Source organism: Furipterus horrens, unplaced genomic scaffold (assembly GCF_987537825.1).
Source record: "Furipterus horrens unplaced genomic scaffold, mFurHor1.1.pri manual_scaffold_3, whole genome shotgun sequence".
Taxonomy (NCBI): domain Eukaryota; kingdom Metazoa; phylum Chordata; class Mammalia; order Chiroptera; family Furipteridae; genus Furipterus; species Furipterus horrens.
Window position 1 is genome coordinate 175,436,196 of NW_028327173.1, and position 144,179 is coordinate 175,580,374.

The window sequence follows — 144,179 nt, forward strand, 5'->3', positions numbered from 1 at the left end:
ATGGATGGAACTAGAGAGAATTATGCTTAGCGAAATAAGCCAGACAATGAAAGAAAAATGCCTTATGCTATCACCTATTACGGGAAACTAATGAACACAAACAAATGAGCAGAATTGAACCAGAGGTATGTAAACAAGGAATAAACTAACAGTAACAAAGGGGGAGATGGGAGGGAGAGAAGGGGGTAAGAAGGGGAAGGGTCTAGTCAAAGAACATGTATAAATAACCCATGGACATGGACAACTGGATGGGGACTGAATGTGGGAGAAGAGGGGGCAGGGAGCAGGGAAGCAAGAGGGGGAAAAAAGTGGGACAACTGTAATGGAAAAACAAAAAAATTTTTAGTGGGGGAAAAAATGAAAATATAAAGAATGGAAATGCAAGTTCAGTGAATATTAGAAGGACAAGGATTTTCCTTCACACTGTATATTTTTCTCCCTATCTGAACCGTCCAGAGTTTGGCATTCTAGAGAAGTAATGACATAGGTTTCTTTGCATGAAACTAGTAAGACCAGTTGTTAATAGAGGTTTGTTTTTTTTTAACTAAGACTTTGACTGGAATGTCATGCCTGAAGGAGACATGCTTGGGCTTTGGTTGTTACCAAAAAGCCCTGAAGAACTGGGATTGACTTTCAAAGGGAATAAAAGTCCATGAGATAAAAGGCCTGGTACCTTGGATGGATGCACGGTCCATGGCAATCTTTCCAGGGAAGGAATGAAGGTTGTTTTCCTGAAAGATGGCTAGATGAGACCTTAAGGCACAATGGAAAACCAGAAGGACTTGGAAAAGACAGGTGTTTACAGGCAAGGCTGAATGCCAGTTATGTGGTTCTGCTTCTGGGCCTTGAAGGGCAGACTGAAGGTCACCCTAAATGTTCCTTGTGTAAGTTCCAGCAAAGCGGAACTAAATATCATAAGTGATCATTTTCTGCTCTTGTGTTTATGCAAATGAACAGGATAAATTAAAAACAGACTTAATGCAGTCCCTTTAATGACAAGGAGGGTAATCCTAGGGAGAAAAATCACGATTCAAGGAAAATCACAATGCTCAGTGGTGGACTGAAAAGTAGTGCAGCTAACCATCTTTAAGGTTTCTTTTCACTTAAAATTTGTCTTCATTTGAAAGTTAAACTATGTCTGTGGCATTATCAAAGATGTTTAATTTACAGGCAAGAAGAACGTCAAATGCCTTGCAACTGGATGCCTTTCCGACAAGACAGTCCTACAGATTTAGAGACTTGTTTGTGGGTTATGTTATATAAATTAACATGTGTTTTGTTTTCAAAGGGCATAAGCCTATGATATCATTGCCTGAGTTATTGTCTGTACGTATAGGCCTCACTTAATCCTGTCTGCAGCGCTGTCTCCTGAGACTCAATGGTTTGGCTGAACTAAGTGGCTGGGTTGGTGAAGAACGGGGTGGTCTGTGGGCTTCACTTTAAAACTGGTTTCTCTTTTCTGTCCTAAAGGCTTGGACAGAAAGAGCCCAGAGGCCTGAGAGGGGGGAAACCTAAAATATTTCCCTCAGTCAAAACTAAGTATAATGGGCAAAAGGGTTTTGGACAGGTGAGATGTACCTGGCACACCTTCCTCCAAAGAAGCCCTTCTTTTCCCTAATGTGGGACATTGAAAAATTAATCCCTGCCTTTTGTCATCTAGTGGTTATGGATTGAATGTCGTCTTTTAACCCTGTTGCCAAATCTGTTGCCTCCAGAATACAAGGATGCCAGCCTGTTAAACCAAGTATGCGGTTGTCTGGGGACAGCCAACTGACCTGGAGTCTGTATGATCCTTCCCCATGTGGGAAGGCCACCCTCCTCTCCACACCCCAACTCTTATTAGGGATTTCTGGACCCAAGGGTAGGTAGGACAACGACCATGTCCAGCTTTAAGCAGCTAGAGAAACACGAGACCTTCGCCCATTGTCCTTTATAAGATTATAAAGGGTCTTAAGTCTGAGAGGGAGGGATTGTTATTTTTTATTGTTAAAATAATTATTTTTTTAAAAAAAGAAGAATATATGAAAGGGTGAGGCGGGAGAGCTTGTATGTACGACCCATGGGCATGGATTGGGTGGGGGGATTGTTGGGGGAGGGGGGTGCTGGGTGGAGGGGAGCAAAGGGGAAAAAACTGGAACTATTGTAACAATATAATCAATAAAATATACTTAAAAAAAAACTATCAGAGGCCTCTCATCTTTAAAAAAAACTACCATTTGTAGTTAATAAATTCCTTTGCATCCCTAATATCACTTATTTGGGGTTTTTAAAATCATGGTTAATGTTGCCAGATATTTTTCTAATTTATTAGTGTGTCAAAAAACTTTTGGCTTTGTGATTCCATTATGTTTTGTTTTTGTTTTTCCATTATGTTTCTTTTCCATCAGTTTTTGCCCCTTTTACCATACAGTCCCACAGCAGGTAAGAACATGGTATCAACCACAGGATCACTGTCAGAAAAAAGGCCACACTTTAAACTTTAGGCTTGAGTTGTTCTTTTCTTTTTTTAACATCTCTATGGAGTATGAGGAGTATGAACTTGGACTGTGCACCTATGTGGGAAAAAAAATTGCACAAAAAATAGCCAAACGACATACACTCAGATGTTAACAGTGGTTATCTCTGGGTATTAGGATTAGGGATGATGTTCCTCCTCATTCTTTCCTGTATTAAAAAGTATGTACTTCTAATAATTAAATGCAATTCAGAATTCTTGACTGATCCTATATTGGGGTAGGGGAAAAGACTAAAGGGCACTTTAGGAAAAAATTTAATATGAAACATGTTAGGCAGCAATATTTTTGTGTTAAATTTCTTTGGTGTAATGATATTGTAGTTACGTAGAACAATGTCTTTGTTCTTAGGGAATACATGTAGTATTGAGGGATAAAGTGACATCACGCATATTTCAAATGCTTCAGGAAAAACTCTATTTATAAAACATATATGGGAAAATGTCAACAGTAAGTCAATCTGGATAAAAGGTATACCTGTGTTTACTGTACTATCTGAAATCTTCTGCAGGTTTAAAAATATTCAAAATAAAAACCTGGGGGGAAATTATATCTTACTATAATAAAGCAGCTGGAAAACAGAAGAGCCCATAAGACAACCAGTCAAGATGCTTTCTACATGGATGGGTCTTGTCCTTTTGTCTAAAGGAACCTGTCCCGTGTTAGTGGCAGTGGCTCACCACAGGCTATTGCACTGATATGAGAGGCTGCAGATTACCACAGTCCCCAGAGTTGGCAGGCACAATCCAGCACTCACTCACTTGCTCTCTGGAATAATTAGATAATGCCCTTTTGATGAGTGTAAAACTGTAAAATAACCTCCTCTTTGAGAACTTTTTGCTATTAGAGAATAAAATTAGGCATGGCAACTTTCTACAATACATAGTAAATTCAGAATAGGCAATATTATTGATATCATGATGGTGGTTAATAAATCATTTCCATTTTCATTTTCCTACCATTAAGCCCCAATTCTCTAAAACATTTTTTAAAAGAGGTCTAATCTTATACAGCAAGGGAATAAGGATAATGTTTCTTGGTTTCAGTGTTCTGATTTGTAAGTTAAACCAAGTCAATACAAAAACCTCCCTTCAGCCAGATAAAAGGGGATTAAGAAAAAACTTTTGCAAATCTTTGGTATTATCAGGTTCCTATGGATCTGAAATAGAATATGCAAGGATTATATCCTTAAGTATTATACACTATGTACAGTAAGCACGTTGAGGAAATAAAAACAAAATACATGTCCACAAACATGCTTTTCAAAGTATTATAAATAAACCTTTACTTCAGGATCTTGAAATCAAATTCGGACTCACAATCGAACCAAATGACAAAGCAAGGTGAAAGAGCTAATAGTATTATACTAATAGCTGACATTTATATTAAACATCACTATGTGCTAGGAGCCGAGTGCATATTTCTCATGTAATTCTCAAAGTAACCCTATGAAGTAGACACTATCTTATACCCATCTTACAGATGAGTTGGCAAAGGTAGAATTTACCTAAGGTTATTCAGTTGGTAGGTATTGCAGTGGGTTTTCAAACCTGGGCGGTCTGATACTGAAATCTGTGCTCTTAACCACTGTGCTATAATGTCTCTCAAAACTAGATACTAATTAAAAAATCATAAATGTATTCCTTTGTAACCTTAATCATTGTGAGATAAGGAATATCCTTTGGCTCCTATACATCTAAATTTTCAACATATATTTTTCCTTCCAACCTATAAAATTAACCTCAATTTTGAACCACCTGATTTTATTTTACTACTATCTACCCATCCCCACACCTGTACCTTGCCCTCATTAAGTGGCTGCATTTGTATTAAGCTCTGGTTAAAATAATAATCAATAAAGTATGAAATAATTAAACCTTGTTTCTCAAAATTAAAAATAAAAGAAAATTAAACATTTCCTCTAATTCTTTACTCTCTTATCAAGTCTTCAAAGACTTGTTCAGCCCTGGCTGGCGTGGCTCAGTGGATTGAGCGTCGGCCTGCAAGCCAAGTGTCGCTGGTTTGATTCCCAGTCAGGGCACCTGACTAGGTTGCACACCAGGTCCCCAGTTGGGGGCGTGAGTGAGAGGCAACCACACAGTGATGTTTCTCTCCCTCTCTTTCTCCTTTCCCCTATCTCTAAAAATATAAATAAATAAATAAACAAACAGACAAATAAATAAATAATTTTAAAAAAAAAGACTTGTTCAGAAAGTACTGTTGACAATGATAACCAGAGTACCTTACCAGGAGCACACTAAGCCTGGGGCTGCATACTATCAAAATACTATTTTCAATTCTTCTCTTCAGTGTGTACAATGTATAGCAGGGTGGGGGGTGGTAGAGAAAATCACGGTAATACATATAAAACATATTTTTAGGAACATTTCCATCCCATGGAAATACAATGTTAAGGCCATAACAAGCTATATATGGAAATGTGAAAACTTTATTTACTTTTTTAAAAAACTAGGCTACGCAGACATTTAAAAGCCATATACAAAGAAATTTTAAAAACAAAAGTCTCATGTACAAAATGATTTACATGTTTAGGGCCCATATTAAAAAACACAGCCCCTAGGTCCAGTATGGGCAGAGAGCAGTCAGTCTGTGGTAACACACTTGGGAAGACAGCTACAGTAGTTGTTCCCAGCACATGACATAAGCCAACAGAGGAAATCCCTGCAAGGTATTTCAATGCTCAGAGGTTTTAAGACCTTGGCTTCTCATGGTTTTAAAGGTAAAGAACAAAATCAAACTGGCTTTTGTTGGGACATGCTAGAGGCCTCAAATCAGTGACCACAATCACAAAGCTTCTGAATGGCCCTCCTTTTGGGGGACAGAGCAATCTGCAGAAATGATAGTTTGTACACATTCCCTGTTACCTACACCAGTATAATTACTACATTATCTTACAAACACAAACAACTGTCTTTAAACTCTTTAAAAAATATATAGCATTTCCTAAAGATTTTTTTAAAGTCCAGATTCATCAAAGACAAGTAAAAAAAAGCCATTACTTTCCTAAGGCTACTTCCTTACTCTAGTCCTGCTTAAATGCAAAGGCTGACAGTTTCTGATTCGCAGAAAGATCTAAAGGTTTTTGCTTTTTAGACAAATTCAGATTCTCCTTTGCTTTTTCTTTCTGGCATTCAGTTTCTTGACTTTCATCGGCCACATGTTTTCGCTTCTTTGCTTCAGCTCCATCACTTGCAGTTCCGCCTTTGGCCTTAGCAGTCCACGCCTTTGTCAAAATATTGGAGGAGAAAGTTTTTTTACTCAATAACAAAGAAATAGGAAGAAAATTATTTAAAAAAATTTTTTTCAGGTAACATTCCTGTATATAAAGTAGCATAATTAGCACTTGAATTGTTAAGCTAATCATTAAGGATTCTCATTAAGAAATTTATTACTTAATTGCAGAGCACATTTAAAAAATTTTACATTCTGGCTCTATAATATTTCAATCTAAACTCTGCTTGTATCTAACCATATTAAGTGCGAAGTACTTTTTAAAGTGAAACTTTTCATTTTGAGATTGTAGATTCACATGCAGTTATAGAAAATAATACAGAAAGATCCCATGTACCCTTTACCCAGTTCCCCCTCATGGTAGAATCTTGCAAAACTGTAGTGCTGTATCATAGCAAGGATACTAACATCAAAAATCCCTTTTCACTTCTACTCGTGTGAGTGTGTGTGTTTAATTCTACTGTAGGTTTATGTATTTATCATCACATTCAAAACACAAAACAGTTCCATCACAAGTATCCATCATGTTGCCCTTACTCCTCACCAAGGCCCCACCTCCTGGCAGTAAGCACTCTGTTCTTCATTCCAATAGTATATATTCTTTGGGGATTGGCCTCTGTTCACTAACCAAAAACCTAACAAGCTTCACTCATTTCATCTGTCTCTTAAATCTCTTTTAATTTATAGTAGTTCCTACTCCTCCTACTTTATATTCTTCCCCTTTTATTTATTGTAGAAAAGGGAGCCTTTAAGCTGTAGAATTTCTCACATGAACAAACTGGATGTAAGTAAATGTTTAAGGTTTATCTTAAAGATATTGATTACAATTCTAAGTATTCAAAAACAATCACAACTTTTGCCAAGTTGCTTCCTTTTGCTACATAAGGTCTGATTCATTCAGGTGCCATTTTACCTAATTCTTTAGAATCTTTATCTTTTTTACACCAATTAAAAATGAGAAACACAAAGTTGCTGATGATATTCTAAATGGCTAGACCAGTTTCTTGCTTCCTCATTTTACAATACCTTTACTCATAAAACCCAGTTTATCGCAGCAAGAATCTGTCACTAAGTGCCCATGCTACACACTGCCATCCTGGGAAAGTGAAGTCCCAGGATTTAACTGAGATACTACACACATTCCTTCCCCCTGCAATAGAAAGCTGCTCCTAGCCTTCCTTCACAGGGCAGAAATTTACATGAGGAGCAATTGGTACAAGCTTGTTCTCATTTCCATGTGACAGGTTGGAACTGAATACCAGCTTTTCCCCCAGAATCAGTATTCAGTGTAAGTAAGTAGCATTTTTAAAAATTCTGCTTATAAGACCCTAAAGTACCAGTCTAAAAATATGAATTAACTTCATTTTTATTTATTAATTTTATCTGCATTTAATTCATAACAAATGGACTTTTTCTTAGGGTATTCCCCTAACTTATAATATACAGAAACTTACACAGATATAAACAATATACCTGCCCCCAAATTAACCATTAGCACTAAGTGATAACTACTATATATCCATGTGTTCCATGCAGACATTTTAGTTATCTGATTTTCTCTGCACCCAAAGTTTACTGAAATGTATTCAATTTTCAAAAACAGAAAAAGCTATTTTCTGTAAGAATTTTAAAAATTTGTGAATTCACTGAGATCTCAGCCTCAGCACAATTATCCTTACCTTCCTTTCTTCAGTGGACAATACTCTAAATCGAAGCATTCCTTCTTTTATTATGTCTGCTTCATCTGAAAAGTCAGGATTGTCAGACAAAATATTACTTCTGTTTTCCTCCAGCCACATCTGGAACCCAGTCTTTGGCCTAAAATAGCAAAATCATGTGGAAAAAATGTCATACTTGAAATACAGTTTAAAGTGCTTTATGATTTTTTAGTTTAGTAATTAACCATTACTATTTGCATAGCTGTGTAAAGTAAGAGAGAGGCAATTAATTATACTTGTTAATACTCATTACATATACTAAAACTGCCAGCAGGAATAATGAACTGAAAAATTCTTTGTAAGGTCAGCTAAAAGGGATTACACACACTTGTATTTTCCAAGTACAGCAAACATGAATTCTACACTCTCAACTCTTTTTTTTTTTGTTTGTTTTTAAATTTATTTTTAGAGAGAGGGGAAGGGAGGGAAGAAAGAGAGGGAGGGAAACATCAATGTGTGGTTGCCTCTCAAGCACCTCCAACTGGGGACCTGGCTGGAAACCCAGGCACATGCCCTGACTAGGAATCCAACCCATGACCCTCTGGTTCACAGGCTGGCGCTTAATCCACTAAGCCACACCAGCCAGGGTTCAACTCTTTTTAAATGCTGACAGGCTCAAGGTCTCCAATCTCACTTAGTCCATCTGGCCCAGTAAAATTTTTCCATGTAACCTTGGTAGGCTCTTTCTCCACTTCCCAAACCAGCTATTGGAAATCTTCAGGATTTCTCTCAAGCTTTTTAGCCATCTTCTGACCCTGGCGCTCACAGCTTACCTGGGAGTGTGGGTCCTTTCTTGTACCATCATTATATAAAACATGGACGTAGCACACTGATCACTTTTATTAGATTTTACTTCTGACACAGTTGTCTTTAGGTCACAAGTAAGGATTTAATGCAAATATTTAATATTTACAAGTATGTTTTCTCTGTATATCCAGTTGATTATAGTATAAAAAACTGAATCTTCTTAAAATTTTTAGTTTAATATATAAATTAAATTCAGAACAAAACAGAAAAAAAAAAAATCAACATAGCTACCCCCTCAAATCAAACTGGTTAACATAATAGTAAAAATAAAATGGTGACTTTTTCAATTTAATTGATGCATTTTAAACAAATGTAGCATACCAGAGATCAAGAAATTTGGCAATATACTGCGATGGTGGACAAACAGGAACTCCCATATTGCTAGGGTATATAAAATGATAACATCAATGCAGAACAATCTGGCAATATCTATCAGAATTACAAGTTCACATTAACTTGAACCATATAGGAATCCATAGCTATATGTCTACGTGAGAGGTGACATTCATATAAAGTTATTCATTGCAGTACTATTTGTACTATCAAAAATCTTTTTTCTACCGGTAGAGAACTAAGTAAATTATGCTATATCCATTCAATGAGTATAAGAAGATGAAACTCTTTGTCTAGTACTTTGAAATGACCTGCAAAAGCTGCTAAGTGAAAAAAAAAGCAAGGTACAGAACAATGTCTATGCCACCATTTCTATAAAACTAAAAAGACCCATAGTAAGTGTTTGTACATGCATAGATGAATTCTGGAAGGCTATCTAAGAAACTTATTGCAGTGACTATTTGTGGAGAGAGGCACTAGGTAAATAGGAAAAGAGATTTACTCTTCATCACACCACTTTTGACTATGTTTCTGCCAAAAAGAACTTAATTATAAAATATAGCTTCCTAATAAAATGTATCTATAATTTAAAACACATCAATTCATCAAAGCATACTTTAATAAGTAATGTAAATAGACATATATCAGTATTTGTGACTTCCTTAAAATTATAAGTATTCACGAACCAAGTGTCGCTGGTTTGATTCCCAGTCAGAGAACATAACTAGGTTGCACGCCAGGTCCCCAGTTGGGAGGGAGCGCATGAGAGGCAACCACACATTTATGTTTCTCTCTCTCTCTTTCTCCTTTCCCCTCTCTAAAAACAGATAAATAAAATAAAATAACATAAAATTTTTTTTAAATAAAATATTAAAAAAATATATATAAGTATTCAGAATACCCACAACCAGTGTCAGTGTGTGATTTATAGTAACAAATAACAGAGCTGCATAAGTTTTCTGCTGCTTCTATATGCCTTTTATTGAGAGACTGTGTCTTGCGAATACTAAATTTCTCTATGTACTGACCTTTGGTTTTCAGTGTTTTGAGGAGATATAGCTGGGGTTTCAGATAATGAATTTTTAGGATTTTCTTCTTTTACTTCCTCAGTCTTATCAGATTGGGAAGTTCTTTTCTGGAAATAGGATGCTGCAGATGCCTGTAACAACAAACATGAGTGCCACAACAAAGTCAAGTATGATTCTATCTGTTACAAACAAGTTTTGAAGAATGTGAAAAAGTATTTAAAACTATTTAGAATTCTTATACTAACATGTTAAGCCCTTAAGTTTTCAGAAAATAAGCATGCACACTCACAAAAACTATACTTCAAATCCCATGTTTTTTAAATAAATCAAGGTATATGAAATAGGAAAGATAAGCAACAGATCTAATTTCCTGCTGACAAATATGGGATGAAATCTGGGAGGCACAATCAGAACACAGAACAAGGAAAGATGAGAGCCAGGTGCTACACCAGTTGTCATTAAATAGAGATATGCATCAGAATCACCTGGAAAATTAAAATACACATAGGTGCCCAAGTCCCCAGGGTCTGGAGATATATATATTTTTTAAAAGTAATTCTGGAGCAGATCCAGAATTGAAAACCTCTCCCCTCACTAGACAATCAATTAAACAGCCGGAGCCCTCCTGTCCCCCACCTGAAATGGTGAACTAAAGGAAGACAAACAGATCACGTGATGCTTATTGCAGATGTGGGTGATTGAAACAGTACCTGCTTAGACTTTGGCTTTGGAACTAGAGGCTTTATTACTAAAGACCCTTCTTGATTTGTAGCTCGATTAAGTGCAGATTTCTTGCATGATTTGTTCATACTGTCTAAAATATTAGCAGAACGTCCTGAATTCACTGAAATGGCTGGCTCTTTGGAACTGGTCGATACCTAAAGAATAAACTTGTGTTAACAGTTTATGTTTAAAGAAAAAGAATTCCAATAAATTTATTTTTCCTTAAAATTTTGGTTAAGTTTGTATTGTAGTCTCATTTTTTAAAATGAATAAATTTGGTACAATCCAAATTAAGGCTAATCCACATATTCCCAAATACCACATCCCCAAGAAAAACAGGTACTTAGAAGATAAGTAGGAAATATAATGTGAACCTGTGCTGCTTTTGTCTTTGTTTTCACAAAGATCTGCTGCAGCCTTTAATGCTTCCAACCTGGGGAGGGCCATAGGGTGGTTTGAAAATATTTCTCTGTATGGAAATATATTTTAAATAGAAAATATCACTGGAAAGTGTTTACCTTGAAGGGGTTTACTCGTCCTTGGTTGCCAGAGGTAACTGCACCTTTAATAAGAAAGAAACCCTCACTTAATAATGGTAAAACATAGAGGACTTCTGACTTCTGTAATAATAGAGGATTTTAATCTGTATTATATAAAAAGAAATGTACTTTGTATCTTTAAAACTATTAACTACATATGACCTCCTTCCTATTTACAAAACAAAATAAAAGCTATTAGATGGGAACTACTGCAACTTGCCAATATGAAATATACACTCTGATAGAGAAATATTCTTTTCTCCTTTTACCATGGTTAGGAATTCCTCTCCTTGTGCTCTCCATCTCACCCCTCCTTTGTCAAGACACTTGTCCTATCAATGGCTACACCATCTTTGACTTTTCCCTCCTTATTGGCTATTCAAGTTTCCCAACTTAAACAAAGAAACAAATCCTCTCTACCCTACATCCCCTCCAGCCACCCTTTTCTCTCACCTCCCCACATACAGCCCAATTTCTCAAGAGCTGTCTGCATGCTACTCCATTTCCTCACTGCTCACATGCTCCAACATCCAATGTAACATGGCTTCCAGCCCTACTACCCTACAGAACCCGCTCTTGCTAAGAACTCAGTAAAACTCTGTGCAGCCAAATCTGGTGCATACTTTTCAGTCATCATCTTATTTTCCCTCTTAACAGCATTGTACACAGCTGAGTCAGCCCTGGCTGGTTTGGCTCAGTGGATTGAGCGTCGGCCTGTGAGCTAAGTGTCGCTGGTTCGATCTTCCAGTCAGGGCACATCAGAGAAGGAAAACTCTGACTCCAAAAAACCTCCGCTGCCTTGCGGCATACCTCTTCAGGGGAAAGGCTAAGGGAGTAAACCCCGACAGAAAATCCGGAGCCGGGGTCCCTAAGGCGGTTTGACGTTGTAGTCAACACCGGCAACTCCTGCGGCGCACCTGAAGCCAAGCTGTATTGACTCCGTCTTTCCCTTGGACCCTTCAGCTGCGAAGAGAGGGGGGGTCTGCTGCATGGGCAACAGCAGACCCTCCATATCACCCTGCCCAGGCTCTGTAGCTTCAGCTTCACTGGAGAGGACACTCCAGCGTCATCGCAAGATGTCGATTCAACACGGGAGGAGACAGATACCGTGTCACTCCCGAGTCGGACTGCACAGCCATTCTCGGCGGTGCAGATAGACTCTTAAGAAGCTACACCATCGTCTCTCGAGAGGGACGGCTGCCGACGACACAGCTGAGTAATCCTTTTGCCTTGATACTGTCTCCTTCCTTGATTTCTCAGATACTGCATTACCCTTGCTTACCTCTTCTCTGGCCTTACTCTCTGTTAATGGCTACCCCCCCTCCTCCTCTACCTCATGTTTAGATGTTGGGGATTCCCTAGGCCTAAGCTCATTTTTCTCCTCACTTTACATCCTTCCCCAATGCTCCCTTACCCATGCCCATGGTTTAAACTGCTAAACTTATGCCAGTGACTTTCGTGCTATATCTCCTTCCCAGAGATACCACTTTCCTGAGCTCCTGACCCAAACATCCAATAGTAATTCATCATCTTCCTATTTAAGCCTGCATTCCCCTGGTGTTTCCTGACTCAGTAAATGGCGGCATCATTCATTCAAGTACAGGAGCCAAGAAACAGTCATTCTTTACCCTTCAACTTCTACACTTTATATCATCTTCTGAACTATCTCTTCAATTCTTCCCATTCTTCCTACCATCACCATTACCGTAGTCCAAGCCACTATGCAATCTCACCCGGACTGCCTCGGTAGTCTCTTCCTACGCTTTCCTCCTCTGCAGTGCGGATGCTATGCCCCTGCTTAAAACCTACAGCCTCCCAGCAACCTTAGAATAAAGATCAAAATCCTTACTATGGACTACATAAATCTGTATGATTTGGCTCCTGGCCGTTGCTCCAAAACCATTCAGCATCATTTTTTCTTGGCATTCTGTGCTCTTCACACCCCTCTTTACAAGTCTTCGCACATGTTTTGTCTCTGCTTCTGCTTCCACCCACCTTTGCCCACCTTACTTATTGCTCACGCATCTGCTTTCAATACTCCATGAGGCCTTCCTGGAGCCCAATCCACTTCCCACCACTGAATAAATTACAGCCACCTGTTATATGCTCTTTTAATACTCTGTACACATTTTTAAAGATTTTTTAAAATCACAGTAATATATGTATATAGCTTAAAAAGCCAACCAGGACTATAAACTTTATACAGGGATCAAACATGCATGTCTGCTTGACTTCATGTATCCCTCATCTAGTCAAATACCTGACACACAATAGGCATTTAATAAACATTTGTTAAATGACTGCAGTTTCATGATCACTGATAAAAACAATAAACCCCAAACAAACAAACAAAATACCAGGCCCCAAAGGATAAAGTGTATTTGGGTAGATGTAGCACTTTAAAGACTACTTACAAAATTTTCTTGATATCACAAAATTACAAATATTTCTTACCTAACTTAATAGATGGCACATCAGATGAACCTGCACTTTTAGAAAATGGGTTCTGTCCTATAAAATAATTAAGATAATAAATGTAAATGGGAAAATAAAGTCATTCTCTATAATCAAAAGATAGATGTCTTGAAAAAATATGGGTACAGCAGCCACCCCCATCCATGAGGGATGTTTCAAGACCCCTAGTAGATGCCTGAAACTGAGAATAGTACTGAACCTTATATGTACTATGTTTTTTCCTATACATACAGGGTGCAGCAAAAGTAGGTTTACAGTTGTTCATATGAAAAATGATACAATAATTAATAAATGAGAATACAAGAATAAAACTTTCACATACTCACAACTGTAAACCTACTTTTGCCCCTTCCTCTACATACCTGTGATAAAGTTTAATTTATAAATTAGGCACAGTAAGAGTTAGCAATGATAACTAACAATAAAATACAACAATTACAACAATATACTGTAATAAAAGTTATGTGAACGTGGTCACTCCTTTCAGGGGATCCTTGCTGAAGTCTTCGAAAGGCTCAGGTGCACAGGCTGCCATCAACCAGAGCACATTTTCTGTTCATATCTTCCACGCACATCTTAACAAAGCATTTACCACACACTGTGGCTGTAACTTTTGCACTTTGTGGTGTGACAGCAAAACTTGGATGAATTTTTCCCTTTGTCACAATTTCACAGAAAGAAAATTCATTCTTTTTCTTTTCCATGTCTCCAAGGCATGAACCAGGCATGGGCACAAACCAAAAGCCAACTTGGGATGAACAAGGAGTTACTTTGTCCCTGGCTGATATGAGATTAGCACCACCAAACCAGATGCAACTCTACTCAGGCCAGGAACAAGAAAATTCATTCTTAATATAGATCTTAGCAACTTCAGCATACAATTTTTTCTTTCCTTATGAAGTCAATAACTTCCACCTTTTCACTTAAAGGAAGAACTTTATAGCTTCTCTTTTGCATATCTGAATTGCCAGCATCATGACTCTCATGTTTTGGGGCCACTATTAAGTAAAATGATGGTTACTTGAACACAGGCACTGCGATACCACATTTGATCTGATATGTGAATGACCAAGTGACTAATGGGTGGATAGCGCATATATACAGTGTAAATATACTGGATGAAGGGATAATTCACATCCCTGGTAGGATGGATCAGACGGAGCCATATTTCATCATGCTACTCAGAATGACATAATTTAAAACTTATGATTTATATATTTCAGGAATTTTCCATTTAATATTTGAGACCACAGTTGACTATGGGTAACTGAAACCATGAAAATCAAAACCATGGATAAGCAGGATTACCATATTCAACTTTCCTGGCTCAGTAAATTAGGGAAAGCCCCACACATGACATTCATCATCTTCAAAATGCCTTAGAAACATATCTCACCCTGCTTAGGTGTTTCTGATTTTTCTTCTATATCATCAGCTTCTCCAGTATCATCAGCTTCTTCAGCGTCTTCTCCAGCATCTTCTGCAGCTTCTTCAACTTGATTTCTGAGCCTTGGACGACTCCACTCTGTAGGAGTATTACTGTAACTAAAAAGATAATACTATTCAATAAAGAGCTATATGCAAAGACAAAATTAATATTCAAAATGGTAAAGAAAAAATTTAAAAACTGAATATTCCTACCCAGCATTCAGCTTTTTTCTGAAATCTTCTTCCTCTTCCTCCTCTTCCACCTGGGTTGCTGCCAATTCTGCTGCCTTCTCTACAGCCAGTTCACTAAGTCTTTGGGCCAATATTAATCTCCGAGAACGAGAAGCATATTTAATGGCTAAATTCACAGCATTTGGAGTCATCAGATCTGCAAGTTCCACACAACGAAATTCCCGCTCCAGTTTACAGGAAAGCTAGCCCAAAAAGGAAAATAAAACAAAACGAAACAACAACAAAATCAAATCACGTGAAACTACTAGTAAAACTGAGAAAAGAGCTTTCTAAATACCACATTGCATTGATTTTAACATCTCTGAAATTGGGAAGTGTGTTACAATCCATGGTAGGTCAGAGTTTAATTGGCAGCATTTTTTATTTTTTGTCTCAGTGGCTTAAATGAATAAAATAATGGTGCACTTTACGATCAACAGTAGCTTAGATCCAATGAACTATGGTATATCATTTTAAGCTATTCATGCAAGGAAAGTAAGAGATTCATTTAAAATTCAAATGTGGTTCTCCTAAATTTGTTTTCCCACCCTCACCAAATAGGGTAGCAAATTCAAAGAAGGAATAAAATTATAAATGATTTATTTGTTATTACTTTGCCCAGAATTGGCACACAAAAGCAACTATGTGAATTTAGGTGGGGACAGCAGGTTTATCCAATAATTTTAAAATGTTATTGTGTCCCTGACTGGTGTGGCTCAGTTGGGTGGAATGTTGGCCCATAAACCGAAAGGCCGCAGGTTTGACTCCCAGTCAGGCTGCTGGTTTGGTCAGGAGGTGACTGATCAATGTTTCTTTCACATCAATATCTCTCTCTCTCTCTCTCTCTCTCTCTCTCTCTCTCTCTCTCTCTCTCTCTCTCTCTCTCTCTCTCCTCTCTCTCCTTCCTCCACTCTCCCCCTTCCTCTCCCCCTGGACATATCCTCAGGTGAGGATTGGAAAAAAAAAAGTGTGATTGTCTATGACCAGAAACAGTTATACAACTTCAAAATTAGCAAACAATTTCCTTTTTCTTGCTTTGTATTTTTATACTTAGTAATATAAAACAAAGGGCATTCACTTAACATCTCTAAGAAAACACTGCCTAGTTTTCTTTTGGTATGAATTTTGACAACTCAAAGTGAGGCAACTCAAGTACGATGTGAGAAAAATTAACACTTTGAAGACTATTAAGGGTCTCATAATTCATAGGGAAAAGGACTACATATTTTGTTACTTGGACATCCCATGTCTGATTCATCAGACAGAAACTTTAGATATTCACTTGCATGTCCTTCTCAAGTTTTCTATTATCACTTATCTATAAGAAGTACTTCTCAGTCAGGGTTGGTACTCTGCCTCAGAGGGCATTTAGAAATAAAAGGGAGTACAGTAAGTCTTCGTTTAACATGGTTGATGGATTCCTGAAAACTGCGACTTTAAGCTAAAGGACATATAAGAAACCAATTTTATTACAGGCTAACTGATATAAACAAGAGTTAAGTACCTACATCATATTTCTGGTCATAAAAACATCACCAAACTTCTAAATAAAGACCCAAAATAGTTCAAATATTAAACACTGAAATAAATGTGTGCTATACACATATTTAAGAAAGATTGATAAAAATGAGTGAGATGATTATTTTCTAACCTGCTATTCCAGTTCAGGGTCATGAGTGGCCAGTCTATCCCAGTAGCTCAGGGCACAAAAAGGGATCCTACCCTTGAAAGAATACCCTTCCTCTGCAGGACGCAATCACTCACACAGGCACACGGACTCACTCTGGGACAATGCAGACACACAGTTCACCTACTGTGTATGTCTTCAGGATGTGGGAGAAAACTGAGGTACCTGGGGGATACCTACCCAGATGTGAGAACATGCAAACTCCACACAGACAGTGGCCCCTGCCAGGAGTTGATTTTCCCCTCATCATTATTGACATTGAGTGAAATGATGTCATTAAGGACCTGCTGGTTCCCACAGTAACTAGGTTGAACAGGCATTTGCCAGGGGGCCAGGAACACTAAAGACGAGTCCCCAAAGTTACTAGCACCCCCCGAGGAACACTGCTCCAGAGGAAAAGCTCCATTTAAGACTAAATAGTAAACAAAGCAAACATGGTTCCTTGTATGTGTTGTAGGAAGTAAAAAGGTTAGTTCCTAGACCACAAATGACACTTTATAAAAGGAACAAAATTTACTCTAGAATAAACTAAATTCCTTTAGTACCAAACTCAAGGCAGTGTTGCAGAGGTGACAGTAGTAAAAACCATCTTTTGGAGACTATAGTTGTCATTAGCTCTGTGGTCTTAGGTACCACTTTTCCCTCAGAACTCTTTCCCTCAGCTTTAAAAGGAAAAGTCACGACCATTTACTCTCTCAAATACTGAGGTCTACTGTGTATTAGATAGCACTAAGTACCTGGCGTGGGTGCTGCCCTCAAGGGACTTACAGCCTAGTGCAAGATGAGCAGAGAAGAAATTATATTATACTTCTCTCCATAAACCAACCTAGAGTGAGGACACAAGTGTGAACCTTATGTTTCAAAGAGTTCATTTACCTCCAAAGGTAAAAGTACTTAAATATCCCAGGCACCAAACATGGTCACTGGCTATAAACAAACTTCTACCATCACAGTTACCTAAGAGGGTAACAAAAAATAGGCATTTCTAAAAGCCTTATGGAAGTTCTTAAGACTGCACACCCTTGCAGACTTAGGAACTCTGTTGCACAGGGTAAGGTAAGAGCACGAGCTGGAGCTCCTGTTCTCAAACTTTATTAAGCATCAAAATTGCTTGGAGGACCTGTTAAACCAGAGCGGTGGGCAAAAGCAAAAAGGGAGGTGGCACCAGAACAGTTTATTACTGCCTATGATCTTAGATACAAGATAATGTTTTAAATATTTTAAATGCAAAATCAACCGGGAAACAGAACTTCCTTTTTAAGAGAGAAAAACACCACTGGATACAACTTGAGAATTCTAGGCTGTGGAATTCAGTGCTAATTCACATACCTTTAAGAGATTCAAACTTAGAAAAGCATTTAACTTGAATTTTTTCAGTATATTCATTTTACTTACTGCAAGCATTTTCAATAAAAGTTCCTGTTGTTCTCTCGTTGCTTGATTTTTAGTGCTCTCTTCGTATTCATAACCATTTTTAGCTAAATAATCAAGGTGGTTGTGAAACACAACCGAACGCCAAAACTGTTCCTGCAAAAGTAGGAAAAATTGGTTGGTTAACTATCACTTAATACCAAGCAAATGTTAAATATTTACCTTAACATGCCAGTTTCTGAATAAAACATTTTCTCAAATACTCATCTCTACTGCATCAAATTCTACTTAATGGGATACTACGGCTTGACTTTATCTCCTATCCTTAAAAGGGGAGAGGGGAAAGGCAGGGAAATACAGCATTTAAAACAGTTACCTAGCTATTATAGTTAATGGTCAGAGAACTTGGTAAACTAGTTTTTTAGAAGCCAACTTGCTTCTTGTTTAGAATAACTAATTGCAAGATTTCAAATGACTTTAATGATGCAGGCCTAGAACTAGGGTGCATCAAAACTCTAGGGACTCGCCCCGCCCTGACAGTGAGCGCTGCGGGCAGGACCCACATCCTCACAGACGAAGTCCTTGGCGGCAGTGACGGCCATCAGGTGCCCCTCCCTCTCTGCTACCTCTATCTATTTAATTATAAAATAATGAATACTCAGACTTCCGGCCAAGATGGAGGCTTAGACGGACACGCTCGGTCTCCTTCTACAACTAGAGAGGAATACAACTACTTCAAAACAAAAGATAACTAGAAATTCCAGAAAATAAAGCCACACAGAAGCCCATCGTATGAAGTTGTAAACCAGCAGCGCCCTTTGGGCAGGTAGGGGGAGCGAAAGGGGGTGGTGCTGTTTGCGGTAGCACCAGGGACAGCGGCAGGGAGAGCAATCTCAGCTGCAGTCTAACCCCGGCAGCTCGCGACCCCAACGCTCGGAAAAGCAGCCACCGCATCACCTCAAACAGCAAGACCCAGAGGGCGGGAGGACGGATCCCAGTCTCCTAGCAGAATAACAGCAGGAATCCATCTTGGACCCCCGCCCCCACACAAAGTGCCACAGCGCTGCGAAATAGGTTGCGGATCGCCACTGGTCGCTGGGCAGTGACGACAAAGTGCCACAGCGCAGCGAGAAAGGTTGCGGATCGCCGCCGGTCGCTGGGTTGTGACGAGTACACAGGCACTGCCCCCTATAGCCGGCCCAAGAAATCAAAATGCATCTGTCAAAATGAGGCAGACAACTACAGAAATCCCGGTGGCGCAGCTCACCAGGCAAGAGATGAAGAACCTGACAGGTGAACAAATAAGAAACCTGTCCGAGGCTCAGTTCAGGGCCATTGTTATCAGGTGGCTTACAGAATTAACAAAAGATCTGGAAAAAGATGAGAAAGAATTGGAAAACACTCATACTGAAAGGAACAAAACCACATACGAGACAGACGGTGAGGAAATAAAATCCAGAGTTCAAATCAACAAACCAGAACACAGAGAAGGAGCAAACAGTCAACCAGTGCAGAGAGAGGAAACAGAAAGCAAAGAAAATGAAGAGAGGATCAGAAACCTCTGGGACAGCTATAAGAGATCCAACATACGGATGATCGGATTGCCAGAGGGCGAAGAAGAAGAACTAAAAATTGAAAAATTATGTGAAAATATAATAAAGCAGAACTTCCCAAACTTGGGGAAGGAAACAGACTTACAGGTCCAGGAAGCACAGAGAGTTCCAAAAAAACTGGACCCAGGGAGAACCACTCCAAGACACATTATAATCAAATTCTCAAAAGTTAAAGATAAAGAAAGAATCTTAAAAGCAGCAAGAGAGAAGAAAAGAATCATGTACAAAGGGGTCCCAATTAGACTATCAGCTGACTTCTCAAGGGAGACCCCGCAGGCAAGAAGGAACTGGCAAGAAATATTCAAAGTAATGAAAATCCAAAACCTACAACCACGAATACTCTATCCAGCGAAGCTGTCATTCAGAATAGAAGGGCAGAGAAAGTGTTTCCAGGACAAAATAAAACTGAAAGAGTTCATTAGATCCAAACCACTGTTATATGAGATGTTAAAGGAACTGGTTTAGAAAAAGGAGGATCAAAACTATGAACACTAAAATGAAAACTGCATCACAAGAAACAACAGAAGCTAGGGAATTGAAACAAAGGCAAACTAAATAGGCAACGAGAGTGGAAAAAGAACTATAGGTATGGGGAGCATATTGGGGGGAGGTCAGCAGGGAGGGGGAAGGGGGAGAGGGAGGGAGATGGTATAGGAATTAAGAAACATCGTAGGAGGGAATGGAATAGACAGAGAGAGGTTGAGAAGAACTACATGCACAACCAATGGGCATGGACTAAAAGGGGGGACAAGGGGAGGGAGGGGGGCCACCGGGTGGAGGGGAGCAGAGGGAAGGGAAATTGGAACAAATGTAACACTGTAATCAATAACACACATTTAAAAAATAAAAATTAAAATTAAAAAAATAAATAAAAAAAAATAAAGTAATGAATACTCAATACTGGTCATCAGGACAATTTTTCAATGGCTGTGTCACAGGGAGCACCCTATCAAATTTAGTGTCAAGGCAAGACTTCCACATACCTCCATCTGCCCTTTCTCTGTTGCAGTCTGACAGTAAGGAAGCTTAAACGGTAATATAGCTACAGCAGGGCGTGGGAGGGTGGGAGGAAACCGAGAGCCTTTACAAGGAATGCACCTGTGATTAAAGAAAAAGTCTCACCATAAAAACGCATACTGATAATATTAAATATTTATACCTTTTCAAGATAATGACATTTACTGACAAAACAAATCATCTTACTTGAATAAACATTAGATGGAACAGTAAAAATCCTTACACGTTCAAAAGGTAACATCTAATGATAAAAATGTGACTTATTTCATTCAAATTACTAAATAACTTGATTCCTGAGAATAACGTGCAAAAAAATTCCTGAGAACAACATACACCCTAAGAACTATTAAAAACAGTTAAATAATATAGTCCATTTGATACTAAATATGTCCATAATGGAGTATTTGGAGATTCTGCAAAGTTAAGACATGGGAATATCAGCCATCAATTCCTCTCTGGTTCTCTATTAGGTTTGATTTTGCATTTTCTAAGATCATGTTTTCTCCAACATCCCACACTGTCAATCACTGCCTTCAAAAATACCCTCAACATTGCTCCACAATCTGCCAACACAACAGAAGCCATCAGACAGGAATTTCTGTCACCCTTCAATGACCAAATGTATCTGTAATTGTCTATCTTCTTCCTTCTCACAAATGATAAAATGTCTTACCTTCCTGTTTTAGACAGATGGTCTAAAATCTATCACCTTTCTTTTTTTTTTGAGGATTTCATTCCTTCGATTGCCTCCTTTTCTTACATTGTCAATCTCACTTTCTTTACTAAATTTATTGCGAAAAGATCACAAAAATGCTCTAGAATCACCCAAACTAATTCCTCCTTTAATAGCCTTCTTTAGATACTACCCCCATCTCTTCCTCTTCACAGCTGAACTTCTTGAGAAGAGTTATCTACATATTATGCATTTTTTAAATACTCACCCAAGGGTATGTTTACTGATTTTAGAGAGAGGAAGGGAATGAGAGACAGAGACACCAATGTGAGAGAGAAACATCGATCAGTTGTCTCCCATACAAGCCCTGACGGGATCGAACCCACAACCTAGGAATGTGCCCTGACTAGGAATCAAACCCATTTTGTATATGGGATGACATTCCAAGCAACTAAGCCACCCAGCCAGGGCTATGTATTATGCTTTTATTTCTTCACATGCTCTCAGCCTACCCCAATCTGGAATTTAACATTTTATCATGTCACTAAAAGAACTTTTATAAGGGTTACCAATAACTTACATGTATCCAAATTAAGAAGTCTTCTTGAACTTCTATTCTTATCTGATTCTGGTTATTGAATTACTACTTTCATTTAAAAAATTTCAGCTTACTTAATTTTTGAACAAGTAATACAAATGAACAAAGTATAAAAAAGAATACAGAAAAGTCTCCTATACTATCCACTGAGTTTCCCTCTACCAGGTAAGTATTGTTAGTTTCCTTTTTTACTTTTCCAGGAAATCTTTGGCATATATAAGCAAACACAATTATGTATTTCCCACATCATTACATAGAACATTTTTACCCTTTTTATAATAGTATTATTAAGATATAATTCATACACCAAAGTTCACACAGAATGTACCATAGCCATATGATATCAGAGTGTACAATTCAGTTTTAGTATTTTCAGAGTTGTGCATCTATCACCACTATCTAATTCCAAAACATTTTCATCACCCCAAGGAAAAATCTTACACCCATCAGCAGTCACTCCCTACTCTCCACTGCCCCTTCCCTACAAAACACTGGCAACCACTAATTACTTTCTGATCTATAGATTTGCCTATGCTGAAGAGTTGATATAAATGGAATGACAGTATGTGGCCTTCTGTGCCTGGTTTCATTTACTTAGCATAACATTTTCAAGGTTCGTCCATGTAGCATGGATCAGTATTTCATCCCTTTCCATAGCCCAATAATATTCCATTGTATGGATACACATTTAACTTACCCATCAGCTGATGAACATTTGAACTGTTTCTACTTTTTAGCTATTATGACAAAATCTATGAACATTCAATTACAAATTTTTGTATGAATGTGGTTTCAACTCTCCTGGGTATATACCTAGGAGAGGAACGACTGGGTCATATGGTAACTCTATGTTTATAACATTTTGAGAAACTCAAAATCTATCATTTTTATATCTCGACCCAACAATGGCTGGGGGTTCCAATTTCTCTGCACCCTCACTAACACCTGTTATTATCTGTTTTTTGGACTGTAGCCATCCTAGTGTATGTGAAGTGGTATCTCTTTGGTTTTCATTTGCATTTCCCTAATGGCTGATGCTACTGAATCTTTTCATATGCTTACTGGCCATGTATATATTTTTGGAGAAGTGTCTATTCAAAATCCTTTGCCTGTTATTATTTTTAATTTTTTAATTAATTATCCTCACCCAAGGATATACTTATTGATTTTAGGGGGCAGGAGAAGGGCGGGTGAGAGGCAGAGAGAGGGAGAGAAGGAGGGAGAGAGAGAGAGAGAGAGAAACATCGACTGCTTACCTCCCATACACATCCCAACCAAAAATCGAACCCTCAGCCTAAGTATGTGCCCTGACTGGGAAACAGACCTGCAACCTTTTTGTACACGGGGTAATATTCCAACCAACTGAGCCACCTGACAAGGGCTGCCTATTTTTTAATTGAGTCTTTTTTAAGCTGTAAGAGTTCTGTTTATATTCTGGATACACATCACTTATCACACATATGATTTGCTTCACCCCTTAAAAAAAACTACATAGTACTCTAGTGTATAAATAATTGTACAGAATTTATTTATCTATCCTTCTAATGGAAATTTAGGTTTCCAATCTTTTGCTAATATTAACAACCCTTCTATGTAAGATACCTTTCACATGTTTCATTCCCCACATTTGTTAGCAGCAGTATTTCTTAAATTTTAATGTGCACACAAATCAACTAAAGATCTTGTTAAAATGCAGATTCTCATTCAGTAGGTCTGATGTGATGCCTGAGATTCAGCATTTCTTGCCATCTCCCTGATGATGCTGATGCTGTCCATGTATCATACATTAAATAGCAAGCACCAGTATATCTGTAGGACAAATCCTAAATGCAGAATTATTGGGTCAAAGGACAAAGGCACTTCTAATTCTGGTAGTTCTCGACAAATTGCCGTCCACAGGGATTTTAACCAACGTGTACTCCCATCAGCAATATGTAAATGTAATTATTTCACCAACACCAACAGTGTTATCAGATTTTTATATTTTTCCAATTTGATAGGTAAAAAGAGAATTTTTAGTTTTGATTTATATTTATCTTATTTTTAGTGACATCAATCATCTTTTCATATATCTGAAAGCCATTTCTATTTCCCTTTCTCACTATTGCCTCTTTATTGAAATAAGTCTCCACTTAGAGCGCCTATTATATGATACTCTTCAGATGATTTTTCTCTTACTTGTCTAGCTAATCCTCTTTTTCTCTCATGCAGAAGTTCCTTCTCTAATACCTGAGCTCTAAATGTTGAAATTTCTTTGGGTTGGGTTCTGAGACCATTTTCCCTCTTTCTTTCTTCTTGCTTAGTCACCTAATTTATTACTAGGACTTCAAATACCTTCTATATTCTGGTGGCTCCCAAATTTATATCTCTAGCCAAAATTTCTCCTCAGAATTCAGATTACATATCAAATACCTTCTTGAAAGCTCCATTTGGATAGTTTGCATTTCAAACTTAACACACATATGAGAGAATTCATTTTAATTGTCCTTATTTCTTTAAATAGTTCATCTATCCATCTAGCTGCTTTTAACTAGACATACAGATGCCATTGATTCTTCTCTCTCACTCCCAATCCCCAATCTAATAGCAAATCCTACTGTTTCTATTTTGCATCTGCTTTTCTTCATTTCCACTGCCCCGACACTAGTTCCAGCCATTGTTTTAGCTCAGCCAGATAACTACAGTCTTCCTCAGTGTTCCTCAATGACAGCACAGAAAGCATTTGGGAAAATCTCTAGCTGAGAAGGACCATTCTACATACTATGAGATGTTTAACAACCCTGGCCCCAGCTCTCTATAAATGCTACAGTAACCCCCTATCATTGTCACAACTAAAAACAACACCCCACATTTCCCAACACCCCCCAAAGGAATGAACCCACTCACTGAAAATTGGCCTTCCTCCTTCCAGTCATACCCCTGCCAATCCATTTAACATCATATTTTTTGTTTTATAGCATACATCAAATTACAATATTCCCCTGGATAAAAATCTTGAATGGCTTCCTGATACCGTTCAAAAAAAATCCAAACTTCTCTACCATGGACTATAATTTAAAATGTCTACCTTTCTGATATCATCCTGAATTTATGCCCCCTCTCATCACTCCTGATTCTTATAAGCTAGCCACATTTAGATCCTTTCAATTTCTCAAACGCATCAAGTTCTTTCTGACATCAGGGTCTCTGTGCACACTGTTTACTGTCCAGGGACTGCTTTTCACCCCATTCTTCCATAAAGACTCCTTGACATCCAGGTCTCATATTAAATGCTACCTCTATTAAGAGTCTTTTGTGATCACTCCTCCTAAAACATGCCCTTCTGTTATCCTCTATCATAGGTCTGGCTCAGATTAATTAATGGCATTTATCCCAAGTAGTAAATAATATTTAGTTGTTTCTGTTTTCTGTCTTCCTAGACTATAAGCTCCATGAAAAAAAACCTCTTTGTCACTGACAATCTCTTAGACCAAGAAGACACCAGTGTGGGGAACCGCTCCTTGTAATTCAGGGAATTATAGCCCAGGCCTGAGCCTGACTAGCCACCACCCCCCCCCCGGCTTGTCTTTAAGTCTCAACAAAGGCTGCGTTGGAATTGGATTTAAAGAATGCTTATTATGCTTTGGAACTTGCTCTGCTCTTCTTTATCTCTTAATTAAGTATAAACAATCTCTAGCAAGGAATGTATGAAACCTTGAACCTAGTGCCAGTGTGGGGTCAAGATGTTTAATAGATCCTGGCACAGACTGGTCATTGTACCTGCTGTACTGAAACTTGTAATCTGTTATTGTCAATTGTAATCCAGGCACCTGAAAGCTATTGATGATTTATGAATTTTGACCTTGTATCTCCCATGCGTATCTTTCTCAATAAAAAGCATGAGGGACGGAGGTCTGGCTGCTGTTTCTCCACTAGAGAGGGTAGCCACCTCCCTACCCCCGAGACATAGTGTCCTGGATAGATTTGTTCCGCCGTGGTCATGAAACCTCTGCTGGACAGAGTAGTTTCCAGCCGAGTCTAGGGCGTTGGATGCAACTCTGCCTCACACCGGGTGTCAAAAAAGAAGGAAATCTTCAACACAATATTTAATAGAGACTATAAGGACTGAGAATTCTACACTTGCAATAAACTTAAAATTTCTCTCCTCTAGTCCAATAATTATCAAAAATCTCAAAAAGCAGCTGAATTATATATATTTGATTATAAATCATACTTAAAAATAAGAAGCTGCTCTGGCTGGTGTGGCTCAGTTGGAGTGTAATCCTGTAACTGAAAAGTTGTAGGTTCAATTCCCAATTAGGGCACATGCCTAGGTTCAGTCCTCAATCCCTGGTCTGGCATGTGTCGGAGGCAACTGAGCTCTCACACTGATGTTTCTCTTTCTCCCTGCCTAACAGCAATGGGAAAGAAAAAAAAGCCCTTGGGTGAGGAAAAATAAATAAGAGGCTGTGATAAAAGATGAAATGCCACGTCTATCCAGAACTTCCCCATCATCAGACAGAAATGATGTTACAGACACACTAATAAACTTAATTCCTATTTTGTTCAATCAGTTCCAAGTCAGGCAACTGGTTGAAAACTTCACAATGAATATAAACAAATTCCTAATTTAGTAAATATAGAAAGCAAGTAAATTAACTAAGATGAAAAACAAATAAAAGTACACTTTAGAAAGCATTTTCTAACATCCCACCTCAGTTGCTGGGGATTTTCGTGGATACCAACCACCCAATAGTGATCAGATTTTCCTTTGCAGTGCTCTCTTGTATTACACACAGGAGTCCACGTATCACCAAGCCCTCTGTTCAGCATTCGAACAATGCCTTCGGAATCCGCAAAACAAGGGGTACCTATAACATCAATAGAAAAACGAATCACTTGGAGACATAGCTATATATTTGTTAAATACTATTTTAAACATACATACCAATGATTCAACTTTTAATTCAAAAGTAAACAGCAAAAAACAAAACAAAAAGGCAAATAATCCAAGTTTATTTTCTCACAAAATTTCATTAAACACATAATGTAAGACCTAACAGAAGGGGAAAAAAATGCCTGTGATATACTGAAATTTACCCAAATAAAGAGAAAAAAGTAATAGTTTCAGTGAAAACTATGCCATCTGCTGGAACACAGCAATATTTTCAAAAGCCAATTTCGGAAAAAAAGTTAAACTTACACCTGAAGCCTCCCTGGTTAAAAGAGACTTGGAAAAATACCAAAGCCTGATACAAGGAGAGGATGTACAGAATCTGTCTTTAGTATTCCTTCCTCTTCTTTCTCTTGGGCTTATTATACTATTCTGTCCCCCGACTCCAAGGTAAGCAATTCCTACTAGGAAAGGAGTAAGCTTCCTGGTTTCCCACCTACTCTGCTCCCATGTTAGGAAGTGCACAGCAAATTCCCTAATTACCCCCTTTCTTATCTCTGACTTCACGGCCCACTCCCTCTGCAAATAGCAGTTTCCTGAGTCTAGATCTGATTTGTAATTGGAAAAAAAGTTACATGAATGGAAATTATTCGTCGTCACATAATTAAGAGTACAAATGACTAATATCCCAACAGAAAACATATCCAGAAATGGTTGATGTTTTAAAGATAAAACTGGAGTTTCTAATGATGTAACTGAAGGGTACAAATACCTAATAGAAATATTTAGGCCAGGAGACAGGGTTAGCAGGCTCTTTAAAATAAAGTAATCTTCAGTGTCCTTCAAATCATCTATGAGTTTATAACAGCACTGTCCAACAGAAATATGTGAGCCACAAATGTAATTTTTAATTTCCTAGTGCCACATGAGAAAATGTGGGCAAGTGAAGTTAATTTTAATTTATATTTTATTAAATCCAATATACCCAAAATATAATCATTTTACCATGTAAAATGTTAAAATAATTTTTAATGAGATTATTTTACATTATCTTTTCATACTAAGTCTTCAAAATCTGGAGAGCACAGCCTAATTCAGATTAGCCACATGTCAAGTGTTCAGCAGCCACATGTGGCGAGTGGTTACTGTAGCAGTACAGCAGCAGAAAATTCCTGATTTTTGTGTAGAATCTCCTGGAATAGCCACATCTTTACTATTGATTTATATCTTCTCCTTGTTATCTTAATAAAATTACAGAAAAATATGAGGTCTATCCAGAAGATATCCAGCCATGTAACATGAAAAAGAGACATTTACTGAAGAAGAGACAAGAAACATTGTACATAGGACAATCATGCCTCTGTCCCCTTCAAAGTAGGTGCCTTGGGATCTCACAGTTTCTCCCATTCACCATCAGTAGCCCCGTTGTATTTTCTGGAATGTTACTGACGGTCTGAAATCTCTTCCCTTTCAAAGGTGATTTTAGTTTTGGGCAAAGCCAGAAGTTGCGGGGCACCACATCTGGCCTGTAGCGGGGCTGAGTCACCTGGGTGATTTGATGTTTCACCAAAACACTCCGCATGAGACATGATGCATGAGTGGGTGTGTTGTTGTGCTGAAGCTGCCAATCACCAGTTGCCCATACCTGTGACCTTCTGAATCATCTGAACAGTTTCTGCTGAGGAATGTTCAAGCTTAATGCAAAATTGGATGCAGATTCGTTGCTCTACTCAGTCATTTTGAATGTGACAACCACACAGTATTTATGCTCACTCAATGGCGTCTACTGCCTCCACTGACTAGTACAGTGAAATCATCATTGTTCACACATGCGCATTTCAGTCCACCCTCCTTGTCCGCCAGGTTACATAGGTGTCATGCAAACCACTTTCATTATATTAACAATGGTTGGACTTTTTCTGGACAGACCTCATATACTTCTTTGTAAGTTTTCTAAATCGGAATTCTCACGAAAAAGAGACCCTGTATATAAAACAATGGCTACCTTGCCTAACAATTCCAGTTTCCAGTTTTGCCAACATATTAAAATAAATTTAAACAATTTGTCTATAAAGAAATTAATCAGGAAAAAACAATAAAACAATTTTCTTCTTGAAAAATGACTTTAATATAAATAAATGAATTTATCTTGCCTTCAGCTGAAAATCCAACCCATACAAGGTAGGATTTTCTTGTAAGAGGAAGAGGATCACCATGCAAAATTTGTTTTTTCTTCTTCCCCATCTCTAGCAGATAAACTCCAAGGCACTGATCCCCATCAAATCCTGTTCCTAGTGAAAAAATATATATAAGGTATCAAAGGTTATTTAGCTATAAAGCAGTCTAAATTATATTCTGTGAATTGAACTGATTTTGTTTCTAATAGATTAACTAGCACTACTTTTTATAGATAACCTACCTAACTTGGGCACCATTCAGGCACAAGAGGCTGAATACTAAATGTTACATGGACTATATAAAGTGGTTATAAAGGTAAATCATTCACTCAAGAAATATTTACAGACAGCTTACTATGTGCCAGGCACTGGGCCTACAATTGTAAACAAGACAAAAATCACTGTTCTCATGAAATTCATATTCAGGTAAGAGACTACAAACAAATGAATTAAAAAACAAAAGAACAAAAAAATGCTAAGTGCTATCAAAGAGTTAAAATAATAATGTGATATAGAGTCCAGACTGAGTGGTTACTTTAGATTAGCTAGTCAGAGGTGCCTTCTTTGAGAAAGTGAAATTTAAGCTGAGCTATGAATGGAAGTTGGAGCCAGCCATCCAAATGTTAGGAAAAGGAGCACTATATAAAGAGAGGACACACCTAATGAAAAGGTCCAAAGGTGGGATCAAGCTTGGTGAGTTTAAAGAACACAAAGAAGCCAGTATGGCCAGAATGAGTATCAAGAGAAAAAGTGACAAGAGATGAGTTTGAAGAGGCAGGCAAAGATCAGATCATGTAAGACTCTGTAAGCTATGATAAGAAACTTGATTTTTATTCTAAAAGCACTGGGAGGAGGAGCCACCAAAAGAGCTGAAGTAAAAAAGAAAATCAGGAGAGTGATGTCACAGAAGTCAGGACAAGAAAGTATTTCTGATAGAATTATTCTCAAAAAATATGCATAAAGAAATAATCAGTAACCTTAATAAAGCTAGTCTGCATATAGTGGTGGGGACTGAAGAGAGAATATGAGATGAGGAAAAAGTAGCAACTTTTTAAAAAGTCACTTCAAAGCTGTTTTGGTTCTTCAGACTGGCTAGTTTAGTTTTTGAGACATTTAAACTCTAAGGATTCTTTTAAGATACAGACATGCAAGTAACGAACCGAACTCTACCTTGAAATTCTTTCTCTAATATAGTTCTTCTATAAATAAAATGTTTTCACTCTTATTGCTATTAGTGAATACAATAATATTCTATACATTTAAAAATTACACTAAAAAATTACAGCCCTGGCTGGTGTGGCTCAGTGGATTGAGCACTGGCCTGTGAACCAAAGGGTCACAGGATTAATTCCCAGTCAGGGCACATGCCTGGGTTGCAGGCCAGGTCCCCAGTTGGGGTCATGTGAGAGGCAACCATACACTGCATTGATGTTTCTCTCCCTCTCTCTAAAAGTAAATAAATAAAATCTTTTTAAAAAATTACAGATTCAAAACAAATGCAAAAGGAGGTATATAATCCAAAACAAAGAGAGAAAGGGGGAAAAAAATCTAAGTAATTTCCATGTTTATTTTAGGTTATGGTTAAATTATAATACCTCTATGATAAACAATGAAAAGCTGTTCTCCACGTCCTGCCATTGACACCACAGGCCCAGGAAGACTGAAGATCTCTTTCTGAACACCTCCAATAGAAAACAATCGAAGGAACAAGGTACTAGTGGCAGCGGCAGCCCATCCCTGACCAAGACATATGGCTTCAATATCCTCATTCTCAGGCATGTCTACCATCCACTCTTTGCTTGAATCCCAAGAACTAAAGTGTAGGCAGTGAAGTTTGCTAAAAATTAAAACAAGATAGAAATAATCAAACTTTCATATTTGAAATTTTACATATATAACTAATCATGACACCCAGTAACAAAACCAAATAGTTTTTCTGTTATACACAAGTAGTACAAGAAATGTCTTTAAGAAAGTCATTATGAAACACATTTTAAATGAACTGTACTAAACCATTAACAGCCATGTAATTGAAGAATATTTAAACATATAGGAAAATGGTCACAACATAATGTTAAATGAAAAACAAAAAAGGCTACAATCTGCCAAGTATGATCCTAGGTTTTAAATGCATACAAAAATCACAGCCAAATTTTTAAAAATGAAGAAGGCTTCAAAATGTTAAGCAATAGTTTTCATTGCCAAAAAGAAAATAATTAACAAAAAGAGAAAAAAAAAAGTCACATATAATCCCACTAGTGAAATTACCAACCACTGTCTATAATTTGTTTCCAGTCTTTCTTTATCTTTGCATATGTATGTATAAAATTTACTTATATGTATGTGTATATATGTATGTCTATGTATACATATACATGTAAATAATTAAACTTTGGCTTTGAAATGCATATACCATAATATTGTTAATCTCAGGCAATAATGACTTTCTGAACAGTAATTTAAAAATTCAATTTTAAAATAAAAAGGTAATATACATGGCTATGAAATAATTATCTAGGAAAAGAGAGAAGAGTATCTGAAATCAAAATTATGCATGCAAATAAGTTCTAATTATGTAAGATATTCTGAGCTAGAAACAGAGTCAACAATGATTTATTTTTAAACTAATTTAATTCAATAAGGTACTTAATTGATTTTACAATATATCAATTAAAAAAACAATTAAAATGTTAAAATGACCTAATACACACCTGAAATTAATATAATATTGTATGTCAACTGTAATTGAAAACATTTTTTAAAATTGTTTTTAGGAATGACCTAATACAGTGTTTCTCAGACTTTAATATATGCTCAGTCACCTAAGGATCTTGTTAAAATATATTTTCTGATTTAGGTCTGGGCTGGGGTCTGAGATTCTGTGTTTTCAACAAGCCTTAGGTGAACCATGCTCCTTAGTCTGCAGACCACACATTGAGCATCAAGAAGCTAATATATCTAATCAGAAGAATCTGAATTTCAAATCACCTGAGAGTAAAATCTATGATTAAGTGTATAAATATAATAATCAGGAAAGCGCAAACTGGCTGAAATAACAAAAGGTTAATAAAATTTCTTCTTAAAAAACAACAACAAAAAAATACCTCTGCATGTGCTGCTTTTCCATCGTAACTTTTCATCTATCTATCTACCTACCTACTGAAATATATAAGAAGTCCAAAATATACTAAGATAAAAAAAATCAAACAGATAGCCCTGGCTTGTGTATGTCATTTGGTTGGAGCATCGTCCTATAGGCTGAAAGGTCACAGATGTGATTCCCAGTCAGGGGCACATACTTAGGTGTGGGTTTGGCCCCCAGATAGCATGCATACAAGAAGCACCCCCCACCTCCCCGCAACTTCCTCTATCTAAAAGAAATAAAAATATATGCTTGGTTGAGGATAAAAAAAATTGTTTTTAATCAAAATAAGTAGTAATAGTAACATTGTGTGTGTGTGTTTAAATTTTATTTATTTTAGAGGAGAAGGGAGGAAGAAACAGAGTAAGAGACACATCGGTGGGTTGCCTCTCGTGAATACCACCACAAGGGACCAAACCGACAACCCAGGCATGTGCCCTGATTGGGAATCAGACTGATTGGCTTCAAGGAACAATGCCCAACCAACTGAGTCACACAGGTCAGGACATGTTTTTCTTTTTTAAAGAAAAGTTTCAAATCTAATCTATGTTGACAAAAAGCAAAAACAACAAGAACAAAACAAACAAATAAAAAAAGCCCTGATCAATAATTTTCCAAGGCTGGGAATGGATATACTGCGAAGAAATATGAGGGAACATTTTTGAGTGATAAAAACTATTTTGATTGTGATAATGTTATCTCAGTACATACACATTTATCAAACTTATCAAACTGTAAATCTAATATTGGTGCACTTAATTGTATATAAATTATGCCTCAATAAGTAAATTTAAATGGGGGGGTTCATACAAAAAGAAATCTGAAAGGATACATATATTAACAGTAGTCATATCTAAGTAGAATTATGGAGGAAACTTTCATTTTCTAAAAATTCTGTACTTAAGTTTGTTTATTTACAATTAATATATATTATTCTTATACTAATAAAAACCAATAACAATGTACAAAACAGTCCGATCTGTCTTGCATTTCAAATCATGTCATGTCATTTTGACACGTAGTTAGAAAATATAACAAGGAGACAATCAGGCAAAAACAGACATGTTTTGGGGTATTATGGATGGGCTAACATTTATGCTAAATTCTTCATTCTGAAATTCTACACTATAAAAGATGTAATTTGGTTTTGTTAACTTTTTGTACTGAACCTCAACTGTATCTAACAGTTTAACAGTGACTAACTCTTCCTAATAATCTCAAATTTACCTTGCTAGTTCATCAGTGCTTTCACATGCAAACAAAATAGCTTCATGGGAAAGATCTGCTATTGTATAATTCAAAGTGTTTGATAAGTGCGTTGCATGGTGAATGGAGGTATCATGGAATTCCACATCTATGGCATTGTCTTGCTCATCATTATAGCAGCGAATGATTCCAATAGAGTTCCACACCTACAAACATGTAAGGTTAAATACAAGTCTGAGAAAAACTAAAGCTCTAAGAATCAGTAGCCCGAAGTTGTACAAATTAACAAATATTATAATTCAGTCTGTATCAAGGTTTAAGTCATAGGAACAACCACAGGTCATCTACCTCTAAATAGATTCAGGTAACAGTAGTAATATCAGCGCTACAATAACTAATTATTCTTCTCCTCATGAGAAGAAGGTACATATAACACAAATTTATTAGGAAATGGAATATTTCATTTAACATTCATAATTATATTACTGTCATTAAAAAAAGACCACTTTACAACTGACCTTTGAACAACCAAACCCTTATATACCTCAAAAGAAACATTTTAAAAATTTATTTACTTAAAAAGTATGGCTGTAAATGACAGCATATTTTTCTATTCCAAATAACTGGTTTATATTATAGGAATAAATATACACATTTTAAGGCAACATAAATCAGTATTACTTTGGAAATCTTTTCTTCCACCATGAACACTATAGGCTCACAAGAGGCCCTAGTATTGCCTTTACTCCATCATAAATATAAGTTTATGTAAATAAAGTAGTTGACAATAATAAAAAATTAAGACTTATTACTAGATGATGGTTACTGACACAAAGTTTTATTAAAATAAAATATAACCTTTAATATTTACATATAAATTTCTGCTAGGCCTGTACCTTTCAAAAGAACAACAAAGTCCTCAGTGGAAAACCTCAAATAATGAACAAATTAAAATATTAAACTTTTTTAGCTCTCAGACTTAAGACAAAAGCTAATATTCACTCATCCTTTCAGGAAATATGTATTTAAGGCCTACTGTGCCGTACTTTGTTCTAAGTACTAAACAAAACAGAAAAGTCTTTAACCTTGGGGAACTGACCTCTAAGTAGTATTCTGGAGTCAGTATAAACTCCTATATGAAAACTAATATAATATGAGAAATAAGGTTTAGAAGTATAGCCAAGAGGTATTACAAGATATAGTCACATTTACTTACGTTCATTATATATCATTTTGCAGAGCAAATTTTATTTAACACAATTTTCAATAATAAAGCTAAAATAAGACTAAGGCTTTGATTTGAGTTCACCATAAATCAACCACAAAATTAAAATCAACTAAAGTGCTCCAGGCCAGTTTTTAAAAAATACTGTTTACCAAACTAATCAGCTACAGTGAGAGGAAAAGCTTAAAAGTGAGATAAAACTTTTTAGAAGTATGGGCGCAAGGTTTACCATGAACCTGTGAGTGAGATGCAAGGGTGTAGAACTTGACTGAAATGGCTTTTGCCGGGGCGTTGGCACAGGCCCATCATAAAGTGGCCTTTGGGGTGTCGCAAGTGGTAAGTTGTAAATGCTGTCTGCTTGATCATCCTCCTTCTCTTTGAGAAGACTAGAACCAGTTTTGAGCACTGTAATATCTAAAATACAAAGGATTATAATTAGAGACTCAAAAACCAATGATCTGGAAAAAGAAAAGCATTACAAAATCTAATAACCTTTTCACTCATACTTAGTAATACTAACGTGTTACTTGCCTCTTCACTGTGTTCACATTTGCAGTGATGGTGCAAAAGCCATGGAGGGTTAAAGTGTGCCTCTTCGCATTAATCCAGTCAGGAGCATCGGTCTGCTAGTGGTCAAGGCACTGTTAGCCACCACTCAATTTCAGTAAAATAGAATTTTATTAAATATAGATCCCGCACAGATTTTTTAAAATGTTCTCTGTGCTAAAATGGGAAGTGTACATAAAACATGACAGTTGTCTCAGAAAAAAAAAACCTTTGAGCAATTGAGTTGTAAACTGAACTGTTTTTTTTTCATGAGACACCATTTGAAATAATGCCAAATAAACTATCATTACACAGACTTGCGTATTTGGCAAACATTTTCTTGAAAATGAATAACTGAAAATTTGTTGCCAATGATAGAATTTGAGCTTACAAATGGAAATCAGCATATTGGGAAACTTGTGTCCACCACCATGAGCTCCACTGCTTTCCTATATTTAAAATCTTCTGAATAGATTGGTGATACTACCAAATATATTTTGGATAATCCATCCATTTTTAGGAAGGTCCACAAACTTCAGTAAACCAGTATTTACCAGATTACCAATACATATGTTATAAAATCAAACATGAAAAAAAGAGTCTTTCAAAGTCAAAGTTAGACCAATGGATTTTAATGTAATAGAGTTGAAAAGTTCATTAAAAAGTTTTCAGATTCCATATTGCAAATAATATTTAATTTTAGTATATGTGCTGCCAAAGCAAGAATGCAAGTAATATTTAAGCTTTCATGTGTTTTTTTTGTGCAGTATCAAAAAGAATATCCACAATTATTTGAATAGACTGTTAAAATACTTCTTCCTTTTCAAACTACATGTTTCTGTGGGACTGATTTTTCTTCATATACTTCCAGCAAAAACAATATATGGCAGTATAATGAGCTCTTGAGACTAAATCATTAAATATTACTGTTCTATAAACCCAATATGACTTAAATGCAGTTACTGCCATACGTTGGCATTTTACTTGTTAAGATTCAAATGTATTACATTAGTTGTTGCAACAGGCACTTTATTTAAAGGTTTTTAAATTACAATCTTAATTTCTTTAACAGATGCAGTACTATTCAGGTTATCTATTTGTTCTTGAGTTAGCTAGGGAGTTTGTATTTTCAGAGAATTTGTCCATATCATCTAAGTGGTTGAATTTGTGGGTACAAAGTTGTTCATAATATTCTATTATCCTTTTGATATTAATAGAAGTGCTGTCTTACAGAAACATAATGTGGGCTCCATATGTAATTTAAAATTTTCTAGTATCCATATTTAAAGTAAAAACAGAGACAATTAATTTTAATAATATATTGCATTTAAAATACAATTTTAGTATGTACTCAATGTAAAAAAGGACTAAGATATTTTACATTTTTTTTGTACTATCTTGAAAATTCCGTTGCATTATATACTTAACATCATTTTTTTTCCCACTTAATATCATTTCTTAAGTCAAACTAGCCACATATTGAAATTGTGTTCAATAGACACATCGAATAGCGAGATTTATAGGATCTATGGTGATGACCCCTTTTTCATTACTTCTATCAGTCACTTATGTTTTCTCTTTCTTTCCTGGTCAGTCAGGATAGAGATTCATCAATTTTATTGATCTTTTCAAAGAAATAGCTTTTGTTGCATTGACTTCCGAAATACTTATTATTGTGAACCTCACTAAATTCTGCTTTTGATTATTTCCTTTTCTCTTCTTGCTTGGGGTTAATTTTCTCCTCTTTTTCTAGTCTGCTAAATCAAAAACTTAGCTCATCATTCTGAAACCTTTTCTAATATAAGTATTCAATGCTACAAAGTTCCCTCCTACGTACTGCTTTAGCTACATTCAACAAAATCAATAATGACTTTAAATAATAGTAATAAAAAATTGAAAATATTAATCAACAGAATGGATCATAACATCCACAAATTAATTCATACCAACTGAGTTTTCATCATCTTCTAGGAAGTGACTTCGCTGTCTAGGACGACCTGAAGCCAGCATGATATCATCATCCTCATCATCATTTATAATCCCTTTTGAAAAAGAGGGGGTTTCGACTGCATTGTCATTTAGTAAATCACCAGCATTACTTGTATCATCTCCATCAAAAAGATCATTGTAATCCTTTTCCACTCTGCTAGATACCTTAAATAAATTAATACAAGTTAAAAAGTATTAGTGAACTATTTTGATCAACTCAATTACTCAAAAGGCAATCTTTTAATATGCACCTATAAACTCTACTAAGCAAATGTCCTGATAAGAATAGTTAGTACATTTACTTATGAGGATTATATTTACATAAGACTTGGTCCTTACTTTAAATGCCTTAACAGTCTACAAATGGGGCAGGAGTATAGGACAGACAAGTAAGTAAAATACTGTATATACCCAAATAAGGCAAAGTTTTATTCCTCAAAGGTCATAACCCTGATTATAAGAAAGTCTTTCACTTACTATTATTTTGAACAAAATTCTGCATATTTGCTTTAAATGATCTCAGTTAAACCACACCAGCCAAGGCATACCATAAACATTTTAGATGGAAGTACATATGATTGTGTTCTAGAAAACTGTTGTTTAATAAAATGAGAGAACAAAAAAATACCTTTAAATTCATATATTTAAACATATGACTTGATAGGAATTAAATAATTACAAGCTGGTTTGGCTCAGTGGATTGAGCGTCAGCCTGCGAGCTAAGTGTCGCTGGTTCGATCTTCCAGTCAGGGCACATCAGAGAAGGAAAACTCTGACTCCAAAAAACCTCCGCTGCCTTGCGGCATACCTCTTCAGGGGAAAGGCTAGGGGAGTAAACCCCGACAGAAAATCCGGAGCCGGAGTCCCTAAGGCGGTTTGACGTTGTAGTCAACACCGGCAACTCCTGCGGCGCACCTGAAGCCAAGCTGTATTGACTCCGTCTTTCCCTTGGACCCTTCAGCTGCGAAGAGAGGGGAGGTCTGCTGCATGGGCAACAGCAGACCCTCCATATCACCCTGCCCAGGCTCTGTAGCTTCAGCTTCACTGGAGAGGACACTCCAGCGTCATCGCAAGATGTCGATTCAACACGGGAGGAGACAGATACCGTGTCACTCCCGAGTCGGACTGCACAGCCATTCTCGGCGGTGCAGATAGACTCTTAAGAAGCTACACCATCGTCTCTCGAGACGGACGGCTGCCGACATTCCCTCACTTATCGCGGGTATTGCATTCTAGACCCCACCCCCCGCAATAGGTGAAAATCCGCGAAGTAGGAACCTTATGTTTATTTTAGTATTTATGTATATTTTAAGGCTTTATAAACCCTTCCCACACACTTATAAACCATTCCTAGTCCCTTATTAACCTTTCCCACTCCCTTATTAACCTTTTCCACACGTTTATAAACACTACTTATGTTCTTAAACATATTCTACACTCCTAAACCTACGTAACTTTAACAACATACGTATGCAGTACCACAAAATCCCGCGATATAGCAAAAAATCCACGATAAATAAATATAATATTTTTTAAAATCCCGCGATACAGTGAGGATGCGATAAGTGAACCATGATATAGAGGGACTACTGTATAATTATTTCATATTCCTAAGAGTGTATGTACTCAAGTTGGTCAAAAAATTTGGGGGGGGCTACAATCTACAAAATGGGTTTTCCTAAAACTTCCAGATGGCAGCATAGGTAAACACGGCTCACCTTCTCTCACAACATCATCAAAATTACAACTAAATTATAAAACAATCATCACTCAGAACCGTCAAAATCGAGTTAATGGAAGTCTGACAACTACAGAATTACAGAAACTACATCCATTCAGACTAGAAGGAGGGGTGAAGACGCAGAACAGGCTGGTCCCACATCCACGTGTGGTAGATAAAAATTCAGGACTATCTCGGGAGCGAGGAATCCCAGCCCCACACAAGAACCCCTAGCCCAGGGTTCCAGTGACAGGAAAATAAGTCCCCATAACTTCTGGTTGTAAGTACCAGCAGGGGCTGAGTCAGTGGAAGAAACTGCTGGAATCCCAAGCACTTCCTCTTTAAAGAACTCACACACAGACTCTCCTACTCAGACTCACTCCCTCTGAGCTCCAGCACTGGGATAGCAACTTGAAAGGCACCAGTGGCATTAAGGGAGAAACTGAAGTGTCTGGCATCAAGACGAGAGCTGGGGGACAGCTTTCTTCCAGAAAGAAAGGCCATTGTCTCTTTTCTAAACCCTCCCGATGGCCACAGAGCCTACAGAGGCAGGTGCCATATCTGAGACTCCATCAACCTGGCTAATACTATCTGCCCCACCCTGGAGACTACCTGAGACTCTGTTCCAACCGATTTACCAGCCCACCCAAACTGTTAAAAGAGACTTGCCCATGTGAATGGCTGGTCTTGGCTTACCCTTCACAATTCCTAAATCCTTTCAAACAAGCAAGAGGTGACCTCAGTGAACCCCCAGCCCCAGTACCTCTTGGTCAGTTGCCCCAGGACCAGCACTAGCAGCAGCCAGCTTAGATTCACAGTGTGGCCTCGCCTGGGAATCTCCAAGCCCAGCACAAGTAGCAACCATCTCAGATTGCTTTATAGCCCAGGAAGGGTGGCCTGAGGCAAAACTCAGCTGGGGGCTGACCTTGCCCTGCACCACCCGGGAAAGCCTATAGCCTGCACACCCAGTGGACAGCTACAGACCATGTTGGAGCATTACCACCCTGCACCTGCACAGCTGATCCACCACAAAGGGTGAAGACTGCTGCTCAGTGGGTACAGCCAATCCTTGCTGCTAATTGGCCTGGCTAAACCCCACCCATTGACCTGCCAACAGCAACCAAGGCTCAACTACAAGGAAAGGGCATACTCAGCCCACACATAAGGCACACCTTGAGTACCCAGCTTGGGTGATAAAAGAGAGGCTGTGCCACAGGACACCTACTACATTAGGCCATGCTACCAAGACAGGGAGTCATAGCACGTCTACCCAACACAAAGAAACAAACACAGGGAGGCTGCCAAAATAAGGAAACAAAGAAACATGGTCTAAATAAAAAAACAGATCAGAACTCCAGGAAAAGAACTAAATAAAATGAAGATAAGCAATCTATCAGATGCAGAGTTCAAAACACTAGTTATAAGGATGCTCAAGGAACCTAGTGAGGACCTCAGCAATGTAAAGATCCAGTCAGAAACAAAGGATTCACTAATTGAAATAAAGAACAATTCACAGGAAAACAACAGTTGAGTGAGTGAAGCCGAGAATCAACTTAATGATTTGGAATATAAGGAAGCAAAAAACAACCAGTCAGAACAAGAAGAAAAAAGAATCCAAAAAAAATGAGGATAGTGTAAGCAGCCTCTGGAACAACTTCAAGTGTTCCAACATTCGCATCATATGGTGCCAGAAGGAGAAGAGACAGAGCAAGAAATTGGAACTCTATTTGAAAAAATAATGAAAGAAAACTTCCCTAATTTGGTGAAGGAAATAGACATGCAAGTCCAGGAAGCATAGAGTCCCAAACAAGATAGATGCAAAGAGGCCCACTCCAAGACACAACATAATTAAAATGCCAAAGATTAAATATAAAGAATCTTAATAGCAGCAAGCGAAAAGCAGTTAGTTACATACAGGGGAGTCCCTTGTCAGTTGATTTTCCAAAATACACTTTGCAGACTAAAAGAAATTGGCAAGAAATATTCAAAGTCATGAGAAGTAGGGACCTAAAGCCAAGATTGCTTTACCCAGCAAAGATATCACTTAAAATCAAAGAGCAGATAAAGAGCTTCCCAGACAAGAAATAACTAAAGGATTTCATCATCATCAAACCATTATTATATGAAATGTTAAAGGAACTTATTTAAGAAAAAGATCAAAACTATGAACAATGGCAAAAAATATATATCTATTAACAACTGAATCTAAAAAACCAAACTAAGCAAACAAGAAGAGACAGAATCATGGATACGGACAGAGTTTTGATGGCTGCCAGATGGGAGGGGGTATGGGGGAAAGGGTGAAGAGATGTACAAATAGGTACATACAGAATAGCCAGGGGGATGTATAGTACCATATAGGAAATGGAATAGCCAAATAACTTATATGCATGACCAATGGACATGAACAATGGTATTAGCATTGCCTGGGGGAGAGGGGGGCTGTTAAGTGAAAGAAAGTAAAGGGGGAAAAACTGGGACAACTATAACATAATCAATAAAATATAGTTAAAAAAATTTTTTTTAATTTTCTTATTAGAAAATGTGTCTTGCCTTACATTTATGATGAGGGCCATTAAGAGTTCTTGTGAGAGAAATATGTACTATGAAGAGTGAAAGAAAAAAGGGAACCCTGGCAGGTGTGGCTCAATGGATTGAGCACCAGTCTATGAACCAAAGGGTCACCACTTCGATTCCCAGTCAGGGCACATGCCTGGGTTGCATGCCAAGTCCCCAGTTGGGGGCGCACAAGAGGCAGCCACACACTGATGTTTCTCTCCCTCTCTTTCTCTCTCCCTTCCCCTGTCTCTAAAAAGAAAGAAAGAAAAAGAAAAAAGGGAAACATGAGCAATTCTGAATAGAAGATAGAAGGTTTTCTATAAGACGTGACTGTTGAGGGAGAGTAACAGGGAAAATGAGACAACTATAATAGAATAATTTTAACTAACTAACTAAATAAATAATTTAAAAAAGAATAAATTGTCCAAAACAAAGGAGAAAAAAGTGACCCTTGAACTAAAAATTTTACAATTTACTTTTTGTCCTTTATCAATGTTTTAACATGAACATAAATTAGTGAAACAGCATTATAAAAATGAAAATAGTCCTCTGCACAGCCTCTGCTTAGTTGTTTTTTGATACCTTCCTCCATACTTGTAAATAATATTGCAGTGCTATTTTTTTTATTTTTCAGTTTTAATCATTATTTATTTAACAGATCTTAATGCCCTCTGTTAGGGAAGATAAGGATTTGGTGCCATTTTCCAACCCCCACGTATACATGCATAGTATTGTCCTACCCTAATCTTCCCAATATAGATATATTCTCATTTTGGCTGGATCTACATACAGCATTTAGATTATGACCATGTAAATGCTATTCATGGCTGAGTAAAAATAATAATAGCAACACTTATAAAGTATTGTGCTAGAGACATTCTAATTCTTTTTGTTTGTTTGCTTGTTCTGACTTTTTTTTATTAACCTAAAAAATTATTTCATCCACAATAGCAATTGCGATAAAAACCCCAACAATTTTCTTAAAGGCAACTATCCTACCTCTGATCAATTTAATCTTCCCCTCCCTAGTTCCAATGCAAGAGTCCTAAGAGACAGTTTCCCATAGGTCATTGGCTCATGGGTAACCCTTCTACCTCGGGCAGGCAAAAGATGAGGAGAGTAAAACTTCTCACCTCAGAAAACTCAGTGTCTAATCCAGTGTGCCCTCCTCCACAGCCCAATAATCTCATTGCTTATTCTAAGAACCTTAATTGCATGGAGTTTCTCTGGAGGGTGGTGGATTGGGGGTATAAAGGAGAGCCAGAAGGTCTTGCACAGAGATGTCTTCTTTCCAACAAGTCCAATTTTATTTTGAGGAGGGAAGGAAAAAAGGAAAAAAATGTAAAGGAACAGGGAGAAGAGCCTTTTAACATGATGTCAATGCCAAAGTTCTCTGTCCCATCATTTAGGGAATGAACAAAGCTCAATTGGAGTTTGAGCCAGAAGTGTCCCCTGAGGAAGATGAACTGGAGCCGCTGCCCTCACATTCTTCATCTTCATCACCACTGCTGGAGTCTGAGGAGCTACCGCCTTCTGCCTTTTCCCCACCTTCCTCATTTTCTTCTGCTCCCGTGAGTCATGAGAATGGCCCCAGTAGTCTCTGATGATTCTGTCTCTGGAGCCTGTAGCACCCCCTGCTGCCCAAGCCCTTCTGGCAGAGCCCTTGCTGATGGAGACCGCACATCAGTCCTGATGATCTTTGGGTCCTGGCCTCCATTCATGTTCATGTTCTTCACTTAGTGTAAGTTCTGTCTGTAAGCAGTGTATTTTTCAGGAGACGGACTCTTGAGCCAGTGATCCCAAGTACCTTGTACTGCTTCTGCAGCTCCTCAGCCCATTTCTCATAATGCTCCTTTTGGCTCCACAGGATGTGCTGCCAGTGTCTGCCCATCTCCACCATTCTTCCTCAGGGCCAGGTCTCCCAGCTCCCTACTGGCCCACAAATCCTGGTAAAACTTCTAGTATTCGTTCACTGGGGGCTTCTTGGTCTCTCCATTGAATTTTTTTTTAAGCCTCACCCAAGGATATATTTTTATTGATGTGAGAGGAAGGGGGACAGAGAGACAGACAGATAGACATCAATATGAGAGAAAAACATTGACTGGTTGCCTTCTGTATGTGCCTCAACTGGGTAACAAACCCACCTTTTGGTGTACAGGACAATGGTCCAATTAGCTGAGCCACCAGTTTTCTGGGAGAGACTTCTTTCACATTTTCCTAAAACTTCTTTTGGGCTTTGGCTGGGCTCTTTTGGGGCACAACAGATTTCTTGGAGTCCTAGACAATACTGGAATGGTCTTTCCTAAATTAAGCCAGTTTCTCCTCAAACTCTTGTTTCTCGTTCTGGAAATCTTGAATATATTTCAGCTTCATCTGCTCTGGAAGCTCATTGTATTTCTCAGACAGGACCTTGGTCAGCTCCAGGTTCCTGAGTTTGGGGGACATTTGAGAGAACAGTAGCTACTTCTCGTTGAAGAAGCAGAGGTAACCAGTCATGGACTTCTTGGGTACGTTGGGATGTTTCTTGCATTTTATGCTTTTGTAGGAATTTTTAACGTGTTCTTTAGCTTCCAGGACTAATTCTTTCAAAGCACAAAATCTATCTCAAGTTATAAGAAATTCCTAACCATTTGAGTTTGTACATTTCTCCAGAAAAACCATTAAAAGCAACTTTTTCCCAGTCCAGCTGTGACTGGGTTGTTTTGAATATGTGGTTGTCATTGGGTGGAAGGTGATTCTCCATGCACTCCTATAGCTTTACAACGTATTCTTTACACCAATGCTATCTTTAGGTCTTTGGACCACTTCCAAGGTCCCAGCAGGATCTCAAACTTTGTCACTCAACACTCACCTGGTGAATTAGTTCTGGTTGTCTTGCAGGGTGTGTGATTCTAAGTTTCTGGTGTTTGAAGAATGATTTTATTACATATTTATTGAGAGAAGATACCAGATTAATCAGATCTTTTACGGAGGCAATGTTTCCTTAACTCCATTGAAGAAGCATCCCTGGACCACTCTAACTCTCTAGGAACTGTGTTGATCTTCCAACCACAGGGTGCAAAGCTCACATGACTTCTTCCTGATCATCATTTTTTTATCTCTAATTCTTTATACATAATTTATTTAACCCTCACAATTACTCTAAATGCTGGCATTATTCCTATTCTCATTTTACAGACATAGTATCTATTTTATGATCATGTTTCCTTTCTTTTACAACTTTTTGTTTTTCCTGGAGTTAAGAATCTTTTCCCTTTAGTTCTTTTTTCTTGAACAGATTCCCCTAAGATGATTCTTCCAATCTCCTGCCTGAAAAACATAAGACTAGTTGACAATGCCCTGGGAGCCAAGTATAAAAAGTGAACTGGGAATTTCAACACTTAAGCATATACAGTTTTATTTAATTCTTTTCAGTACAGTATTTTCCTTCACCCAATGCCAGTAAACTATGAAGTGTGCTTGAACCAAAAACCTTCTCTATTTTACCTTTAGTAAAGAATATATCCCCAGCATTTTACCAGAATGTGTATATGGGTGAAGAAGGGGAGTTACCTAGCTGTGCACACTGATGTTGAGACTGGAGAGATCTACTTGCTTATTAAAACAACTCTCCTGTTTTCAATCCATTTTTATCTATTTTTTATTTATTTTATTTAAAAGCTTTTATTTATTTTTTAGAGAGAGGGGAAGGGAGGGAGAAAAAGTGTGAGAGAAACATCAATGTGTGGTTGCCTCTCACACGCCCCCACCTGGGGGCCTGGCCTGCAACCCAGGCATGTGCCCTGACTGGGAATCGAACCTGTGACCCTTTGGTTCACAGGCTGGCATTCAATCCACTGAGCCACACCAGCCAAGGCAGCTCACTTTTACAAGTACCTAATGATATCGAATTCTGAATCTTTGGGGCATCAGCTGGGCAAACTGAACTGCACCTCAGTTTTCCTCTGCTGATGTCTTAGGATTCAACTTTTTGAAAAGGTAAAGTTAGTTTTCAAGCATCCTTCTATTTTCCAGCCTCCAAAATATTATCATCATCATCTCTTCAAACTGTCTTCCTTGGCCTTATAGGATTGTGCATTTTAAAAATTCCTTTAGCCCTGACCAGTGTGGCTCAGTTGGCTGGGGATCATTTCGCAAAGCAGAAGGGTCACTGGATCGATTCCTGGTCAGAGCACATGCCTCGGTTATGGGTTCAGTCACCAGCTGGGAAACATGCAATTGATGTTTCTCTCTCACATCAATGTTTCTCTCCCTTTCTTCCTCTCTTCCCTCCCCTGTCTCTATAAAGAAATAAATAAAATTTAAAAAATTAAAAAATAAAATAAAAATTCCTTTAGTGTAGTGGGGGTTTCAGATATAAGGTATCTGAGCAGAAATAAAAGCATGTATAAAGTCTGCAATCTTTAACTGGAATTTTAAACCAAGACTTGAAATCTGAATGGGTATATCTGCCAGTTAGGGAGAATAATGAACAAAAACAAGGAGGTATAAAACAAGGTGGAATGTTTTTTACTTTTCAGGTCTCCACTTTTTTAACATACTTTTTTCTTGGGCAGACTGTTTAAAGGAAGCCTCCAGTAAGGCTACGTGTCTACGCATAAGAGATACAGGGGTAGCTCTAAGAGTTAAGGCTAATTCAGAGCAGAAAAAGTTTATCGGCCAAAACTAAGTCACAATTAACTCTAATTTTTAGTTATAAAACATTTACAGACATACTTCATTTTATTGTGCTTTACAGATATTACATTTTTATAAATTGAAGGTAAAGACCCTCCATCGGCAAAAACATTACGACACACTGAACGATCAGAAGATGGTTAACATTTTTTAGCAATAAAGTATTTTTAAGTAAGGTATGTACATTATTTTTTTAGACATAATGGTGTTGCACACTTAATAAACTACAATATAATGCATATAAAAAATTTTAATGCACTGGGGAACCAAAATAATTGTGACTAGCTTTATGTGATTCACTTTACTGCAGTGGCCTGGAACTGAACCCACAATATGTCTGAGGTATGCCTGTATTTAACTAATAATCCCCAGAACAACAGGATAGGAAAACAGTATTTCACAAAGGTATTCCTTGGAAAGTCAAGGAGTATTAATAGGCATTATACGGAGGGAAAAGTTTCTCAGTAAAATATATTTGGGAAGCATTAGGTTAAACAATATTAACCAATTTTCTTTACTATAGGATCATTACTGAATATAGTCACATAAATTATAATTTTCCAAGAAAATAATGTAGTTTGTGGTGCTTTCAAAATCCATTAACCATAGAAAGACTTTGAGTAAACTGTTCTACCATATTATTTATTACCTTACTGTTTGGTATCTTTCCATTGGGATTACAAACATTCTCCAGGAGCCCTAGATTTCCTTCCGCATCAGTATAAGCTATTCGACCACAAGTAGGATGCCAAGCTAGGCCACAAATTGCATAACCTTTCTCATGTTTCACCCTAAAAATTAAAAAGTAAGTTCATAAAACACTGTCAAGAAAAATATAAACTATACATATTTTATGTAAATTTTCGGTTGAAAAGGTTAAATGGTTATAAATGAATATGGTGTCAAATGGGTTCTTAAATTATCAGAGGATCACTTCATAAGTTATATAATTGTCTAACAACTATGGTATAAACTTGAAACTAATATAAAATAATACCGAATGCCAACTGTAATTAAAAAATAAAATAAAAGTGGTCAAACAAATGAATCAATAAAGCTTAAATGACTTATTACACACTAATAAGTTCTTGTTTGCATTTTGACAATCTAATAATTACATATTTGAAATGCTTCATAAAGCAAAATCTAATTGAAATAAGCAAGAAAAAGACAAAAGATACATTGAATCATACCTTTCCATGCACTCTTTGGTTTCCACATTCCAAACTATAATCAAACCGTTAATACTCCCTGCAGCTAAATATTGCCCACAAGGAGACCAGGTTACTATATTGAGAGTCTATAAAGAAAAACAATAAATACCAATTTTGTATAATTTGAAACAAAACACTCACCTTACCAAATCCAAATTTTTATAACCCATATTTGATGTACTCCATGTAACTTCTAATTAGATCTGATAAACAAATTGCAAGACAAAGTTTGCTTACTTCTTTCTTTTTCAATCATTTTCAACTATCACTAGCAGCTATAAATTTATCATGACAAAATTATACTGGCACAATTTTAAAAACAAAATCTAAAACTGTTATTACCCTAGAAAGATAGAAAAACACAAGATATCCTTATAGTAGTTGCCATCAAGATAAAGAGAACTAATAAGTGAAGTGAACCTTAATAAGTCACTGCTCACTTACTGGGCCTCTATTTCCTGAACTTGCAAAATGGGTGGATGAGAGAGACAATACAGACCAACAACCTTCCCTGCTCTAAAATTCCAGAGTCTATGATCACAAGTCTCAGTAAAATATTTAAAAATAAAGGTCAATTACTGAAATCGTGAGAATAGCTTGTTCTGATACTATGCTAGGGTTAAATTTGACTTCTTATAACTTGAAAGATTTTCTTATCAAATTTCACAAAGAAGAAAGATCAAATAGGACCTAGCAAAGTCCTATATATTGTCTAGTTATTGGCTGAATGAAGAAAGGCTGAGAGGCAGAAGAAGGTGGATGCAGGCATAACAGTTTAGAGTTGTTCTCCATTTCTAACAATATTTAACTGCAACTGTATTTAGGAAAATCATGCATTAAATTTTCTCTTTAGCCTACTGAAAGTGTCACTTACAAAACCTACCTGAGAGATGAAATTATCTGAAAGATCAAATTGATTACTCCAGGTTTCTCTTCTATATAACTTAACAGATTTTTCCACAGGAACTGCTAGTAACTATTAGAAAACATAAAGTGCTGTTTAAAGAGAAGTTTACATTAAATTTGAAGAGAAAAAAAGACAGAAAATTCATCCAAATAAACATACAAAACATAAAAACAAATTTGCATTTTAACTGGCAACTAACAAAACTCAGAAAAATTACTTAAAATCTTGATAAGCAATAAATGAGTGATGGTCACTCTATTGCTTGCACCAAAAAACAGAGTACCTGTAGTTACTAGTATTCTTAATTCTATTGTTTAAGGTATCTAAACCCTTTGAATCTAAAAATTCATCTAATTTACTGGAAGGAAAGAAACAGAGACAGAACACTTTGAAAATCCTAAGGAAATTTATCTTCCTATGTATTCTTCCAAAGAAATAGACTAGTAGAAAAAATAAATATAATACATTCTTTCCATGTTTATTTTTTTTTTAAAGTATTATTCACAAACAGAAAAACTATGTTAATTTTATTAATTTTTAAATTAATCAGATAAATCATCCCTGGTCAGTGTGGCTCAGTTAGTTGGAGCATCATCCTGTAGACGGAAAGGTGATAGGTTCGATTCCCAGTCAGAGCCACATACTGAGGTTGTGGGTTCAATCCTGGTCAGAGTGCCTATGAGAAGGCAACTGATTAATGCTTCTCACATCTATGTTTATTTCTCTCACACCTCTCTCTAAAAGCAGTGAAAAAAATGTCCTTGATAAGGATTAAAATAAGTAAATAACATTAAAAAAATTAATCAGACTAATGAACGTTTTATAAGCAAAGAAAAAATACATACTGGATTCCTCCACTATTTATTATTTAACACAGAATGTACATTCTTAAAAGTTCACATGACACAAAAGGGGATACGTTGAAAAGCAAGTCTCCCTTCCATACCTAAATTCTGTTTCCACTTCCCAAAGGCAAATATAAGCATAGGCTATACAAGAATGTACACATATATACAAGTACATACACACAATTAATAAACAGCATTTTTCTATACCTATTATTCTACAGCTTGATGTTTCTTAATTTCTCTGAAGATTTATTTCAAGGGAGGGTATACAGATATATCACATTCTAACAGTTGTGCAGTATTCCACTTTCAGGAATACTACAATTTATTTAATTAATTTCCTAGTGATGAACCTTTTGGATATTTCCAGTCTTTTGCTACTATAAACAATGATACAACATTTTTGTTTTAAGTACCCTGTAGTGCCTATGCATAAATATACTTATAAAAATGAGCCTAGAAGTAGTACTGTTGGTCTTTAATTCTGACAAAAACCACCACACCCTCTTCCACATAGCATATAATCAAACTTTTGATCTTTGACTATCTGATTAATGAAAGACTCTCACTACAGCTTCAATTTGTATTTTTTAGTACAAAAGACTGCATATATTTTCACATGTTAAAAGCCATCTGTATATCTTTTTCTATACACTATCTGCTCATGTCCTTGTCTAACCTTTCCCCTTTTTTTGAAGACCAAATTAGCTTTATTAAGCAATTCATAAATCTTATAGGTGTTCTCCCCATTTTTCTATTTGGATTTTATTGATTTATAACAACTCTTTGTATATTAATGAGATTATCCCTTTGTCATATTGTTTCAAACTTGTCCTTTGACTCTGAAATACTTTTTAATATGAAAATATTTACTTTTTATATTGTTAAATTTATTAATCTTCTTCAATTTCACACAGAGAAGTTGTAAGAATATAGCCATGTGATAGGAAGCCTCCAAGATGGTCCTCAATGATTCTCACTTCTGATATTCATGTCTTTTGCCAATAGTTACTACATCTCCTTTTCTCCACCTTTACCATACACTAATTTCCCATATATACTGATTCCATTTCTCTGTTTAATAGGTTATCTGTCTATTCATGAATCAGTAGCAAACTTTTAATTCCCATAGCATTATCATATGTTATATCTCACTGGGTTAGACTCTATCACTTTTTGAAGACTTTAGTTTTCTATATGGACTTTAAGATCAGCATTATCTGATTTCCTCAAACATCTTACTGATATTTTATATTTGAATGTCTTCCAAACTACAGAATTTAAGGAAGAACTAAATCTTTCTTTATATCAAAACTTTCCTAAGGATGGGATATATTTTTCTATTTAACAAGTCATCTTTAACTCCTCCTGCTAGCATGTTAAAGTGTTCTTTATAAAGATCTTTCATATTTCTTACTAAGTTATCACTAGTTATTTTATTTTTTCATATAAAAATTTTTTAAAAATAAAATGTTGTTTTTTCCTACTGTATTTTCTAAATGGCTGTTGTTATACAGGATTGTTATTGGTTTTGAATATTAATTTTGCTTACAGCTACCTTACTGAAGTTTCTTCTTATTATTAAGATTTTCCCTCAGTTCATTTCCTTGGAATTTCCATAAATACAAGCATTTCATTTGCAGATGGGCATTCTCCGAACTTCTCATACCTTTCTAGTGTCTAACTGTATCTGCTAGTACACTCCAAAATGTTAAACACTAATGGTAAGAGTGAACATAACGAGACTGTTTCCAGAGTCGTACCAGTAAACATGAATGTAAAGAATATAAAATTCATTCACGCAAAATGTACTCTTTAAAAAAGATTCTTTAAAAAGCTGAACTATTTCCTAAAAGCACCTCAACATTAATTAGTTGGCCTGGGTCTCAAAAATTTATAATCCAAATGAAATATTACAATTCAAAGTTATTCTTAATTGACTATGGGAGCAGGGGGATGGGTGGGAGAGGGGAAAATTGAGACAACTGTAATAGAACAATAATTTTAAAAACCTATTCTTACATTCACACTTGAAAAGAACTGAAACAAATGATTCTTCTAAAGGTTGAAAAACAAGAGTCACTTACCTTCCCACTTTTTGGCTGCCAAGCAAGTCTGCAGATTGATTTTGCATTTATCACATCATTGGACTTTCGTAGCAGTGGCCAACTAATAGCACATGTCTAATTAAAAAGAATTATTTCCCTTTATAAAAATCCTCCCCCAAAAATATGCAGAACTGAATTATTTAATAGATGGATTTCTTAAATTGATATATAGCTCAGAAAAAGGCAACTTAACTCACTTTAATTTAATTATGGTAATGTTTGACTTATCTAAATTACTTTAAGTCCTTCAGAGATATAAAGAGCATAAGTCTTAAATAATTAAATGAAAAAAAACATTTATGTAGAATAAGTATACACAATACTCATTGAATAAACATACCTCCACACACATAAAAAACCCAATACAGTATATTAAAATCTTGACATCTCTACAAAAATATACATTAGAGATCTACTATAAAATGTTATGGTGCCAAAATGAACCCTACTAAAAATAGTTCAAGAATGAGGGGAAGAAAGTGTGGCTACTGAGGCATATTTGTGGGAATATTTTTCTCATCACCCACATCTCTACAAATGCCAAGGCCAAGGTCTCTCTGACTGCCCAAGGAAAAATTAATTGTATCCCCTGCCAATATGGAGAGCACCTTCTTCATACCGCCTTTAAAACTTTCATAGAAAACAAACAAACAATAATTTAAAAACAAAAAGAAAAAATGTTTTATCAGGCTGGGTTAGAATACTTGTTATGTGACTCTCCAAATCAAGTGTGGCCCATGTTTTATTTTATTTTTGTATCCCCAACATCTAGGGCCCAACAGATGGCAATTAGTTTACAAATATAATGACTGAATTTCCCCCACTGACTTACAACACCTAAAAATGAAATATAAATCTATCATTTCTCTTGTGATTGAGTACAAAAGCAGTTAAGTCTTCAACATATTTACTTTTGCATTAGATTATTATGGAGTTTGATCACAAAAAGTTTTTAATGCTACTCAAAAGAAACAAACTATAAAGAAAAAGAATTACTAATTTGACCAAATAATACAATATGTAACACTCAATATAATACATTACGGAAATGGGCAAAAAGTTTTAAATTCAAATTGATGAGTTTACCTGATCTGAAATTTGCCACACTCTGGCAGATCCATCACAACTAGCAGATGCCTGCAGGAATAAAACAATAGATTTCTCTACAGTTACAGCCATAATACTATATGAAAACTGGTTCGATTAATAAATCAAAGTGTCTTTTTATTAACTGTGAAATTTTCTGCTAATTCTCTTACAATTTTAAACATAATCAAGAAAAATGCAAAAAGAAAGGAGGAAAAGTTATTACCAGAAAGACGTCCTTAGGATCCAAGGAAAGACTTAAAATAGGAGCTTCATGTCCTCGAAATGTTTTCTGTTGGCTGCAATCCATCACGTCTACAACTTTGACTAGAAAGTCACTATGAACAGTAAGAGTGATACATGAATGCCAATACAAAAGATTCCTAAAAACTATGATCCAAATATTTCAAAATCACAAGAATGCCATAATTTCTTTACAGCAATTTGTGAAATTTGACAGCCAAATTTATTGACCCATCTTTTAGTTTTGTTCTATAAAGATGCTAAAAACACAAGTCAAGATTTCGAATTATGTTAAAACAAATACTTCCTAAGTGGCTTCTATAGTTACATTTTAGGCTTTTATTATTTGCTAATCGACTTAGTCACACCATTTTTAAAAGGGCTATACCTTTTACTCCACCTCAGTGAGTCAACAATTACATTTTTTTCCTATGACAAATAAACATCAAGGGAAAACACAAAAATCTTGACTGTAAAGGCCTGGTTCTACCTAAAATAAATTTTTAAATTTTGTCCCAAACTATCATCTTCCCCAATCTTCTTCATCATTTATAAACAGACTGTCTGCAAAGCAATATATAGATCTCAATTCACAAGAAGCACAAGTTTGTCCTCAAAAATCTTTACTAGTTAAAAAGTTTTTAATGTAAAAATGAAGCGAACAAAAATGAAGAGAGTCCTGAAAATGTTACCCTGAAAGCAACGAATGAGGCCATTCTGTTCTAACATTATTTTCCTTTCTGATATCGAAGAGCCTTACCCAGCTCCAGCAGCGATTTTTGTACCATCACTATTAAAAACCACATGGTTTGCATTTGTGGTGAAGCGAGTCAATATACCATCTGGAACTCCTTCAGGAAATGTATGGACTTGAATAGTATTGTTAGATACCGCAGTGACCAATTTTCCACTCTAAAAGGAAAATACTGGTAAGAAATATTGACAAGACAAATCTAAATTGACTGAGAATCTCTCCACAGTTAAAAATCCTTAAAAGCAAACAAACAAATGAAAAACTTTTAAGTATAATTCATGTCAAGAGAAAAATTATCAATGTACAACTTTCCTGAAATGTATATTAGCAAGAAAATTTTATTTGCTAGTTAAGAAAATTTAATTCTCTTTGCTACCTTTAGAAAACTTAATTCCCCCTTCACCAGACATTTAGCCTCTGATTTTTCTTTTACTTCTGGTTAAGAAAAATATTTAATTAGTATTTTTATGAATTTACAAGTGTCATTAAAAAAAAAGAGACAGAGGAGGGCTTTTCCAAGAAAACATAGCTAGTTTCAGTCAGAAGCGAGCATATCAGAAGGCACGGCCACAATGGCCACACTGTAGCTTCCACAACAAAATCATTATGTTACACGTCTTTCTGGAATGGGATAAAATCTAAATGCAGACTCCACAGTGCCTTCTTAAAAACACTAAATAAACAGAAAGTTTCAGGTTCTGAAAATGATCAGCAGATACCATTGCTTTGTAGAGCTTTTAGCTAAAAATCATAAAAGATCAATGATCATACAAGTTACTTTAATTTTATTACTTTTCTAAAAGAGATTAAGTGCCAACATACTAAATCATAGCAACCACATAGAAGCTTTGATAAATCATATTGTCAATTTAGTAATTTAGATTAAATGATAATTGCCAAGAGAAACAAATGATTCAAGTTTGTTAATGAATACTCTATCATATAGCAATAGATCTCAGAAATATTTGCACATTTTGCATATTTAGGACCCTTAGTCTATAGCGCCCACTTCTGCTCCAGTGGAAAGAGAACTTGTTGATAACAATGACATGTTACCAAATAACAAAAGGTGGAGAATACATACATCTTTTTGAATAACAGTACAGATGATTCAAATCTGAACTGTAATATACATTTATCAAGTTCAATTACTGGAAGGCTGGTGAAAGGTACTATTTATGCCTACATTGTAATTACTGTAAGTAGTTAAACAATCCACAATAAACTAAATTCATAAGGTTGAAGCAAAGCTGACAATAATTTAAATGTAAAAACAAGAAGAGAATCAATAAGAAACTATAACCAATTCAAGACAACACTGATGATGCCAAGTGTTCTTTGGCAAACTGCAGATACACCAACTATTCACACGTGCAAATCTACAGGAATTTTGCAACCTGGCTGTGCCTTTCTTGCAGACAGATTCTAACAGAATGCTGACTAAGCATCCTTAGCTCTAATAAAGAATTTTGGTAATTCTTTAGTAACATGTTAACTAGCCCTCTATTCATATTAAAGTATATAACTATACTCATTCTCCTAGAAGGCCTGAATAAAAAAACTTGCTTTGAAGTCATTTTCCAACAAATCTACTGGGAAACCAAATACTATCAGTACTTCGTCAACTAATAAAAGTTTAAAAAAAAACAAACCATCCAAAGGATCAGGGGCTCTGGTCAGGACCTGGTCAGCCCACTCCTCCCTGGTGGGCTGGGAGGAATGGAACCCAGCACAGAATGACCTGGAGTCCAGCCCATTGTGTTCCTTACTAAGTCATTTCACCTTCCTCTAAGCTTTGGTTTTCCCAAGATTAAAATGAAGATAATTCCACATACCTCTCCATATCTTTGTTAAAAGGCCTGACGCTGTAAAATACTATGCAAGTGTTAATTAAGTATTACTACCCACAAATATGTCAATTCATCCGAGTTTCACTATTTTGGAGGGTGATATTTTCTCCACTTTTTTCTCAAATAAAGCACCTAACTGTATTTTCCTGTGTGACTGAGTCCAAAGACAGAAAGTATGTTTATAAGCAACTATGTTTTAAATGAAATACACTGTAAAACTGTCAACTTTGCATGGCTATTTGGTAATATCATTTCAATGAAGTCCCATAAACTCCATTCCCTAAAGCCAAAGAAAACTGACTATGGTACTTACAGTGGGCTGAATAATGGCCTCCAAGAGACATCTTAAAGTCCTATGCCCTGGTACCTGAGAATGACCTTATTTGGAAATAGGGTCTTTGCATATATAATAAGAATTGGCACCCTTATAAGAAAAAGGAGAGATTTGAGACACAAAGACATGAACAAGGCAATGTGTGCATTCTAATGTTGATATGAAGTATCAACTTCCTCTGAAAAATATGGCAGCAACTGTGGATAACTGTGACATACGGGAAATATATACTAATCTCTACTCCCAATTTTTGGAAGAGTGCCTAAAACCCTTGTAATTTTCTAAGTGATAAGAACACAAGAAACATCTTTTGTTCTAATCGTTGGCCTTTGACCCTAATTCCTGACACAAGAGCTCCTAAATCCTTTGGAATTTCCTGAGTAATAGGAGTATCTGTTGTTCTAATGTGCCACTCGCCCTGACTCCTGGATAGCTTCAGGATAACTGCTAGTCCCTAGAAAGATAAAGCCATGACTGGAATCTTAGAACATTTAGCCCCACCCCCAACCCTGGAAGAAGGGGAAAGGAGCTGGAAATGGAGTTAATAATCAATCATCTCATGTAATAAAGCTTCCAGAAAAATCCCAATAACATGGGGTTTGAGGTGCTTCCAGGTTGGTAAACACATCCATATACTATGAGGCCGGTGCACCCCAATTCCACAGGGACCAAAGCTCCTGCACTCAGGAACCCCCAGACACTGCCGTACAGACCTCTTTATCTGGCTGTTTATCTGTATCCCTTAACATATCCTTTATTATATAATAAACTGACAGACGTACTTCCCCAAGTTCTGTGAACTGCTATAGCAAATGATAGAAACCAAGGAGGGGGGTCATGGGAACCCGCAATTTATAGCCCAGTTGAACAGAAGCCATGGGTGACCTGGGGACCTACTTGTGATTGGTATCTGAAGTGAGGGACAGTGTCATGTGACTGAGCCTTTAACTTGTGGAGTCTGCACAAACTCCAGTGATTGTCAAAATTGAATTGAGTTGAATTATAGGACACCCACCTGGTGTTGCAGAGAATTGCCTGGTGTGGGAAAAAATCAACATATCTAGTGTCAGAAGTGTTGGGAGTATGGTAGTAGTGTGGGAGTTAAAACACACACACACACACACACACACACACACACACACGAGAGTGTTTTTCCTTTACAAACACTTTTCCAAGCCCTTGCTATTACTGGCAGACCCATAACATCCGCAGACCCACCCACTCTGGGAATGACGCCCAGGGCAGCAGCTAGAGGGGCACCAGTCTGGTGCGGAAGTAGGAGAGGTGCCTGGAAAAAGGGCAAGTGCTGGGCAGGCAGCACTGTTCCCTCTCAGACCCCTCCCCCATGCACAGTGCAAGAACGTGGTGAAGCAGGTCGCCCTGTACTGCCAAATCCCTAAGGTTCCGCCCCTCACAACGTAACAGGAGTGACAGCTCTACCTAGGACTCGGAGGCAAACAAACACAGGAGCCTGTCAGAATGAGGAGACAGACAACCTAATAGATGCAGAATTCAAAACACTGGTGATAAAGATGCTCACAGGCTTGACAGATATGCTTGAGTACGGCAAATGCATAAGAGAAGAAGTGAAGGTTATGCTAAGTGAAACGAAGGAAAATCCACACAAAACCAATGGTGAAGGGGAGGAAAACAGGGAACATAAGGAAGAAAAAAACAGTCAACCAGTGCAGAATGAGAAAGCAAGAATTGAAAAAAATGAGGAAAACTTCCCAAATTTGGTGAAGGAGATTGGATATACAGGTCCGGGAAACATGGAGGGTCCTAGGTGAGCAGGACCAAGAGGGGACCACACCAGGACACATCATGATTGAGATGTCAAAGGTGAAAGATAAAGAGAGTTCTGGGGGCAGCAGGAGAGAGGCAGAGAGTTGCCTACACGGGGGTGCCTATAGGACTATCAGCTGATTTCTCAGAGGACACTGCAGGCAGGAAGGGACTGGCAAGCAGTGTTCAATGTGATGAAAAGCAACCTGCAACCAGGATTACTCTATCCAGCAAGGCTATCATTTAGAATGGAAGGGCAGATGAAGTGCTTCCCAGACCAGGTAAAGCTAAAGGAGCTCATCATCACCAACCCATTATTATATGAAATGTCAAAGGGACTTACTTAAGAAAAAGATCAAAACTATGAACACTAAAATGACAACAAACTCATAACTTTCAACAACTGAATCTAAAAAGTAAAAACAAAATCCAACTAAGCAAGCCAGAACAGGAACAGAATCATAGGTATGGGGATCAGCTGGAGGATTATCAGCTGGGAGTGGGGAGGGGGAGAAATAGGGACATGGTGCAGGGATTAAGAAGCATAATCGATTGGTACAGAATAGACATGGGAAGTTGAGAATAATATAGGAAAGGGTGAAGCCAAAGAACTTATATGCACGACCCATGGGCATGAACTAAGTGGGGTGGGATTGCTAGAGGGAAGGGGGGTACTGGGCAGAGGGAAGCAAAGGGGAAAAAAATTGGAACTACTATAATAACATTATCAATAAAATATACTTAAAAATAATAATAATAATTTCCATTCTTGCCAATCTTATAGAAAAAAATCCAACTGTTTAATTTACACTTCTTTGCTTATTAGTGAGATTTAGCTTCAATTTAATGTATATTAGTCATTTACACTTCTGGTCATTTTTTCTTCTGGAAAATTATTTTCCAATTTATATGACCATTTAAAAAAGAATATCTAAAGTATCTACATACCATCTCATCTACTTGAATCTGCCTGAGTTTTAAAAGAATACTAATTCTGTGGACATACTTTTTTCTTACCCAAATACAAATCATTCAACTTAAAATTCTTCACAAAAAGCTTAGTAGTTTTTAGATTCTTGGTTTGCAAAGTCCTTCTGAAAACATGTCTTCATTCTCCAAGTAACCTATATCTCAAAACCTGAAAACGCTAGGGTTGTGCCACAAAGAAAATAAAAGGAACATTTAAACCTTTTTCTTAAAAAAAAAAAAAAAAAAGGTACACCTTCTTGCATATACTTTAATTGGTTCACTATTAATATCCATTAATCACCTTGAATAAACCATTCAGATTTCACCTGTAAAAATTTGGGGCAAGTTATGGCATTGTTATACATTTTTAAATATTATTTCATAAGAGAAACAAAACGGTTTACCTATTCAAAACTTATAAAAAACACTTTTTATGTAAGCATAGAAAAAAATAAAAAATCACACGGCAGTACAATTTCACATCATTTGCTGGAATTGTTTTTAATACCTTCAAAGCACATGAATATGCCTTTTCTCCAACATTAATGGACTTAGGATCATCATCATCCAAGTCTTCCCAAATCCTCACATCACCATCACTTCCACAGGTCACAATACAGCTATAAAGGAAAGACACTCATTAAAGTCACCCTGTTTTCAGGCCTATTTTTTTTTTAATGCTTAGTTTTTCTAATAAAATCAAGGTATGTTTCCCCATTTTACATTCATAAACCTCGGTAACAAAGACTGCTAACCTCCTTGCTCTAAAATAAAAGGTGGGTTTAATATTCTCTTTAGTTCCTCCCTGGCAAAAAAGTCTTTACTTATTTGTAATAACGTAAAAAAAAAAAAAATGAGTGTGTAATCTCTGTAACCGCAAGGACCACGTCTCCCTTGCCCACCATGGCGTCTCTGACACAAAGCAGTCTCCATTATAAAGAAACCTTGATAAATGTTTGTTGACTAAATAAACGGATGCAAGAGCTCAATTATCCAAAGATGATTATGCAAATAATCAACTATACCTCTCAAATCTTATTTTACACCTTGTCTTTCAAGTGCTTTTATTCATCTGGTAGTGTCCTATCTAGACACATACAAAAGCAAAGGAAATATACAAGTAACATGAAAAATGGCAAAGAGAAGCCATAAAAAGAAGTGTAGATGTTCAGAAGGAAAAAAAATCCCACTTGGACAATGAGAAGGGTGGTTATTTACACTGGGGAGTCAAAGGACAAGTAGGATATGCTGCCATTGGTGAAAAGAGCAGTTTCAAACAGACAAAACACATGAACCAAAATATAAAGTAAGTAAAGGTTGGGGACATTTACCTAGAGCAGACAGAACAGGAAATTGAGAAAGAAAATGTTAATTAGGATCATTCTGTTCAGGATAACCTTAATGCCAGAGTGAGGAGCTTTGACTCCCTTCTATAGGAAATAAATAGGAAACCCATAAAAATCGGTTTGACCAGGACATTCCTGTTTTGTCCATCCAGCTAGTTTAGCATTTATTCTCAATTAATATTAGCTGCATCAAAATCGGATGGGGTGGGTGTGACAGACCCCTTTGCATTCCCAGTTCTGTCATAACCTTGTTCAGTAATGTAACAAGTGCAATGAATAGAGTTCTCACTTGAACACACAGGTGAATCTGAAAGACAACCAGTGATAACTCATCTCCCCCTTTCCATTCCTTTCTTGATGCAAAATCACACTTCTCAAGGATAGCAGGTGTCAACTAATAAAAACCAAAGTGAAGTCAAACAGAGGCTCGTAGGGAAAGTGATTTCTTTCAGTATCCAGTGGTGACCGGAGAGGTATTCATATTGCTGTCCCTACCAACTATTTGGTGTAGCATTCAAGGAAGATGAACAAAGTTGCAGCTGCCAGTTGGTGGGGCCAGTGCGAAATAATAGTGAAATACAGTGGAATTAATGAGAAATATATGCAGAATATAGTTGTTATCCTTTGAAGAGCTTTCAGAGTAGCCGGGACATTCTTCCTACAGTGCTTTTGTCATTTACTGTAGGAATAAACTACTTACTAATTTTATTATTGGCTATGCTTTTTAAGTTTTGCAAAAACCAAAACCTTTCAGTAGCAATGAACTGGAGAAAAATACATGAAGTACTTGTTTAATAAAAAGTTAAACACTAAATTTCTGCTTCTCAAGTACTTGGTAATAAAAGTGTAACATGAACAAAATCTTAGTTGACATTTACCATGGGGGCGACGGTGACAACACCATAGAAAAGTCAGATCAACTCCTGAAGAAGTATCAGCATCTACTTCCTAAGTCCATAGTTATGTTGAGACTACTTGAAAACCATGCTTCTGCAGCTGCAGACTGAATTTGCATCTTGTCAGTTATGACTTTGCTGTCCAATTGAACTTTCTGAGATGATGGAAATGGTCTATATCTGGCTACCGAGCACTGAAATGTGGCTAGTGGGACTGAGGGACTAAATTTTTAATTTAGTTAATTTTAATTAATTTAAAACTAAATAGTTACGAGTGGCTAGTAACTACTATATTGGACAGTGAAGCATTAAAACAAATGACAGTTGTTCTAAATTAATTTTGTTCATTTTTCATTCTAAGTTTTCTGGTGCAAGTATTAAAAGTAAAGTGATAGCTGTTAATGTGTTGTTTCCATTAGTAAAAGAGCTTTTCAAACAGTTAAAGATGCTGGTTTTATACCAATGCCATCAGAGATTTGAACAGCAAGTCAGATTAATTCCAATAATGGTTTAGTTTTCCCTTCAGTTCATGGAAACAAAGCACAGCTTCTGTAGGTTCATTTTACTGAAAGTGAAATGTCTGACATGAGAATTCTATCTAACTTCATTTGAAAAGTTCAATGCTAAAGATAAAATTCTTAACTTTTACAGTAATAATATAATTCTTATAGAGCCAAACACTGTAGTAAAAACAATGTTCTTACTAACCTATAAAACACAAATGTACTTGGAATTGTAATTATAATTCATAATTGTGCACAGATGAGCTGTGATAAGATACCAGTCAAAACAGAAATCATACTTGTCAAATTTTTAGATAATTTTATTCATATCCAGATTAAACAACAAAAATTTTGTAACAGACTGATATTAAGTATACAAAAATACTTCAACACTGCAGATGCTTTCTCTGCCACCTATCAATTATATCTTTAATACATTTGAGCCTTTGAAGAGTGACTTTATAAAATCTGTGCCATAAATCATGGTACTATTATTGTGTAGTTATTATCATTAGAAACAAGTCGTTTAAATCTTAGTTGCATTTTGTTCAAAATTAGAAATCTTTAATCAGATCATTCAACTTATGTCTTTGAAACTTTTAGTAAAATGCAATTAATGAAAAAACTATAAACAGGAAGACACTGAAATTTATCCCTACAAAAGCAAATAAGAATTGAACAAATTGTGCATTAAAAGCTGACACACACAGTGAATGACTTAATTTTGGAATTTTGGAATAGCACTTTGGAATATGTTGACTTGTAGAAAGAATCTTTTAATGAAACTCCTTTTTAATAATATAAATTTATGTTCTATGCCAGAATGAAATAAAATTAAGTAGGCTTAAAATCTGTGAAATATTCTAATCTTAGAGAAAACTTAAACTTGATGAATTTTGTCTTTAAAAATACTGAAAACCTTATTATTGAAAAAGGGTACTCTAAATGCAGGTAAAAAGGCAGAACCTAAAAAATACTAAAGCTGAAATATTTATACATTTTATACATTTCAATTAAAATAAAATTTTTAAAAATTGAGACTTCTGTTTAGTAGAATTTGCTCAGAGTACTGGGTGCCTGAGAACCTAAACAGAGTATTTTATTATTGAAAAATACTATGATCTAAGGAAAAGAATTAACTGAAGGTCTCACTTCAAATTTATTAACCATAAATTGCAACTCTGAAGATGACTACAGCCAATTTTTTAAGAAAAATAAAAATAAGGCCATATGGAAAAAATATATCTTTTTCAAAAAATATCAGCAATACTATGTTAGACAAGCTAAAAAAATATATACTAAGAATGACTATGCATAAAGAAAAAAAAAAGAATGACTATGCTACTTATGTTAGTTTTTAGATTATATGTTATATTTAGATAATCAATGTAAAAAAAAATTTTAATGTCACAAACGTTTTTAGGAAAAATTGTTTTGAAAGTTTTTGAATAGAAATGTTATAGACCTAATAAAACAGAATCTGCCAATCAATAAATAATTCAAAATATTATAATTTTAACTCTAATTCTCTTGAAATCCTTCTCCCCTTTCTCAAAGTGTCCTAGTTTAGATGAATTAAGAAATCCACTTAAGTTTCTGAGCCTAAGGACTAATCCTATTAATGCCTTATCTCCTTTAGTACATTCTACAAAAAGTCAATGATTACAAAGGCATTTCTCACCACCTGGATTCTCTAACCTCACAAAGCCATTTTCTTCCCTCATCAGAACATCCCTCCCTAACCCCTGGACTAGGTCTCATGAGATTCATGGTCAGGCACCGGCAACACTTCTGTATCATCAGCTCTTCTTCTGAACCCCACTGCCTCTCAAATCCTCTTAAGTGGTGGCTGATTTCTTCTCTACATCCATCTGAGACCTAAAGGTGGGCCTTTCTTGCATTTCATTCATTACCACTTACATTCTATTGTCGCACCCTCTCTTAAAAAACAAAACAAAATGAAAACAAAAAGAAAAAACAAAACTGCCATCAGACCGCCTATGGATTCTTAAAAAGAAATCCCTCTAGTTCCTTAAGGATTTTTAGCACTAGGCTCATCGTTATTCTCTCTCTAACATTATGCCTGTCACAGTTTATAGTGTTTCCAATATCCATATAGGTGAAAGTTTCTGATACTCAGTCTTGTCCTCTGCCCCATCTCAGACTCCCACAGTCCCAGACTAGATTTTGTCTTCACCAATATAGGAAATACTTCATAATCTCACCTTCAATCATTCTAATCACTTATCTTTTCACCTGATACCCTTAATATCCTAACTCCAACAATATTTAAGTTCTATTAGGATCTACAATCTATTGAAACTATCTTTTCGCTGTCTACCTCTTCAAGTTATCACATCCCTCCTAATCTGCCTTAGTTTTCATAGCCTGTTACTGAAATCACTCTCCTCTGCATCATCCTCAAACCCCTTGGCCCTCTCTGACTTTGTCATACTAACCAGGCAAAAATCCCAACACTGGTTAAATTCAACTCTCTGCCTATTAATAAATTTGCACTAACAGAACTAAATACAGTTGGAGAAAAACATAAAACTGAGTAATATGTCTCACTTTAAAATCATGATCACTAACCCTGAAGTAGGCCTTTAATGCTGTCCAGCAATCCAATTTTTTCCCTGACTCATTCAATTTTCCCCTTCTTCTAACTATCTATCTCACATCTACTCCTCTTTTTTCAAACTTCCACCTTCTCCCAACTCTCAGCTAATGACTTTACATCTTATTCACTGAGAAAACATAAGCAATCTATAGATATTGTCCACAGGTTCTCCCGATCCAATCTAGGTGCAATCCTATCCAGGTATGTGCTTTTCCTTTTACATATGAATTTGACCATACTCCTCCTACCTTTGGCCAAGCTCTCCTTCTTGTGCACAACATACTAGACATCACTCCAGCAATTCCCCCCTTTTTGCTATAAAATCAACTTATCCCTCTCTATTGAATCATCTCCATATATATGCTGTAATCTCTCTCACCTCAAAACAAAACAGAAATCTTTTCTGACCCCACATTTCTATCCAACTACCCTCATTCTTTCAGTGTCATACTCACTAACTCCAATTCCTTGCTTTCCATTCTCTTAATTCCACTACAAGGTTTTCTTTTTTAAAAAATATGTTTTTTATTTATTTATTTTTAGAGAGGGTAAGGGAGGGAGAGAGAGGGAGAGAAACATCCATGTTTGGTTGCCTCTCGCACGCCCCCAACTGGGAACCTGGCCTGCAATCCAGGCACATGCCTTGACTGGGAATCAAACCAGTAACTGTTTGGTTCGCAAGATGGCACTCAATCCACTGGCCCACACCAGCCAGGGCTCAACGAGGTTTTCACTCTTTTTTAAAATTGATTTGAGGGAGAGAAAGGGAAGGTAGGTAGAGATGGAGAGGGATAGGGGGAGAGTGAGAGGAACATCGATTTTGTTGTTCCACTTGTTTATGCATTCATTGGTTGCTTCTTGCATGTGCCCTGACCAGGAATCGAACCTGTAACCTTGGCATATCAGGACAATGCTCTAACCAACTACGCTACCCGGCCAGACAAGGTTTTCATTCTCACCACTCCATAAAAAAAGCTCAAGATCCTCCACGGCAACCACATCCCTAAAGCTAATGGTGAATTCTGTCTGCAATTTGACCCACCAGCAGTATTTGATAGTTCATTTCCTCCTCAGAATGCTTACTACATTGGCTTCTAGACATCATTCTTATATATCAGTTTTCTATTTTTCTAGCCATCCCTTCTTAGTTTCCTTAACTGGATCCTCCTCCTCTAACTTGATTTTTAAATATTTTGAATTGTTCCAGAGCTTAACCCTTGAATCTTTTTTAACTACATTCATTCCCTCTCTAGGTGACTTCATCTAAGTTCATAGTATTACATATCACCTCTATATTGACAACTGCCACATTTAGAATTCCAGCCAAGACCTCAATCCTGAATTCCAGGAGGCATCAGTTAAAAATGTAGATTTCCATCTCTAGTTCACATTTCTTCCCCGAGCTTTAGACGCATATATTCAGCTGTCTACTTCTTTAGTTGAATATCTCAAAGAAGTCCTACACTAGTCATGTTCAAAAGCAAACTCATAACCTCCACCCCTATTCTACCTCTGAAATATGCTCCTCTGTAAGCTTTTTGAACATCTGTGAATGACACTATCACTTCCCCAAACGTAACATCCATGATCGCAGATGTTATCCTAAACACCTCCCTATCCTTCATCCTTACTATCAGATCCACCCTGTCAATTTTACCTTTTAAATGTTTCCTGAATATATCTTCTTTTTTTGCATACCCATGTCTAATAGTCTGAGCTTCCATCCAGTGAACCAGACTAATACAGGTACCTTCTGAGAGTCTCTCTGCATCCACTCCTGCTCCTTTTCCTCCATGTATCTTCTCAGAGTCTGACCATATTGCCTTTCTGCTTCAAATCTTTAATACCCTTTTACTACTTTTACTATAAAATCAAGATTCCTTAATAAAGCTCAAAAGGTCTTGGATAGGATGTCCACTGCCTACCTGCACAAATTTGTCTTTGGTCAATCTCTGCATCGCTGACCACATTTTTGATCATCAGCTTTCTTTCAGTCCTTTGAGCATACCACAGTCCCTACTTCCACTGGGCCTTTGCACATCGTGTTCCCTCTTTCCTGAAAGCCAATACCACCACCCCACTGCAAGCACCTATCTAATATTTAATGACTACTCAGTCTTCAGATATCATCTCAAAAAAACTTCCTCAAAGAAGCCTTTCCTGCCTTTTCAAACTAGATCAACTTCCCCTCATTTAGGTCTATCATTGCACATATCATTTAATATTTCTAAGTGCAATTCTAAATGTACATTTTTGTGTGTGATTAATTTGTGCTCAATGTTAATCTAAAAAGACCTTAAACTCAATGAAGGAAAATACTGTACTTTCCTTACACTATTGTATCTCTAGCCTTCCGTGGAAGAGACATGCAAATATTTTTTCAATGAAAAAATCAACAATGATAAAGGAAGCCACACAATTGGACAGTGCATAGGAATGGCATTTAGAAAGATAAGAGTCCTGAATAACCTTAGAAAAATATCACCATAAGAATCAAGCAGAGGAAATAAGTTAGGGGGAAAAAGCCAACAAAAAGTTAAAAATAACAAAAAAGGAAACAGCACAATAGCCAAGGGAGGATAAATTACGAAAAAGACAGAATGGGCCACTGAATATGACAAGTAGGTACCTAGTGATCTGACAAAATAATTAAACGTGAGATGCAGCAAGGAAGTGAACAAAGGTAAAATACAGGGGAGCTCTCACATCTTTCCAGCTCCCCTGGAAGTAAGATTTTTACACTCATTAACTTTTGTGATATCCTTAAACTACCATGACGACCTGTATAGAACAATAAATGTAAGGAAAATATACCTGCCATGTTATATTTCAACCTTATTTCTCTATGCTTGTACGAGTCGTTCTAGGTTTATATGATGTAAGAATAAGTGTTCCAATATTTACACCTGAAACGTTTTTTTGCTTCTCAAAGTGTAACAGAACCCCTGGGCTGCTCCGATTGAAACAGAACCCACGGGCTGTTTAGTTAGGGGTCCGAATGCCCGCCGCCAGAATCATAACTCTGAATACCAGAGTTTGGTGAAAAGGAAAAGAATTGTTTATTTACACGAAGTCCTGTCTCCCCCTCCCAGACCTGGCCAGTCTTACGGAAGTCAGAAACACCATTTCCCTACTTCCTAGGCACAGTTCAGCTTTACCAGTAGCTGCCAATCACTCAGTTCTGATTGGGGAGGTCCTTTCTGTGCTGTGGTGCCCTCCAGCCCTCAATGCAGGACCGCCTGGATTCTCAGCCTCCTTGCAAACTGCCTTCTTCCTGCAAACCGCATGGATCTCCTCTCCTTCTCAAAGCAGCCTGGCAAGAGCCTCTTCTTAAAGCAGCCTGGAGACCCCTGCTCCAAGCCAGATGGAGGGAGCCCACAAGAGCCAGAGAGTGAGGGCGTGAGGGCCAGAGAGAGCCTGAGAGAGAGCCTCCTAGAGCCATAGCCAGCCCAAAAAATGTCCGCAGCTCCTTCTCTCTTCCTCCCTGCCTCCTCTCTCCCCCTGCGTCCTCTCACGCAGTGGGTGTAGCAAACAGTTCTGACCATTCACAGAACCCTACGTAGGCTCTGTCTGCTTCCTCCGTACCAGCCCACAGTCCAAGATCCCTCCCATCTTCCTGAGTCTTGGAAGTAAAGCGGATCTTTGCAACAATGTTTCCAGCCACTAGCTCCAGGCATGCAAGGGCATCCTGAAAGCTGCTTCCTGCTGCCTATCTCCCAGCCGCAAACTCCGGGGTTTGTTTTTGGACTCCCCTGTTTCTGTAACAAAAGTACTTTACCTCCCAGAATCATCAAAACAGACATCTGTGTGTCCCTCTGTATGTCCGTATCTCATCGGCTTCTGTGTGGCAGGCATTTTTTCCTTCACCTACCTGAAAAATGTTTTATAAAAGCTAATATTATTTTAAAGGAAAGGAAAGCCGGGGGCCGGGGAAGAAATGGGGTTAGTCTTCCCTTTTCTTCACAGTATTAAATATCACCCCCGGGCATGCTCTGGACAGTCTCCCCCCCCCCACCCCGAGTGGCACAGCAAATAAAAAGGAGGGTCTGTGAGACAACAAGCGTGGAAGAAGGCCCTCTCCTCTTGGGCACAGCTAGCGAAAGACACAACTCACCCAGATGTCTTAGCCTCCACAACTGCAGAAAGGACAGGCTCGTGCCAGCGCCGGGACGCTTCCCGCGCTCCGGCTCCCTCGCCACACCTGCGCCTGCGCCGACCCGCCCACGTCCAGCGCTGGTCCTGACCCAGGTCGCGGGCTGGTGACGTCACGCTCGCCAGATGCTAGGAAAAAAGCCAGCAGCTGGGAGAGTGAGAAAGGGAGGGAGCCGAACACGGAAGTGGAGGTACCGTCTAGGGAGCAAGTGGAGGCGGCGACCGCGACCTCTCAGACTGAAACCCTGAGCCGAGGGGTGGGAACTTGAAAAAAGGCAACCGCCTTGTAGGACCTGCATGAGTGTCTGGGCCTCCCACCTCCACCTCAGCGAGCACCGAGACCGATGGCGATGGTGATGGCGGCAGTTACTCCGACAGCTCCAGTTAGACTGCGCTCGGAGAGGTGAGTGGGGGAAGGGTGGTTGCTGCCTGGCCACCAGTTGGGGTCTGCTCCTACCTTTCATGTTTTCCTCACATGCAACCATATCCGCGACCCTGAACGGGTCCAGCACCCTCTGGGCGGAGAATGTGATCTTTGGGCACCTTCTCTAGAGAAGAGGAAAGCGAAACCCCTCTCTCGAGCCTTTAATTTTGGCACCCATCGCGTCCTCACCTTGTTTTTATAGACATTAAAAAGGAAGGAAGATTTAATCTCAATTTGCGATCCCTGGGAGTATAGCGTGTACATTAACGCTTAATATTGGAGACTCTGTGTATATCCCTTAAGAAGAAAATAACTTGGGGTTTACCTGTTCAAACCCCACTTAAAGTTTACTGACGTGCTTATTTGGATCTAAAAGAGAAGCTAGAACTAAAGTGTATTGTTGAATACTTCGTTCGGTCCTTGCAAGAAGTGTTTAGGTCTTGGCCGTTAAGTTTATGCTTTGCTTATGTCTTCAGGTTCTCCATGTTAGTACACCAGTCTCCGATGAAAGCCTTCACAAAGATTTTGGGCGTGTGTGTGTGTGTGTGTGTGTGTGTCTGTGGTACCCACCACTTAGTCTCAGTCATACCTTGTTTATGACTGAGACGTTTTTCTGTTGTAGAGAGTTCTCCATTGTTTTTCGATCTCCTTCCATTTTGAAAGGTTGCAAACACATAGCACATAGTTAAGACAAGTGGTGGTATTGTTTTTACCGCGGTGGCATTGTGTAAAGGGAGGTTTAAATCCTGGGGCTCCAAATAGGCTTGCTAGACACTGAGGTTTGGTATATATGAATGAAGAGGAAGAGTGATTGGCTGAAAAAGAACTTGGGATTTGTGGGAAAATAACCAACCTATTGTTGAATCCCCTCTAGAGTGAAAGATACCTGAGACTGTTTTTTGAATGACTTAATGTTATTTGCAGATCATTTGTTTTTCAGATAGACTGATTTATAATTTTTTATTTAAGTAAATATCATTGGCTAGACTATAAGGTTCAAGCTGAACTCTGACATTGTTAATCTACATAATGGATAAATCTTGATGAGAAGAATTTGCAAGTTGGAACAAGACTTACAGCTATAAAATGCCCTAATATAATATCTATAATACCATTTGACTTTAAAATTATGAATGGAGTTCGCACTTCTGTACTTTCACTTTGCTTAGGTTAAAGAAAATTTTCCTTTACAGATTTTACATGTCTGGAAAGAGCTTAGTCCTTAGAGTCAAACAACGCTAGGTTTTCATTTTGACTCTTTGACAGTTACTCGTTGTGTGACCTTGCATACGCTCCTTTACTTTTTGAGAATGTCAGATTCCTCACTCTCAAATGTAGGTGATATCTACCTTCATTGAATTGCTAAAGTATATAGGAAATATTTGTGGATGTATAAAACTAATTATTATTAATGTCTCGTGTTATTAACGGAGTGCTTTGGGTAGGCATTTAGTGGTTTCATTTAAAGTAGAATCAACTTAAATCATCCAGTGAAATTTTTCAAACATTAAAAAATGTATTCTTTTTGCTGTTTTCACAATTCTGCTTCTCTTTCAGTCAAATTCCTACAAATTTTAATATCTTCAGTGAGTTTATGGTCTTCTTGAGGAAAACAGACGTTCAAATATGTACACAATGATAGGGCAATAATGAAATGTGTGTAATTTAAGTTTTAGCAAAAATTCTGGTTTTTTAAGATCACATAGCTTTTTAAAAAGAAACCAATGACAGTCACTAATGTCACTATCAAAATTTTCCAAATGGACAGTGCATGTCCTACAGAAGGGATTAGCTGAATGAACTCACTTAAAATAATGCCAAGGTCACAGATTCAATCGCAGTGAAGTTAGGTAGCTTTGCTCTGTTGTGACCACTCGTAGTACCTTAGGCTCACAAATATTGTTGGTCTCAAGGGCAGTAGGGTGAGAAAACATGAGTATATTACCATTCCACTGGTATTATCTACATAAAAAGTAATATATTGTCTTAGAGAATCAGTTTATCCAAGAGGCATATCAATATTGTTTTGTGGAAGGAGTTTTAAAAATACCTTTTCAATAAAGTATGTGCTTCGTATAAAAATCATTAATCCTGTGAAAGATAGCCTGGAAGAGAGAGTAACAGTAACAGGAGAACAGTATAGAATAATAACCTTGAAGGAAGTTTAAAAATCTGAAGATTTTTGTACCTCTGAGAGTATCCTAAAACTCACCCACCTTTTAAATTTATTTTTGGAGTAAATAATACTTGCACCTGTATAAACCTGCTAGGGTATAAAAGGGAATGCAGTCTTGTTTTGTTACATTAATACTGGATCCAAGATAGATATAATCATTCTTGTATCAATGAAAAAAACTGAGACTCAGAAAGGTGGTAATTTGTCCAAGGTCACACTCCTACCAATGTCAGAGCTACAAATAGAACCCAGATCTTTTACTTTCTAATCCAACATAGTCTTACCACACTGCCTCTCCAAATCGTAACTGCTGCCATAAAACTTAGAATTTAGTGAAACATACCAGGATATTAAAGCAATTTAACTTAAGTCTAGAGTCACCTTGTACTAGTTTAGGTAAAACTTGTTCCCAAGCTTAAATATAAGCATATGTAATTATTATAAAGCAATGAAAAGAATAATCTATAATCGGTTTTAAAACATTATTTGTCTGCTGTTTATGTTGAAATCATTTTACTAAGTTAGCTTGCAAAAACTACAAAACTTGTATAATTAGTTTGGTTCCATACACCCCTATTATTTTCAAAGAATTTAAAATGTTAAGACTTTAAAAATAGCATGTTCAGCCCTAGCTGGTGTGGCTCAGTGGATTGAGTGCTGGCCTGCAAACTGAAAGGTCGCTGGTTCGATTCCCAGTCAGGTTGTGCCCAGTCCCCAGTTGGGGGCATGTGAGAGGCAACTGATCAATGTATCTCTCACACATCGGTATTTCTCTTTTTCTCCCTCCCTTCCTCTCTCTCTAAAAATAAATAAATAAAATAGTATTTTTTAAAAATAGCATGTTCATTATCAGGAGTAACTTAGCTGCTTTATGATATTCCAGAAATGCTAAAGCCTCTTCAGCCTCAGTTTTATGACGTATGTTTTTGTGCAGATTTTCTGGCTTTATATATAAATAGCCTTGGTTCTGTCTCTTTCCTTTTTAATCTTAATCTTACTACTTTCTCACTTTTCATATTTAGAAATTGGCTTCTACATGAAAAGTTGAGTAATACTAGAAAGCAACCAATACATATTTTCATTAAACTCAATGTATGCTGTTTTTGTACATTTTAATCCTGGCAGTAAAAACATAAGGCAGCTGGCATTATCCAGATTTTACAAAGGGAATACTAAAGCTAAAGGGGATTTTTAAAATCAGTTGACTAGTAGGAGACAGAATCTTAATTTTAACCCATGTTTGATGATTTAGCAACTCATGCTATTTGATCTGTACCATGCTTCATTTTAAATATGATATAGTGAAAAATTGTAGATTGTTATTTTTATGGGGCTTTAAAATTAAAATTTTTTCTCTTTAGATTAAATTGCTCTTACAGGAAAAAAAGATTTCAAGGAAACAAGCCAAAATGTCTAAGTTGACTGCTTAATTGAATTACAGTTGAACCCTGAACAACTCTGGAGTTAGGGGCCACTATCCCCTGCTCCCACATGCAGTTAAAAATCTGAATATGAGTTTTTACTACCCCTAATCTTAACTAATAGCCTGCTGTTGACCGTCGTAAGCCTATCTGTTACCACATATTTTGTATTTTATATAAATGTATATATATGTATACATATATGTTCTTACAATAACGTAATCCAGAGAAAAGAAAATGTTAAGAAAATTATAAGGAAGAGAAATACACTTACAGTAGTGTAGGTATTTATTGGAAAAATTTTCATATAAGTGGACCCGTACAATTTAAGCATGTGTTGCTCAAGCATCAACTGTAGTTCTTCCTCTTTTTTATTTATTTATTTTTCGAGAGAGGAAAGAGAGGGAGAGAAACATCAATGTGTGGTTGCCTTTCGCATGCCCCCAACTGGGGACCCAGCCCGCAACCCAGGCATGTGGTCTGACTGGGAATCGAACCAGTGACCCTTTGGTTCGCAGGCTGTTACTCAATCCACAGAGCCACACCAGCCAGGGCAGTTCTTCCTCTTTTTTTAAAAAAATGTATTTATTGATTCTTAGAAGTAGTGGAGGTGGGGAGTGGAGAGAAAGGGAGAGAAACATCAAGTTTTTTTTATTTTATTTGCTTTTTTAATCCTTATCCTAGGGTATGTTTATTGATTTTAGAGAGGAAGGGGGTAGGGAGAAAAATAAGCATCGAAACATCGATATGAGAGAGAAACATCAATTGGTTGCCTCTGGGCCCGACCATGGATTGAACCCCCAACCTATGCATGTACCTACATATGTGCCCTGACTGTGAATCGAACGTGCAACCTTTTGGTGTACAGAACAATGCTTCCCCCTAACTGAGCCACCCAGCCAGGGCAAAACATCAATGCATTCATTGGTTGTTTCTTGTACGTGCCCTGACCAGAGATGGAACCTGCAACTTGGCCTATCTGGACAATGCTCTAACCAACTGAGCTTCTGGCCAGGGCTGTTTTTTCTTCTTTTTACAACTTTTCTGGATGTTCCATCTATTTTATAATGAGGAAGTATTGTTTTTATAACTTAAAAATTACAAGGAAAATATATCTGTACAATCCAATTTAGGCCTTAAAGTATTATAACAGTATATCTTAAATATTCTGGTTTCTAAGATTCTATTAATGTTCTTCCACTTTTAGAAATCCATGCACTGCCAGCTCTTAGTTTTCTGCTCTTTTCGCTCTAGATTAGCATCATCTTGTGGCACACATAAACTAATTACTAAAATTCTGCAGCACAGCAAAAAATGTTTGCTAGTCTGACAAAAAATAGTTATAATTTTGATTCATTCACACTGGATGGCTATTGTTGTGCTGGCTGTTGTCATTTTTTTTTTTCATTTGACAATCTAAGGGAAAAGTAGTCAGTGCCCCTGACTAAATAGTCAGGTATTGCATGTTTTAAATAATTCTTGCAGTACACTAGTTGAAATCACTGCTCTTTATTAACTTCCTTTAATTGCAGGTTACTAGATATTTATCTTTATCTTTAGTTAGCATACTCAGGAAATGTATACTCATGTTACTATTAGGCCATGTAAAATGTTTCCACCAAATTCATCCCCCAGAAAATATTTGGGCTGTTAAATATTGGAAACTATGGCTTAAGCAGGTTTCTGAACTGAAGGACCTCTTAAAACCTTTTACTAAATGTGCATTGTAATATTCCAAAGGAGAAGCATTTCCCAAACCTTTTTGATAAACTCCTCTTTCTCTAGACGATGTATTAACATCTTTTAGAGCTAGCGTCCAAAAGACTACAGAATGGGAAACGCTGGCATAAGCAAATTATTATTGGAAAAGTAAGTGGAGAAAGTGGGACAAGAAGAGGGTACAGTAGTGCTAACCAGTCATTCCTTTTTTTTTTTTTAATTTCAGTTAAGTCCCTGCTTGGTAGCATGAAAAAAGACACAGTTGACCCTTGTACAACTTGGTTTTGAACTTCACAGGTCAGCATACATGGATTTTTTTCAATAAATATATTGGAAAATTTTTTGGAGATCTGTGACAATTTGAAAAAACACAGATGAACTATGTAGCCTAGAAAAATCAAAAAATTAAGAAAAAGAAAATGCATAAAATATAATTACATAGTCTATTTTAACATTTACTACCATAAAACATACACAGATCAATTATAAAATGTTAAAATTAATTAAAACTTACCCACACAAGCATTTACAGACCATACATGATGCCATTTACAATGGAGAGAAATGTAAACAAACTTAAAAATGCAGTATTAAGTCATAACTGCATAAAATTAACTGTAGTACATACTGTACTAGTGTAATAATTTCACAGCCACTTCCTGTTGCTATTGCAGTGAGCTCATTTATTGTGAATACCTGCTTAAAAGCCTGTGTGATGCTCATCATCTCATTGTGAGCACTTCGTCTCCCAAGTAAATTGCTTATCACAGTAAAAAAGTGATCTCTCTTGATTCTCGCAGATGTTTTATCATATTTAGTGTAACACCATAAACCTCAAATAACAACATGGGACCCATACAAAGTTCCTCTAGTGATCCTGGAAATACTCCGAAGAAGCAGAGAAAAGTCATGATATGAGAAAAAGTTGAATTGCTTGATATGTTTCATAGATTGAGGTCTGCAGTTGTGGTTGCCCACCATTTCAAGACAAATGAGTACAGTGTAAGGACCATTGTAAAAAAAGAAAAAGAAAGTCATGAAGCTTTTGCTGTTGCTGTGCCAGAGGGCATGAAAACCTTACACTTTTTACGAGATACCATTTTATCTCGTATTGAAAATTAAGCTTTTATGTGGTTGCAGAAATGGTATAAGAAAGGCATACTTATAGACTCTTAATATGGTTCAGGAAAAAGCAGAGTCATTATATGACAACTTAAAGCAAAGGATTATTGGATAATTTTAGAAAGATTGGCTTAAAAAATGTCAAGATAACAAAGAGAAGCAGCTTCTGCCAACCAAGAGGCAGCAGACAAGTTCCCAGACACCATTAAGAAGACCATTGAAAAGGAAGAATATCTGCCTGAACAGGTTTTTCATGAAGAGCTAGTAGACACTACACCAGAGAAATTAACAGAACATGACTTAATGGAGATGAGTGTTTCCAAACCAGAGCCAGATGATGAGGAAGAAGATAGAATAAACAGCACCAGGAAACAAATTGACATTAGACAACCTGGCAGAAGGTTTCAATTATTCAAGGTGGCTTTTGACTTCTTTTATGATATGGACCCTTCTATGATACAGGCACTGACACTGAAGCAGATGGTGAAAGAAGGGTTGGTCTCTTATCGAAATATTTTTAGAGAACTGAAAAAGCAAAAATATCAGGCAGAACTTACAAAGTATTTTCAGAAATTTACACCAAATATGCTTGGTCTCACCTCCCTTCCACCTTCTCCACTTCTCCTTCTACCACCCCTGAAACAGCAAGACCAACCTTCCTTTTTCCACCTCCTCAGCCTATTTAGCCAAAGACAAGGATGAAGACCTTTATGATGATCTACTTAATGAATAGTAAATAATCATTATATCATACATTTAATAAACTTAACTGTTGTGTGTGTGTGTCTTTGTGTGAAAATCTACTGTATGGCAAGAACTGTAGAAATGTTTCTGTGTAATCATCATTGCCTACATATTCATTATATGCAAAACTTGTATTGTGAAGTGGATAGATTACCCTTACATAGGCATAGGTGAGTGATACTTTATATATAATTAATAACGTATTGATTTTCTTAATGTATTATAATTTTGCTTTCTAAGAATTACATTACTGTTTAGCATGCCTTTCATAATTGGAGAAACTGCTTATCAGCCTATCATCAAAAGTAAGTGGTTTTAAATATGTATTCTAACACTGTATTGTGAATATGACTGTAATACTGTATACCATAAAAATTTTATAACCATTCATTAGTGTATAGGCAGTGGTATCAATTACAGGAGACTACCATAAAGCAACTGTTTTGCCGTTTCTTCGTTATTAGTATATGAACTGTTATACCTATAAATAAATATGAATTTTTTATACATTTCACTTTTATACATTTAATTTTTGATGTCTACTGTTAGTAATATATAAATATATATATCTATATAAAAATCTATGGTCTTTCTTATTAAGTAAGAGAATATTGATGTAGGTACTGACAGACAATTCATTTTGTAAATGGGTGATATAAACATAAATACAGCACAGTACTGTAAATGTATTTTCTCTTCCTTATGACTTTTTTTTTTCTTTTATTGATTCTAAAAAGAGGGGAAGAAAGGGAAAAAGAGAGGGAAAGAAACATCAGTCTGTTACTTGCACGCACCCTGACTAGGAACCGAACCTGCAGCCCCAGCATGTGTCCTGAGTGGCACTTGAACTTGTGACCTTCTGGTTTGCGGGACAGTGCCCAACCAACTGAGTCACAGGGGCTGGGGCCGAATGTGTTGATTGTTTATTATCCATAAGGCTACTGGTCAACAGTAGGTTACTAGGAGTTAAGATTTTGGAAAGCCAAAAGATCCAACTGTGTGATAAGTTGATTCCCCTAACCCCAACATTGTTCAAGGGTCAACTGTGTACTTTAAAATACATACTGCAAAATAGACCTGTATTGCTTTTATAATGAGAAAAACATTTTTTAGTTCAGAGATTTTTCTCATATGAACAAACCCATTTTTCATATATTTTTCTTCGTCATTCCAAGGAGTTCATTTGTTGTCTACTGTTCAGTTATTCCATTTGTGGAACCTAAATATTTCCACAGAATCCAACACAAATATTAGGCTATAATCAAATGTCAACAACTATGGCCCACAGAATCCAACTCAGATAATCATGGACAGCGTTCAGAATGCTTTCAAGGAGTTTGGGGGCATGTAAGGTCAGGAAAACTGTGGAATCATGGATTTGGTAAGGAAGTTCCTGGGCTGCATACTATTAGAATAGTAATTTATTCGTGAATTTTTTATGTAATAAAGTATTCTTTTTAGGATCAAATTTATGCCCTGTCCACATGGCTCAGTTGGCTTGTCATGCATACACCAGAAGGTTTAGGGTTCGAGCTCTGGGCAGGGCACATACCTAGGTTGTGGATTTGAACCCCAGTCAGGGCACGTATGGGAGGGAACTGATCGATGTTTCTCTTTCTCTCTCTCCCCCTCCCTCCCTCCTAAAATCAAAAACATATCCTTGGGTGAGAATTTTAAAAATTTAAATAGGATCAAATTTATTTTCATTTAGTGTTAACATGAAATTTGGTCTTAAATGTATATTACCATTGTAGATATGGTAGCTGTTCAATGACTAACTAGTATACATAATAATGATCTCTTCCAACATCATAGAAAATATAAATGAATTTTCCAGATAAATGAAATTTAACCTTTTAATTATGGGCTTTTAAATAGTTTCTATAGAAATCTTGATCTTAAACACCTTCCAGGCCTCAATAGAAACAACTAAATGTTATCTAAATCTTCTATTAGGGTATAGTGGCCATGTTGGGTATTCATTCTGTTATCACTGTCATTGCAATTGGTTCTAGAACCAGGGACCAAATGACTACTGAATCTGGGAATTTGCTTTTTCAAAAAAAAAAGGCTTTTATGTAAACTTGCTTTTTAGACATTTGCCTCTGGCTCATGGAGAAATAATAATTTTTAAAAAGGATGTCACTGTGTGCTCTGCAAATAAATGTAACTTAGTTGCCTTCATAAAAAATTAATTGTGAAATCAAAGGCCAAAACAACCTTCTCCCAAGTGATTCTTTCACCCTTGTTTTTCTTCTAAAAAAAAAAAAAAGAAAAACCTCTTCGCATCTACCAACAGAGCTTTGATTTGTCAGCACCTTTCAAACTATCTCTGAATTCTGTACTACTTAAAAATGGTAGTAAAGCCATCTTCTTAATATTTTTTGTCTTCTACCTTACAAAAGTTTGTATAAAATTCTAATAATACCTGAAACTAATAATGTTGTATGTCAATTATACCTCAATTTAAGAAAAAAAAGAATGAACATAGGCTATTTTTGAAATGACTCATTCAGAGTTAGTCCTATGCTTTTTTTATGTTCAGATTTTACATGTCTAGGCAAGATACCAATGCACTTTTTTTTGAAGTCATCTCTACTCTTTAAAAAGATGACAATAAAAAGTCTTAGTCTCACTAAAAATTAATGTTTTTACCTAGAGCATGTGATTGAAATTTTTATTTTTAAGAATTTGGTTTAATAAAATTTCTGGAAGAGATTAAAATTTTTTTCCATGTATTTTAATGTAAAGTGATAAGATTTTATTTTTTTAAGTATTTTATTTACTTATGTTTTTAGAGAGACAAGAAGGGAGAGAGAAAGAGGTAGAGAAACATCACTGTGTGGTTGCCTCTCGTGCACCCCCAACTGGGGACCTGGCCTGCAACCCAGGGATGTGCCCTGACTGGGAATCGAACCAGCGATGTTTTGGTTCAGAGGCCAGTGCTCAATTCACTGAACCACACCAATCAGGGCGAGATATCCTTTTTTTTTTTTTTTTTAAGGTTTTATTTATTTATTTTCTTGAGAAAGTGGAAGGGAAGGAGAAAGAGGGAAAGAAACATCAATGTGCGGGAAATACATTGATTGTTTGCTTCTCACATGCCCCTGACTGGGACCTGGCCCCCAACCCAGGCATGTGCCCTGACTGGGAATTGAACTGGCATTCTTTTGGTTTGCAGGCCAGTACTCAGTCCACTGAGCCACACCAGCTAGGACTAGATGTGAGATTTTCATATATGAGGTTTATCTGCTTTTATAACAAAATTATGTAATAATAAAGGAAACTGTAAATATCTTTTTTTCTAAAATGATCTCTCCATAGCATAAGCTTTTTACACAGCTACTTTCTCAGTAATTGTTAAGATGTTTCCTATACCATGAAGTGATCAGTTTTGTTGTTTTGCCTTTTTCTTCTCTCTTTCTTTCTCTTTCTTTCTGGTTGTTTGTTTGTTTGTTTGTTTTTGAAAAACACTTATCCCCATGTAACTAACAATGGCTTGGTGATGATGAACTCCTTCAGCTTTACCTTGTCTGGGAAGCATTTTATATGCCCTTCCATTCTAAATGATAGCTTTGCTGAACAGAGTAATCTAGGTTATAGGTCCTTGCTTTTCATCACTTTGAATACCTCTTGCCTGCAAAGTTTCTTTTGAGAAATCAGCTGATAGTCTTATGGGAACTCCTTTGCAGGTAACTCTGCTTTTCAGATTCTTTATCTTTAGCCTTTGGTATTTTAATTATGATGAGTCTCAATGTGGCCCTCTTTGGGTCCAAATTGTTTGAGAGACTGTGTTTCCTGGACTTGTATGTCTATTTTCTTCACCAAATTAGGGAAGTTTTCTTTCATTATTTTTCAAGTAAGTTTTCAATTTCTTGCTCTTTCTCTTCTCCTACTGACACCCATATGATTCGAAAGTTGGTACGTTTCAAGTTGTCCAGAGGTTCCTAAGCCTACCCTCGTTTTTCTGAATTCTTGTTTCTTCTTTCTGTTCTGGTTGAATGTTTATTTCTTTCTTGTGTTCCAAATCGTTTGTTTGAATCCCTTCATTGGTGGTTCCCTGTGGATTTTTCTCTGTTTCACTTAGTGGAACCTTCATTTCTTTCTTTATATTGTTGCTGTACTCATTCTCTGAGCATCTTGATCACCAGTGCTTTGAACTCTGCATCTGATAGGTTGGCTATCTCCATTTCATTTAGTTCTTTTTCTGGGATTTTGCTCTGTTATTTCATTTGGGCCATATTTCTTTGTCTCCTCAATTTGGCAGCCTCCCTGCGTTTGTTTCTGTGTATTAGGTAGAGCTGCTTTGACTCCCTGTCTTAGCACACATGTAAGTTGTATGGGGTGGAGCCTTAGGTATTCACCAGGGCAGGGTGACCCACTTCACCACTTTGTGGCTCTGGAGAGGCGGGGAGCTCAGAGAGGGGACAATGCCACTGTCTGGCTTCCGAAGGTTTGCCTGGCACTCACCCTACGTATTTCCAGTCACTTCACCCACATTCCATGTGCACCTGACACCCTGCCAGCTGCTGCCCTGATGGAGAAACCCAGAGTGGGTGGATTTGTGTATGGTCTAAGTCGTGTGGGCCCTTTAGGCAGTGAAAATCCAGCAGTTTCTTCCACCACCCCACCACCCACTGATTTTTACAGCCAGAGGTAACAGGGTCTGTATTCCTGCAGCTGGGACCCCTTGCTGCCAAGGTATCCCTCCCGATTTTTATCCACCATACGTGAATATGGGATTGTCCTCCCATAAGGGCACAGATTTTAAGGAAAATGCAATTGAGAACATAAGGAAGCAATAGAAAAAAAATTAGGTAATTACTGGTTACTGAAAAATCCAAACATTATACAAAAAATAAAATTATGAAATAGAATACATGGCTCAGCAGTGAACAATATTTGCCAAAATTGTGATATAACTATAATAAAAGAGTGGTAAGAGAACAAGACTAAAATGGAGGAAAAATCCTCCTATTTTAAGAACTCAACTAATATCTAATAATTAATGAGTCAAGAAAAGAAAGTATATAGTTTTATACTAACTATGTGAAACCCGTTTCTTTATCTGTAAGGTAGAGGTAGTGATGCTATCTGTTTCACTGGGCTGTTGGAGATTAAATGAAATAATGTATGTAAAGTACTCAGCTCAGATTCTAAATGTAATATGTACTCAATAAATGTTAACATATTTTTGAAAAAAAGAAACAGATATTAGATATGTTATTTCAGTAAAGCACCTAAGGCAGTTTTAGACAAGTAGGTCATAATGAAGAAATCACAGAACACCTCTGTCTCTAGCCCAATGCAAACCTCAGTTTATGAGCAAATACATTTTTCATGAGGATAACTAATACTACAAAGTTAAAAAAAAAAAAAAAAAAGGATCAATGTGCCAGATATAGCTACAAAACACTGACATTTCCTCCATACTTTTCTTCCTCTTGAAGACTTTATTTGGGGGGTACTTTTATTTAGTTATTTAGTTATTATTTTATTTTATTGTGGTAAGAACACTTAACATGAGCTTTACCCTCTTCACAAATTTTAAAGCATACATTATACAGTATTGTTGCCTATAAGATAGGAAGACTTTAGTATCTCCTTATTGCAAGGGTCCTAACATTTTAGAATATTGTAACTTTTTCTATATTTTTTCCCTGTGTTCGTTGCTGGGCACTCATGTGGGCTCTTTCAATATAGTTTCTTCGATAATTTTTTCCCTCTGTTTTGTTATTTTCTGTGAAATGTCTGTCGATTCTCTAATTTTCTTAGCTTTTCTGTCTAGTTAACCACTTTTTTTCCTACTTTTTGTTATTTCCTCATCTTCTGACTTTCCTATTGAATATTTCTGCAACCGAATTTTTAATTCCCAAAACTTTCTTATTCTCTAATTGTCCCCGTCTCCTTTTACTCATTCGTAGGTGTAATATCGTCTCTTAATTTGGAAGAAATCAATTTTATTTTCTGCTCCTTTTACGGTTACTGTTTTCTCCGCGTTTCTTATGTTTTAGTCTCTATCGTTTGTGTTGGAGGCTTTCTTCAAAACTGGTAACCTGCAAGCATTCTTCTTCTAGAGCGAATGAAGCTCAGTGACACTGCCTGAAAGCTGTGTGTGAGTCGGCGGGCCTTGTAGACTGGTGGGCTTCACAGCATGTTTGTCTAGCCTTCTAGCTTTTTATTGACGTATTTCCAGAGAGCAGCATCTATAAGTCTTTTTTCTTTGGCCATTCTATTTCTCCAGCAAAGTATCTTCCAGTCTTTCATTAGAGGTATTAGTCTGGCTGTTAGGGGAGCAGGGAACTTTCATTCTAATTTAAATCTGAAGTCTCCCCTCTACCCTAGCTATGTCTGGTATCCAAAGCCCCGTGGCTCTCTGATTTAGTTTCTCCAAATAATAAAAAACTCATCAATTCTACGTGTGGGAGTAAGAACCAGAGGGATCAAGCAGCTCTTAGGAAGGTTTTCAACCTACCTCCCCCGCTTCCCACCCTGTTTTCCACCCGCACTTTCTGTAGCACCGCTGCCTCTGGGTTCTGGACTTTGCTTGCTTCTCATCCGTATTGCCTCTGTACCCGGGGTCACTTACTTGCCTCTACACTGCTGAGTCACTTATTGCTCCTCCATTCATTTTGTCCTTGTATTTTGTGACTCAGGTTATAGATATCTTCCAATTTCATTGAAGATAAGATTTGTGTTTTTATTTCTCATTTTTTGTCTTGTTCTGGATGACGTCTGAGAAAAGGGTGGAGCAAAAAGATTTCACTTAAGTTTTCAGATCAGATAATTGTTTCTTTTATAATCACAAGAAAATAGCTGCTTTCGTTTTTGAGGAGAAATCAAGATACACTGCTCATTAAGAAATTTAGTATGGAAAGCAGCAGTCATAACTAAAGAAAGCATTAGAATCACTAAAAAATTTTATAGGAGACTTGGTTGTGTTCGAAGGCAGAAATTGGGAGAAAATTTGAGAAATTGAGAGAAATGTTATCAACAGTAGATGTAGAGAGCTTAGCTGTGATACAGAATGAAGGAAGAAATGACAATTTAGAGGTAGCAAGGAGGCAAAATGGAGCTTACACCCACTGGAATAAATTTGGTCATATATCAACTAAACTGCTATTTTGGTAATTTTTTAATAAGTACAAGCACCAGGCATTTCAAACCTTAGATGATATATTTTTCACCTTATCGTGCTGAATAAAAAATTTGAAATTACATAGTATTAACCAAAAATATCTGCTTGAGACCCCTTTATTATTTTTTATCTTGAAAAATATATTCAAGTGTAAGCTCTTCGGCAGTAACAAGTAAGTGTCTTCTAATCAATGTCTTTTTCTTCAGCTTCTGCTTGTTTATTTTCAGTTCAATTTAATCACTAAACGAAGGTATACTGCTGAGTACAATTTTGGTATACTAAGTTTCTTTCAAAATTAGATTTTAAAATATTTTTCCCTATGGGCTTTAAATGATTATATGTCTGTGAGCTCATTAAATCAGAATAATAAGTATAATCACTAGATGCGATTCAGTGTTTAGAAACGGAGTACTTTATGTGGCAAGTTTATGTCATTAGCTCACACTTTTAAGCACATGCCAATCATATTTGCCACTACAGATGCTTGTTTGAAACCCTACTGCTTTAAAAGGATTCAAGTGGCTCTAAACAATTACTTGACTCTTGGGATTGCTATGTTCCTCTGACATAATCAGAAAATCATAATCAGAATATTGAGTGTGATTGATTTTCTTAATCACAAGATTCAACTTGGATTTTGAAACATTTGAAATTATAGAACCCTTCCCCCAATCCTGGACTTACATCTTATTCCACCTAAGAATAGTTAAGTAAATTATACCTATGACCAATCATTAGTATTAGTCTTAATAAAACTCAATATTTTCCATTGTAAATTTTAGTATATCTAGCCAATTTCACAGGAAAGTCATTGCCCTATAGAAATGTGCCTGCTTGTTTGTCAAAATTACCAAGAATACAAAAGTGTGTGTGTGTGAAAATACCAAATTTTTGTCCAATTCTATATTTTCCAAAAACTGCCTAGATTGATAGTGAAGTTTACCAGTTACTGAAATGAGTTGACAAAACTTAACTTGAACATTAAACATGAGTCATATATCTAAATCATAGATGTATATAGAACATTGCCAGTTTTCATAGGTACCTTGACAGTCATAGATTGCAGAATTGGTGTTTCTTTTTTTCTGTTTTATTTTATTTCATTTATTTTTTTAATATGTTTTATTGATTATACTGTGACAGTTGTCCCAATTTCTTTTCCCTCTGCTCTTCTCCACACAGTGACCCCCTCCCTCAGTTGTCCTCCGCTTTTAGTCCATGCCCATTGGTTGTGCATATAGTTCTTCTCAACCTCTTCCTGTCTATTCCATTCCCTCCTACTGTGCTTCTTTATTCCTGTATGATCTCCCTCCCTTTACCCCTTCCACCTCCCTGATGACCTCCCCACAATATGTTCGCCATTCCTATAATTCTTTTTCCACTCTCGTTGCCTACTTTGTTTGCCTTTGTTTCAATTCCCTAGCTTCTGTTGTTCGTTGTTGTGATGCAGTTTTCATTTTAATGTTCATAATTTTGATTCTCCTATTCTAAACCAGTTCCTTTAACATCTCATATAACAGTGGTTTGGATCTAATGAACTCTTTCAGTTTTGTTTTGTCCTGGAAACACTTTCTCTGCCCTTCTATTCTGAATGACAATTTCGCTGGATAGAGTATTCGTGGTTGTAGGTTTTGGATTTTCATTACTTTGAATATTTTTTGCCAGTCCCTTCTTGCCTGCAGGGTCTCCTTTGAGAAATCAGCTGATAGTCTAATTGGGACCCCTTTGTACATGATTCTTTTCTTCTCTCTTGCTGCTTTTAAGATTCTTTCTTTATCTTTAACTTTTGAGAATTTGATTATAATGTGTCTTGGAGTGGTTCTCCCTGGGTCCAGTTTTTCTGGAACTCTCTGTGCTTCCTGGACCTATAAGTCTATTTCCTTCCCCAAGTTAGGGAAGTTCTGCTTCATTATTTTTTTCACATAATTTTTCTATTTCTAGTTCTTCTTCGCCCTCTTGCAATCCTATAATTTGAATGTTCGTTCACTTATAGCTGTCCCAGAGGTTTCTGAACCTCTCCTCGTGTTCCTCCCTTTTTGTTTCCTCTTTCTGCCCTGGTTGACTGTTTGTTCCTTCCCTATGTTCCGATTTGTTGATTTGATCTCTGGTTTTCATTTCCTCACCACTTGTCCCGTATGTGTTTTCATTTGTTTCAGTATGACTAGCTTTCATTCCTTCTCTGTCTTGTTCCAAATCTTTTGTTAATTCTGTAAGCCACCTTATGACTATAGCTCTGAACTGAGCCTCAGAAGGATTTCTTATTTGCTCATCAGTTAGGTCCCTCTTCTGCGGCCTGGTGAGCTGCGTCACTGGGATTTCAATCATGGTCTGCTTCAGCCTGACAGTTTTCTGTTTACCTTTGCTTCCTGGGCGGGCTGTATGGGGCGGTGCGGCATGCACTCATCACTACCCAGCCAACTACCCAGCGACCAGTGACCTTTTTCACTGCTCTGTGGCGCTTTATGTGGGGGCGGGGGTCCAAGATGGATTCCTGCCATTACTCTCCGCTGAGGGACCAGGAGTCTCTCCGTCCCCACACTCTCTAGGCCTCACAGTCGGGGGCAATGGGGGTCTGCCTTCCCCAGCGTTGGAATGGCAAGCTGACGGGTCTCAACTGCAGCCGGCATTGTTCCCCGGCGTTTCTCGCAGTACTGCCGCTATCCCCGCTGCTAGCACAGACAGCACTGCCCAACTTTTCCACTCCAGTCGCTCCTCCTACCCATCCGGACAAGCACCTCTGGTTTATAACTTCATACGTTGGGCTTCCATGTAGTTTTATTTTCTGGAATTTCTGGTTATCTTTGGTTTTGAGGTAGTTGTATTCCTACTTAGTTGTGGAGGAAGACAGAGTGTGTCAGTCTAAGCCTCCATCGTGGCCGGAAGTCTGAGATGGTCAGAATTGGTGCTTTTTTCATGAGGTGGCTTATAGTACTTCATGGTTTTTAGTACATTATCATCAATCCGTTTATACTGTGTGCCATCCTCTCTAGTGATATTGGACAAAAAAAGGGACATAGAGCATAAAGTCCCTGATTTCATGCAGATTACAACCTCATCAAGGTGATTAACTCCATTTTGCCTCAAGTTGGCCTGAGTCCCTAAAAGCTTGTGGCATCAAAATGTGGGTAGACACTGAAATTTACCTGATGCCAGATACCACCGCTCCAACTCCAAAAAATTCATCATTGATCAAGAACTTGTTCTTAGGAGCTTGCCTGAGCTAGATTTCTTCAGCACATATTTAGCCCTTTCCCACCCCAAGGATAGGTTAAGAAGCTCTACAAAAGGACATGTCTGTTCTATTTTGAAAAGGAAAATAACTATCTTACTCTGAGAAGATAGACTCCTCAGACTAAAATTGATGTTTCTCAAAACTAGGGCCTCTGACTCCCAAGATAACTGGGAAGTCATAATGGATCTCAGACTTCCTCCTCCTCTTCCTCTGTCCCTCCCTTAGTTTATTCCTCTTTCTTCCCTTCTCTTTTTTTCTTCTCTCCCTCTTTCTCCCCTTACCACCCTTCCTTCTTTATTTCTTTTAATTTTCAGCATTTCAAAACTTCAGTGGATATTTTACATTTCCCCATGAAAAAGATAGCTAAAAAAATATTTTGGGGGGTGCTGGAATTTGATAACCTGGTTATCCTAGAGTGATCTGAAATGTATGATGGCTATTATGTGTGTCTTTGGTAAATAAAAATTAGTACCCCCCCCCAAAAAAAACCTACATTGGGAATGCTTTTGTGGCATTTGTACTGTTAGTGGTGCTTATTTCTTTAATAAATTCTTAATAGCTTTATAACTTAAAACTGTTCATATTTTCAATCAGCAGGAATAAAAACAAGGGGAGGGAGGTAAAGGAACTATATAGTGTAGTGGCCTTCAAACACCAGCTTACGGATTTCCCACTGTCTCTTAAAATGAATTCACTGGTCTGCTGTGAAATAAAAAAAGTAAGGGAAGAAGATATTGGCATAAGATGTGCCTCAAGACTTGAAATTATTCACATTTTGAGCATATATTTTGGCTAATAGAGGAGGCTTGGCTGTTTTATTTAAGTACTCCATCTTTTTAATGTACTAATTGTGATTTTTCATATTGTGTCTAATTGGGGCTTTATATGTAAACTATATAGTGTGAATGACAAATGATTAAGAATTTTATTTTTTTTCCTTTCTTAGGTACATCCAGAAAGTGCCCAGAAGAAACTTCCTTCTAGAAAAACTGAAAAAGAACTATTTATAACACTGGAATTTTTGGATAATTTATTAAAATGGCAGAAAATAGTGAAAGTAATAGTAAAAATTTAGATGTCAAGCCCAAAACTAGTCGGAGTAGAAGTGCTGACAGAAAGGATGGGTATGTGTGGAGTGGAAAGAAGTTATCTTGGTCAAAAAAGAATGAAAGTTATTCAGATGCTGAAACAGTAAATGCTATAGAAAAAACTGAAGTTCCTTTACAGACCCAAGAAAGAAAGCACAGCTGTTCGTCCATCGAGTTGGATTTAGATCATTCCTGTGGGCATAGATTTTTAGGCCGATCTCTTAAACAGAAACTGCAAGATGCTGTGGGGCAGTGTTTCCCAATAAAGAATTGTAGTAGTCGACACTCTTCAGGGTTTCCATCCAAAAGAAAAATTCATATCAGTGAACTTATGTTAGATAAGTGTCCTTTCCCACCTCGATCAGATTTAGCATTTAGGTGGCATTTTATTAAACAACACACTGCTCCTATAAACCCCAAATCAGATGAATTGGTAAGCACAGACTTGTCTCAGAGTGAAATGAGGGATGGTCAGCTACAACAAAGAAGAGACATAGAAGAACAGGTGAACTGTTTTTCACATCCCGATGTTCAGCCCTGTGTCATAACCACCAACAATATTTCATGTAGAGGTGGTCCTATGACTGGCTCTGTGATAAACCTGTTTTCAAATAATAGTATAGAAGATAGCGATATGGATTCAGATGATGAAATTATAACGCTTTGCACAAGTTCCAGTAAAAGAAACAAACCCAAATGGGAAATGGATGAAGAAATCCTACAGTTGGAAACAACTCCTAAGTACCACACCCAGATTGATTATGTCCACTGTCTTGTACCAGACCTTCTTCGGATCAATAACAATCCATGTTACTGGGGAGTTATGGATAAATATGCAGCTGAAGCTTTACTAGAAGGAAAACCAGAGGGTACTTTTTTACTTCGAGACTCAGCACAGGAAGACTATTTATTTTCTGTTAGTTTTAGACGTTATAGTCGTTCTCTTCACGCTAGAATTGAACAGTGGAATCACAACTTTAGTTTTGATGCACATGATCCTTGTGTCTTCCATTCTCCTGACATTACTGGGCTCCTAGAACATTATAAGGACCCAAGTGCCTGTATGTTCTTTGAACCACTTTTATCCACTCCTTTAATTCGGACTTTCCCCTTTTCCCTGCAGCATATATGCAGAACAGTTATTTGTAACTGTACAACTTATGATGGCATTGATGCCCTTCCAATTCCTTCTTCTATGAAATTATATCTGAAGGAATATCACTATAAATCAAAAGTTAGAGTACTCAGGATTGATGCACCAGAACAACAATGTTAGGTAAAGGGTAGGAACATGGGAATTTAAATATTTTTCTTAATGCTACTTTGAATTTTTCTACAAAGGCAGAGTCTAAAATAAACCTCTGCCCTAAATTTTGCTTCCAGATCAGTTTATTAATTATGATACACTAATTGTTTAAGGTTACACACTAAGGGTTAATGGATATTTTTGACAAGGTGTTTGGTTTTTATTATACAGAGTGTATAGTTAATATTTTTCTTTTCTTAATTGTAATTTGCATATGATCCAGGGATATTGGAAATGTGGTAGGCTTGTAAACACAGTTAAAAATCTGTATTTCATTATTTTCTTTAAAAATAATCCTGTGCCATTTCCTACATGTAAAATGCTTTGTTAACCTATGCCATTGGCATTCCTATACATAAAATATTATTTCCTCATCCCCCTTTTTAGAGTTGTTTTAAAATTCTTCAGTAAAGCTGAGTGTTTTAATTCACAGTCCATATTAATGTAATTGACTTTAGTAATTTACTAAAGTCAACAAAATGGCTTAAAATCAAACTTGATGTGGTTTTATATAAAATATTAACTATAAAGCAGGGTTACTAAATTTGATTAACCTGGTCAGTAAGCATCAAATGAGAACATGACATTTTTGGAGGTGAATTTACTCTTCTACAATATGGCATGCTTATTTGTTACTCCGTGAATGACATCATGAAACCTGGAAGTTACCATCTTTAGAACCTAACTATTGTTCCTTTCTCACTGGAAACTTTAAAAATAATGATAAAATACTGTTAGTAATTAGTACTTACTGAAGTACTAAAGCGACTGTGCGGTTTTTCTGTATTATGAACTGTTGCTTCACTTTAGCTCTTTCATAGAAACTCTGAGCCTGTTATTTGGGGAAATGCCACAGTTCATTAACAGCCACAAATTTTCATTAATCCCTATGTAATTTTTTATTATTTTAAATTGAGCTTGAGTAAATCTTCAAAAGTAAACATAGAGCTTAGTATTTAGAAAGTTTAATATTGTTTTTTGGCCTTCAGGCTTCAAATAATTATTCCTATTTTCAGAGTTAACATGTCTATTGTGGCTTCGAAAAGAGGAAAACATTTTGAGAGCCACATGGTTTATGCCATACTGAACAGTACTGGGCAACAGGTGTAATATTTTAAATTTATGATTCCAAGAACAGGAAAGTGTTTTTAGAAACAATTATTTCAATATAAGATAAATGAAGTGATATTCTATCCATCCCCTTAGGAATCAACGAATAATAAATTTCCTAAACAGTTGTTTCTTCTGATGAGCTGTTTACCATTTTGTAAATTGCCATTTTTAATATTATAGTAATTAATTCCTTTTTTTAAGTATTTTATTATGTTGTTACAGTAGTCCTAATTTTTTTCCCTTTGCTCCCCTCTGCCCAGTACCCCCATTCCCTCCAGAAATCCCACCTCCCTTAGTTCATATCCGTGGGTCATGCATATAAGTTCTTTGTCTTCACCCTTTCCTATATTATTTTTAACTTCCCCCCATCTATTTTGTACCAACCAATTATGCTTCTTAGTCCTTGCACCATTTCCCCATTTCTCCCCCTCCCCCCTCCCAGCTGATAACCCTCCAAATGATCCCTGTACCTATGATTCTGTTCCTATTCTGGCTTGCTTAGTTGGATTTTGTTTTTATTTTTTAGATTCAGTTGTTGTTAGTTGTGAGTTTGTTGTCATTTTAGTGTTCATAGTTTTGATCTTTTTCTTAAGTAAGTCCCTTTGACGTTTCATATAATAATGGGTTGGTGATGATGAGCTCCTTTAGCTTTACCTTGTCTGGGAAGCACTTTATCTGCCCTTCCATTCTAAATGATAGCTTTGCTGGATAGAGTAATCTTGGTTATAAGTCCTTGCTTTTCATCACCTTGAATACTTCTCGCCAGTCCCTTTCTGCCTGCAAAGTTTCTTTTGAGAAATCAGCTGATAGTCTTATAGGCATTCCTTTGTAGGTAACTGCTTTTCTCTTGCTGCTTTTAAGATTCTCTCTTTATCTTGAACCTTTGGCATTTTAATTATGATGTGTCTTGATGTGGTCTTTTTTGGGTCTAGCTTGTTTGGGATTCTCTGTGCTTCCTGGACTTGTATGTCTATTTCCTTCACCAAATTTGAGTTTTCCTTCATTATTTTCTCACATAAGTTTTCAATTTCTTTCTTTTCCTCTTCTCTTTCTGGCACCCCTATGATTCTGATGTTGGCATGTTCAGAGTTGTCCCAGAAGTTTCTAAACCTCTCCTCATTTTTTTCTATTGTTGTTTCCTTATTCTATACTGGTTGACTTTTTCTTCCTTATGTTCTAAATCATTGATTTGAACCCCGGTTTCCTTTCCTTCACCATCGGTTTTGTGTGGATTTTCCTTCATTTCATTTAGCGTAGCCTTCACTTCTTCCCTTACCCGTTTGCCGTATTTATGTATACCTGTCAAGCCTATGAGCATCTTTATCATCCGTGTTTTGAACTCTGCGTCTGTTAGGTTGACTATCTCCTTGTTTGTTAGGTTGGCTCTCTCGTCGCTTAGTTTTCCCACTGGAACCGTGATTTGTTCCCCCTTTTGGGCCATACTTCTCTGTCTCCTCATCTTGACAGGCTCCTGTGTTTGCCTCTGTGTCTTAGATAGAGCCGTCGCTCCTGTTACGTTGTAAGGGGCAGAGCCTTAAGTATTCGTCAGTACAGGGCGATCGTCTTCACCACGTTGTGGTGCTGTGCATTGGGAAGGGGTCCAAGAGGGAACAATGCCACTTGCTCAGCACTCACCCCTGTACTAGGCACTTCTCCTGTCCCATATGGGACTAGCCGTTGTTCCCAGAGTGGTTGGGTCTGCGGACACTCCCGAAACGTGGGGGCCCTTTAAACAAGTGGATTCTGCTGAGAGACTGGCAGTTTCTTCCTCCACCCCAACCTCCACTGGTTTACGCAGGCAAAAGCAATGAGGCTTTATTTTCCCTGGGACCGTGAGCTGCGTGGTCTGGTCTGGTGCTGGGAGCGCTCCCCAGATGTTCCTCTCAACTTTTTAAAACATGTGACTGCACTTTCCGCCGGCCTGCCGCTGCTGACACCACCACACCACATCCTCTCCGCCCCTCCTACCTGTCTGGATGAGTGTTTCTTCTTTATATCTTTGTTGGACTTCAATGCAGCTCAATTTTCTGGAACTTCTGGTTGTCTCTAGTTTTGAGGTACAGTAGTTGTATTCCTTCTTAGTTGTGGAGGAAGACGCAGCGTGTCTGTCTAGGCCTCCATCTTGGCCTGATGTCCATAGTAATTAATTTCTTGATGCTAGTTTACCTCTAGTAGGAAACTGATTTTACCTAGATTGAAGGAAATTTGACTCAAATTTCCAAATTAGAACATGTTTCTTATCATTGCTTTTATGTTGAAGTAGTGTTTCTCTTTCCTGCAGTCCTGCTGCTAATACAAAGAAGCAATTTTTTTCAATAATAGGGTTAAAACAAGTGCTTAGCAATTATCACAAAATTAAACCAAGAAAATTCTGTTCCCATTATCTTCTAGCCTTTTTTTTTTCTAGGTGATCTCAAGATTGTCTTGGTTCCAATGAAAGGTAGCTACTAGAGTGGCACCTCTCTTAGCAGTGATGAGGCTTGGGATCTTAACACCAATGTCAGGATAAATACCTCTTCTAAAGATGGTATTTCCCTTTTACAAAAGAAAAGTCTACTACTACCTCATCTTTATTGAGGCACTTTTGTAGATCACTAAGCAGCTTATTTTATTTACCAATATAACACTTCCTAAATATTCATCTTTGATGAAAGAAAATTAATAGTATGGTAAGACTACCCATGGTTATAATTTTTTTATCAGAATTTGATAATGAGACTTTCTGTTTCTATGAAACAATTATTTTAAATATTTTTCTTTAAAAATAACTTTCTATCAGTACAGAGAAACCTAAGGGATGACAAAACCAACAAATATTCTGTTAAAAATAATTTTATAAAGAAAAATGAAGCATAATTATGTTGTCTTTTATAATGGTAAAAATTGATGTTTATATAAAATCAAGATCTAAGTAGCTTTTCATATAGTCAGACTGGTTGTGGTATATTTTCTCTGGCTTTCTTATTTTCTCAACTTCAAGGTATTAACAGCTGTTAACATTTCCAAAATACTGCCATGTATGTAGCCTTGACGTAGATGGTCTAATAAATGAGAGCAAGAATAGAATCATTTACTCTGAAATGGTTTGTGTTATTCCTTTGGTATTTGCTACAGTAAAAAGAAATCTGGAAAGTAGAAATACAAAGACTTGAGAAGGAAGTTGTTTACCATGAAGGAAAAAGAAAAGAGTAACAAATTAATTTTTTTAAGCATTAAAAGATTGGAATTTGGAGAAGTTAATCCCTTTCTCGGTCACTTTTTGAGGACATATTTAGAAGAGCATCCAATATTCAGAAACTGATTCATTTATTAAAAATGTAATTACAGAAATATTAGCAAAATGAGTACGTTTTGAGAGGAACAATGTGGAAAGTTACCGATTTATATAAATATGAATATAAATTTTGTAACTCTTAAGACATGACCATTTGAAAAGTAAATTCTAGAGTCGAGAAAGCATTTAGCATAGTGGAAATGTGTAGAGCTTATTGATAAGAGAAGATGAGGCTAAAGGAAACGATAAAATATTAAAATTAAGAATTTAGACTACCTCAGGGAAAAGCCTTGACATTGGAAAGGAACTACTTAATCGCTAATAGCTAGTCTGGAGCAGACACTTTACTGTGCTTTGGGAATCATCCTGCACTAATCAGGAAGTAAACCTGACTTCTGTTTCTCTTGAAGCTTTTCAGGACATTAACCCCCTTTTTTTAAGCTACAGCATTTTGATTCATACTCTTAATTGCTAAAATATGCTGATGGACTTATTTTAGGTTCCTTGAGCATTTTCGTATGAAGTATCATGTATGATCTTTCTATAAACATGCCATTCACTTAAATAATTCAAAAAGGAATGTTTTAATTTAAAGGAAGACCTAATAGGAAGAAGATTAAAGGAAGCTTTTAGTCAGCCTGTGGCTAGGTTTATTGATTTGGTGATCAGACTGTGTTCTTTCCTGAATTTCAGCTGATGGCAAACTGTGGTCAAAGAATGGCTTTCAGTTAAAAGTTTTGACTTCTTTTATAAGTAATACAAAGAATGTCTTAGAAATTAGAAATCCTTTAAAAAGTAGAGCAATTGTGACAATTAGGACTCATACCATTATACAATTGTCTTTTTATAAGAAAAACACAAACCATTATTTATTCATGAGCCAAATCCATTAAGAAGATAAATCAAGTTATCAGCTTCCTGTCTCTGAAGTTTGGGTCATTTTATAGATCTACATAATAGAGGGCTTCCTTCCTATGAAACAAAAAACCTTGAGACCTAACTCATAAGTATATGCTTAGTTTTCATTAAGAATACTGTTTGTCACTTTTAGCTATAATTAGTCAAATCAGTTATGTATTGATTTTGGTAGAGCAAATTTCATAAGAAAGTAGACTTACGATAGTTATAAGATTCCTGGAGACAATACAAGGGAAACTGCTGAAATTTAAAGTAGCCTGTGTTTTAGGCAATTTAATGCTCAAATAATTAAAAGATTTTAAGTTAGGTAGATTGTTTCTACTTTGGAAAAAATCTTTACAATTTTGGTTTAATCAGTTTTACATTTTTATTTCTAAAGAATGAAAAGAAAGCACAAAACGTCTTCTTTTTTAATGGCGTACTAGAGACGAACAACACTGCAAGACTGTCTATACTATCCTAATACATTAAGATATTGGACACAAAATGGACATAACTTTTTGAAATGCATTGGTTTCTAAATAGAAATGAAGACTAATGGATATAACCCTTTGGAAAGGGATTTGGGGCATGTGAATCTTATTTCAAATAAAGCCAGAGTCTTTTTTATTTACTTTTTTATTTTAAATAGGTTACTCGATCCTAAGTCTTTGCCTTAATTTCCTAGCATATAAAATGTAGATAATACTTGTTGCCTGACTTCTGCAGGTTAATTCTTCAGTTAAGAGGTCACCCTTAGAACATACTTGAAAATAATTTCTGTACAACTGTTAAGTGCTAATGTGATAATAGATTTTCAAAGTATCCCCTTAGTGGACTCTGCAGGTTCATATGCACTTCTTTTAGTCTGCAAAATATGACAATAGAGATAACAGTACAATTTGAACTAATGGTTTAGACTCTGCAATTAGATGAAGAGTTGCGATTTCCTCCTCTTAATAAGGTTTATGTAAAATTCATGTTTGCCTAAGTTATTTTAAAAGTTGATTATATTTGCAGGAAGTAAAATTACAGGCATACCCTATTTGATCGTGCTTCACTTCATTACACTTCAGAGTTACTGTTGTTTCTTTTCTTTTTTTAATTAAAGGTTTGCAGCAGCCCTGTGCTGAGCAAGTCTATTGGCACCTTTTTTCTTACAGCATTTGCTTACTTTGTGTCTCTGTATCACATCTTGGTCATTCATTATTTCAAACTTTAATTATTTGTTATGATGATCAGTGATGAGTGATCTTTATCAAGGTTAGCATTTTTTAGCAATAAAGTATTTTTTAATTAAGGGATATATTTTTTAGACCTCATGCTACTGCACACTTAATACAGTATAGTGTAAACATAACTTTTATATGACTGGGAACCCAAAAAATTTACGTGAGTTGCTTTATTTCAATATTTGCTTTATTTTGGTGATCTGGAGTTGAACCGGCAGTATCGCCAATGTATGCCTGTAATCACTTTGCAGTGATTATAATCAAATCTTAGCTTTCAGACTGGAGAGAGTGTAAAACTCAAGGAAGTTTAAATTATGCTAACTTTGCTAGAATTGGATAAGTTCTGTATAAATCAAGTATAAACTTGATGTATACTTGAGTATACAGAGTTTAACTAGTAAATTCACAAAGCTAATAGTACCCCTGTCAATCAGGCTTTTATGATCCACCCCTTACCCAAAGAACACTGTTGCCTTTTTTATTTCCAGTCCTGAAGTTGATAGTTGGTTCTTGGATGCGAGTTCAAATAAATTGATCTGAGTAAATTTTTGTTTCTTCTTAATTAAAACTTCATATATAAAGTCCAAAGGCTTTGTATTTTGTCTTAAAAACATTATATCTTTAACTCACACATTCAACTTATAAGCTGAAAAAATTATTTAAATTATATTCTTACACATTTTCTAATTTATAATACACTCCTTTCAGTTTTGAAGAGTGTCAGTTTGGGTCTTCCAGAAGCGGATGTCAAGATGTGATTAAATGTGCAAGAGACTTATTGGAGTATGGGGAATAGCTATACAGTACAGGATAAAGGTGAAGGGAGCAGGAGAGGGTGAAGTCTGCATATCACACTGCAGGTCTGACATCGAAAGAAATGGGAGGATTGGGTTGGGAGGGCTCCAGACTTCAGTGCAGTTCTAAAATAGCGAACTGGCAACTTAGTTCCCAAAGGTTTCCTGTAGGAGCCCACATGGGACAGGAATCACATGGGACTAAAATTCCTACCCTGCTCAGTAATTGGCTGGGAGCAAGGGAGAAACGAAGGTGGAAGCTGTCGGTAACTGATACCCAGGATCAGGACTAGGGTCATGTGGGTGAGGCACTCAACCTGGGCACGGTATTTATTTTGACCAAAAAATTCAATAATTAAAAATAGTATTTTGGCGCAACATTTAAAAAATCAGAATACAAATAAAAAAAGTGTAATAAGTAAAACCATTTTAAAGAAAGATAACACACTATTGTCTCAGGCTTCCTTATGGCTCCATACGACACTGCTGTACCACTGGCTCCTATGAAGCCAGGTTATGTCGTTCACACTAGAATCTTTCATAGACCACTGCCCTTATCCAAAAATCTGTCTTCTCCAGGCTTAGGTATTTGAGGTTCCTCTATAGCTCATTTTTTGTTTTTCGGTAGGAGAAATATGTGTGCTGTGTCGCATATTCAGAGATAAGTCTTCCTTTAAGAAGTTTACAGTGAAATGTTCATTGACCCACCAATAGCTAACACAAAGAAGAAAAATGTAAGAATATTGCATAATTTTACATACAAAACGTGCCTATTGTACATATTTTGCACACCATATAATTATGGTGTCATTCCTAGAGAGCAGGTTCCTTGGTGTCCGGCACCATGTGTCCATCTTTCAGGCCTAACACAGTATAAGTACTTAAAGGTTTATTCAAAAATGAACGTGAGGAAAGAGGTACTGATCAGGAAAAATCTTCAAAGACAGCTGCTGCTTTAGTTAATTTCAATATGTCAAGCCATTCACAAATATCGTCCCTTTATTTCTCCCCATTTTTGACCCAAGTGCTCATGTCCCCCAGTTGGGCCGCATACAGAGCTTTGAGTCTAGAACCTGCTCTCGAGCCATTCCAGGAAACAAGCCATTTCCTCCTGGCTACCCACGATGTCACTAGCTACAGGCGGTTCCTCTGAGTGCTGAGAACTCCGGAAAACCGGGGAACTTTCCTGTCGCCCAAGAGAGAGCCGCCGGGGGGCGAGCGTGAGAAGTAGCCTCTCTGGAGGGGTCGGACGGGCTGCAGTGTCGCAGAGGGCCTGCGGGGGGCGCGCGCGTGGGCCGGCCCGAGGGGAGGGAGGAGCCCCTTCAGGGGCGGTCGCTCGGCGTTGGTGCTTCCTGTTCCGGCGCCAGGAGGAGCCGCGCGCTGTTGGTGCTGCTGCTGGTGCTGCTGCTTCCGCTGGTGGTGCCGTCTTCGCCGCTGCTGTCAGACTGCGCTTGGTTCTCAAGCTTTCAGTTTTCTCGGGTCCATCACTGCTTTTAGACTTGCTGCGGGCTCGGATCTTGCCGGGTGAGGCTGCTTCGACGCTAATAGGGGTCGTGGAGGGGGGCGAAGGGACGCGCCCGAGCGGGAGGCGGGCGCCGTAACGGAGGTGCCTCGAATTGCTCTTTGGGGGTAAACTATTTTTCCCGTAGTCTTTTTCGGAGCTGCGCGCTGTCCTGCGACTGCCCATCCGCCCCCTGGAGAACGCGTCGGAGTAGGGTGAGGTCGCGCCTGACGGGTTTCTCGGCGCTTGACGTCAGGCCTAGCTGGGGGGGCGGGGCGGGGAGCGGGCCCGGCCCTTCCCCCACCCCTTGCAGGGCAGGCACGACCCGCTCCGAGGCCGGTTCGCTCCGGCTGATCCCGGCTCCCTTTGTTCGTGTGGCCCTGAAGGGCCGCCAGCCACGCGCCCCTTGGCCCCGACTTCCCCCATTCATTAATTTCTAATACAAGAGAAGAGCTAGGCCTGAAGAGATACTTCGAGGAATATTTGACCCTTGTTTAAGATTATGCGCAGTGTGGCACGTTCCGGGCATTCCTTACGAGAGGCGTTTCTAGCAAGCATATTAGATGAATACCCTTTAGAAATATTGAGTCCCGTAATATTTTGTTGCTGGTGGTAGGAGCGGATATTATGAATGGTAGCTTATAGCTGAACCGTCTTCCTCTTTGAAAACCAAGAGTAGCGCTTGTAATATGGAAAGGTTCTAATGTTGACGCATCAAATCATACTCACCAGACCGAAAACATTTTTTATAGCATTACTGCTAAAGAAATACTGGTACACCTGGTGATTTTAATGGCCTGTTTTGAAAATGAACCCTCATTTCAAGGCAAAGGTAGTCCTCAGAAGTCTTTAAGAAGTTCTTTATTCGGTAGTGTTCATTGGGCAGGAAAAACGGAAATTTTTCTTTCTCCGGGCATCCCTCGTTTGTCTTAAAAATTTGAGTTGGGCTGCGAATATTGGCGTGTTTTTTTCCTCTTTCCAGAGATCCTTAACCGAAATCCAGGGGCCCAGTGTGTTTTGGAATTCAAGAATCCTGGAATTTTATCTTTAGATTTTTTAGAAAGACGATAACGTGCACAGACATGGCACCTTTAGCAGTCTTGGGGCAGCATCCCCTACCTAGTCCAGCAATTAATATTTATGCAGCGATCGGTGAGAATTAATGGAAACTATAAATAACCTCAGGTCAGGTTTTGCCGCCAAATTGAGAACCGTTTCTATTTCAGAGGTTTCTGAGTTCAGAACTGCAGATAAAGGTTTATGAATCTATCACAGCGATTGTTAAAGCTAACGTGTGTGTTGAGTTTTTGCTGTATGCCAGGCAGTGCCCAAGAGATGTGTTTGCAGATCTGTGAGGTGGATACTGTTCCTCTCTACTTCAACCTCTAGGTTTGGAGAGTTGGCCTTGTCCAGAGCCAGCCAGTGAAGAGCTGTGGTTTTACCTAGTTAGTCATAGCATTCACTCCTCCAACCCTATGCTGCATACCTATATACAAGGGAAGACAAAGTGTATCTGTAGGCCACCCGCTGTTTTCCTAGCATTATCATTATAGGCACTTGATTTATGAGTCCCACTTAGTCTCTCAATTACTAGCTGAATTTTTTTTTTTTTTAATTTTTATTTATTTTAAAGAGAGAGAAAGAGAGGAACAGAAACATCAATGTGTGGTTGCCTCTCGCATGCCCCCAACTAGGGACGTGGCCCACAACCCAGGCATGTGCTGACTGGGAATGGAACCAGTGACCCGTTGGTTCACAGGCATGCGCTGAATCCACTGAGCAGCGCCAGCCAGGGCTAGCTGATTCTTTATAGTTGAATAAACTGAGGTTCATTCAGATGAGCTGACGCTGACTGAGGCATTCAAACCTGGGTCTAAAGCCTCTCTGCTAAGAATTTCATATTCTACCTTTTCTATATTCCAGCTCACCTGACCTGCTAACACTACACACATCCTTTTTTGCCTCCCTCTAAGTTTTGTACAAACTGGTCTCCTTTCCCTAAGGCCTATCCTACCATCTCCTATTATTGTTCTTCCAGGCTGCAGAGGCACCACTTCTCAGGATTCCTCCCTTGATCCTCCCTTCCTTAATTCCTTTACGAACTCTAATTCCTAAAGGAGCTCGTGGGTTTAAACTCTCCACCAGACTGTGAACTCCTGAAGCATTTATTCCATGCAATGCTATTCATTTCCCCAAAGCCCAGCACAGTGCCTCGCACATACATAGCTGAATAAGTGTAGACAATATGGCTGACTAGGGTGTTGAAAAAATAACTTTTTAAAATTACATTTTGAAGAAATATAAAATGTTCAAAAACTTTAAAATCTCCAGTTTCTTGAGTTGCCCAAATGTAGGGTAGATAAGAGAGCCAATACTAAAAACTATCGTATATTTTAGGATGGGCAGGGCAGGGGAGAACAACAGGGAAAATTGGGACAACTGTAAAAGAAAAACTAAAAAAATAACTCATATATTTTCATGAAAATTTATGTTTTTAATATATTACCATCATCCCCCCCAAACTAAACAAATCAAAGCAAAAAACCTGAATTTCTTAATAAACAGCTTACATGTCTGTAATACTCTATAGACTGTTAAGTGTTACTTTTAATTATCTGTGAAGTAGTAGGCATTATAACTGTTTGGCAGATGAAAACATGGTGTTTTGGTCAAGCTTGACTTTGTCGAGCCTCAGTTAAAAGGATTGATGTCCAGGTTTCATAGCCAAGAAGTCCCAGACTGTTTATTATACTACCACAGTCTGGTGGCCTTTTGAAATATTTCTTGTCCAGTAGTCCCTAGTAATTTATGGAGTTCAGGTTTTTGTAAACTTTTATTTAATTGAATTCCCATATTTTACTTCAAAGACTATAAAAGTTATAGAAAAGTTTTACTTTTCTGGTGTATGTCAAAAGAAATTTTGTACTTTTTTTAAAGATTACTATTCCTGCTCATAAAACAAAATTATTTTTCAGATAATGCATAGATCTTGCCATAAAGTGGTAGTGAAAGTTTTGGAAGGAATAGCTTTAGATTATTCCAGAAAGAAAAAATTGAAGATCTTTCTCGATTATAAACCATGTTTGTTTGACAGTTCAAGGATACATTGGCCTCATCTTACTAATTAGCATAACCCAAATGTTCTGGAAGAGTTGTTCAGAAAAATTAAATTTTTTTTAACATTCTGCAACTCTTCTCATATTGAGACATTAATGTCCTCAATTTTTTTCCTTTTTATGATCAAACTATCCCTCAAAATGTAAATTGGAATGTTTCCAATTAACAGGAACACTGTTCATTTTGGCAGGAGGGGCTGGTCACTTTACTGGGCAGTGATGTAGAACAGGAAGCGACCTATTGGCAATTCTTTTAGTCAGGACGTCATTGTTTTAATGAAAAGATTCCAGTATTCCTCTATCTTCCAGGATTTGTTTATGAATTTAAAATTTTGAAAGATAGAATTGTTAATCTGTTTAATACTATTAACTTATGGTATAACTTATATTTTGATGTAACTGACTAAAACTATTATGTACATATGTTTTTCAAAGACTAAGGGAAAAGAATAATTCTGAAACAGCAAGACGGTATGAAATTGAATTGGTTACTTTGTTAGTTCTCTGCTTCAGAATTAATGTGAACTTTGATACAGAACCACTTTCTGTTTCAGAAAGGCTAACTTTGTTTAAAAGCATGTTTGTCTTATGTGAACTTTAAACTTGTCATTCACTGATAAAGACTCTTCAGGTGTTAGTCTTAAGAATTTACTATTGTGTGAGTAACATTTTAATATAAAACAAACCTTAACTTGGGAATGAATGGATAAGTGTATTTGCTATACATTCAAGATGTGTTTTTTCATATTCTGAATACAAAGCAAGGTTATAGCAGTTGTGAATTAGTAAGCTTCATGTTCTGTTTCTTATCATTCCTTATGATAAAATTCATACTTAGTAAAACTCTTCAAGAATGCAAGGATGGTTCAACATTAAGCAATCTATATAAAATTAACTATTGATGGGGTCTAAGGAGAAAGACAGATCAACTATTAGATGCCAAAATACCTTTTTAATGTCTTCTGTATTTTTAACTGGTAAAATAGGAATGAATAAATAAAGCAGTATAGACGTAAATAGGAGCTTCTTTAATATAATTTTTTAAATCTCTACAAATGAGAATTAACTTAAACATTAGAAGCATTCCCAGGAGAGTTGGGAACAAGACTTCTGTGCTTACTCTCGCTATTTAACATTTCTTTGTTGTTTAAGTCCTAGTTGAGAAAAGAGGTATAAATATGGAAAAGAGAAGGTAAAAGTGCATTTTTTAAAATGCCGTAATTCTTTACCTGGAAATCCCAGAGAATTAACTGAGAAGCTTTCAAGAATAAAATAATTAAGTAATTCACTGCTTACAAAACTAATGCACTAAAATTTTTAAAACCCTTTCCCATACATGAACAACCAGTTAGAAAATACTGGGTGGGCCAAAAAGTCCATATGGTTTTTTTCCATAAAATAAAAGACTAATTTTCACCAATAACTATTGATTTGGATATTTTGAGTATGTCAGCTATCTCCCACGTGGCGTAACATTGATGGTCTCAATGTCTTAATTTGATCGCTATGGACTTCAAGTGGTCTACCCGACTGTGGAGCATCGTCCAGTGAGAAATATCCAGCACAAAACTTCGCAAACCACTTCTGACAAGTTCAATGAGTCACAGCACCTTCTCCATACACTACACAAATCCTTTTGTGCATTTCAGTTGCATTTTTACCTTTCTTGAAATAATAAAGCATAATGTGCCAAAAAAGTTGCATATTTTCTTCTATCTTCATTATTAAAATGGCTACACAAAAATCATTCATTTTGATAAGTATTTTCATGCACACTGACATGACAGTACAGTCTAACAAAATTGTTTCAAATGAAGTTAAAGACAACTAAATGCTATTAGAGTCCTCTTATGGAAAAAAATAAATGAACTTTTGGCCAAACCAATGCAGTGGAAAAAAATCCAAAGTTATAGCCACAAGAAAAAGTTTACCAGTTAGAAATCTATCTTACAAGAAATGTGTAGGAGATGTGATTTTGTAAAACTCGTAAGTGATAATAAGTGACACTTATGGAAACTAGGAAGGCGTTCCTTGTTCTTGAATGAGAACACAGGACTCATATGTCCCCTCAATTAATCTAGATTTAATGCAGTTCCAACCAGAACAACAGATGTGTGTGTGTTTTTAACAAAATGATCTGGGAATGGTAAACATGAGAATATTCAGGGAAGCCTGAGGAAAAAAACAGTAATGGGGTCCTGGCCACATTGCTCAGTTAGTTACAGCATCATTCCAATATGCCAGCATTGTGGGTTCAACCTCTGGTCAATGCACATCAACCAAAAAATACATAAATAAGTGGACGAACAAATCGATGTGGGTTTTTTCCTTTCCCTTTCTTTCTCTCTCTAAAAATAAATAAAAATTTTAAAAAACTAATAGGGCAACTCATGTTAAAATTTATTAAAAATTAAAGCTGCCATAATTAAGGTAGAATCTTATGGTGGGATCAGTAAAGAATAGAGTCCACAGTGCCATTGGGAAATGATGGCCTTGTGGTAAAGAGGCTTGGCTCTGGAATCAGACTGTACCTGGGTTTGAATCCCTTCTCTACTGGTCACTAGCTTTGTGACTTTAAGCAACTTAATTGGTAAGCCTCCTTTTCTGCAGCTGTAAACGGGGGACGGTAATAAAATTTGCATTTGTAGGGCCCTGGGACTATTAAATGAGATTATGCACTTAGCATGGTGCCTGTTCCATGGGTGTTCAGTATATTAGTTGTTAATAGCAATAGACTGTATTAGAGGTAGCTTGTTAAATAGTTTGAGAAAAGGTAGATTATTCAGTAATTATTGTTTGGAAGAACAAAGAGTTTAAACAACTTAATCCATAAAAATACTATAAGAAAGCACAGGTGAATTTTTTTTAACTTGGAGTAGTAGACAAGGCCTTTGTAAAACAGAAGACACATGTAGTTTGTAAAGATTGAGCAGTTTGACTGCACAAAACTAAAAATGTGTATAGTGCCTAAAATAGCATTTAGAGAATCTAGAATAAAAGGAATTCAGGAGAAATTTTTTTGTCTCATATGACAGAGCTAGCTAATGTCCTTACTATCTTATGAAGCATTTTTTTAGAAAGATGTGTGCTACTAAGTAGTAAAATTATCAAAGGCAAAGGAGTACATACTGTCTTCTATTTATATGAAGTCAAAGAACAAGCAAAATCTAAGTCAGAAAGTGATTGTTGGGTGGGAGGGGGAGTTGGTTGGAAAGGAGCATGAGTAAACCTAGAGTAAGGGAAGTGTTCTATATCTTGTACCCATACACTCGTGAGGGCTTGTTGACCAAACACTTAAGATCCTTGCATTTTATTAAGTGTTAATTTACTTGAATTTAAAACTGATAAAGTGGCCCAAGGACATGAGCATATTTACAGAAAAAGAAACAAATGAGGTATTAAATTTAAAAGATGCTCTACTTTCTACTTAAATCTTAAGTTAAAACAAGTTGCCAATTTTTCATTGCTTTTCAGCCTTTTGGCTAAGATCTCAAGTGTAAAACAAGATACCAATTTTTAATCTACCATAATTGAAAACAATTTATAATTTAATAATATCCAGTAGTGAAGAGGAGTTAAAAGTAGAAGGTAGGCAGTGTAAATTGGCAAGGGACTTTTAAGTTGGCGTGGACTTTGAGATGGAATTTAGATAATTACCTGCTGACTAAAATTTTACTTCTAGTACTTTTCCAGGTGATGGACTCATGAGTGAGCCAAGATATGTGTATAGATATGTTCACTCTTATCATTGTTGCAAACAGAACAAAAGGCAAACAAACATAAACAGCCACCAAAATGAGTGTATAAAACTAAATTATGAATCACTTTTGTATGATGTGCAGCCAGTAAAAGACGAAGTTGATAGAGCTATATGAACTGTTACCGAAATGTTTCCTATATAAAAAAAAAAAACACTTGACATAAATGATTAAGATTCCATTTGAGTAAAAATAAAGAATATATAATAAATAGTAAACACTGGTTTTGAAATATTACTTCTTCCTTTCTTTTTCTCTTTTCCTTTCTTTCTGTTTTTGTTTTTAGGAAAATGTCTGATGAATTTTCGGTAAGTTGATGCATTTATTCTTTATAAGCTTTTTAGCTCTTAGGAAACAACATAGTTTTTAAAATGGGCCATAGTCTTTCAATTTAGAAGAGATGCTTTCTGTGATTCTTGGACTTTGGTTGGGGGTGGGTAAGCCTCAAGTTAACCCTAAAACTGTTCTTGAAGATAAGGAAGCTGAAACTCAGAGAAAGTACGTAACTTGTTTGAGGTAAAGCCAGGATCCAGACCAATAGTATGTTTATTAGTTGTATTTAGAAAATTTCAGCTTCTCTGAGGAATTTGCATTGTAAGGTTGATATTCAAGGTAATCCCTCAGGTTTTGTGTTAAATGAATTGTTTTTAAACTGAACAGCTTGGCTTTGGAAGATGTTATAGAGGTTTATAATCATGTTTGGCGTGACTTACTCCTAAATAAGATGGTGAGACATGCCTTTTTTGTATTCTAGTTGGCAGATGCGCTACCTGACCACTCCCCTGCCAAAACCTCTGCTGTGAGCAATACGAAATCTGGCCAACCTCCACAAGGCTGGCCAGGTTCCAGCCCTTGGAATAACCCGAGTGCTCCGCCTTCTGTGCCATCTGGACTCCCACCAAGTGCAACACCCTCTACTGTGCCTTTCGGACCAGCACCAACAGGAATGTATCCCTCCGTGCCTCCCACTGGACCACCTCCAGGACCCCCGGCACCCTTTCCTCCTTCTGGACCATCATGCCCTCCACCTGGTGGTCCTTATCCAGCCCCAACTGTGCCAGGTCCTGGCCCCACAGGGCCATATCCTACACCAAATATGCCCTTTCCAGAGCTTCCACGACCATATGGTGCACCCACTGATCCAGCTGCCGCTGGCCCATTAGGTCCATGGGGATCCATGTCTTCTGGACCTTGGGCACCGGGAATGGGAGGGCAGTATCCTACTCCTAATATGCCATATCCATCTCCAGGGCCATATCCTGCACCTCCTCCCCAAGCACCAGGAGCAGCACCACCTGTTCCGTGGGGCACTGTTCCACCAGGAGCCTGGGGACCACCAGCACCATATCCTGCCCCTGCAGGATCCTATCCCACTCCAGGACTCTATCCCACTCCCAGTAATCCTTTTCAAGTGCCTTCAGGACCTTCTGGTGCTCCACCAATGCCTGGTGGTCCCCATGTGAGTGTTTAATTTGTTATTTAATATGTGCTGATAGTCATATAAGTATATCTAGAAGATTATTTGTCTCCATTTTAGAGTGGAAGATTAGAAAGCTTTCAAAACTTTCTAAAAGGTTTGTGTGTGTGTGTGCATGTGTGTAAAGAGTAACTTTCAAATTTCAGGTAAAGCATTTAAAAGGATGAAAATATAAATTACATATTCCCGGTACTAAAAATGGGAAGAAATATTTTCCAAAGATCCCCAAAGACTTTGTATTGTAAGCAATGTCCTCAACAGCATCTTTGAGGTAAACTCAGATGCCTCACATTGGAATTTTTAAAAACATTTCTCAGTAATGTTTTGTAGCATCACACCAAAGCACAGTTCAGTAATAGCAATCTCTGCCTATCTGGCTTGATACAGAGGTAGTTTTTGTGGAGGTGGTTTCCAGTTCTAGTTGAAATTCAATATTATATTTACTTCAGGTATACTCATTTTTTTATAGTTAATTTATTAAAAACTTCAGAATGAGTCAAGATTCACATTTTTTAGGAAGTGTAGATGATGAATAAGTGGTGTTTTACAGTTTAATTATATTTATTTTTGTATAACATTTATACACAAATTTTACTCGATTAGAAACAGAGACCAAAGACATGGTTGGTTACTAAAGGGAGATTTTTAGAGCATCCGGAGCAGCAAATATGTAACATTAACATTACCCATCTTTTGTGCAGCTCTCAATAGTGTGTCTCAGCCAAGGTTTTGTTAGATTCTTAGCAGCATTCAGCTGAAGATTCTACCACTGTTCTAAATTATCAATTATGTGTAATGCTTTGTGCTTTACTTTCTGTCAGCCAAGCTAGAGTAGGGTTGACATCTTAGTTGAAGAGCCTGTCTCAGGCATATGACCAAATAGAAAAGCACCCCACTTCTCCCATGACGTAAGCCAAGTGAGTATTCAAACGCAGTCACAATCCTCCTTGCAGGAAAAACAGCTGTTTACTCTTAACAAAATAATCAGATCTCCAGCTAGTTTAACCAGACATCCACCTCAGCAGTAAAGGAGGAAAATCTTAATTAAATGCCCCAAAGCATCCTTTCATTAGTGTAACTTTTTGCTATATATATTCTCTTTTAAAATTATTTTTGTAAATTGTATGCCAAAATAAGTGAGATGACTTGCTGTTTGGATTTATTAACAATAAGTTTAAACCACAGCCAGGAGTTAATAAACTCCATTTACAAAATCTAGAAGTTTACTTTTCTTTTTTCTATTGCAGTCTTACCATTAAGTTAATGGATGAAGAGATGACGCTTTGCTTTTTGAAGTACATATATATGCACATGAATGCATATATAAAAATTGCTGGTTTCACTATTAGAGGGCATTCATGAAAGAACAACTCTTGCACCTCTCAGAAGATATCTGCCTCTTGTATTTGGATGTATAAAGTATCAGATGGATACAATCAGATAAAAATGTAAAAGTAAATCATTCAAATGTGATTTTTATTCACTTTTTATGGAAAGTTAAAATAAGTATATTGAATAGCTCTTTGATATAATTTGTTTAAGACAAATTTTGGATTTGTTTAAATTATGTAACTACACGCTTAAACTAAGATGTTGTGGATTATTGGTAGAATCTGCAACCTCATTGGCAAATTATTTCAAGTATTTTTCTATAATCACTTTTTCCCTAATAAACACATTTTGAAAATATTCGCAATGTCATAATTTAAACAAATGATGGCTCTCAAGATCTTGAGCTGCTCTATCAATAGAAGAAATAAACCTAGTCCTCTTGAGGTTGTTTTGAATATACATTTCTAAACTGGCAGTAATTATTGTCAGATGTTGAGTTTATTAGGCAGTGTTCATTTTTATTCTTGAGGTTTTAGTAAAAACTCGCATTTTGAGTTCCACCTGATTTGTTTTACTTTTAGCCAAATGGGTCAAACAGCTCCAACATCTGCCATTTATGGGAGCTTTTTTTTTTTTTACTGCAGGCCAACATGTATGTAAATTATGCTCTTAGAGAATTGTTGATCTCTATATTGCTGTAAAATAGATTGAGATGTCCATATTGCTTTGAGAAGAGCTCAAGGAAGGAAATAATTCTCTCCTTTGTCTTGAACTTCAAACTAGAGGAGACCTTGGGAGTTGCTTCATAGTGACAAATAATTTGCATTCCCACAAAACACTTCCACCCAGACCTTTCCTTGTAGCCTCTTCTCCTTCAGTTCTTTAGGAGCACATCCCTTAATTCCTCCCTGATACGGAAAACTGGCACACTCTAGGGGTCTGTCATAAACACATATAGCAGTTATGCTTAGGGAACCTTAGTCACACAGGCATGACTGTTCTCTTTGTACAAGTGTGATCAAAATAATGTATCTGTCTTTCAGGGTCTGGTTAAGCTATGTCATTGTCTCTTGCATAGTTGCCTGGATCTGTTTGTAGAGTGCTTATGCTAACAGTTCAGTTCTGTATTTGTTGACAGGTAGATAGGTAGGATTAGTGCCATCCTTAAAAATTATCCTCTTAACACTGAAAATAATAAAGTGTAGATCTCCACAGTTGATTTTAAAGAAGTGTGATTGTATTACTTAAATATTTGTTTGTAACCACCAAAGTAGTCCAAATAGTTTTTTGGCACCTTATCAGATTCTTGATTTTGGGATAGAACTGACTGTTATTTGTGAGATAACATTTTGAAACTTAATATATCCATTGGGTTACTAAAATGTATTGTGAATTTTTTCACCAGTATAGGACAGATTAGTGCTAGAGCTCTTGCTTTGCTTAGAAATAAAGTATTTAGTAGTTTATTTCTCATATAGTTAAAATGTCAAGAATGCCAAATGCTGCCAATTTAATGGTTTGATAGCTACCTCCTGTTAAGAAAGCGAGATGATCACCTTTGGGAGGAATATTCAGTGTTTCAGCCTCCCTTTTAAAGTAGATGATAGAGTCAAGCTTCCAGAATTGAAACTAATTTGTTTAGGTATTTTCATTCAGACTGGTGAATGTTGTTAGTACATAGTGGCACAAGTAGTCTTTATATGTCATTTGCAAGGCCAAGTGGCAGCTTTCTACAACACTTGAAATCTGTTGTCAGAGTAGCCTCCAATTTATAAAGGCAGGTAGCCTTAGAAGGCCATATCTTAAATTATCAGTATCACGTCAGCTAACTTCGTAGGCATAAGATGATAGGGACAGTGAGATGGCAGCAGAGATATCTCTCCTTATGGTTATTGCAATTGTCCTGTATTAGGATAAATTGACAACTCTAGCTTTAGATGTGATATTTAGTATAACACTAGAAAGGATAATGTTTGACTAAAAGAGGAAGAGGTAGCAAGTTTGGGAGTCTGTAATTGAGGGGCCCATTTATTTTTGGAGAAATCTTTTGTTGAAGGATTTGAAGGACCATAAACACAAGATTTGGAATTACTGTTCCCAAAAGTATATTAACTTTGCTAGTGACTCATACTGCTCAGTGTGCCCTAGACAGTACTGCTATTTTAATCTTTGCTTTCAAGGACTTTCCAAATGATATTGTGGATTTTTTTATTTTTGATGGAATAGTGGAAATCAAAGGGAACAGACTTTGCCTTTACATTTGTAATTATTTAGAACATCATTTTTCAAATCAGGGAGAGGTTTCTCAATTGTTGAGGGTACTGTGGCAAAAAGTATTTAGGTTCAGGATGGAGTTAAAGTAAGTTTCAGCATCTTAGGAACATTTCTCTTCACAAGGGAATAATTTTGCTTTCAAAATAAGACATGCAAGGCTAAGGTGAATTTACGGAAGACTGCTTGTTACCAAGTATGTTTGGTCTTAAAGGAATAGGAAGTATGGAATGTGCTGGCATTTGGACTTAAGATCAAGAATTTTAAAATAAATTTGAGGGAGATAGTTGAGATACATTGAGGAATAGTATCTCTGGAATTTGAATGTTAGACTTTGAAATGTTAAGCTTTCTAAAAATGACACTCAGTTCTCAAGAATCAAGGCGCTTTAAAGGAATTTGGAGAATACCTTGGCTTGTCTTTACTGGACTCAGCCTGGTACCTTCTCATGTCTGAGGATGGCTGTTTACAGCTCTGATTCAATGGCCCTGTTTTGTTTCGAGTTATATATTGATTATTCAGGAACAGACAAGAGTTTTCTAAATGACCAAGGGCCTCCTTCCTTCCTTGTCCATGTTACTGTTTTCAGTAGAGAGTAGTAATAATACAGAGAAGAAAAGGGGTGAATTTTTGGCCTTGGTCTGTCATGCCACTACAATGGAATATTGGGATATTTCCTAGGGAAAAAAATCAGTGTGCCCATGATATTTTACCTCATAAATAATTAGTGCTACCTGTTGTACTCTGATGTACAGCTTTTGAAACTGTAGATGAACATAGCTCTACTGAAAGTTTCAATAAAAATTCTGTGCCTAGTTTGCATATCAATCAATAGCCTACACTTTTAAATGATTAGTGCCATGTCTTTCTTCATCACCCTGAATAATTTAGTGCTAGCTTTATTAAAACGCCACAGTTATAAACCCTGGGACTTAAACCTAAGCACAGACCTTCCAGTGTTAACATTTTTGAAAAGCAGAAGGCTGAGTTCAGATGAGTCACACTGATCCACTGTGCTGTGCATAAAAGTGGTGGGCAGCTTTCAGGGAAGACTAGAATTTAATCCTAATAGAGCAATATTTAGTATGAAGACACTTTTTATTTTCAGAATTCTGCCAAGTAAAACAAAAAATGCCAATAAAATAATCAGTATTAAAGAAATGGCCATGCAAGCTTCTGGCTGTAGAATATTTCTGAGAACTGCATTCATTCAACAGACACTTCAAAGTCTGTAATCCGGGTGCTTTGCCAGATGCCAGAGATAGAGAGATGAAAGAATGCCTGTCCTTGAGAAGTTTATAGTCTAGGGGGTGGCATTACAGAATTCACTAGTATACCCATTATTAGTTTAACCTAAGTAAATATTTTGGTATTCCTGCTGGTGGAAATTACAGACTAGCCTTCGGGCATTGAAAGAGCAAAGTATGCTATAACTTTTTCTTAAGTAAGAAATTATGTGTTCCAAGATTATAGTCTTGTCAGTATAACTTTTCGAGCATGCAAAGTAATGGGATGTTTTTTCCTCTTTTCCACTGGTTAAAGGCACTTTCGCTGCCCGTCACTGATAGCAGATACTGATTTGTTGCCATTAAGTAAACTTGACTTCTTCGTGCTCTATAAAGGTTTTTTGTATTTTTTCTTGATATTGTTATTTTTTTCATTGACTTAATGACTAATGTATGTAATTGTCTATGCATTTTAAGTTAAACTGCCTAAAATGTGATTTGAGACATATACATTTGTTTGTATTATGAACTATAAGCAATCTGTTTGAGACTTTAGGTTTTATCACCTGCTGCTGTATTTGTAAACAAAGACAAATGTCGCTTTAAGAAGTAATTATAATTAGGAATAGTCTATGGATGTGATACTTGATATTTTTAAAGATAAACTTGTTTGCTTTTGTGTATTATACCTGAAAACTTTTTCTTTAATGTATTTTCATGGTTTCACAGTTTTTCCACGTATTTTATTCTTTAGGCCCAGTGCTCGGCCCCTCTGAACAAGTTCAAAGCCTAATTAATGCAAATGTGTTGGCATGAAGAAAGAAAGACAAAAGGGCCTGAGATGGCCCTCTTGTGTGTGACCTTCATTCGCTAAGGCATTTCTGTAGGTTGTCTGGGAACAACCCTTCCTCCACAAACCCTCCTTCAGCAATATGTTGTCCAATGTGAGAACTTACTCTTCTCTCTCCAAGGCCAAACTATTCTTTGTAACCAGGTTATCTGTATATACAAAGTCAAGGAACCTTTCCTATCTGCCCCTGCTGCCACCACCTCCTCTGAAAGACAGTTCTGCTCTTGCCATAATTGTTAGGCCCTTAATGAGGATCCCTTTGTCAAACTTGGTATAATTTGCCATTTTCTATCAACAGGGGGATTACCAGCCTTCAACCTGAGTGTGAAGGGGGCTGTGAATGAATGAATAATTTGTAGCACATTCCACTTAGGAAAGGGAATTCTGCCTTTTACCTTATAATTGAACAAATGCAACTATAAATTTTTAAATTGCATTTGATGTCTTATTTCATATCCCCTGAAAGTACCCATCTAAAATAGAGCTATGAAATGAAAAGACCATTCTGGAGTGGGGCACCTCCCCCCAACGTTGTGAAATGACATTACTTTAACAACAAGCAAGATTCTTTTTTTTAACCACCATACTAAAAAGCACCAATCCTTTTGCAACAGATCTCTAATGCAATGTAGAATCCTAACTATGAGTTAACTTATTTTTTAAAAGACAATGCAGTGGGAAGTTAATACCAGAAGAGAATTGGGGCCATCCCATAGTTTGTTCCTACAGCATTTGAACATGATTCTCACTTGAGCTAGTTTTTATGTTGCTACATTAAACAGTTTATACCATGTTTTGTGGTACTCTGGGGCTCCCGCTGAGGAGGGGACCAAGCAGGTAGAACTTATTTCCTCCCCCGGTTTCACTAGAGCAATTCCATTCTTCCACTTTATGTATTTTACCTACTGTATTAGTCAGCTTGGGCAGCCATAACAAAATATCAGACTGGGTGACTTCAACAAGAGCCATTGATTGCTCAGTTCTAGAGCATGAGACATCCAAGATCAAGGTACTGGCCAATTTGATTCCCCAGTGAGGGCACTTTCTGGCTTGCAGATGGCACCTCTCTGTCTTCTCACAGGGTGGAAAGGAGCAAGCTGTTCCTTGTCTCTTAATAAGGGCACTAATCCCATCATAAAGCTCCCACCCTTGTATCTCCCAATTACATGTAGTGGGTGGAAGCACACAATTTGCTACATAGACCATGAAGATAAGTTGGGGGAACAAAAAGGTTTGTTGCATTTAAATTTTAAAAACTTCATAGATGACCATGTTCTAATTGAGATTTGCTAAAATCCTAACCACAGATTCACAAGAATAATACAGTTTCAGGCCACCTAGGATTCTAAGCAATGCTTGAAGTGTTAGTGTTGCATAAGAAAGGAAATTTGCCATTTTGTTCAGTTTTTTTGCTGTGGTCATGTTTTACGTTGGACATTTTTTAATGGTCATTTAGACGAGCATTTCTTAAAGCTTAGTTTAAAAAGATAATTCTTCCCTGAAAGAAAAAAAGGAAAACTAAAAAGATTGAGTAAATTCCCATGATCATACTACATAAATGATGCCACCAGCCCCTCAGTCATACATATTTAGGATTTTTCCACTAGATTATATTTTGTTCAAGCATCCAATTCCCTTTTTATGCATTTCCTTGGTTACCAGTCTAGACCCTTGCCTTCTGTCTTCTGCAAGACATCCTGACTTGTTTTTGTCTTTTAAAGAGGCTAAGTTAAATTGAGCTTCGTGCATTTTCCTAATTCTTGCACAATTTCCTTTCCTGGCAGCTAATGAGAGCTCTTAGGTACGCTTTAAATAATTTATTCAATTCTTAACACTCCAGCCTTTGAGATGCAATCTTGGAAAAGACAGAAATAAGTGTAGTTGACACAACTTAACTGAGATAGTCTCAGTTAAGCCTCTCAACAAACCTCTAAGACAAGGACAGTTGTTATCCCCATTTTATAGGTAATGAAGCTAAGGCTGAGAAGTCATAAAGACCACATAGGTCAGGTGTTGTGGAACAGAATCCTAGGTGCGACTGGTATCAAAGCTCTTCAAACCACTACACTGTAGAATGCCACTTTCCAAAGAACAGGTTATCTGTGTTGCAAGGGCCTGCCATGGTTGCCTTGGTGCTGTAGCTAAGCTTCCAAAATTGTATGCCTGGAAGGTCAAATCCATCTAACATTTATTGACCGTCTTGAAGCACGTTTTCACACATTTTGTCACTGAATGGTTTTCATTGGATATTCACTCTAAAAAGCTAGTGTTTATGTTTGAAATGCATGTCCTTACAGTTTGGTGAATCAGAGCAGTTCTTAAACTTCTAAGAACTTAGTTCTATCTTCATAAACAAAGACAAATAGTGTTCAAAGTGGTAGTAGCTAAGAGTAGATTTAAGATGGGTGTGAGAATTGTTGCAAAAGCTACTGAATGATCAGACCACTAGTTCCAGTCCTACCAATTACTGAAGACACAGTCTGCAGCTGCCCCACAGTGGGACAGGCTCTGACCAGGCTGTCAGAGTGGCTGAGACAGAAGAGGTCTCTGTTAAGCAGTGGATGAGCAGCCAAGATGTACAGGAACTGTGCAGAGGGTGGGGGAGTCCAAGGGAGGTTCTGCCAAGTATGGCGTGACAGTTCTTTTTTAAATTTTCCAATGCAGGACGTGCTAAATTAAAACATCTCAACTGTTGCTTAGTTACCACCACACACAAAATTCCCAAGTACTATATACTTAATGAATACCCGGATCCCTTGAATGTCCAAAGTAATCTTTACAAAAAGACCAAAGTACATGACTGATGATCAGGACTTGTACATGGGCTTTTTATAGAAGTGATATGAAGAGGATTATACAATACTAACGAGAACTAGGAAGAACCGCTTTACAAACTTCATGAGATTTCTTACCTGAAAGGTGAATCCGTAATTCTAGAAGGAAGCCCTTTATGGTTCAGTGAGTAACAGTATTGCTGGGGATTTAGGGAGCAGAGGTTTTTAAATTAATTTTATTGAATTTGTTCGAGTGACATTGGTTAATAAAATTATATAGGTTTCAGGTGTACACTTCTATAATACATCATCTGTATATTGTATTGTGTGTTCACGACCTAGGGGGAAGAGTCTTTAGCTTTGAGCTCAGCTCTGCTACATGATTTGGTGCAACGACTAGCTTCCCGTCCTCATTTACCTTATCTGTAAGGTGAATAATGTTGCTCAAAGTACCACGAGGAGGGTAAAAATGTAACATTCTTTTTCCCTCTAGACAAAGGGATCAATTTGATGCATTAGCATAACTAAAACAATACACATCTAATAATAGTATCTATATGAATGTCCCTTTTTTTTTCAGATTGTCAAGTTTGAGCACTAAAAGTTACACAGTGTGATAATACATTAATATTTATTGAACACCAAGCTTGCACTGTGAGTGGTCATATATTCCATTCTGCCTGGAACAGTTCTGGTTTATGTGGTCCAGGAGCAATAATTACTAACACGCTCCATGCATTCTCAACAGAGCCCTGGTTTTAAGGATAAATTATATGGTTATTCTAGCCATAATGGAAAAAGAATACAAGTGAAGACTTCCTGTGTCTTATTTCCTGAGATAGAAAACTCATCCTAAAAATCATATTTTACCGTAGAAGTTAACCTCTGATTCACATATATTATTTAGGATGCTACTTAAACTGCATCTTTTGAAAGTGGAGAAAAATATCCAAGTTACTTAATTGCAGCCACATTGGCTTCAGTAAATCCCAAAAGCAAGAGGGGAGCACATTCCAGTTATAGGACAGGAAGCCAAGCACTTTTTAGGAAAGAGACGCTAGATTGAGGGATGGGAATAAGGTTTCCTCCTTTTCTGGGCATCTCTCCAGTGGTTTTTGCCTCATAGCCTGTCTCCCCCTGCCCCCCAATTCTGAAAGCAATTTCCCTTCAAAGTTACAAGTTTTTTCCTAGCTTAAGCATCTCATAAACTGAGTAGCACAAAAATGTCCAGGTTTTTGGGGGGTGTAGGGGAGGCTAACTGCTGCATGCAAACATTACCAAATCTGTGGTAGAATTGCATTGCATTTCCTCTGGACTTGGGCTGACTTGAGTTTCTAAATCACAGTCGTGGTGAGGGGGAGAGAGTGAAATTATTTCTTAGGGTGCATTAGTGGCAGGCAGTAAGTGATGAAAACTTGTTAAACCGCTTCAACAATATCTACTAGCTGTAGCTCTCCGTGTTTTGATGTTTGTGGCACATTTTTAAATCTAGAACCTGTAGCTCTCTTCTAAGGATTAAATGCTTCATGAGTTAGCACACTAGTACTTGTCAGGCTGTTTAAGCAGAATGCCTACGACCACGACCAAGTGCTTGCATGTTGCAGGAAACACTTTTTCTTCAGTAGAGGCCTAATGGGCTACTCCCTGTTCCCTCCTGCAGTTTGAATCCTGCTCCTCACCATCTGTAGCACCCTCTTAGCTTGACATTCTGACAGCCATTGCATAAAAAAGCATGTCCCCAGCTGTGGCGAAAATTCTGCACGTTGACCACAATTTCCTGACACATCCGTGCTCAGCACACTATTATGCTGCAGTGATTATGAAGTTAGAATTGGAAACAGTTCACTGAAAACATCAGTTTGAATAGAGAGCAAAAAAACCTCAAAATACCTTAAGTTTGAATGTCATTTGCTGTTAGCACCTTTCATAACAAAGGACTCGGGAATCACAACTGACTTATTCATCAGAAAATCATCACTCTCAAACAACTCACACTCTTATATAATGAAAAGCACATTGGCGTTGGGAGGGGAGGGTTGGGAGAGGTGCAATTGAGGGGGGGATGTGGAGGACTAGATAGATTCTGGTAATTCTGTGGAGGGGAGTGATGAGTACCTGAGCACTCATTGCATTTATTTACCTCCAAAAATATGTAATACTCTTTTGTATGTGTAATTTACATACTTTTTAAAGCATATGGAATCTGAGCACCTAATAGTGAAAAGAAACCCCAGGTTCAACCAGACTCTGAGAAAGGTAGACAGGCCTAACTTCAGTGGTGACTGATTCCTGAGGCATGTAGCAGTAGCATGAGGTCATGCCTACGGCCAGTGTATTCTTTATGCTAAAACTGAAGCTCTCGCCCTGACTGGTGTGGCTCAGTGGGTTGGCCGTCATCCTGCAGACCAAAAGGTGACCAGTTCAATTCCCAGTCAGGTTACACGCCTGGATTGTGAGCCAGGTCCCTGGCTGGGGATGTGGAAGAGGCAACCAATCGATATTTCTCTCCCTCTTATTCTCCCTCCTTTCCCTTCTCTAAAAATAAATAAGTTAAAATTTTTAAAAAACAAGCTCTCAGTTGCTTTTGGAAAAAGACAATTGTCATTAAGAGCACGGAAGAAGAAAGGGTCTGCACAGTGGACTGCTGAGTCTAATGTGGAGTCTGACTGTGCCACCAAGAGATTTTTGGTGAAAGAGATAGTTGCCACGCAAACCCAGCATGCCAAACCCAGCACTTGACCTATGCAGAGGCGACTGGAAAGCCATCCCTTGTGTAAGGCATTGTGTTGGGCCAGTACAGAGGGAACCACAGAATAAACTGAGCCTGACACAGGAGGAGACAACAGGGACAATATATTTCATGGTGATATTAAGGAGAAAAATGATAAAATTAGAGTGAGGCTTGAGGTGGAGTTGTATGGTTCAAGAGCACACGTGCCAGAACCCGACCAGCTACGTTTAAGTGCTGGCTGCACCTGTCACTGGATACAGGGTGGGGCAGCAGTAGGTTTACAGTTGTTTGTGTGGAATATAATACAATAAACGATAACTCAAGAACAAACTGTGTTCCGTGTACTCACAACTGTAAACCTACTTTTGGTGAGGTACTTAACCTGTTCGTGCCTTCGTTTCTTCCTCTGTAAAATGTAGATAACAATAATTCCTAACTTCGTAGGGTTTTGAGAATTAAAGGAAATAATCCATGTCAAGTGCTTAGTGCTTGACATTATAAACACTCAACAGATGTGAGCTATGGAACCTGGAAGGCATTCTCCTAGGTGTTGGGCCCTCAAGGGTGTTGGTCTAGCAGAGAAAGGAGAAAAGCAAGCAAGCTGCAACTGCTCCTACTTAATCTTAGTGACTGATGCTGTGTAAACCATGCAGAATTTATCATTCATCACTAGAGATGTGCAAACTGCACATAAGGGGGATCTTCGCCCCAACCAGAAGGTAAGGAGCTTCGGCCACCTTACTCAGGGAGATAGATAGCAGAAACCTAGTTAGTGCCTTGTGCCAGCCACACCCAAGGACAGATGAAGTTAAGGAAATAAATCTCATTTTGGCGCATCAGCATAAAACTGATGGATATTCTACTGAGATCCTCCCTGAAGACCTCCCTAAACTCCCAGCCTTTAAAACCCTCAAGAGGAAGGACCCTGGGGCACTCTCCCTCCTGGGAGCACACCCATGCCTTTCCTCCTCTTTCTCTTTCAGGCCTGCTGTTTTCGGGTCAATGGGCGGCAGCAGCTCATCCCAGGCCAAACCCCTGAACCTGTCTCCGAGGCCCTCTTTTCTCTGAATTCTCAGTGAGCTGCCAGCAGCCCCACCTAGCCTCTCTCCTGTTGCCCTAAGCCTTTTCTTTTTCACTGTCCCCAGCTTTAATAAACATACTCTCAAAATTAAAGAGAGAAAGAAGTGAGCAGGTAATTTTCATCCAGAGTGATGTTTCTGAGGCAAGAGGCAAAGATCGCGCTGAGAACATCTAAGGAGCACCTGATAGTTATCAGCTGCCATGTTTTGAGCGCTAACAACGTATCACACAGTGTCCTAAGGGGTTTCATCCCATTATTTCATTGGGTCCTCGCAACAGCTTCAAGCCATGGGTAAAACTGAAAGGCAGAGCCCGTTCCTCCTTCTATGCAGGTCTCCGTTGGTGCTTCCAAGTGCCTTGCACTTTAGGAAAAGACCTGTCTCACACAGTGCCCAAGAGGGAGGCTGAATGCCCTCTTCTCCAGCTCCCTAGCCATATTTTCCTAATCACATCCATACCCTGTTTGAAAGCAACTGACTTTGGAGATGGGCTAAGGAAATTCAAGCCCCAGGCATGGGTATGTGAATGAGTTTGGGGGAGAGATGAGAGGCAGGCAACTGCTCTGGGAAGGAACTGATTGAAGCAGTTGAGCGCAGCTATGGTGCCTCTGAGTAGCCGAGCTCCCAGCATTACACAGAACAGCCACACAGGGACAGCTTTCCATGCGTCGTCCCAATGACGTCAGCAGCACATACCTGTGAACATACCTTGCCTCATGATTGCCCGCAGCTGCACCATTCCTTCCTGCTGGGTTTTGGGAGAACACATGAGCTATTCATTAGAGAGTCGCAGACCCACTAAGAAGTCTGAAAACCTCATTTTAAAAAAAGATTAAGTTTATTGAAGTAACTTGGTTAGTAATGCCATATAAATTTCAGGTGTACAACATTATAATTCGACATCGGTATGCTCTATTGCATGCTCACGACCTGAAGTCTAGTTTCCTTCTGTTACCATGTATTTGACCCTGTTTACCCACTTTGCCCTCCCCTATACCCTTGAACACCTATGTAAAAGAGAGTGCTGCTTTTCTCAGGCTTCTTTGCTCCAGATTACATGAGAGACTTCAGCCCATATACAGTGATGTCAACTATTCTGACCAGGGAATAGATAGCAGAGGCATTTCTTGGAATGAATATGGGAGGATCTGACCAGGGAATAGATAGCAGAGGCATTTCTTGGAATGAATATGGGAGGATCTGAACCTTGGACAAAAGAAAATGAGAAGACTTTGGCTTAGGGCAAAGGAAGACAGAACAACTCTAAATTAAATGAGCAAAAATATGTCAGCCTCTAGATTTTTCAGTCGTTCAACAAGTGCTTATTGCCCACTGACTCTGTGCCATGTGCTGGTAATGAACTAGTGAACTTGTCAAACTATCCCTGCCCTCATACAACTCACAAGCCAGTGGAAGAGACAGGCATTAAATAATATTGATTACCCTTATGATTAATGATGGGGGGAAAAGTACAATATAACCTAGTGTGAGGAGTCAAGTAAAGCTCACCAGATAAATGACCTTTGAGCTGCGATCTCAAGGATGAGCAGGATTTGGGCAGGAGACCAACTGGGGAAAGGATGCCAGAAAGAAGATGCAAGAAAAATGCCTTCCTTGCATGTAGGAAGGAATGGGCCAGAAGTGTGGGTGCCTGCCTACATGTTGATGATGTTGAGACAGAAGAGATGGAAGAAGTGCGATAGTATAAGGAACCTACAATCAGCTCTACTTCTTTTCCTCTGTTTTTTTCCGCTAGATTAAGTTAGTTGTCCTCCCATCGGCAAAAGCAGACAGCTCCAATAAACTCACTTGCAAGTCTTTAGAATCCCTTGACCCTGCCCATATCAGGGAGCTCCTTCGCCCAGCAATCTGGGTTCCTCGTGGTCTCATCAGACATATTTTTCCAGCCTACTAGAAGAGGAAGCCCCCTTTTTATAATCTTAATATCTTTCAAGGCACCTAATTATGCAGCAATCTACATGCCATTTGTGGGAAAATGTCAGGACTATGCTGATTGGGAGATGGGGTATCACCCTGGATTTACTCCAAAAGGGAAATTAGAGAAACCCTTGATTGAATAATTTGGTCAGCACACACCTTTAGTAACTTCAATTTCCCTACCTGGTTCCTTGTCATAGTTTTCTTTCTAACCCAGGAAAGCAGAATTTTTATTCCATAAAAGGTACACAAGGGAATTTCATATCAACCGCTTAGTCTATGGCTACTATAGCAACATCTACATTTCCTTATCCTCGCACAGAACAACCCGCAAGACAGCATTTCCCAAGATATATTCTGTAGAACACTAATTGCTAGAGATGCACTTCAAATGAAGGGTTTCAGTCCATTCGAGGGGACTGCACATGATATCCACTGGTGGAAAGGTACCACCACATTAGTGCATGAAGGAGTTAACAAGTCCTATTGCGAAGAAACCCAGTATTTCCCTCGTGTATTTAACCGCAGGAACTCTGCCTGAATAACTACATTTCTACGGCAAGAATACCTGAGGGTGTGCCTATTGTCGAGGATGTGGAACATCTGGATCTCTCATATATTATTGGTGTGAATGCAAAATACTACAAACACTTGGAAACCAATTTGGTAGTTTCATTAAAATTTAAGCAGATACATACTTATGACCCACCCATTGTACTCCCATGGGAAATGTAAGTCTATATAAAGATTTGTACGCATATCTTCATAGAATTTTTATTTCTAATACCTCAAAACCAGAAACAACCCAAATGTCCATCAGTAAGTGACTAGATAAACAAAATGTGATATGTCTACACTCAGCAGCATGCATGAATCTCAAAATAATGCTGAGCGAAAGAAGCCAAAAAAGAGTGAATACTATATGGTTCCATTCATGTAATATTCTAGAAGGTGTAAGCTAATGTGTCAAGGCAGTAAATAGTGGTTGCCTGAGGACAGGGACAGGGATTACAAAAGGATATAAGGAAGTTTTGTGGGGTTGTGGATATGATCATTAAATTGATTAGGGTGATGGTTTTGCAGGTATGTACATGTCAAAACTTATGACAATGTATACTTTAAACATGTACTGTATATATTATATGTTAGTTACCTCAATGAAGCTGTTAAAAAGATGAGAGGATAGAGTTTTCCCAAATAAATAGCTAATATTTATTGAACACTTGTTATATGCTTAACTCTATGCTAGTTAAGAGCTATTACTACTTCCTTTCATACCCTCAATAACCTTCTGATGGAGGTACTATTATTTCCATTAATTCAAATCACACAAGCCAGTGAGATGCTAAGCCAGAATTCAAACCCGGGATCATTTCGTTCCACTACCCACAATCATAACCACTTATAATGTGGTTCCAGGAGACCTTCGAGGAATTAGCCATCCAGCGGGGAAACAGACACTACCCTGCAATTTACAAGACAGCCAGTGAAGGGGAAAGAAGAGAGCATTTTAGTGAAAATGAAACTTAATCTCTTGCTAGGTTCCAGACTGGACCATTGACCCAATCGCATGGGCAGCGCTCTAGCCAGAGTCCTGGGGATGGATGGGAAGCCTGTAACGGAGACTAGAGGAGATGGGACACACGCCCTTGGTTCAGGCAGCTCCACCACTTAGGGCTCCTTTAGTTTTGGCCTACAGAAAAGACAATCAGAGGCAACTAAGCAAACATTGCGTTATTCCATTTCAGGAGTTCTGAGAGAAATGTTAAATAGAAAAAAATTAAGACTTAGGACCTTGAGTGAGTCCTTTCATTGCTCAGTATTCCCACTTCCTCATCTCTAAGTGGGAAAAGTTTACTAGGTGTTGCTGTGCTTTCTCTTCCATCTCACATGCTCTGTCCTGGCCTGTTTTTATGGTTTCCCATAAAAGGCTCTATGGGCATCAGTGAAATGTCTGGTAGTGGGGCTTTACTTCTCTCAGCAGCTCTGCTGACCACAGAGAAATGCACTGAGATCACAAAGCAGTACCATTCACTTACTAAAAAGGAAACTCATTAACTTTGGAAGCCTTTATATTAATATAAATATACAGGTTAATTATAGGCATTTTAGAAAAGTGCAGACTGTGAGGAAAGAGTTAACCCAGCAGGTCCAGTTGCTTACTCCACACATATCTCCAAGGGACCCATGATTAGCGCTTGGCCAGCTGCTGGGAATGTGGTCTGTAGAGTGTTCTTTATGTTAGTGATGATTGGTTGGTTATACCTACCTGGAGCAATGGACATACCTACTTGTCAGGTTGCTTTGCACAAACAACAAGATCGACAATGCACATCTGGTTTCCTTGTTGGGATCCTGAGTTGTTGTTTGTTTTTGTTGATTTTTTTTTTTTTGCCGTAGCTGCTTGCATACAAAATATACCTATGTGACCAGCTCCCCATAAAAGCCTTAGCCTCCATGGGCAAATAACATTCCACACATGTCCTTATAGTTAACAGCGAGAGAAAGAGTACCCTGTGTGGCCTCAGACAAGGAATGACATTGGATACCTGTGTTGAACTCTCTGTACCACATTAATGCATATCTTTTCCTACTGTTTTTGTTATGTATTCTTTGCTATAATAAATCCCTATGAGTACATAACCTGTTGTTGACTCTTGTGGGTCCTTCTGGTGAATCACCTAATGAAACACACAAATATTTTTAAGAAGAAAGAAAGAAAGAAAATATAAATTAACCTAAATCCCTCCACCTAGAGGTCATTGGCTAGCTTTAAAAACAGGTTTTAAGCCCTGAGTGGTGTTGCTCAGTGGGTTGGGCATTGTATTGCAAACCAAAAGGTTGCCAGTTCAATTCCCAGTCAGGGCACATTCCTGGGGTGTGGGCCAGGTCACTGTTTGGGGGCACATGAGAGGCAAACGATTGCTGTTTCTCTTGTATATCAATGTTTTTCTCCCTCTCTTTCTCCCTCCCTTCCCCTCGCTCTAAAAATAAATAAAAATCTTTAATAATAAATAAATAAAAACAGGTTTTGACCATTCAGATCACCTTGCAAAAGTCCTTCTAAATTGTGAGAAGCAAACAAAACTTCTAATTAAATTAATAAATTAACAAAACTTCTTATTAATTTAATTAGTGGAGAAAATATTACATTTTACAGAGACCGATGTTAAGTGTTAAAAGATAATTTTATTGTTTTAAACGATTACCAAGATTTCCTGAACTTGGCCTTTGTGCAATAGTGATCGTTTCTTCTATGACTTAGTCCTTAATTTGGAATCTTACTTTTAATCTTGACTGGGTTGCTATGGGAAGAGATACAACACTGAACAAGAAATTGCTTTATAATGTCCCAGGAACAGGTGGTGAAAAGCAGAGATTGCCAGTGCATGAGTGCTTTGGGAGACAAAGGGTCGGGGAGTGGACAAGACTAGCTACCCGCCCATGAACCCCTCACTCTTCTTTGACAGCTTCCCTCAGTAAACATAGTAATAATAACTACTAACATTTATCAAGTGCTTAGTCAGAGCCAGACACTAATCTAAGCACATGTTTTCTCTTAATTCATTGTTATAACAACCTATTCAGTGAATATTACTATTTTATTCTTTATACAAATGAAGAAACTAAGGCTAAGTATGATTAAATAGCTAGGTGCAACTAGGACTCAAAAAAGATCAGTTGCTATACTTCATGTCTTTATGTTCATTCCAATGAGAGGTCACTGATACAAAACTAAGTTTTGGAGTTAGGTTTTGTATTAGTCAAGGTTCTCCCAGGAAACAGAATCAACAGGATGTGTGTGTGTGTGTGTGTGTGTGTGTGTGTGTGTGTGTGTCTGTTTGATGTGCTATTTTAAAATTTATTTTAAGAAATTGGCTCATGCAGTTGTGGGAACTGACAAGTCTAGAATTCGTAGATCAGACTGGCAGGTTAGAAATTCAGGGAACAGTTGATGTTGCAGTTTGAAGTAGAATTTCTTCTTTGGGAAACCTCAGTTTTTGCTCTTAAGGATAAGGCCCACCCACATTCTGGAAGGTTTAAAAAAAAAAAAGTACCGATCTAAATGTTAATCCACATAAAATTAGCCATCACAGTTTTTGTCTTATTATTTTATTTTTTATTACAGTTTTCATTCCACACTATTTCATATTAGTTTCAGGCATACAGCACAGTGGCTAGATGGTCATATAGGTCACAAAGTGTACCCTCGGGTATTTCAAATGCCCACCTGGCACCACACATAGCTATGACAACATTGTTAGCTTTACCTTACACCCACGTGTACTTCTTAATCCCATTATAAGTATCACAGCTTTGATTTTTCTTTTTTGCAGAAGGTGGGCCCCCTAACGCGATTTACTCAAGATTCACCCCCCAAACGAGCCTGCTCCAGAGTGAAAAATCAATTCTGTGAGTTGGCAACCCCCTGGTTACAGCCATGCAAGTGTGGCATTGGCCAGAAGAGGGCGCTGCCTTCTACTCGTATAACAATCCGCGAGGGAACCTGCAGGGTTTTTTACAGCCCCTGATTTCAACTTTGGTAGCATAGTTTCACTGTTAGACCAAAGGCCCTCATTGACAATACTCAGACTTTACGGTCCATAATTTGGACACGAAATGATTGTGTCCTTTGGTTTCCTGGTCTGTTCTATGGTTTCCTGGTCTGTTCTAACTGGTCTAGGCAGGCACAGCCCAACCAGTTTTTCCAGATCTGACCAACTCAAGAAGCTGGGGCAGTCGGCAGTTGAGAGAAAGAACTGGGAGGACACCCCAGGGTCCCGGCAGTTGAGGAATCTTCTAGTGATATACAGAGAACAGGCATGGGAGGTTACTCATTGAATTTGGGTTTAAGAAAATAATACTACAGGCCCCATTGGCACTACAACTCTGTCTAACAGAGCAGTTAACCTAATCTCTGGACTCAACTCAAAATGGAAATTCACATAAGTATAGTTTTTCATTGGTTCTCCTTAATAATTAAAAACCTCCCTCCTTTGCTTCCATTTTAATGACAGCTTACATTTGTGCTGTTTGAGACTTGACCGAGGGCTTTCCCCATCCCACAGCAAGTAATGGAGCAGGCACTAATTATTTCCAGTTTATAGTCGAGGAAACACAGAGGGTAACTGGTTTGCTCTGGCTGCCCTGTAATCCAAGCCTGGGCGGGGGCCTGAGGCCTGGGGCCTGATCTTAGCTCTGTGCTCTGTCACCTGTCAGAAACATTTCTAACTCATTCACTGCTGTTTCCAAGGTGCATTAAAACCAAATGGATGCAAACACTGTGACCCAGCAATTCCACCTGTAGGAATGTCCGGAACACAAGTGTCTGCACGTGAGCACCAAGAACAAGTGCAGAACTGTTCATAGCAGCTTTATTTGAAATAGCCAAAAACACCCCCAGATTCCATTAGCATAGAATGAATAAATAAACTGTGGTACATTTCTGTCATAGAATATTATATAGTAATGAGAATAAATGAATAAGAGTACACAGGCCCTGGCTGGTGTGGCTCAGTGGATTGAGCGCTGGCCTACAAACCAAAGGTTTGCCAGTTCTATTGCCAGTCAGGGCACATGCCTGGGTTGCAGGCCAAGTTCCCAGTTGGAGATGCATGAGAGGCAACCACACACTGATGTTTCTTTCCCTCTCTTTTTCTCTCCCTTCCCCTGTCTCTAAAAATAAATAAATAAGATCTTTTTTAAAAAGAGTACACAAATTGTGAATAAATATCATCAATATGTATATAAAGTTCAAGAACAGGCATAATTAGTGTATACCTCTAGACTAATCAAAGTTGGACTTTTGACTCTGAAACAGCTATTATTCCCCTTGATGTCCAAGAAAAGGACTGTGACTATGAGTGCTTATGCTACACTTCCTGTAAGAGTGATCTGGTTTATTGTCTTCTCCTGGGGTGGATATAGAACTGTATTTTATTAGTTTTGAAAGACATCTGTAATATAGCATAATAGACTGTCCGTATTAGTAACTAAATAAATAGTATATTAAACCATAAAAAAAAGAACAGACATAATTAATATAGTGTTGGAAGTCAGGCTGTGGTTATAACTCAAAGAACTAGTAACTGGGAGAGGGTATGGGGGTCTTCAGGGGTGCTGTTAATGTCCTAATTCTTGACCTAGGTAGTGCTTACCTGGGTAACACAGGTGTGTTCACTTTGCGAAGATTCACCAATCTGTACATTTATGATGTATGTACTTTTCTGTTTGTTTGTTACACTTCAATAAAAGTTTAAAACTCATGATTTGTCTAAACAAATTATTTTTTCATGAGTAAACTTTAGTTTTCTTAAACTGCGAAAACGTAGCTTATCCCTGGTTAAAGCGGATTTGTTTATTGTTCTGCTCTGGCAGTGACCACACAAACATTTCCTGAAGAGTTTCTGAAGGGTTGAGAGAGCAGGTCAGCATCGGTCTTTGCATTTGTGTGTGCAAGAATACATTTCAGGAGGGCCGCTACACAGGAAGTTCGTCCCCTGCCTCCAATACCACAAACACATGTGCTCTCTGTGTGTCCAGAAAGTAAGGAAGAAGGAAACATCCAACCAGGGCACGCCAAACACAACAAATATCTCATCCAAATGACTGTCTCATTTTTAACAGCCCATGACACTAGCACTATTTTGCAGGAAATATGAGAAACCTAACCCCTGTCCCCTAAAGGTGCAGACGGCACCTCTAGATGAGAGAGACTGAAAGCATGGGGTAGCAAACTGAAGCTGCTCAACATTCCACAGGAGGCCCCGGTGCAGTCATAAATGGAACCAGATTTCCTGTTTCCCAGAGTACAACCTGCTTCTCATTAGCTCTTATTGCTTCTTGCAGGACCAGGGTGCTTGAAAATCTTAAAGGACAAAAAGTAAAACGACACATTACATCAAGGGTTGTCTCTCTCCGTCCATGGGCCAAGGACATTTGGTTCAGGGCCAAATGCATAAACACACGTGCCTGTGTGCATACACACACTCTCACACACACACAGCACTCTCCCTCGCTCCCTCTGCTGCTCTGGAGAGTTTCTACCATGACGTCAGCTCCCTGTATCTTCCATGTCAGTGATTCATGGCCCACATTCCATCTAAGGAGCAAAAGAGAGTCTTGAAAATCACTCTGATAGACACCCACTCTCACGCTTTCTCTAGCTGAATCGCATCTGGAGGAGCTGGCTGGGTTTCTTTCCTCCAAATGGTCAGAGGAGCACCAACTGCACTTTTTGCACCTCTCCGTGTTGTGGTAGTGCCATCAGATTGTGGCGCCCAGGTTGTAAGGTGTGCTGTGACCACCGCAGCAGAGGCAAGAGCAGAGGGCAGGACTGAGTCAGGGAGTGTTCTTCTAGGGCGTGAAAGAGTGCTGGGAGGAGCAGAGATACCCTAGGGTATGCGTAGTTGGAACCCCATGCTAGTTTTCTGGCAGTGGCAATACTCAAAGCCAAGTAGATGGCACAGGGACATACACACAAAGGAGCTCATTGTAGCACATTTGTTACAGAGAAAAAAAATGAGATGCAATTGAAGCATCAGCAGTAAAAGTATCAAATTATATGATATTGTCATATACCATGGGTTAGCATGTGGTCATGGAAAAGAATGAGGCAGTTCTATATTAACTACCACAAAGTGGTCTATGCTATAATGTTAAATGATAAAGACAAAGTGGAGAAAACTATATATAGCATGATTTCATTTATGTGTTGTAAAAATTCTCTATGCGCCCTGGCTGGTGTGACTCAGTGGACTGAGCACCAGCCTGCAAACTAAAGGGTCGCTGGTTCGATTCCCAGTCAGGGCACATGACTGGGTTGCAGACCAGGTCCCCAGTTGGGGGTGAGCAAGAGGCAACCACACACTGATGTTTCTCTCTTTCTCCTTCCCTTCCTTTCTCTCTAAATATAAATAAATAAAATCTTTAAAAAAAATAAAAAATAAAAATTCTGTATGCATGCACACACAGTCTCACACACAGTTGCACTGGTAAATGGACAGAAAAAGATCAAGGATACACACTGTGCGTTATCCCTGGGGAAGGAAACGGAAGGAGGGAGATGAGGGGGAACTTTTCGATTTCACTGTATTTGTGTCTATAGTGCTTGTTTATAATATCCCAACAGTTCTTTCATAATTTTAAATGGAGATTATGGGGGTGGATTATGGAGGGTGGTCAGCACAGTCAGAGGCTTCTGTGAGGCAGGACCAAGGGCTGGGAAGTGGAGTCTCCCAAGGTTAAGGGAGAGGCTCCAAGCTTCTGCTGATGCATGGCTGATCCTTTTTTTAAATTTTCTCTCTTTGGGGTCATGTGCCCTTGGTTGTCTGTCTTTGGGGTCACATGCTCTTGGTTTTCTGTCTTTGTGGTCATGTCTTCTTGGTTTTCTAGGTTACTTCCAACCCTGGCAGTCAGAGGAGAAGGCCCTAGACCTTAGGACAAAGCCTCCTTCTTTAGTACCCACTCTCTTGAGGTTCTTTCCCTCAGTGCCCACTTCTGGAGGGTTCTTTTCCTGGGCCTTTGCTATCAGAGCACAAGATCTCCAGTGGCTGAGAAAGAGGGACCACGGCACTCGGCCAACTTTCAGTCCAGTTTACTGTTGTTCTCCAAATATAGACATATACATGGAAACATAGAATAAATGTTTACGTTAGCAGATGACCAATGCTGGGTAAAATAGAAATTTTCATCTATCCTGGAATGAGAGTAAATTAGTTCAGAGCCATTTGAAAAACAATTGGGCCAAAATAAAAGTTGTGGGAATTTCTCCTAATGAAATACAAAGCACCTGCAATAAGGAAATTTTATGTGAAGATTGCTCTCATCCTGTTTCCTTTTATAAAAATGGAAACAAACTATGGTTAAATATATGTACTTCATGGAACATTTTGCAACAATTAAAATTGTAATGAAAATTTGTAATAATAACTACAAATGTACTAATGATGAACTTACAATTCTTTTGGACAAAAGTACTTTTGTACTTATATAAAAGTTCGTTTCAAGAGAAAGAATAAACATGTTCAAGCCTCACTCCAATCTAATATAATCAGAAGCTCAGAGCGTGGGGTCTGGACATCAGAATCTTTTTAAGTTTCCCCAGATGATTCTGACAGAAGCCAAGGCTGAGAAGCCACTGGCTTTGGATTCAGAGGAGACCTCACCATTCACCTGCGGCCCAGTCCAGTTCACCTGGATGAAGTTCTAGATGAGGTACTAAATTTCCCTGGCTTGTCCCTGCGTGTGGGCACTAATGGGTCTGCTGGTGGCCCGAGTAGGAAACTAATCATAAATTTGGGATTATGGCCAAATATCTTTACATCTAATCACAACCAGAGGCAGGTACACTCATTAGGTAGTTAGTTAAAATAGTAAGTAGATAAATAAGTAGATAGTTAAAATAATCTACGTAAGAGGGAGGGTTGAAACTGGGTCAGGACAGCAGTGGGAGGCAGAGCAGAGGCAGATCCTACGCAGCTGGGCACCTGAGCAAAGCAAGAAGGCCTCAGAGTTGTTATGAAATCCTCAAACAGATGAGGCCTGTTGAGGAGGGGATCCAGCTCTGCAGGGCCCCTGGTTGCCTGCCTGTGGGTGTCAACCTCCACAGTCTTGTTAGTAGGGATTAAAGCAGAAAGCTTAGAAGGTTAGCAACTAGGAGATTCTGGCAAAAGATGCTTGCCTACGGGGCTCTTTACAAGAAGATGTTACAGTCTATTTGTTGTTGGGCTAAAGGAACAGATGAAAAGTGAATAAGAAAGAGAGAAAACCCAGGAAAGGAAGGCAGCCAAAGGGGCCTATCAGCAGAATATAATGATCCCTTTATGACCCAACATTCTGAGGTCCTCAGGGGAAGAGTGACATGGTGATGCAGCATGATTGGTGGGGCCCCAAAGAGCCCCCTGCTCACAAATGTCCTCTGCTGCCTGTAATTCCACTATTAGGTTAATACCATTGGGATTATTAAACATTGCACATTCATTGTTGTCCTCTTCTAAAATACAGACTTATGAAAGGAAGAACAATGCTTAGATTCAGCAAAATGTAGTGGAATTAGTCTCTGACTCAGTCATCCAATCTGACTCCCCACTCGGTGCTTGGTGCTGCACTGGGAACCAGGTAGAATACAATGGGAAGATCTCGTCAAGGTGCTAAGGCTCAAGTCAATTCAGAAGTATCTACTGGACACCTGTTGGAGGAATCTGGCACACAGAAGACAGGCAGAAAACGCCACTCCTTATGAAACTGCTAATACAATAAAGAGCCAGTGTGAAGTGTGGCACTAAGTGCTTGCATGTCAAAGAGCCTTTTCAGACGCTCTCATGATTGAACGATACTAACCCTTTTCATTAGGGAGCCCGGAAGATAAGCTATTATGACCCCCCTGTTTTCTGAATATTAATATGGATGTGGCTTTCAGGTTCTGAGACCTCAACTTAGTTTCTGCCCTACACCATATAGCTCTGGCTAGGCTCTGACTGCCGAAAGGGAATTATTCACTAAGCATTTATTTATAGAGTGCATAGGGACACACCCACCTTCTCTGCCTGTGCCCCCAACTCTGGTCACTTGCCATGTCTTGGTGATGAACTGAGTGGTTTCACATTGACTGAACGCCACAAGATACGTGGTTTCTGTTTATCATAGTCATGTTCACATGATATCCTCATGAGAAAGCCTTATCAGGGCCTGGCTCCAGCTGTCACTAGGGAGGGAAGACTGGAACAGTCACCCGGCTGGAGGAAGGAAGCAAGATTTAGTAACAGAGGAATAGACATGTCTCAGAATCCAGCCATCATGCAGGACCAGATAGGGTGATATTGCCAAATCTTGAGGAACTGTGCCTTTTTATGAAACTTTCACTAGTAAATTATGTTATCCTGGAAGCACACTTGAGGCCAGAGATCCTTGGGGGCCCAGGAAGAATGAGGAATGTAGACTAGTTAGTATAGTAACCAAATCCACATCTAACTTGGAGGAGGGGCAAACTTGCTGGCACTGGGGAAGGGGAGCGACTGGGGGGCCACAATGGAAATCAAATCTGGGAAAGCAAGAAGGAATGGACAAAACACAACCTAAGGATAGACATGGAGGGGGCACGAGCTTCAGAGGGGGAGGAGCACAGAGTGAGGCACAAGATGAAGATGGGACTTCAAAACCAGGGGAGTTCATTGAGACTACAGACTAGCAAAATATTCATTGTTTCTGGTGGGGGTGGGACTGACTGGGAAGATAGAGAGGAAATTTTCTGAGAAGATGCAGAGATGAGGGTTACAAAGGTGTATTTGCTTGTCAAAGTTCATTGAATTGTATACTTAGGATTTGTGCATTTCAATGATTGTAAATTTTACCTCAAAATTATAAACAAACTGAACTCTCATTAAGTTTAGTTTTAGCAATGCCATGGATTAACATTCTGAAACTACAATCTGTGTATTATTGAGCTTGAAGCAAATGGAAGCTGGATTCCTTATTGTTGGAAAAAGAAGTTACAAATGTGGAAAGGGTATTTTTGCATTAGAATTGGAGTTGTCAGTATAACTACATATCTGTGTCTAGTCTGAATCTCTCTGTCTATGAACACACATATACATTTCTGACATATATCTCCATCACTATATTTATCTACTTCCCTCTATGTTTATGTGTGTATTATTACCTAATTCTGTCTGCTAAAATGCCTACAAGCAATAACACACCAGTAAGGATGAATGTATTTAGTACCCAGATCTTGGTTTCTAAATACCATTCCCCTCTAAAAGAACCAGGGATCCTTGAGAAATAATTTATCAGAAGGCCGGTCTAGGAAAAATAGAAGACAAGTCTGGTATACCTTGTTTTCTACCAAAATATAAGAAAAGTGTTTAAAGGATCATGGGAATATATTCAAAGAACTCAGAAGCCAGCATGAAGGGGCTCCCACTGGCCAAGTTGAAGACAACTTGAATATCAGAACAGATAATATTTGTAATGGATTAGACCCCATTGAATAAAATATAAACAACAAACAAATAAATAAATAAAGGTGAAGGGAAACCTCTCATTGCAGGAAAATGCCAACTAATACATATAAAAGGAGTGACAGAGGCAGAGAGTCATCAACAGATGCCAAAACCGATGGGTAAAGTTTGATAAGACGTAGATAATTACAGAGTTACAAAGTATGTTCCCACAAATTACTTATTAATTACAAAGGAAAAAAATAACTTCTCAGTGGCAGACATCACTTAATCAACTCATCAAACCTAACATCACTGTACTGGTATAAACCAACATTAGATATCATACGCCTCTGATTAAGAGGCTTGAAGAAGGACACACCTTCAGTCCTGTGCTATTCCTACCAAAAATGCATACTCTGAATCTAATCATGAGAAAACATGAGACAAACCCAAATTGAAAGACATTCTACAAAGTAGCTGTACTCTTTTCAAATGTCAGGGTCAAGAAATGCAAAGAAAGGCTGAAGAAATGTTCCAGAATAAAGGAAAGTAAATAGTCCTGACAACTAAATGCTGTGAATAATCAGGAGAAGGAAAAAAAAACAAAAGAAAACAGAAGTAATAATATTTGGGGGCAGTTGATGAAATACAGGTTGGAGCAAAAGTAGGTTTACAGTTATGAGTACATAAAACAGTTTATTCCTACATTATTATTTATTGATTATTGTACTGTTTTCCATACAAAGAACTGTAAACCTACTTTTGCCCCACCCTGTAGATAGTAGTATTTTATTGATGTTTAATTTCCTGATTGTGTTCACTGTACTGCGTAAGAGCACAGTCACCTCTCTCAAGGAGCTTTTGGAACACGCACCCTGGCTTATTAAGGGGCACCAACCACATCAACTTACTCATAAATGGGAGAGAGAGAATGATAAAGCAAATAAGGCAAAAATGCAAATAAATGGACCAAAGTTTATAAAAGTTTCTTTTACCATTCTTGCAAATTTTCCATAAAATGAAAATTATATCAAAATAAAAAGATCTTCCTTAAAACAAAACAAAGCAAATAAACCTACAGCTGTGGTCAGGAGCCAGGCAACAAACACCAGGCTCACGGCCACCAAGAGGCCCCTGCTTCCTGTTGGGACTGAGCCAGCCGAAGTGTGGCTGCTCCAGAGCATGCAGGAGGGGATGGCTAGTCACCCTGCGGCGTAAGCTTCGTTGGCTGGAACACGCATTATGAAAATTCTGTCAGTGAATAGACCAGGAGCTGGGGTGCATTTCCTGACAGAGCCTGTCATGTCCTCATGGCAGTGAGACCTTGTATGTAGTGGTTTTGTGTCAGATGATTCATAGAGAACTTGCGGCAAAGAGAGAAGAATCTTTGGTAAATGTGTGAATTGTGCTCCGATTTCATTTCTTTTCATAAAACTAGTAACTGTGTAAGTCTTCTGCTTTGGTTACAGCCCATCAAGCAATAGAAATGTGTTTGCATTTTTGTAAGGAGGACTGATTTTTTTTTTTTAAATCAGGCAAAAGAGGTTAGGTAAATCAAAGTTTTCCCATTTTGTAAGGATATAATTAAAAATACCGTTTCCTATGTGAAAAAATACAATAAAGATTAAATTTTAAAAATACCATTTCCCTAAGCAATCCCTTTCCAAAGAGAAACATACGTTCACAAGCAAACATAATTCATTAGTATATCCTCTGTGGTCATTACTCAGCACTTAGCCTTCTGCCACAGCTCCAGTGCACAGTGGTCTCTTCTTCTGTGCAGTGCTTTTTTTTGTTTTTTTGTTTTTTTGTGGCCAGAGATTCTGAAATACTCTGAATTGCTAATTATATGATTTTCTTATTAGTTAGATAGGTTTTTTTCCAGTAAATTGAAACCCCCACAAATCAAAGACCAATTAATTAAAAGTATTGTTAATTACTCTTCAGGTAACCCCTAGCAACCATCTTTTTCTCAAAGTAAGAGGAAATCACTCTGTCAGATTCCTTCAAAATCAATCCCACTACATAAATTTTTCCTAACATCTAACTTATACTTCTTAGGCTGGGCCTGGGAAGGGCCAAGAGTGATCGCACTGTTAGGGAGTGGAAGAGCCCAGAATTCACCTTGCCTTTTCCTCTGCCCGCCCGTGGGGAGCGGTGTGAACTCCCATCCTGGCTCCCAGGGCAGTGCCCCAGCCTGGGCAGCACATGGACAGCATTAGAGGAGGCACTGCCGTAGGAAGGCCTGGAAAACACCACTCATTAAAGCTGGGGTGAGTCATTGGGGTGTGGAGGCTGTTGAGTCATATTCTTGCAACATAACAGGCAAACAGAGAACAGGGAGAGATTCTGTAAAACATTGTCAAGGCCAGGCTCACCCTTGCTCTCCGTCCACCAGGCACAGTCATCGGTCATTGCAGAGCGCCGGTGAAAGGTGCCACTGGCTGGGGAGGGCCTGGTGCCACGCCTGCACTGGTGACACTGTGTCTACAAGCTCGTGAAGGACACAAAACACTGGCCCAAAGACAACCTAGAACTCATCCTCATGCAGTTGGTAGAGGAGCTTGGAGTTCGAGGTGACCTGGTTTCAGTGAAGAAATCTGTGGACTGTAATCAACTGCTTCCTTGGGAACTGGCTGAATGTGCATCCCCTGAAAACAAGTTGTTTGAAGAGAAGAAATTGCTAAGACAAGGAATTCTCAGTCTTTGCCATCTCCAGCTCTGACTGTCAGCGCATCTGGCCTTATTGGGGCAGTCCTGCTCAATAAGTGCCAAGCTGTAGATTTGATAAACTGAATATTAATAAACGAAAACAGTCAAGTTCCTATTTGCTCTTCCTCCACTGAAATTCATTGGAACAGATGGAAGAGCTAGTCACTGTCTTTAGTAGTTGGCTCATCCTCGTGAGCCAAAGTGAACATTTATTTTATGTCTCAAGAAGAAATAAAGAGATTGTGTTCTAAAAAAAAAAATTTTTTTTCAAGGCCATTTTAATTTCACAAAAGCATTCACAAGCTCTTCAAGAGTGAACTAAAAGGTGAGCAGGCAGCCCCAAACTCAGGCCAGTCCAAACTAAACAAGGCCAGGTTAGCCCATAGCTGACCCAAGAGAGCAAAGGAAGAGACCTCATGAAAGGCAAATACTTTCTGGGGTCTGAAGGCATGAAATCCTAGTCATGAAAAAAGATTTAATGTTGAAAAATAACCTCTCACAGGGATCTCAGAAAGTCTCTTACCAGCCTCTGGTTTCCAGCTTTAACGATCCTTGCTCTTGAACTCCTAGCTGGACAGAATTTACCTAAACAGAATGTAGTCCTTCATACCTTGAGGACCCAGGCAGAGGGGAGTGCTTTGACACTGAGATCTGTTTCCAGGGCATAATTGGCTCAGACATTTGAAACTGGAAGATGAAAACCCAGTTTGTTAGGAATCAAAAGCCTCTAAGAGGCAGGTTTGCTGGAACCTGAAGTTTCACTTGACAAGTAGAGGCAGGTCTACTTGTTTTCATCGTAGTTCTTTTAGGCAATAATCTGAATGGGACACCTGGCCCGAGACCCAGACTAAATGTTCATCCCGATGACTAAATGCTTCTGACAGATCAAATGGTGAAATCTCACAAGAAGCAAAGAATGCCAAGATCAGCTTACTGGTGTGATGGCCACACATGTCTCCAGTGTGGGCACTACGTCATCAACAGGACACCTTGACCCTGGCTTTTGATGAGCTATGAGAGGCTCACTTATCTTCACTCTCTTGATCAAAGTATGGGGAGATGCTTTCTGCCTTCTGGACTTTGTTTATTTTTCTCCTGCTTCCTGAGTTGGGCTGGGGAGAGACAGAAAAGAGAAGGAGGGAGAAACCCAGGAAGACAAGAGAAGGCCCTCCTGTCCTTTGATGAATTTCTGTTGTGCTCCTGGGATGGCGAGGCCAAGGCCTGGCCTGGCTGATCTGCTCCACTCACATTCTGGGCATTTCCTCTCTAAAATGAGGCTGACCAGTGCCTTCATTTGTGTTGAATGTCACCTGTCCAGCACCTGTGGACCATCTTGCAAATGTGTCATTGGCAGCACAGGAGGCCAGGCGTGGATGTGGGTGGCAAGATCAAAGTTCACCTTTGCCTCTGGAGAAACAAGTCAAAAGGCAGGGCTTACTGTCAGTAGGCAGATCCTCTCTAAGTCCAGTATATTTTACTGCGTTATGGGTTACAGAAGAGATGAGAACTAACATTTATAAGTGTGCTGGGCACTTTAGTTATGTACTCATTTAATCCACCAACAAGTCTGAGGCAGATGGCATTTTACCCATTTTACAGATGATAAAACTGGGGCTGTGTGTTTTGATAAAGTACTAACTGTAGGACCTTAGGTGGCTGGTGAGTTAAAGTTTGAAGCTACATCGGTACATTTGGAAGCGTATGTGCTCTCCACAAGACCATGCCTGCTGCTGTGCTGTGACTATCTCTGGTCACTTCTTAAATCTCGCCTGACTTTTCAAAGATTGCCAGGAGTCGTTGTGAGGTTAATAGTGATTTGAATTTCATCTTTTAAACATATTTGCTCTGAATTTTATGTTTTAAATATACTTAAATTTTATTTTTTAAATATATTTAAAACTTTTAAAAAACCACGATTAAAAACAGAAACGTGCAGTTGTTACCTGCCAAAATTATAACACAATGGAAACCAATGGCACATAAACCTTTGATGACAGATTTTTGAACCAATCTTGGGGTGAAGCTTCTTGGGCCCTCTCTCTTTCTCGTGTTCTCTCTCTCTCTCTCTCTCATAACAGAACTTGGAAGTATAAATTTACCTGCGGTAAAATGCACAGTTCTTAAGTGTACAGCCCACAAATACTCACACATACATTCTACTACACTCCATATAACCACCACCTATATCAAGATATACTCAATGTCCAGCATTCCAGAAAGTTCTCTGTGCCCATTTTAAGTCACTAGCACCCCTCCCCCCAGTCCCTAGTCTGACTCTAGAACCACGGACTAGTTAATCACATGCCATTGATTAGGGAGGTGGTGGGTCTGCACTGGCCTTTTATGTCTGTTCCAAGAATGTAGCACCTCACAAGGCTTAGAAGCATGAATCTGGTCCGTGTTCTTTTCAGGCCTTAGCGAGCGGTCACAAACCCATGTGTAAGCTACCATGTGGCTCTACTGCTTATAAAAAGCATTGTGTATTTCATGTCTGACTTTTGTTTCAAGGACAAGAAATTCAATAGTCCCACTGATAATTTGATTTGGAAATTTTAAAATGTACTGGTGTCAGGTGGGTACTAGACATACCAGGATGATCATGTTGTGAGTTATATAAATGTCTAAGCACTATGTTGTACACTTGAAACTAGTATAATACTGTATGTCAATTATAATTAAAAAAATAAAAACTTAAAAAATGCAACATCTGTGAAAAATGCAATAAAATGTGGTATACCTATAAAAAATGGCAAGGTAAGCTTAAAAAAACATTTATTTACTCTTTGCAGTTAAAATAATAGCTAGAACTGAATTAAATGCTGATCTTGATATAAGGTTGCAATGGTTACACCTATATTAATTATTTCAAATTTTGGTAGTCAGCAAAACAGTAGTTTTTGCCCATAGATTAATTTTATAAGAAATATATGCTAAATAAATTTTAACTTAAAATGAATACAAGTAAATTACTTAAAATTATTTTAAAATTAAGGTTGATATTAAGATTTATCTGAAAATGTTATACCACTAAAAAGTTTGCAGCCCACATCTTTGGGCATAATTTGTCTGGGCATAGAAACTTGATGGCCCGTAGCCCTGACTGGTGCGGCTCAGTCGGTTGGGTGTCATCCCACAAAGCGAAGGGTCGCCGGTTCTATTCCCAGTCACAGCACATGCCTGTATTGTGTGTTTGGCCCCTGTTCAGGGTGCATACAAGAGGCAACAGATAGATGGTTCTCTCCCTTGCTTCCCTTCTCTCTAAAAATAACTAAATAAAATCTTGGAAAAAAGAAAAGAAATAAAGAACTTGATGCCTCTTCAAGTAGCTGGATTTTTGTCCTCTTGACATGCAATTCGTCTCAGAGTCACATTCTTCTGGACTGCTCTTGGTTCTTTTCCTACCCAATATGAATCACTTTTTCTATTTGTGGGCACCTTCACCAGGAGACTCCAACCTGTGCCCTTCTTTATCAGCCTGGTCGTGCGGTATCACATGTGTGTATTAACCTTGGGGATTGTCATTCTTGTTCTCTGTAGGTGAAAAGTATTTTACTATTCCCAAGTCATTTCCTGAAATAAAGCAGGTGCGGGTGTGAAGCTGGCCGGGAGGAGTCATGGGCCTGAGGGAAGTGAGTCATCACGAAGGCAGCTAGGAGAGAGCACAGGGGTAAGGCATGTGAGCTGGGGCAACCTTCCTTGATCCCCATTAGACTGAGGTCGGTGAGCTGAGCTGGACACCAGGCCCTTTTGACATGAAGGCCCGAGGGGGTAGGTGTACAGGGTCGCAGTCAGCAGGGGCAATTGGAGGTAAAGGTAGAAGGAGGACAGGTCCTGGGATATCGTTTGGGAGCCCCTCAGCTGCTGAAGAACGGAGGTTCAGAAAGTTGCTTGGCCTGTGCGAAGCTGGACTGAGGACAGAGCCAACTTAACACTTTGTTGGGTAACACACGCCTTAGGCACACTGGGTGGGGCTCTGCACTGGACCATGTAAACAGGCAGGACTTACAAGGTGGAGAGTGGGAGAGGAGTGGGAGCAGAAGGGGCCACTCAGTGCAGGAACCTGAGGTCCTGAGAGAAATCACAGGCTCCCAACCTGGATTAGACTCGAGCAGTTGCGGAGTAGAAGGGCCAAGAAGTAACGAAGAGGGTCAAACCAGAAGGAAAACTGAGGAGGTTCTGAAAGAGGCTGCACAGCTCACAGTCAGGCAAGGAGGCTGACCCAGTTCCACCTCCGACCTGCTAAAGTTGAGGAGCGGGACTGTTGCATCCAACCCTGCAGGCAGTGGGTGGGGGTGGGGGTGGGGGGAGGTTGGTTTTCTAGAGAAAACCTAGACTAAGAGTCATGAGAGCTTCTAAGAAGGAATTAGGGAAGTGGAACCACGAGATGCCTGGTCCCACTTGTGACATCACCAATGACTTACTCTAAGTTTTGCCATAGTTAACTGTACCGCCCCTCCCACTTGCTACCTTTATTGTGACAGCGGGGTCCCCAAAGTCTGCACAGCTCAAGGTTTGTGGAATGGGGAAAGGAGATAATACAGCTTTTAAGGTACCTTGGATATCTATGGCAAGATGATAGCTAGATAATAGCTGTGCTGTAGCCCAGAGCAAAAGGGAAGATGATAGACTTAAGATACTTTTCATAATGTCCTGATAGGTGTGGCTTAGTGGGCTGGGCATCGTTCTGCAAAACAAAAGGTCTCTGGATCAATTCCCAGTCAGAGTACATGCCTTGGTTGCGGGACAGGTCCCCTGATAGGTGTGTGCAGGAGGCAACTGATCAATGTTTCTCTTGCACATCAATGTTTCTCTCCCTCCCCTTCTCCTTCCCTTACCCTCTCTCTAAAAATAAATAAATAGATACATTTTTAAAAAAAGATACTTTTCATAACAATGACCTATGGTGCTCAGGGTCAGCATTTAAAATTAGGGAGAGCCATGAGGATAAAGGAAGAGAAGCCACGTGGTCTGAAAGGGGGTAGACAGGAGTTGGCTAGGAGGTCTGGTGTGTAAGCCACATGGTTTGGGGAGAATCTGCCACAAGGTCTGGAGTAAGTGGAGACCCTCTGGGAAACCTGCCTGGAGAACACAGCAGCACAGCTGATGAGGCTGGATCCACTTGTGAGAAATGCTCACAATAAAAACCGGACACAGGACTTGAGCAGCAAACCGAGGCGTTTATTCACGAGTCTGCAGAGTCAGATGCACCCTCAGCCAGGAGAATGTGCGCACCAAGTAGACAAAGAAAACTGGTTTTATAGTAATGCAATTAGCTCCCTCTCCCCTCTTCTCCCCAGTTTCTCCATTACTGGTTACTCCGGAGTTACAATCTAATGTGATTATCTAAATGCCCCTTTTGTGGTTTGTAAATATGCTAATGTTATCAACTCCCTTCTCCCATTTTCCCTTTGTCTGGTGATGACTATCTTTCTACTGGTTTGGGAGTCACTATTTCCTTGTTTCTTACACACTGAGCCTCACCAGCCAGGGCTGAGTGTGGCTTTTAGTCTTCTCTGAGTGGTTCTTCCTTCCTTCCCTCTGCACCCCTACAATCCAACAAAGTCCTCACATCCTGAAACTCTAACCCCACAGAATCCCTCATGTCTTCCCCTTTCTCTCCCTTCCCACTGTGTCTCCTTCTCATTCACCACATCCCTTTTACTGCCCACTTAGGCTATGACTGCCCTGGCTGGTTTGGCTCAGTGGATTGAGCGTCGGCCTGCAAGCTAAATGTCGCTGGTTCGATCTTCCAGTCAGGGCACATCAGAGAAGGAAAACTCTGATTCCAAAAAACCTCTGCTGCCTTGCGGCATACCTCTTCAGCGGAAAGGCTAAGGGAGTAAACCCCGACAGAAAATCCGGAGCCGGAGTCCCTAAGGCGGTTTGATGTTGTAGTCAACACCGGCAACTCCTGCGGCGCACCTGAAGCCAAGCTGTATTGACTCCGTCTTTCCCTTGGACCCTTCAGCTGCGAAGAGAGGGGGGGGTCTGCTGCATGGGCAACAGCAGACCCTCCATATCACCCTGCCCAGGCTCTGTAGCTTCAGCTTCACTGGAGAGGACACTCCAGCGTCATCGCAAGATGTCGATTCAACATGGGAGGAGACAGATACCGTGTCACTCCCGAGTCGGACTGCACAGCCATTCTCGGCGGTGCAGATAGACTCTTAAGAAGCTACACCATCGTCTCTCGAGACGGACGGCTGCTGACGAGGCTATGACAAGAGCATCCTAGACTCCCAGCCTCCAGGTTCCTCCTTTGCATTCCTAATTCAGCCTATAATTTGCCACCAGGTTAACTTTCCTAAAGCTAGGCTTTCAAACCTTTTTGACTATGACTCACAATAAGAACTACAACTACACTTTGGCTGGTGTGGCTCAGTAGATTGAACACTGGCCTGAGAAACAAAGGGTCGCTGGTTCAATTCCCAGTCAGGACACATGCCTGGGTTGTGGACTGGGTCCCCGATTGGGGGCACACAGGAAGCAACCACACATTGATGTTTCTCTTCTTCTCTTTCTCCCTCCCTTCCCCTCTCTCTAAAAGTGAATAAATAAAATCTTAAAAGAAAAGAAATACAACTTACTTCCCAACCCAGTACATACATACAAAATTCACAAAGCAATACGGCACTTTGATATTGTTTTTATTCATAACCTATGAAATTGGCTTTGTAACCAACTAATAGAGATCCCACAATTTGAAAACACTATCCCAGTGCAGCTCTGACTATGTCACTACCCTAGTAAAGACTTTCAATAGTCCCATCATTGACTAAATGTACTATAAGTTGTTTAACCTCGTATTAAAGGATTCTATAAGAGGACCCCAATTTGTCTGTCTAACCATTTTAGTCCCTACCTGGCTGTGGTCTCTTTGGAGCAGCACCTTTCTGGGGATGAACCGGGGGCATCTGATTGCCAGGAAAAGGGCACAGAACTGTTTTTCTTGGTAAACTCTCTAAAATCAAGCATTAATGACTCCTAGCTACTCAGTCACCACGTCCTGAAAGCCACTCTGCAGCAGGAAAATGGAGAAGGCAGGTCAATCCTACCTTTGCAGTTCCTAGCATATTTTTTTAAATGTACAACTGGCTAAATGAGATTTTAAGATCAGGGTATACTTTAATGTTTGTGTTTTTAAAATTAAAATTGCATGATGAATATCATCTTCTCTCTCTAAGTACAACTTGTGTCTGAATTCTTAATTTCATTTGCAGAAAATACAAAAGTCTAAATTGGAGGCTCTTTATGAATAAGGAGCCTAGATCTCCTGCCACCTTACCCTCCACCCTCAATCCCACCCAGGGCTCCCCTCCCAGTCCCTGATGAACAAAGGACAGAACTACCTCTCTTTCGTCGTCGGCAGCCGTCCGTCTCGAGAGACGATGGTGTAGCTTCTTAAGAGTCTATCTGCACCGCCGAGAATGGCTGTGCAGTCCGACTCGGGAGTGACATGGTAGTATCTGTCTCCTCCCGTGTTGAATCGACATCTTGCGATGACGCTGAAGCTACAGAGCCTGGGCAGGGTGATATGGAGGGTCTGCTGTTGCCCATGCAGCAGACCCCCCCTCTCTTCGCAGCTGAAGGATCCAAGGGAAAGACGGAGTCAATACAGCTTGGCTTCAGGTGCGCCGCAGGAGTTGCCGGTGTTGACTACAACGTCAAACCGCCTTAGGGACTCCGGCTCCGGATTTTCTGTCGGGGTTTACTCCCTTAGCCTTTCCCCTGAAGAGGTATGCCGCAAGGCAGCGGAGGTTTTTTGGAGTCAGAGTTTTCCTTCTCTGATGTACCCTGACTGGAAGATCGAACCAGCGACACTTAGCTCGCAGGCCGACGCTCAATCCACTGAGCTAAACCAGCCAGGATACCTCTCTTTATAGCTTTGATTAACACCAGAGTGTCCACTGCTTCCATTCAACCGCAGAGGCTCCCTTTGACTTCAGATCAAGCCTGGAGCTTTGATCTGCCCTAAGGGGCTACACCCAGATGCAAGACTCCATCCTTGTCTGAAGCAAGTCTTCTGGGTTGTGAGAGCCTTTACTATTGACTCAGCCAATAAACCATGCTGCTTGGCTTGAGTTCTATCTATGATTTCCCCACATGCACTAAAATTGTGTGAACACCCTATTTGGAAATGCTTATACATGCTCACCTGTAGCAACAATAAAAGGAAGGACTTCCCAGAGAGACTCTTTGGCTTGAGCACACGACAAACGCCTCTAAATCCACTGAGCCAGCAATAGGAGGAGCCCCGATGTCCAAACACAGAAGCACAGGATCTGATTCCCATTGTGATAATATGAGGAACTGTCAGCACCCTCTTTTTAAACAGCCAAAAGGACCTAACGCAAAACATTAACCTGTCTACTCAACAAGATTTTGGCTCTAGGAAGCAATGGTCAGAAGGACCCATTTCTTGAGAATCTGCTTCTTTTTCAGCTTTGTGGGGAATCAAACTGGGGCTTCCTCAAGGACAACTGACCTCTTGAGTCAAAACTTTGCTGGGATTTCCTTACTCAGACTTTTCCTCTAAGAATGTCAAACCAGTTTGGATAGAATTAGGGAGTTAGTACCCAACCCTTACAAACTCCATAAAGAACGGGGAACCTGTCATCTCTTCTAGACGTGTGAAACCTGAGACCGTGGGGCCTGTTCTGTGTCCTTGGGTGGTGGATGTGACTCCTGCCTGGGGTTCACTGACAGCTGAGGACATAAAGCAGTGGTGAGAAATGAGAAGTGACACAGTTAGAGAGAGCTGTCTGAAGAGCTCAGGAACCTGGGAAGTGTTGACTTGTAAAAGTGCCTACTCTTCAGGAAAAGCAGATAATCAGTCAGATGAGAGGGAACCAAAAGAATAACATAAAATCTATGATATCAGTAAAGGAATGAAAATATTTTTTCATGACAGTCTCATCTTAATTATAAAGGGGTACAAATAGGACGATGTAGCTGCCACTATTGTGGTTTTTGGCAATCAGCTATGTAATTTTGTTTCCTCACAGACTGTAGCAAAGGGAAAATTTCTGCCCACAGGAGATATGTTAGAAAAACGTGCTAGATAGTTTGTGTTTATCTTGGTGTTAGGTCTTGGAAGAAGAGAAAATTATAAAGTACCACACCCATCATTAATTACTGAGCTTTGGAAATTCTCCGTCACATGACTCTTAGTCTGTATTTCTAGAGGAAATAATGACTGTTACCTTCCCTTTCTTTCCCTTTAAGTGAAAATTCTGGTATAGATTCTATATGAATTCTAGTAAATTTGCTCACAAGAATATCTCCATTTCCTACTGGCAAGAACATTGGTCCTAGTGACTCTTTTTCATTTCCAAGAAGAAAAGATGCCATTCAGCCATTTATTCACTTTATTCAGTATGCACTCCTTCAGTGTCTGGTATTTTACTGGGCACTGGGAGTAAAATAGTGATCCAAAAAAACAAAGCCTTGAAAACGGATGGAGAGTCCTCAGAAAATTAAAAATACAGCTATTATATAACTCAGCAATTCTACTTCTGGGTATTTATCCAAAACAAAAACACTAATTCTAAAAGCTATATGTACCCCTATGTTCATTGCAAAAGTCAAGATATAGAAGCCACCTAGATGTTCATTAACAGATGAATGGATAGTGAAGATGTAAGACATACATACATATATATAATGGAATATTACTCAGCAATAAAAAAGAATGAAATCTTGCCATTTGTGACACATAGCTGGACCTAGATGCTATTATGATAAGTGAAATGAGACAGACAAAGAAAGACAAATTACCATATAATTTCACTTACATGTAGAATCTAAAGAAAAACTAACAAAACAAATAAATAAACAAAACAAAACAGAAACAGACCCATTGATATAGAGAATAAGCCAAAGGGAAGGGATGTGGGGGTTTGGGTGGGAAAAAAACAAAACACAGAGTTCCTTGAATTAAGTGATAAGAACCACATCAATAGATGTAAAATTACACTCAATGATAAGCACTTACTTTTTGGAAGAAAAAATCCTCCTCGTTTTTAATCCATCCCTTCTTGCTTTTTTGTATGTCAGC

The 144,179-nt window shown here is 38.1% G+C and overlaps 3 protein-coding genes, 1 non-coding gene and 1 pseudogene across 4 annotated transcripts; 2 read left to right on the plus strand and 3 right to left on the minus strand.

Moving 5' to 3' along the window:
* Positions 1-4,944: 4,944 nt before the first annotated feature.
* On the minus strand, positions 4,945-67,449 carry WDHD1 (WD repeat and HMG-box DNA binding protein 1). Its single transcript, XM_090270908.1, has 25 exons — positions 67,362-67,449; positions 58,727-58,838; positions 53,287-53,438; positions 52,510-52,621; positions 52,284-52,334; positions 51,177-51,272; positions 48,218-48,310; positions 47,314-47,420; positions 46,770-46,911; positions 37,122-37,329; positions 34,859-35,043; positions 33,426-33,610; positions 30,652-30,893; positions 29,033-29,170; positions 26,700-26,856; positions 20,702-20,816; positions 18,130-18,261; positions 15,030-15,250; positions 14,785-14,933; positions 13,368-13,424; positions 10,893-10,936; positions 10,362-10,529; positions 9,652-9,782; positions 7,445-7,583; positions 4,945-5,757 (listed from the first exon to the last, which is right to left on the minus strand). The coding sequence occupies exons 1-25, from the start codon at positions 67,436-67,438 to the stop codon at positions 5,557-5,559; spliced, it is 3,414 nt and encodes a 1,137-aa protein (XP_090127034.1). The 5' UTR covers positions 67,439-67,449; the 3' UTR covers positions 4,945-5,556.
* LOC150016792 (small nucleolar RNA SNORA48) lies at positions 14,089-14,224 on the minus strand. The gene has a single exon (XR_016510364.1). It is a non-coding gene; the product is annotated as a small nucleolar RNA SNORA48 (small nucleolar RNA).
* LOC150016793 (upstream-binding factor 1-like protein 1) lies at positions 42,867-44,956 on the minus strand (annotated as a pseudogene).
* A 421-nt stretch (positions 67,450-67,870) lies between the features above and the next one.
* On the plus strand, positions 67,871-88,264 carry SOCS4 (suppressor of cytokine signaling 4). Its single transcript, XM_090270909.1, has 2 exons — positions 67,871-68,138; positions 86,658-88,264. The coding sequence occupies exon 2, from the start codon at positions 86,750-86,752 to the stop codon at positions 88,073-88,075; it is 1,326 nt and encodes a 441-aa protein (XP_090127035.1). The 5' UTR covers positions 67,871-68,138; positions 86,658-86,749; the 3' UTR covers positions 88,076-88,264.
* An 8,503-nt stretch (positions 88,265-96,767) lies between these two features.
* MAPK1IP1L (mitogen-activated protein kinase 1 interacting protein 1 like) lies at positions 96,768-107,042 on the plus strand. Its single transcript, XM_090270910.1, has 4 exons — positions 96,768-96,939; positions 104,077-104,098; positions 104,545-105,249; positions 106,515-107,042. Exons 2-4 carry the CDS (start codon positions 104,081-104,083, stop codon positions 106,524-106,526), a joined length of 735 nt encoding a protein of 244 aa, XP_090127036.1. The 5' UTR covers positions 96,768-96,939; positions 104,077-104,080; the 3' UTR covers positions 106,527-107,042.
* Positions 107,043-144,179: the final 37,137 nt, after the last annotated feature.

Bases quoted from the DNA above. Each gene is read 5' to 3' on its own strand.
- WDHD1 (XM_090270908.1), bottom strand. From the start codon at position 67,438: ATGCCTGCCACACAGAAGCCGATGAGATACGGACATACAGAGGGACAC. The intron at 18,262-20,701 runs GTATGTGGAAGT...CTACTTTTGCAG, and splicing joins CAGAGAAAGGGCAGATGGAG to GAACAGTTTTGGCGTTCGGT. The intron at 14,934-15,029 runs GTAGGAATATTC...TTATCTTTTTAG, and splicing joins AGAAAAAAGCTGAATGCTGG to TTACAGTAATACTCCTACAG.
- SOCS4 (XM_090270909.1), top strand. From the start codon at position 86,750: ATGGCAGAAAATAGTGAAAGTAATAGTAAAAATTTAGATGTCAAGCCC.